The sequence below is a fragment of the Scyliorhinus torazame genome, chromosome 5 (assembly GCF_047496885.1).
Source record: "Scyliorhinus torazame isolate Kashiwa2021f chromosome 5, sScyTor2.1, whole genome shotgun sequence".
Taxonomy (NCBI): domain Eukaryota; kingdom Metazoa; phylum Chordata; class Chondrichthyes; order Carcharhiniformes; family Scyliorhinidae; genus Scyliorhinus; species Scyliorhinus torazame.
In genome coordinates, this window is record NC_092711.1 from 252,397,928 (window position 1) to 252,532,539 (window position 134,612).

The following is a 134,612-nucleotide window of genomic DNA, read 5'->3' on the forward strand; positions in this document are numbered from 1 at the left end:
CTTCCTATAATGCGGCGACCAGAATTGCGCGCAATACTCCAAATGCGGCCGCACCAGAGTTTTGTACAGCTGCAACATGACCTCATGGCTCCGAAACTCAATCCCTCTACCAATAAAAGCGAACACACCGTACGCCTTCTTAACAACCCTCTCAACCTGGGTGGCAACTTTCAGGGATCTATGTACATGGATACCGAGATCTCTCTCTCTGCTCATCCACACTGCCAAGAATCTTACCATTAGCCCAGTACTCTGTCTTCCTGTTATTCCTTCCAAAATGAATCACCTCACACTTTTCTGAATTAAACTCCATTTGCCACCTCTCAGCCCAGCGCAGCAGCTTATCTATGTCCCTCTGTAACTTTTAACATCCTTCCGCACTGTCCACAACTCCACCGACTTTAGTGCCATCTGCAAATTTACTCACCCATCCTTCTACTCCCTCCTCCAGGTCATTTATAAAAATGACAAACAGCAGTGGCCCCAAAACAGATCCTTGTGGTACACCACTAGTAACTGGACTCCTGTCTGAACATTTCCCATCAACCACCACCCTTTGTCTTCTTCCAGCTAGCCAATTTCTGATCCAAACTGCTAAATCACCCTGAATCCCATGCCTCCGTATTTTCTGCAGTAGCCGACCGTGGGGGACCTTATCAAATGCTTTACTGAAATCCATATACACCACATCAACTGCTTTACCCTCTTCCACCTGTTTGGTCACCTTCTCAAAGAACTCAATAAGGTTTGTGAGGCACGACCTACCCTTCACAAAACCGTGTTGACTATCTCTAATCAAATTATTCCTTTCCAGATGATTATACATCCAATCTCTTATAAACCTTTCCAAGATTTTGCCCACAACAGAAGTAAGGCTCATTGGTCTATAGTTACCGGGGTTGTCTCTACTCCCCTTCTTGAACAAGGGGACAACATTTGCTATCCTCCAGTCTTCTGGCACTATTCCTGTTGACAAAGATGACTTAAAGATCAAAGCCAAAGGCTCAGCAATCTCCTCCCTAGCTTCCCAGAGAATCCTAGGATAAATCCCATCCGGCCCAGGGGACTTATCTATTTTCACACTTTCCAGAATTGCTAACACCTCCTCCTTATGAACCTCAAGCCCTTGTAGTTTAGTAGCCTGAATCTCAGTATTCTCCTCGACAACATTGTCTTTTTCCTGTGTGAAAACTGACGAAAAATATTCATTTAGCACCTCTCCTATCTCCTCGGACTCCAAGCAGCTAGGACAGTGCGATTGAGGCCAGGAACCAGACTGTAGTTGAATTTGAAAATCAGTAGTATAATCACAGACTCATTAGATAGAAATTCCCGATGGGCTGTAAACTAGACAAAGAAACTGAGCAGCACATAAGAAAAATGGCAGATGGGTAGAGCTGAACATTATGCTCTCGCCTTAAACGGCTCCAGGTGGTGGTGAACCAGCAGAGGTGTATTGCCTTGAAGGGTCCCTGAGGCCCATTGAAGGCCTCAACCACAGGGGTTCTACTTCCCCTAGCATTTCTCCTCCCTCCAGACTGTTCACCTTGGTCCCTCACCCATCAGCCAGAGTGGCCCTGGTGATACAACACCCATTTATCTCAGTGTCCAGCTCCAGCACCAATCGCTGTTCGGAATTGGATGCGGTTTCCAGCAGTGGCCATCGCACCCAGTGGCACTGCTGGGATCAGAGATCTAATGACCATTTGATTAGTCAGCAGCTCTTTGAAGAAGCATTTCCTCTTTTAATGGGAGGGGAGGTTTCTCCTCAGGTCTCTTGATGGTCCGCTGCTATAATCATTCATGGGGCAAGTCATTAGGGCCTCATCCCCATTATTTAGGCCGGATGTCCAGAGACCCCGGTCAGCCTAAAACCCCATCTCAACAATGCAGTCCAGGGCAGAAGTCTTGATGGCTGGAGAAGTTCAGGAATTTAGAAGTCAAATCTGAGAAAAGCTCCAGTGATCACTGAGAAAACCAAAGAGCAGGCATGACCAAGAATGGGCAGTGGGCATTTTAAACTAGCATTAGAACTGGACTCACTATTAGAGCCAACAAAATTGAAAGAGAAGGCGTTGAGAAGATTGAAGGAGAGATAGCAGCAGATGGCTATGGATAGAGATGCACAGCAGGGAGCTCTCTGGAGAGTTGCCTCTCAACGAACTATCTTGAATTTTCACGTTTCCAGAGTATCAGTCATTTGACTAAGTGCTGAAAGGCACAGTCCTGGTTGGACTGTATCCGAGGAGACATCAGCAGATGAGAGGAGAAAATTGACAAGAAAGAAAAAAGGAAAGGGAAGACCTAAATTACAGTTGCTGACCCACATTCCATGAAGAGACACTGTGACCCAACTCTCAGGATTAAATCATTTGATACATTCTTCATCCTATTAATATTCCACCATTAACTCAGCTTAGAACCAGAAGTGAGAGCTGATAAAGAAATCGTCCTTGAAAATGTCAATTTAATCACTAACACAAGTAGACAATAGTATCACATAAGTCTGTACTTGGCACCCATTCACGTAAATAACTGAGCAAACCTGATATAATTATAATATGATTTTGCGAATTAACAGGGGGTGGGGTGAATGTGTGCTATGGATTATGGATTTCGGCATATAGTGTGGAAACATTTATTAGAGAATTAAACAGATGTTCGAGGGAGAGGACAATTGAGAAATGCATCGTGGGATGACAGTCTTTCCCAATCCTGTACTTTGCCATTTTATTTTATGACCGTGTTTGGCATAATGCATATTTTTTAGTTCAACTCATACTTAAATGTCAGACATCAGCACGAGTGGTGCCTCTGTCACTCTTCAATATCTCTTCAGGGACCTTATTATCTTACAACTTCTTTCAGGTTAAAATCTCAGAGCAGCTTCTGAAGCTGGATCGAGCTGAGGTAGCTTATGGCATTTAATTGGGAGCAACACTGTTTTTCTCTCATCATTTACTTCTGCAAAGTATACATAGAAAAATTCTTCAGAGAAGGAGAAAGCTACCCAGCTTAAAAAAAAACACATTGTTCTGCCAATGTGGAATGCTTAGGGGGAAATTTGTTTAAAGGTCTGTCTGATAAAGGGCATGTGGATTGCAATGTACAACGAGCCCAACACATATTCATTCCAAAGCTGGCAACACCAAAACTTTGTGATAGTAATGTGAAACCCGTATATTAAATGAGCTGCTGAGTGGCTGCACACAGGGGACACAAGTCACGCAAGGCTATCACCAGATAAAGTTAACCTGCAATACTTAAAACCAGCCTGCACCTCTTAAAGGGGAGGTGTAATCTGGCTTCTGCAGGTGCTGGATGGGCTTCACAAGACATTTCGAGCAGGGAATGGAGTGAAAATAGTGCAAGAGAGGGGAGAGACTGCTCCAAGGTTTTCTGATGCAACACTGAACCCCTCCGTGCAGGAGGTAGGGAGGAAGAGAGAGAGGTTCTTTATCCACAGGAAACCAGAAGCACCTCCAGACAGACATTAGGAAGTCAATGGGAACAGTTAGCCAGCACTGTGAATGCAAGCAGTCTAGCTTCAGGTCCCGGATGTCATGCAGAAAGAAGTTTAATGACCTGAGACAAGTGGTCAAGGTTAGTGAATGCCAAACCTTACAAATGAACCGCTAACTAAATGAATCACTGCTCAATTCACTCATCTACCAACATTCTCGATCAACCACGAACCTACCTAGAATTCACAGCTGCACCTAATGTTCGCACACTTAGTACTGCTGCAGGCCCCAGACCTGCATCTTGATGCACTATCGATTACGGCGGGACGAGAGTGGAGAATAATCGAGGCATTATTAAGCAGAGATGTGTAGCCTCCTGCAGCTGCTGCCGAAATGGCTGCAGCTCGGTGAGCACACACATTCATACTCCGCCTACTGGGAGGAGCCAGCAGGCAGGGATCTACCCCCGTACCTGTAGTACAGGAGCCTTACCGTATTACCTCTCGTATGTGATATATACAGCAGAGGTGACAACCACGTTCACCCCCTGTTAAAAAAGAGTCCAGCGGGGGTGGTGGAAAACTATTGGCATGCATTTTAAGGTTAACATTTTGGGGAAAGTTCACAAATTCAGCCGATCGGGTGCCTTGATCCTCCGTTGTGAGCGCCGCAGTCCCGGTGGCGATGCAGGCATTGGCTCGGTCGCCGGTGACTCCGGGAGCGTGTAGACCTCATCTTCATCCCCGGGTGGGACCAAGGGGAGGACGGATCATCCTGGAGCGGGGGCTGTGGTGAGGTGCGCTAGGGGGAGGAAGGGTGGCGCTGGGGCAGGGGGGGGGGACCCAGCTAGGTCCCTGAGGGAGACTGTGTCTTGGCGGCCATCGGGGCATGCCACGTAGGTGTACTGCGGGTTTGCATGGAGTAGCTGTACCCTCTCAACCAACGGGTCCGCCTTGTGGAGCCGCACGTGCTTGCGGAGGAGAACGGGTCCTGGAGCTGCCAGCCACGTTGGGAACGAAACCCCGGAGGTGGACTTCCTGGGGAAGGCAAGGAGACGTTCATGGGGGGTTGCATTAGTCGCAGTGCAAAGTAGCGATCGGATGGAGTGTAGGGCGTCGGGGAGGACCTCCTGCCAGCGGGAGACTGGGAGATTTTTGGACCATAGGGCCAGCTGGACGGCCCTCCAGACCGTCCCATTCTCCCGCTCCACTTGTCCGTTTCCCCGGGGGTTGTAGCTGGTCGTCCTGCTCGAGGCGATGTCCTTGCTGAGCAGGTACTGACGCAGATCATCGCTCATAAATGGGGATCCCCGGTCGCTGTGGATGTAGGCGGGGAAACCGAACAGGGCGAAGATGGTGTTGAGGGCTTTGATGAAGGTGGCAGGTGTCATATCGGGGCATGGGACGGCGAAGGGGAATCTGGAGTATTCGTCCACCACGTTAAGGAAGTACGTGTTTCGGTCGGGGGAGGGGAGGGGTCCTTTGAAATCCACGCTGAGGCGTTCAAAGGGACGGGAGGCCTTCACTAGATGCACGTCTCTGGTGATAGTCCTGACCTCCTCAATGGAGTAGGGCAGATTGCAGGCCTTTATGGAGTGAAAGAAGCGGGTAACCCCTGGGTGACAGAGAGCGTCGCGTGGGGTCCGGAGTCGGTCCACTTGTCGCTGGCACATGTACCTCGGGATAGGCCATCAGGGAGCTCGTTGAGCTTACCGGGGTGATACAAAATCTCTTAATTTTAGGTGGAGAGCTTGATCCTCCACCTCAAGATTTTATAATTTTTGATCTTGCACCGCTGTGTGTCATTGAACATGAAGGCAACCGACCCTTGGTCAGTGAGGAGAGTGAATCTCCTGCCGGCTAGGTAATGCCTCCAATGCCGCACAGCTTCAACGATGGCTTGGGCTGCCTTCTCGACGGAGGAGTGCCAAATTTCAGAGGCATGGAGGGTGCATGAAAAGAATGCCACGTGCCTACCTGCCTGGTTGAGGGTGGCGGCCAGAGCGACGTCTGATGCATCTTGACTTGGAAGAGGAGCGTCTCGTCGACCGTGTGCATCGCTGCCTTGGCGATGTCGGCCTTGATACGGTTGAAGGCCTGGTGAGCCTCGGCTGCCAGGGGGAAAACGGTGGAGTGAATGAGTGGGCGGGCCTTGTCCGCATAGTTAGGGACCCACTGGGTGTAGTATGAGAAGAACCCCAGGCATCGTTTCAGGGCCTTGGGGCAGTGGGGGAGGGGGAGTTCCATGAGGGGTCGCTTGCGATCGGGGTCGGGCCCTAGAACTCCATTTTGCACACATAGCTGAGGATGGCTAAGCGGTTGGTGCTGAACACGCACTTCTCCTTGTTGTACGTTAGGTTGAGGAGTTTGGTGGTGTGGAGGAATTTGGAAAGGTTAGCGTCGTGGTCCTGCTGGTCATGGCCGCAGATGGTGACGTTATCCAGGTACGGGAAGGTGGCCCGCAGTCCGTACCGGTCAACCATTCGGTCCATCTCCTGTTGGAAGACCGAGACCCCCATTACTGACGGCGAAGGGAACCCTAAGGAAGAGGTAAAGGCAGCCGTCTGCTTCGAACGCAGTGTATGGGCGGTCCGCCTTGCGGATGGGGAGCTGGTAGAAGGCAGATTTCAGGTCCACTGTCGAGAAGACCCGGTATTGTGCAACCTGATTGACCATATCAGATATGCGTGGGAGGGGGTATGCGTCGAGCTGCATGTACCGATTGATGGTCTGACTGTAGTCAACGACCATCCTGTTTTGCTCCCCAGTTTTTACAACTACCATTTGGGTTCTCCAGGGGCTGTTTCTGGCCTCGATGATGCCTTCCCGCAGCAGCCGCTAGACTTCAGACCTGATGAAGGTCCTGTCCTGGGCACTGTACTGTCTGCTCCTGGTGGCGACGGGTTTGTAATCCGGGGTGAGGTTTGCAAACAGAGAAGGTGGGTCGACCTTAAGGGTCGTGAGACCGCATACAGTAAGGGTTGGTAGTGGCCCGCCGAATTTCAGAGTGAGACGTTGGAGGTTGCACTGGAAGTCCAGGCCGAGTAGCAAGGCAGCGCAGAGGTTGGGGAGGATGTAGAGCCGGAGGTCGCTGAACTCTACGCCCTGGATGGTGAGGGTGGCAGTGCAGTACCCCCGGATCTCCACGGAGTGGGATCCGGAGGCCAGGGAGATTCGTTGTGTGATGGGGTGTACCGCGAGGGAGCAGCGCCTTGCCGTGTCCGGGTGGACGAAGCTCTCTGTGCTCCCGGAGTCAAGAAGGCATGATGTCTTGTGCCCATCGACCTTTACCGTCGTCGACGCGGTCGCGAGGTTGTGCGGCCGGGACTGGTCGATTGTGATGGAGGCGAGACGTGACTGGTGTTGGAAGGCGGTTGCAGACGATGAGCAGCCCAATGAGGTGCCCGATGAGCAGGAGTCCTGAGGCGGGGAAGATGGAGGTGCCCATGGGGCGCACGGTGGCGGGTGGCGTTAAAGATGGCGGCGCCCATGGGCCGTACGCGGCCTGTTGGAGGGAAGATGGCGGAGCCCACGGGCCGCACATGGGTTGCTGGGGCGAAAATGGCGCCCATGGGTCACACGTGGGGGGTGAGGAACAATGGGCCTGGTTACAGCGGTGGTCGAGCTGGCCTGGCACACAGCAACGAAATGTCCTTTCTTCCCGCAGGCCTTGCAGAGTGCGCTCCGTGCTGGGCAGTGCTGCCGGGGGTGCTTTGTCTGTCCGCAGAAGTAGCGCTTGCATCCCCTAGGGTTGGCTGGCTGCCGCGCGGCGCAGGCTTAGGGTTGGCTGGGGGCGGTCGCTAGCGGGGTCCACGATGTCCAGGAGAGGGGCGCCGTGCGGTTGGTACGCTTGTACATTACGGGAGGCGACTGTTAGTGAGATTGCGAGTTTCTTGGTCGCCGCGAGGTCAAGGGTAGCCCCTTCTAAGAAGTGCTGGCTGATGTACGCCGACCCTATGCCCATAACGAAAGCGTCCTTGATTAGGAGTTTGGAATGTTCAACGGCCGAAATGGCCTGGCAATCGCAGTCCCTTGCCAGTGCGTGCAGGGCATGCCAGAAATCTTCCACAGACTCACCGGGGAGTTGATGCCGCGTGGACAGGAGGTGCCTGGCGTAGAGCTTGTTGGTCTGCTGAGTGTAGTTCTCTTTCAGTAGCGCCATGGCCTCAGTGTAGGTCGGCGCGTCCCGGATGAGGGGAAAGATATCGGAGCTCAGCCGCGTGTACAGGATCTGGAGCTTCTGTGCCTCTGAGGGTGGTTCTGTCGCAGACCGATATAGGCTTTAAAGCAAGCTAGCCAAGTGTGAAGTCTGACTTGGCGTTGTCTGCTTGAGGGTGCAGCTGCAGGCGATCTGGCTTGACGTGGAGGTCCATCGGTGTAAAATCTCTGCTTAATAAAGTGATGCACTATCAATTACGGCGGGATGAGAGCAGAGAGTAATCGAGGCTTTATTAAGCAGAGATGTGTAGCCTCCTGCAGCTGCTGCCGAAATGGCTGCAGCTCGGTGAACACACACATTTATACTCCGCTTACTGGGTGGAGCCAGCAGGCAGGTGTCTACCCCCGTACCTGTAGTACAGGAGCCTTACCGTATTACCTCTCGTGTGTGATGTATACAACAGTGGTGACTACCACACATCTCATTGCTTGCACTAGGTGCCAGCTATTCAACTATGACAGCCACAACACTCAAACCTATTGCAGCACAGTCACAGATACACTATTTTTCTCTCTTGCAAGAAAGGTTGGTGCACAACCGAAGCAGCATCTAACTGGCAGTGGTTGTAGGTCCTCATCCCTATGGATGAGAAAATGCCCATTATCACTGGAGTAGTCATGATTGAGGCTATGGCCAACAGCAGTGTTGAAATCATAGAGGATAATGGAATGTTCTCACCTAATCCACTTTTATATGACCCACTTTCCCCTTGTCCCACAATCAATTCTGATTTACAAGATGCAGATAGTGGAAGCATGAACCTCTTGTTATCCTGCCCTTCCTTCACCGTGTCCGACCCCTCTTGTGCTTTCTCCTTTCAGATACTTAAGAATTGTCACCTCCTTTCACCTCCTTCCACTCTTCTACCTCCTCTTCTTCTATCACCTCCTTCCCCTCTTCAACCTCCTCCTCCTCTTCTACCTCCTCCTCCACTTTCACCTCCTTTCCCTCTTCGACCTCCTCCTCCTCTTCCACCTCCCCCTCTTCCTTCTCAGATCGCAGTGAATCATGACACAAACTTTGATGGGTATTGCAGGGCTTCTCCACAGTCTTCCATCTTGTTTTGATGTGGTTGTTCAGACGCTGAGAGAAGAACAAGCAGACCGAGACAGAATAAAGGCATCATGACTGCCGCCAGGATACCAGGCATTCACCAGCATGATGTGCGGTGCTCGGTCAAACACAGACCACACATTCAGTGAGTGGAAGCCTTTGCACATGTGGTCCATCGCTGTCATGTTTTCCTTTATGGTGATCCTGTGAAGCAACTTGCGGAATTTTATTACATTAAAGGCTTGTATAAATATAAATGGTGGTTAGCACTGCTGCCTCACAGCACCAGAGACCCAGTGCGATTTCTGACTGCGTTTGTGGAGTATGCACATTCTTCCTGTGACGGTGTGGGTTTCTTCCAGATGCTCCAGTTTCCTCCCACAGTCGTGAGATGAGCAGGTTAGGTGGATTGGCTATGCTAAATTGCCCCTAGGTGGGGTTATGGGAATAGGGAGGGGGATTGGGCCTAAGTAGGGTGCCATTTCAGAGGGTCAGTGCAGACACAATGGGCCAAATGACCTCCTTCTGCACTGCAGAGGTTCTATGATTCTATGATAAATGTGTGTAGTCAGTGGCACCCGACAACATAGAATATAGAACATAGAAAAATACAGCACATAACAGGCCCTTCGGCCCACGATGTTGTGCCGAACCTTTGTCCTAGATTAATCATAGATTATCATTGAATTTACAGTGCAGAAGGAGGCCATTCGGCCCATTGAGTCTGCACCGGCTCTTGGAAAGAGCACCCTGCCCAAAGTCAACACCTCCACCCAACACTAAGGGCAATTTTGGACACTAAGGGCAATTTATCATGGCCAATCCACCTAACCTGCACATCTTTGGACATGACAAAGGTTGTTTTCCTGGCTTGTTTCAAGTTGTAGTATTGTTCTGATTTTGGCATTTATTTCATCACACTGTCATGCCAATCTTGGTTCTAGGTATGTGCTGATGATTTCTGCTGGATTCAATGTCCTATGACTTTTGTCCGACATTAAGGTTGGATAATTCATTGCATGCATGCTGATTGTAAGCATCTTTCATCTTCCCCTATTTTTCAATTAATGTATTTTGTACTGGAAGTTTCAACAAGTGAAAACTCAGAAGGTTTATCCGCACTTGTCTGTCAAATGGTAATTCTGCATTGATTCCACAGTACGATGAAGTTTGGTTGGAATAGATGCACATATTTGGTTCCAGCTGTGCCATGTAGCCTGTTGGATGATGGCCTGCACTGCGTAAGCACAGGGTTTCCAATGATGTTCCTTATGGTCTGTGGTCTTCACTATTGTTTTGAAGCTACTGTAGATGGTGAACAATGCCAGGACTCTGCACACCAATCGGCATGTGATCACTGGACCAATGTCATCCACAACATCTGCGGTGACTAACGTGAGTTGTTCTAATGACACTTGAGTGTAATGGATTCCAGGGATGGAATTTCCAAGCTATTGTACACAGTGAGTTGAGAGCGGTTGGTTGAACCATCATTGCCACTTCCGTGAGTACATAGATTTCAGTGAGTGGTGGAAGGATGTTTGCACCTGAACTGGTATCCAGTTTTGCACATAGGTTATTCCTACATCTGTAGGCATATAATCTGGATTCTTTAATACATTCTTTGATATTCACCTTGCTGAATGTCTGCTCACTTTATGTACCAATGGTCTAGTTATCCTTATCATCTAGGAGAGCACAGTGGTACAACGGTTAGCACTGCTGCCTCACACGTCAGGGACCTGGGTGAGATTCCAACCTTGGGTCACTGTCTGTGTGGAGCTTGCATATTTTCCCCGTGTCTGCGTGGGTTTCCTCCAGGTGCTCCGGTTTCCTCCCACAGTCCAAAGAAGTGCAGGTTAGGTGGATTGGCCATGCTAAATTTCACCTTCATATCCAAAGGTTTCAATGGCGTTGCAGGGAGGTGCAATGAGTGGGCCTGGGCAAAGGGCTCTTTCAGGGGGTGCAGACTTGATAGGATGAATTGCCTCCTTCTGCACTGTAGGATTCTTGGTTCTGTCTGTATAGCTTGGCTGCACATTTTATAGATCTTGTTCTGGTGATGTCCATTACGTGCTCTTGGTTGATTGGAATGCTTTGCATGGCTGACTTCTGATAGTAGCTTCTCATCTAAATTATGTCCAGTGATCAAAATTATGAGGGGCATAGACAGAGTGGATAGTCAGAGACTTTTTCCCAGGGTAGAGGGGTTAATTACTATGGGGCATAGGTTTAAGGTGCGAGGGGCAAGGTTTAGAGAAGATGTACGAGGCAAGTTTTTTACACAGAGGGTAGTGGGTGCCTGGAACTCGCTGCCGGAGGAGGTGGTGGAAGCAGGGACGATAGTGACGTTTAAGGGGCATCTTGACAAATACATGAATAGGATGGGAATAGAGGGATATGGACCCCGGAAGTGTAGAAGATTTTAGTTTAGACAGGCAGCATTGGCGGCGGATTCAAACTTGTGTCTATTTTGCTGTAGTAATTCCATGCTGTACTCTTTGGGTCAGTCCACCAGTCGTTTTGAAATGCTTTTATTGGGGCAGATACTATCACAAACTCAATTATTCTGTCAGCTAATTCTGACGCCATAAACTCGCAGTCACACATCTTGGGCAAACATTCTGCTATCCAAAGGCACTTCACCATTTTGTTTTGCCTCGGGGATTTTCTCCCCGCTGAAGCTGCATTTAGAGGGATTTCCTGCTGGCGAGCTTAGATCGGGGTGCCATTTTGCCAGGAACTCTGATGTTCCTGCCCACCTTCAAGCTCCCACCCACTTTTTAGCCACACCCCCTCCCCCACCCACCCCCAAGCTTAGGGTGGCCCCCGGGAACCCCCTCACCCCCATCTACTTGGCAAGGCCGCCCCAGGACAAAACTCTGGCAGTGCCAATCTTCCAGGTTGGCATTGCCATGGTGCCTGTGTGGCAGTGCCAGGATGCCAGACTAGCATGCCAAGGTGCTCAGGTGCTGGGGGAGTGCCAGAGTGCCATCTTGCCCTGTCCCCAACCACCCAGGTGTCTCCATTACTTGGGTGACCTGCCTGCCCCCCCCCCCCCCAGGTGCCGTTATGACAGGTCCATGTTTGTGTGGGCCATGCTAAATGCGCCCAGATGAGGTCTTCCAGGAACAGCCAGTGAGTCCCGAGCACCGGCTTAATCCCGTGTTGGGTATTCGGCTCAATTAAATATCCAGATCGTGCTGGGTGGAGCAAGTCGGGTGACTCCCGTGAGGTTTCACACCTGGTGTGGAGCCCGATTTAGGGATAGCGCACGATTCACCCATTGAACCCGGATCTGCACCAGGCACAATAGGGTCGTTGAATCGTGATCCTCGTCACTCTAGCTATTTATAAATTGATCAATGGTCTCTGTTAGTTGTTGCCTTCAAGACATGAATTGCAGATGGTGCATTCAGAAGTTGAACTTCACTCACAGGGCTGGATTCTTCCGCCCCGCCCGCCGCAAGATCCATTGACCTCACCATAAGACCAGAAGACCATAAAACATAGGAGCAGAATTAGGCCACTCGGCCCATCGAGTCTGCTCCGCCATTCAATCATGGCTGATATTGTCTCATCCCCATTTTCCTGCCTTCTGCCCATAACCCCTGATCCCCTTATTAATCAAGAACATATCTATCTCTGTCTTAAAGATTCAGTGATTTGGCCTCCACAGCCTTCTGTGCCCAAGACTTCCGCAGAGTCACCATCCTCGGGCTGAAGAAATTCCTCCTCATCTCTGTTTTAAAGGATCATCCCTTTAGTCTCAGATGGTGTGCTCTGGTTCTAGTTTTTCCCTACAAGTGGAAACATCCTCTCCACGTCCACCCTATTGTTATGGGCGAGGCATTTTCAGAACGCCAAAATGTATGACATCACTTTTTCTTAAAGGTACATTGCTTAAACATCCATGTCTTAAAGGTACCCTCACATGACACCACCCCCCAAGAAAAAAAAAATAAACCATCAACTTCAAGATGGTTTCATTTTTCACTTTTGCAGAATCCACTAAGAAATGCACACAGTAAATATACATTTTCATTTAAATCCCACTTTCTCTTTGCAATCATTCAAACGTGGAATAGGATAAGAGTCCGTTCTTGTAACTGCATTCATCTTTCGATAGTCCACACACAACCGTTGGGTACCATCTGGTTTAGGTACCATCACTATGGGTGAGCTCCATTGGCTGCAACCCACTTCAATTATGCCATTCTTCAGCATACTCTCAATCTCTCTGTTAACCTGTGCCAATTTTAAAGGATTAAGTCTATATGGATGTTGTTTGATAGGAACAGCATTTCTCACATCTACATCATGTATAACCATTTTAGCATTTCCCAATTTATCTCTCCAAACTTGCCCATGTGATATCAATAACTCTTTCAGGTCAGTTTGTTTTCCCTCTGGAAGGTAACTTAACAATTCATCCCAATTTTTAAGAACATCCTCATTTCCCAATTTAATTTGAGGTATGTCAAATTCACAGTCATCTGGATTTGGTTCGTCACTTTGAGTTAGAATCATTAAAACCTCCCTTTTCTCTCCTTTCCTTTCAAAGTACCTTTTAAGCATATTCACATGACACACTCGGTGAGTCTTCCTTCTATCTGGTGTATTTACCACATAATTCGCCTCACTTAATTTCCTTTCAATCTGATATGGTCCACAAAACCTAGCTTTTAAAGGCTCCCCAACACTGGTAACAACACTAAAACTTGATCCCCACTGGCAAAACTACGAACTTTGGATTTCTTGTCTGCTACCCGTTTCATCACATTTTGTTCAACTTTCAAATGTTGTCTAGCCAATTCACCTGCTCTATTTAATCGTTCCCTAAAATTTGACACGTAATCCAATAGTGTAATTTCTGATTTCTCATCCACCAATTTTTCCTTAATCAATTTAAGTGGTCCTCTTACCTCATGACCAAAAATTAGTTCAAAAGGAGTAAATTTGGTAGACTCATTAGGTGCATCCCTAATTGCAAACAATACGAATGGAATTCCTTTATCCCAATCCTCTGGATAATCTTGACAATACGCCCTTAACATTGTCTTTAATGTCTGATGCCACCTTTCTAACGCTCCCTGCGATTCTGGATGGTACGCAGTTGATTTAAATTGTTTTATTCCCAAGCTATCCATAACTTCTTTGAATAACTTTGAAGTAAAATCCGTTCTTTGATCCGATTGAATTTCTGTGGTCGTCCATATCTAGTAAAGAATTTAAGTAACTCCTCCACAATCCTTTTAACTGTAATATTACGTACTGGATTGGCCTCCGGAAACCTAATAGACACATCCATTACAGTCAAAAGATACTGGTTCCCACTTTTTGTTTTAGGAAGCGGTCCAACACAATCGATTAGGACCCTTGTAAAAGGTTTCTCAAATGCTAGAATGGGTATTAAGGGCGCTGGTTTTATCACTGCTTGAGGTTTCCCTATCACTTAACATGTGTGACATGATGGACAGAATTTAACTACATCTTTATGTAGTCCAGGCCAATAAAACAAATTCTGGATTTTAGCTTGAGTTTTCCTTATTCCCAAATTACCTCCCACTGGTACCTCATGTGCAACTCGCAACACCTCCTTTCTATACCCTACTGGCAATACTACATGATGAACTTCTGCCCAATTTTCATCCGCCTGCATATGTACGGGTCTCCATTTTCTCATCAAGACATCATTTTTACGGTAATAACAGTCTGGTATACTCTCAGATTCCTCTTCCGTATATGCTTTCTAATATATCCATTTTATTTCTACATCTTTCTGTTGTAACTCCGCCAATTTTCCTGAACTAAAAATATCCACCTCATCCTCCACCTGTTCTTGTTCTTTTTCAACCATCTGATCAAAAATCGTTTCTGATAATTGCACTTCAACTTCATCTTCACTCCTTGATTTTTCCTCTTGTCTTAACCTGTGACTTTGTGACCTTGTTACTACACAATCCGGAAAAATCCCAGGATATTCGTCCTTCAGCCCTTCAGTTGTCTGATTTTCTACTGGCTTATCAACCACAGTAGGCATCACTCCCACCTGTGATCCAGCTATATCATTACCCAAGGTAAACTGTATTCCTGGACAAGATAGTTTATCTATTACTCCTACTACCACTTCACCACTCTTCACTGAACTTTGCACCTTAACTTATATAATGGAACACTACTCCTCTCACCCTGAATTCCACATATCACCACCATTTCTGGCAACATTCTTCCCAAACTACATAATTCTTCATCTCTTACCATTAAAGATTGACTGGCCCCTGTATCTCTTAAAATTGTGACTTCTTTACCTGCTCCTCCTGATACACATGAGTAAACTTTACCCACACAAGTAAATTGTTCAAAGACATCTGGCACCTTCTTAACAATTACTTCTTGAACAGGCTGTACAATAGTTTGCACCTCCTTTGTTTCCCTTGGGTTTTCCTTCACCACTCTAACAAATCCCACTGTCTTATCCTGTTTTACCACATCAGCCTTCCCATGCTTTTCTTCAACCACCAACACTGTGGCTTTACATGGCCTAGTTGATGACAGTGAAAACATTTGAAACTTTTCATTTCTTTTTCACCCTCCTGGATTTATTTTTTAATCTGAGGTACACTCTCTTTATTGTCTCCCATCAGATCATCTTTACCTTTACCACTTAAGTATTTCTCATGTTCCCAGTTTCTATCCCTCACCGGCTGAAACTGATGTCGGAAACCAATCTTTGATTTATGAACTAATTCATAACCATCTGCCATTTACGCTGCTAATCTTGCAGCTTTAACTCTCTGTTCTTCCACATGAGTTCTCACTCCATCAGGAATTGAATTTTTAAGCTCCTCCAAAAGTATAATTTCTCTGAGAGCTTCATATGCTTGGTCTATTTTCAAAGCCCTTATCCACCTATCAAAATTACTCTGTTTGAGCCTTTCAAACTCCATGTATGTTTGACCAAATTCTTTCCTTAAATTTCTAAACCTTTGTCTGTAAGCTTCAGGCACTAGCTCATATGCACTTAAGATGGATTTCTTCACCTCCTCTAACGTTCCAGATGCGTCCTCCGGTAGTGATGCAAACACTTCACTAGCTCTACCTACCAGCTTTGTTTGAACCAGTAATACCCACATGTCCTGTGGCCATTTCATTTGTTTAGCTACCTTCTTAAATGAAATGAAAAAGGCTTCCACTTACTTCTCGTCAAACTTTGCAATGCTTGGACTTATTTAAATAGATTCCCACCAAGCCTTCGACTATGACGCTCTTTCTCACTATCCTCATCACTATCATCCAACTGTACGTTTCCCTTTACGTCTGTCAATTTTAACTGATTGTCATGTTTCATGGCCATTTTCTGAAGTTCAAACTCCCTCTCTTTGGGCGAAATTTTCCGGTATCGGCGCAAAGTCCGCCGACCGGCGCCAAAAACGGCGCAAATCAGTCCGGCATCGCGCCGCCCCAAAGGTGCGGAATCCTCCGCATCTTGGGGGGCCGATCCCTAACCTTGCTGGGCCGATCCCTAACCTTGCTGGGCTAGGCCCGAGCCGGACTGATTTCCGCCCCGCCAGCTGGCGGAAAAGGCCTTTGTTGCCCCGCCAGCTGGCGCGGAAATGACATTGCAGGGCGGCGAATGCGCGGGAGCATTAGCGGCCACTCACGGCATCCCCACGCATGCGCTGTAGAGGGAGTCTCTTCCGCCTCCGCCATGGTGAAGACCGTGGGAAAGGCGGAAGGAAAAGAGTGCCCCTGTGGCACAGGCCCGCCCACGGATTGGTGGGCCCCGATCGCAGGCCAGGCCACCGTGGGGGCACCCCCCGGGGCCAGATCCCCCAGGACCCCAGAGCCCACCAGCGCCGCCTTGTCCCGCCGGTAAGAGAGGTGGTTTAATCCACGCCGGCGGGACAGGCATTCTAGCAGCGGGACTTCGGCCCATCCGGGCCGGAGAATCGCGGGGGGGGCCCGCCAACCGGCGCGGCGTGATTCCCGACCCCGCCAAATCTCCGGTGCCGGAGAATTCGGCAACCGGCGGGGGCGGGATTCACGGCAGCCCCCGGCAATTCTCCGACCTGGTGGGGGGTCGGAGAATCTCATCCCTGATCTTTTTCCCTGATATGTATCTCTCTTTCTTTTTCTTTTTGTTCTGCTATGGCTATTCTTTCTTTTCTCCTTTCTTCTCTCTCCTTTTCTTTTTCCTCTCTCTCTCTTTCTCTTTCTTTTTCCTCTCTCTTTCTCGCATATTCCAGCCGCTTTAATTCTTTCTCATGATCCATTTGTTTAATTTGCAACTGAATTTTTGCCATTTCCAATGAGTCAAACTCCATCTCAGGCAACTTTAAATGCTTAACCACCGCCATAATTACCTCATCTTTTCGCATTTTGTCAGGTAATGTTAACTGCAATGTTCTTGCCAAATCTAACAGTCTACTTTTCGTTTCTGTCCGTAAGGTACGACGTGTAACATTATCCACCCCCAAAAACTTAAACTAAAATACCACACCGGAAAAGCAACAATCTTTCACTGTCTTTATGTTCACAAAAACCAATCCAATAGATAGACTTTTATCCCCCTCGAGCCCCCAATTGTTATGGGCGAGGCATTTTCAGAACCCCAAAATGTATCATGGAGTTCACCCAACCTCGCCCTATAATGGATTTGTTGCTTTTCCCAGCACACGGCTTTTTCCCCAGGTGTGGGATTACAATTATGGATATGTGGGTTTTTAAACGCAAAACACTGTTTATTCCATGAACTCAACTTAACATCTTAAATAAACATTGGATCTCTGAACACCCCTTACTTCAAAGATAACTCAGAAAATATTGCAACAGTAAATAACTCCTTAAAATGTTCCTTCAAACTTCAAAGAGACTTAACACATTTAAACAAAATCACATCAGGTTAAAGGTTTTACTATCATGAGTTTAAATCACCCAAATGATCCAGAGATGGTCTTTTATGGCAGAGATCCAGCTCACTGCAAAACACAGACACACACCCAACTTTTTCCTCCAAACTGCAAAACAAAAACTGCCAAAATGGCTGACCTGACCTCAGCTCCACCCACTCTCTGACATCACTGTTTTCTTATAGGAACATTGCTTAAACATCCATGTCTTAAAGGTACTCTCACATGACACTTCTAGGAGTTCTCCCAGTGAGCCAGAGAGGACACAGCCAGAGTGAGACAGCAAAGAGTGAGTTTGGGAATTTGAATCTAGGTGGGAACTCGAAGCTGGGTGGGGAGGAGGTGCTTTTTATCCCTGGTAAGTGACTGGTAAGTAGCTTTTCTTTTCATTGTCTAATTTAGTTATTTTCTCTTCGTTTTTTGGAATTGTAGTTGTATACGTTTACCTAAGGTTTAAGACATGGCAGGAGATCTCAGACCCGTGTCATGCTCCTCGTGTGCGATGTGGGAGGTCAGGGACACGTCCACTGTCCCTGGCTCCTTCACGTGCAAGGAGTGTGTCCAGTTGCAGCTCCTGTTAGACCGCTTGACGGCTCTGGAGCTGCGGATGGACTCACTTTGGAGCATCCGCGATGCTGAGGACGTTGTGGATAGCACGTTTAGCGAGTTGGTCACACCGCAGGTGAAAGTTACTGAGGGAGATAGAAAATGGGTGACCAAAAGACAGAGCAAGAGTAGGAAGGCAGTGCAGGTGTCCCCTGCGGTCATCTCCCTGCAAAACAGATATACCGCTTTGGATATTGTTGAGGGAGATGGCTCACCAGGGGAAGGCAGCAGCAGCCAAGTTCATGGCACCGTGGCTGGCTCTGCTGCGCAGTTGGGCAGGAAGACGAATGGCAGGGCTATAGTGATAGGGGACTCAATCATAAGGGGAATAGACAGGCGGTTCTGCGGACGCAATCGAGACTCCAGGATGGTATGTTGCTTCCCTGGTGCAAGAGTCAAGGATGTCTCGGAGCAGCTGCAGGACATTCTTGGGGGGGGGGGGGGGGCGGAGGGTGAACAGACAGCTGTCGTGGTGCACATAGGCACCAACGATATAGGTAAAAAACGGGATGAGGTCCTGCAAACTGAATTCAGGGAGTTACGAGTTAAACTAAAAAGTAGGACCTCAAAGGTAGTAATCTCAGGATTGCTACCAGTGCCACGAGCTAGTCAGAGTAGGAATGTCAGGATAGATAGGATGAATGCGTGGCTCGAGAGATGGTGCAAGAGGGAGGTATTCAAATTCCTGGGGCATTGGAACCGGTTCTGGGGGAGGTGGGACCAGTACAAACCAGACGGTCTGCACCTGGGCAGGACTGGAACCGATGTCCGGTGTTTGCGAGAGCTGTTGGGGAGGGTTTAAACTAATATGGCAGGGGGATGGGAACCGATGCAGGAAGTCGGAAGGAAGTAAAACAGGGACAGAAACAAAAGGCAGTAAGGGGGAAAGTGTAAGGCAGAGAAGCCATAGTCAAAAATCAAAATGGGCGACAGTACAAGGTACAGTGACTGAGGAGAGCTCAATGAATAGGACCAGTAGTACTAAAAGGAAAAAAACTGGAAGTGAAAACATTAATGGTAAGCGACGCGGCAGGTTGTTACATGAAGAAATGGGTTCAACGACAAGGAAAATTAGGAGAAAAGTTAAGAGGAAATATAACTTAGGAGAGGTTACTGATTGAGGTGTTAAGATTCAAAACAGAGGTAAAAAAGCCAACATAAGTGTACTTTACCTGAATGTTCATAGTATTCGGAATAAGGTAAATGAGTTGATGGCGCAAATCATCGTGAATGACTATGATTTAGTGGCTATTACTGAAACATGGTTTAAGGATGGTCACGACTGGGAGTTAAATATCCAAAGGTATCAAACTATTCGGAAGGACAGAGTGGATGGTAAGGGAGGTGGTGTAGCTCTGTTATTTAAGGATGACATCTGGGCAATCGTAAGGGATGACATCGGTGCTATGGAGGATAAGGTTGAATCCATTTGGGTGGAAATCAGGAATAGTAAGGCAAAAAAGTCACCACAGGAGTAGTCTATAGGCCACCAAATAGTAACATTATGGTGGGGCAGGCAATAAACAAAGAAATAACAGATGCATGTAGAAATGGTACAGCAGTTATCATGGGGGATTTTAATCTACATGTCGATTGGTTTAATCAGGTCGGTCAAGGCAGCCTTGAGGAGGAGTTTATAGAATGTATCCGCGACAGTTTCCTAGAACAGTATGTAATGGAACCTAAGAGGGAACAAGCGGTCCTGTGTAATGAGACAGGATTGATTCATGATCTCATAGTTAGGGAGCCTCACGGAAGGAGCGATCACAATATGGTGGAATTTAAAATACAGATGGAGGGTGCGAAGGTAAAATCAAACACTAGTGTTTTGTGCTTAAACAAAGGAGATTACAATGGGATGAGAGAAGAACTAGCTAAGGTAGACTGGGAGCAAATACTTTATGGTGAAACAGTTAAGGAACAATGGAGAACCTGCCAAGCGATTTTTCACAGTGCTCAGCAAAGGTTTATACCAACAAAAAGGAAGGACGGTAGAAAGAGGGAAAATCGACCGTGGATATCGAAGGAAATAAGGGAGTGTATCAAATTGAAGGAAAAAGCATACAAAGTGGCAAAGATCAGTGGGAGACGAGAGGACTGGGAAATCTTTAGGGGGCAACAGAAAGCTACTAAAAAAGCTATAAAGAAGAGTAAGATAGATTATGAGAGTAAACTTGCTCAGAGTATAAAATCAGATTGGGCAGCACGGTAGCATTGTGGGTAGCACAATTGCTTCACAGCTCCAGGGTCCCAGATTCATTTACGGCTTGGGTCACTGTCTGTGCGGAGTCTGCACATCCTCCCCGTGTGTGCGTGGGTTTCCTCCGGGTGCTCCGGTTTCCTCCCACAGTCCAAAGATGTGCAGGTTAGGCGGATTGGCCATGATAAATTACCCTTAGTGTCCAAAATTGCCTTTAGTGTTGGGTGGGGTTACTGGGTTATGGGGTTATGGGGATAGGGTGGAGGTGTTAACCTTGGGTAGGGTGCTCTTTCCAAGAGCCAGTGCAGACTCGATGGGCCGAATGGCCTCCTTCTGCACTGTAAATTCTATGAGAACTCTATGAGATAGTAAAAGTTTCTACAAATATATAAATCAAAAAAGAGTGGCTAAGGTAAATATTGGTTCTTTAGAGGATGAGAAGGGAGATTTAATAATGGGAGTTGAGGAAATGGCTGAGGAACTGAACAGGTTTTTTGGGTCGGCCTTCACAGTGGAAGACACAAATAACATGCCAGTGACTGATAGAAATGGGGCTATGACAGGTGAGGACCTTGAGAGGATTGTTATCACCAAGGAGGTAGTGATGGGCAAGCTAATGGGGCTAAAGGTAGACAAGTCTCCTGGCCCTGATGGAATGCATCTCCGAGTGCTAAAAGTGATAGCTAGGGAAAATGCAAATGCACTAGTGATAATTTACCAGAATTCACTAGACTCTGGGGTGGTCCCGGCGTATTGGAAATTAGCAAACGTGACACCAGTGTTTAAAAAAGGAGGTAGGCAGAAAGCGGGTAATTATAGGCCAGTGGGCTTAACTTTGGTAGTAATGAAGATGCTGGAATCTATCATCAAGGAAGAAACAGTGAGGTATCTGGGTGGAAATTGTCCCATTGGGCAGACGCAGCATGGGTTCATAAAGGGCAGGTTGTGCCTAACTAATTTAGTGGAATTTTTTGAGGACATTACCAGTGCGGTAGACATTGGGGAGCCAATGGATGTGGTATATCTGGATTTCCAGAAAGCCTTTGACAGGGTGCAACACAAAAGGTTGTTGCATAAGATAAAGATGCATGGCATTAAGGGGAAAGTAGTAGCATGGATGGAGGATTGGTTAATTAATAGAAAGCAAAGAGTGGGGATTAATGGGTGTTTCTCTGGTTGGCAATCAGTAGCTATTGGTGTCCCTCAGGGATCAGTGTTGGGCCCACAATTGTTCACAATTTACATAGATGATTTGGAGTTGGGGACCAAGGGCAATGTGTCCAAGTTTGCAGACGACACTAAGATGAGTGGTAAAGCAAAAAGTGCAGAGGATACTGGAAGTCTGCAGAGGGATTTGGATAGGCTAAGTGAATGGGCTAGGGTCTGGCAGATAGAATACAATGTTGACAAATGTGAGGTTATCCATTTTGGTAGGAATAACAGCAAAAGGGATTATTATTTAAATGATAAAATATTAAAACATGCTGTTGTGCAGAGAGACCTGGGTGTGCTAGTGCATGAGTCGCAAAAAGTTGATTTACAGGTGCAACAGGTGATTAAGAAGGCAAATGGAATTTTGTCCTTCATTGCTAGAGGGATGGAGTTTAAGACTAAGGAGTTTATGCTGCAATTGTATAAGGTGTTAGTGAGACCACACCTGGAGTATTGTGTTCAGTTTTGGTCTCCTTACTTGAGAAAGGATGTACTGGCACTGGAAGGTGTGCAGAGGAGATTCACTAGGTTAATCCCAGACCTGAAGGGGTTGGATTACGAGGAGAGGTTGAGTAGACTGGGATTGTACTCGTTGGAATTTAGAAGAATGAGGGGGGATCTTATAGAAACATATAAAATTATGAAGGGAATAGATAGATAGGATAGATGAGGGCAGGTTGTTTCCACTGATGGGTGAAAGCAGAACTAGGGGGCATAGCCTCAAAATAAGGGGAAGTAGATTTAGGACTGAGTTTAGGAGGAACTTCTTCACCCAAAGGGTTGTGAATCTATGGAATTCCTTGCCCAGTGAAGCAGTAGAGACTCCTTCATTAAATGTTTTTAAGATAAAGATAGAGAGTTTTTTGAAGAATAAAGGGATTAAGGGTTATGGTGTTTGGGCCGGAAAGTGGAGCTGAGTCCACAAAAGATCAGCCATGATCTCATTGAATGGCGGAGCAAGCTCGAGGGGCCAGATGGCCTACACCTGCTCCTAAATCTTATGTTCTTATGTCTCAGGGATCATTCTTGTGAACCTCCTCTGACCCTTTCCAAGGCCAGCACAACCTTCCTTCGATACGTGGCTCAAAACTGCTCACAATACTCCAAATGCGTTCTGACCAGAGCATTATACAGCCTCAGAAGTACATCCCTGGATTTGTATTCTAGCCCTCTTGCCATGAGCGTTGCATTTGCCTTCTTAACTGCCAACTAAACCTGCACATTAACCTTAAGAGAATCGTGAACAAGGACTCCCAAGTCCCTTTTTTAAAAAAAAATATATTTTATTGAAAATTTGTTCCCAAACCCCAATTTTTCCCCTCTTACAAAGCAAACGTAACAATAACAATACAGAAATTTTTAACAATGCACAAGTAACAAAACCCCATTATCTTTTGACCTAAACTAAACTAAACCCCCCCTCCCCCTCCCTTCCCCCTGGGCTGCTGCTGCTGGTCATCTGTCTTCCCTCTAACGTTCCCCAAGGTAGTCGAGAAATGGCTGCCACCGCTTGGTGAACCCTTGAGCCGATCCTCTCAGGGCAAACTTTATCTGCTCCAGTTTAATGAACCCCGCCATATCATTTACCCAGGCCTCCAGTCCGGGGGGTTTCGCCTCCTTCCACCTGAGTAGCATCCTGCGCCGTGCTACTAGGGACGCAAAGGCCACGACATCGGCCTCTTTCGCCTCCTGCACTCCCGGCTCTTCCGCAACTCCAAATAGAGCTAACCCCCAGCCTGGTTTGACCCGGGCCTTCACCACCTTCAAAACCACTCCCGTCACTCCCTTCCAATACCCTTCCAGTGCCGGACACGCCCAAAACATATGTGCGTGGTTTGCCGGGCTCCCGCCACACCTCCCACATTTGTCCTCCACTCCAAAGAACCTGCTCAATCTTGCTCCCGTTATGTGTGCTCTATGTAGCACCTTAAATTGAATCAGACTAAGCCTGGCGCATGAGGAAGAGGAATTTACCATGCTTAGGGCATCAGCCCACATACCCTCCTCTATCTCCTCCCCTAGTTCTTCTTCCCACTTTCCTTTTAGTTCGCCCACCGACTCCTCCCCCTCTTCCCTCATCTCTCGGTAAATCTCTGACACCTTGCCCTCTCCGACCACACCCCTGAAAGCACCCTGTCCTGTATCCCCTGTGTCGGGAGCAACGGAAATTCCCTCACCTGTTGTCTAGTAAACGCCCTCACCTGCATATATCTCAAGAAATTTCCCCGGGGCAACTTATACTTTTCCTCCAATGCTCCTAAGCTCGCAAAAGTCCCATCTATAAATAAATCTCCCACCCTCCTAATTCCCAACTGGTACCAGCTCTGTAATCCTCCATCCATTCTTCCTGGGGCGAACCTATGGTTGTTCCTGATTGGGGACCCCACCAGGGCTCCCCGCACCCCTCTCTGTCGCCTCCACTGTCCCCAGATATTCAATGTTGCCGCCACCACCGGGTTCGTGGTAAACTTTTTAGGTGAGAACGGTAGCGCCGCCGTCACCAGCGCCTCTAAACTCGTCCCTTTACAGGACTTTCTCTCCAGTCTTTTCCACGCCGCTCCCTCACCCTCCATCATCCATTTACGTATCATTGCCACATTGGCGGCCCAATAGTAATCGCCCAAGTTCGGTAGTGCCAATCCTCCTCTGTCCCTACTACGTTGAAGGAACCCCCTCCTTACTCTCGGAATGTTCCCTGCCCACACGAAGCTCGTGATGCTCCTGTCTATTTTATTAAAAAAGGTCTTGGTGATTAGTATAGGGAGACATTGAAATACAAATAAGAACCTCGGGAGGACCATCATCTTAATTGCTTGCACCCTGCCCGCCAGCGATAGAGGCTGCATGTCCCACCTCTTGAAGTCCTCCTCCATTTGTTCTACCAGCCGTGTCAGATTAAGTCTGTGCAAGGTTCCCCAGCTCCTAGCGATCTGAATCCCCAGGTATCGGAAGTTTCTTTCCACTTTCCTTAGAGGCAAGCCTTCTATCTCTCTACTCTGGTCCCCTGGATGTATCACAAATAATTCATTCTTCTCCATGTTTAGCCTATACCCCGAGAAATCCCCGAACCCCCTCAAAATTCGCATAACCTCTATCATCCCCCCCGCTGGGTCCGACACGTATAACAATAGGTCATCTGCGTATAACGAGACTCGGTGTTCTTCTCCCCCTCTAATCACCCCTCTCCATTTCCTGGAGTCTCTCAACGCCATGGCCAGAGGTTCAATTGCCAACGCGAACAACAATGGAGACAGCGGGCATCCCTGTCTTGTTCCCCTATATAGTCGGAAATACTCCGATCTATGTCGACCTGTAACTACGCTTGCCGTTGGAGCCCCATAAAGAAGTCTAACCCAGCTAATAAACCCGTTCCCGAACCCAAACCTCCTTAACACTTCCCATAAATACTCCCACTCCACCCTATCAAATGCCTTCTCTGCGTCCATTGCCGCCACTATCTCTGCCTCCCCCTCCACTGGGGGCATCATTATCACCCCTAATAGTCGTCGCACGTTAACATTCAGTTGTCTCCCTTTTACGAACCCTGTCTGGTCTTCGTGCACCACCCCCGGGACACAGTCCTCTATCCTCGATGCCAGTACCTTTGCCAACAATTTGGCGTCCACATTCAATAATGAAATGGGTCTATAGGACCCGCACTGCAACGGATCTCCCAAGTCCCTTTATGCTTCTGATTTCCTAAGCATCTCCCCATTTAAAAAATACTCTGTGCCTAAATTCATCCTTCCAAAGTGCATAACCTCACACTTTTCCACATTGTATTTCATTTGCCATTCATTGCCCACTCTCCTGGCTTGTCCAAATCCTTCTGCAGCCCCCTTGCTTCCTCAATACTACCTGTCCCTCTACAGATCTTTGTATCATCTGCAAATTTAGCAACAGTGCCTTCAGTTCCTTCTTCCAGATCATTAATGTATATTGTGAAAAGTTGTGGTCCCAGCACAGACCCCTGAGGCACACCACTAGTCACCGGCTGCCATCCTGAAAAAGACCCCTTTTTCCCCACTCTCTGCCTTCTGCCAGTCAGCCAATCCTCTGTCCATGCCAGGATCTTACCCTTAACACCATGGACTTTTAATTTATTTAACAATCTCCTCTTCGGCACCTTGCTAAAGGCCTTCTGGAAATCTAAATAAATCTCGTCCACTGGTTCTCCTTTGTCTAACTTCCTTGTCACCTCCTCAAAGAACTCTAACAGATTTGTCAGACACGACCTCCCTTTGACAAAGCCGTGCTGACTCAGTCCTATTTTACCATGCATTTCCAAGTACTTCGCGATCTCATCTTTAATAACAGACTCTAAACTCTTACCAATGACCGAAGTCAGACTAACCGGCCTATAATTTCCCATCTTCTGCCTCCCTCCCTTCTTAAACAGTGGTGTTACATTAGCCACTTTCCAGTCCTTTGGGACCCTTCCTGCCTCCAGTGATTCCTGAAAGATCATCACCAGTGCCTCCACAATTTCCTCAGCTATCTCTTTTAGGACCCTGGGGTGTAGTCCATCCGGTCCAGGTGACTTATCCACCTTCAGACCTTTTAGTTTCACGCGGGATTCTCCGGTCGCCGGGCGGGCACGGCCGGAGAATCCCTTATGTTTGACTGCTGACCATATTTTAGCTAGTCTTTTAAGGTTATCATCCAACAGACACGAAGATGCTGGCTGTAGTCATTTTAATGGCTCGTTTATCTGCTTTGGACATCTTGATCAGGGTTTTCTGCATAATCTGCGCCTTTCAGGCAGCAGAGGTGGACGACGGTCAGATCTTCTAGTCCCGCCATTATCAATAGAGTTTCCCTTTGAATGCACCCCTCACCGCAGGGAAACCCAAGGCAGGTGTGCACCATCGGTGGGACCAGAAGATTCCTCCGGCATGAACAGCCAGAAAATTCCAGCTATTGACTTAAATGCAGCTCTACATTTTATTGGAACAAATTAAAACTCAGATACAAGCCCGATGCCTTCCTGTTGATTGGTAGAAATGTTGTGGTCATCTTCTGGGTTTTACAGAATATTAAAATTATCAAAAGCAGTACATGTATTCAGGGTTTTTGTTCCAGCCAGTCAGTATTTGGTTTTTGTTTCATTGTGTGGTTGGGGTCTAGACCAGGGTTTCAGGGATTGTCTATTCTCCCCAGGTTATGCTGCTGGAGTCTTTAATTTCTCAAAACCATTACTATTTCCTTACAGCAAGCACTTCCACATTTGGATCTTTAAACAAGGCTAGAACTTCTCCTCGTTCCAGGTCTCTTTTATTTCTCAGTCACGTAGTCTAGCATCATTATTACACCAGCATCATGTATTCTTCTGATGTTAACCCTTTCTTTGCTCAATAGGTTTGACTATCTGAGTTCATGACCTTAGTTGGTCTTCTTTTGTTTCTTGAATGATGGGCTGTTGCTGATAATCTATTTACCCTGCATACATTTGGCACATGCTCATGATGCCACTGTTAAAGACCTCACCGAAATGGCACCAGAGCAAGCAAACCAGAAGTGTGCATACATAGTGGGGACACAATTTTGGTATCAAAGTGGCACTTGTAGTGCTGCATTTTGGTTGCATGTGTCTGTTTACAATGTACTATTAATACTGATATATCAGAGAAGACACCTCACATTCCATTCTTTGAAAAATCATAATTGAATTCCAGGAAAATGTGTTTATGAATCATTTTACAATGTTTGTAAGATGGCCAACACCAAGATCCCTTTGTAGTGCTTTGACAAAGCTTTGACAAAGAGTCATCCAGACTCAAAACATTAAACACTTTTCTCTCCACAGACCTGCTGAAATTGTCCAGCATTTTCTGTTTTTGTTTCAGATTCCAGCATCCGCAGTAATTTGCGTTTATCCCTTTGTAGTGTCTGCTCTAACAATGTTGTCCGCTTTAATCAATGGCCGTATTGTGCTTTGAATTAAACGTTCTGTTATATCTTAATTTTAATTTGTGTTCCTTGGTATTTGAAAACTTGATCAGCTTTGTAATCTAGAACGTTTCAATTAAGTCACCCCAGTTTTGTTTTTCTCAAACATACATGTTTTCAATCTTTTCCTCATAATTTAAATTCTTGTTACTCAAAATTATCTTCAGTGCTTGCATTTCGACATCTCAAGGTCAATGTTATCCCTGGTATGATTAAATGACCAGACAGGGTTAGTGAAGTACATTATGATAGATGGTACTTGTGGGAAAGTACTGACTTGCTTGTTTATTTATCCTTCCAGCTGTTGCTGAAACTTCAGGCACACACCAAATCTTACCCCAAATAAAATAGCATCATTTATATTCTAAAAAAGCCACAACAAAGAGGCAAACAGGAGCAAAGAAAACATGTTTACAAGATGACAGATTGGCAGGCTATCACCATGTGTAATTATACATATTACAAATACTTCCACTCAACCAATCTGTCATATTCTGGCAAGCTGATTACAAAATCTTGCCAAGAATGTTTTCAAATCATTCTATTACCATTAATATTTGATGAACCTAATCCCTCCCCATGTGTTTCTCTTGAGTCTGTGAGGTATGTTTTCCTCCTTCCCTACTGAAAACATAAATCCATAGCACAGGCACCTCACTGCTACCTTGCCCGAGTGGCCATTTTTCACATCGGAATCCAGCCACGGAGATAACAATTTTAACGAAACCTGCCCAGCCTGAAACTGACAGGGTTGGATGCAACGCGCGTTTTACAATCTGCCCAATTTAACTCATCACTGAAGTCAATGTTCCAGTGGTTAACTGTTGCAGTATTTATCCCACTGCATGCAGTTTCTGCGATCAAAAGTGTATACAATTAATCAAGATATTAAATGCTCCATTTGTGTGACGCGTATGACAGAAGTATTCTCCAAAGCATTTGTGTTTCTTCCTGAAATTGATTGATAACCGTGTAAAACTAATGTTTCCCCCACTCCCACGGATTCCCTATTTGGTAAGTTTGCTCAAAATTACCCTGTGTATTCGTGAGTCACTCGAACTTGAAAGTATCATTAAAGTCAGCCTTTATAACTGGCACCAAATCTCAGGATTTATATTTTTAACATCAAAAGCGAAGAAAACAGAACCCCAAACATATCAGTTCAGAAAAATCTTTTTTTCTGGACTAGCATTGAAACTAAAGAAGCAAGTGACGGTCTTGGTCTTCCAACGGGAGATGGACCGAATGGTTGACCGGTACGGGCTGCGGGCCACTTTCCCGTACCTGGATAACGTCACCATCTGCGGCCGTGACCAGCAGGAACATGACGCCAACCTTGCCAAATTTCTCCACACTGCCACTCTCCTCAAACTCACGTATAACAAGGAGCAGTGCATGTTCAGCACGAACCGCATAGCCAGCCTCGGCTATGTGGTCCAGAACAGAGTTCTGGGGCCCGACCCCGATCGCATGCGCCCCCTCATGGAACTTACCCTCCCCCACTGCCCCAAGGCCCTCAAACGTTGCCTGGTGTTCTTTTCGTATTACGCCCAGTGAGTCCCAAACTATGCGGACAAGGCCCGCACACTCATTCAATCCACTGTTTTTCCTCTGACGGCCGATGCTCACCGGGCCTTTAACCATATCAAGGCCGACATAGCCAAGGCCGCGATGCATGCGGTCGACGTGACGCTCCCCTTCCAAGTCGAGAGCGATGCATCAGACGTCGCTCTGGCCGCCACGCTCAACCAGGCAGACAGGCCCGTGGCATTCTTTTCCCGCACCCACCATGCCTCCGAAATTTGGCACTCCTCCGTAGAAAAAGAGGCCCAAGCCATCGTTGAAGCTGTGCGGCACTGGAGGCATTACCTGGCCGGCAGGAGATTCACTCTCCTCACTGAAAACGGTCGGTTGCCTTCATGTTTAATAACACACAGCGGGGCAAGATCAAAAATGATAAAATCTTGAGGAGGTGGAGGATCGAGCTCTCCACCTACAATTCTGAGATTTTGTATCGCCCTGGTAAGCTCAACGAGCCCCCCGGTGCCTTATCCTGAGGTACATGTGCCAGCGCACAGGTGGACCGACTTCGGACCCTTCACGACAACCTCTGTCACCCAAGGGTCACACGTTTTTACCATTTCATCAAGGCCCGCAACCTGCCCTACTCCATCGAGGAAGTCAGGACGATCACCAGAGACTGCCAGGTCTGCACGGAGTGTGAATCGCACTTCTACCGGCCAGACCGTGCGCGCCTGGTGAAGGCCTCCCACCCCTTTGAACACCTTAGTGTGGACATCAAAGGGCCCCTCCCTTCCACCGACCGCAACACGTACTTCCTCAGTGTGGTCGATGAATATTCCCGATTCCCCTTTGCCGTCCCATGCCCCGACATGACGTCTGCCATCGTCATCAAAGCCCTCAACACCATCTTCGCTCTGTTCGGCTTCCCCGCCTATGTCCACAGAGACCGGGGATCCTCATTCATGAGCGATGAGCTGCGCCAGTACCTGCTCAACAGGGGCATTGCCTCGAGCAGGACGACAAGCTACAACCCCAGGGGAAACGGGCAGGTGGAGAGGGAGAATGGGACGGTCTGGAGGGCCGTCCAGCTGGCCCCACGGTCCAGAAATCTCCCGTCCTCCCGCTGGCAGGAGGTCCTCCCCGACGCACTTCACTCCATTCGGTCGCGCCTGTGCACCGCGACTAATGAAACCCTCCATGAACGTCTCTTTGCCTTCCCTAGGAAGTCCACATCCGGGGTTTCGCTCCCGACATGGTTGGCAGCCCCAGGACCCGTTCTCCTCCGTAGACACGTTCGACTCCACAAGGCGGACCCATTGGTTGAGAGGGTACAGCTACTTCACGCCAACCCACAGTACGCTTACGTAGCGTACCCCGACGGCCGCCAAGACACAGTCTCCCTCAGGGACCTGGCACCAGCTGGTTCCGCACACCCCCCCCCGCCCGACCCAGTGCCAACCCCCCCCCCCCCCCCCCCCCACGGCGCACCCCACCGCAGCCCCACCGCAGCCCCTGCTCCGGGACAATCCGTCCTCCCCGTGCTTACACCCGGGGATGAAGAGGATTTTGACATGCTCCCGGAGTCACCGAAGATCAAGCCGCCACCGGAGTCGCCACCAGCACTGCGACGCTCTCAACGACAGATCAAGGCACCGGACCGCCTGAACTTGTAATGTTATCTGTACTTTTAAAACACAACCTTCTGTATATCGTTCTCCGCGCACCCCCCCCCCCCACCGGACCCATTTTTTTTTAACAGGGGGTGAATGTAGTAGTCACCACTGGTGTATATATTGTATATATAGGATGTTGATGTAGGTGCTTTACGGTAAGGCCCCTGTACTGCAGGTACGGGGGTAGATCCCTGCCTGCTGGCTCCGCCCAGTAGGCGGAGTATAAATATGTGTGCTCCCAGTACAGCAGCCATTTCGTCAGCTGCTGTAGGGGGCCACACATCTCAGTGTAATAAAGCCTCGATTACATCCTACTCTGGTCTTTGTGTAATTGATCGTGCATCACTCAGATAATGCATTGACGCTTGCCAATTATACAGATGCACCATAGAAAGCTGCATCACTGCTGGAATGGCAAGTGCTTGGCCCAAGACTGTAAGAAATGACAGAGAGTTGTGAACACCGCCCAGTCCATCATGCAAACTTGCTTCCCATCCATTGACTCTGTCTACACCTCTTGCTGCCTTGGGAAAGCAGGAAACTTAATCAAAGCATAACCCACCCTGATTATTCTCTCATCCAACCTCTTCCATCGGGCGGGAGACACAGAAGTCTGAGAATACACACTAACAGATTCAAAAAAAGCTTCTTCCCCGCTGTTACCAGATTCCTAAATGACCCTCCTATGGACTGGACTGATCTCTGCTTACATCTTCTCGACTGAGTAGCACGAGTCTCCGTATGCTTCACCCAATCTCTATGTACTTATATTTTGTATTTATCGTATGTCCTATGTTTTTTTTTTCATGTGTAGAACGATTTGTCTCGACTGTACTTTTCACTGTACCTCGGTACAGGTGGAAATAAAATTTAAAACCAAATCAGTGACACTCCAGCAGGTCCATAGCTGATTGGAGGAGTCCTAGAGGCTATGGGCACAGGAGATGATGATGGCACTGTGTGGTACCGAGGCCAAAACTTCTAGGGTGGCAAGCGCAGTGGAGAGCCAGGTGCATGATGTTGACAGCATGATTGGAGGTGTCCAAGAAGTAGTTCAGTCAGTGCTGCCATGGCTGAGCGCCTCGACAGCATGTCCCAGTCGCCGGGAGATGTGAGCCAGTAGCAGGTGGACCTTGATGAGGAGCTGCGGGGCTTGTCCACTGAGGAGCATCACCGAGGACGTTGACACTGTGCTGCAGACATTGGGGAGCCTTCAAGGCTGGCAGAGCCAGATAACTCAGCGGCAGCGGAGGATCGATCCAGCTGCCACTCTGTCCTGAGGTGAACCACAGGGCCTGATGGGCACTGACCGAGAGGAGGGGCACTGGGCGCCAACTTTGAGCCACCCTACAGAGTGGCGACGGCACCCACCAGCTCCCCTGAGACCCAGCCCCCCCTGACATTGATGCATCTCAGAGTCAGCACCCAGAACAAGGTGGCATGGCGGACCACGTGCCGCCGGCAAGAGCGCCGGGGCCTCCGGCTCCAGGGCCCCCAGAGGAAGCCCACAAGAGGCACAACGCTCGCATTAAATCACACCCGTTATTTTGAAACAGCCAGTGGCGCTAATTAAAAATAACCGACAGGTTTAAAAAAGTACAAATCACAGGGCATTGGGGATTTTGCAGGATAGAAACTGGAAGGAAATTGCTTCTTTACTGCGAATGAATGGCAAGGAAAAATGGAAATCATTGGGGAATCAGCAAAACTGACTTAGATGATCTATGCCAGGATGGTTAAGCCCATGTTAAAATTCCTCCTTGTACTGTTCACAGACATTAGCCAGTTTAAATTAAAGACACATTAATACTGTGTTAAAATGGCATGTAAAGCAATGTAAGTAAACACCTGGAACTCTTTTCAAGAGTATCATTCACTTTAAAATTCCAACTGGTGTTGATTTATTAATGAGCAGTTTCCTTCTCAGTAGAGACTGTCTCCTCTCTTGGGTAAATGTAAAGGATTCCACAGCACTATTAGAAGGTTAAGGACGCTCTCCTGCTGCTCCTGGCTGATTAAATGAAATCAGAAAGTCACAAATCTGGTCATCTATCTCATTAATGCTATGCACTCTGCGGCGTCTAAATTAGTGCAATGTTTTCTTATATTACAGTGTGACTGCAATTCAAATGAACTTAATTGGCTGGAAAGCACTTTGGGACATCGTCAGGTCATGAAAGGTGTTGTGCAAATATTAGTTCTTTCTGGTATATCTGTTCCCCCAGTCTTTTGAATAACATTGCTTTCCTTATGCTTTGCCACAGGCAGAATAATGATTCAGACCTGCAAATAATGTACAATCATTCTTATATTTATATCACACTAAAATGAGAGGGAAAAAAAATAACACGTCCAACAATACTGTGAAGTCTGCAGGTGAATCTCAGTCATATTTTCTTTAGTATCTTGTCTACCAGTAGCTAGCACCATCCATTGAAATAGGCCTCTCAAAAACAGAGTGATAATAATTTGGGAACAAATATAACATTCTTATAATGATTCTTTCCAGCAGGGAAGTTCATTCACTTTGATAGCATGCTGGTTAAAATGTATGGTTAAGAGTCCTTTCTGAATTAATTTTACACAACTGAATGACACTAATAATACAGAATTGTAAAGATGGGTAACAGTAACAATAATGACAGCTGGAGAGAACATACAATCTTCTAGGGAAAAAGAAGACTGAAGGGAGACATTAATATTATGAGGGAGTAGATAAACTGAAAGCAGACAACCAGTTTGTACTAAATCAGGAGTATAAAACAAGATGATAATGAACCTGCCAATTAGTAAATAAGCAGCATACATGCTGTTATTGCAGGCGTAGTTGTTACTCAAGCTGAGGGAGCCTCAAGTCATCTGCATGTGAGAATGGAAACCCTTCACATATCTCACATTACATTCCTCACAATAGAACCATGTCATAATGTTACATCATACTGTTTCACAGGACAGGGTGTCAGGAAGAGCTATTATCTTTTTGCTTACCTTTCCAATCTCTGGTCAAATTACTACTTCAATAAGTGGAGTGCAGAAAGAAGAGGGCAGACGAAATGTATGATGCAAAGATCATAGCAGGATGTTGGTGAAGCACGTTTACTGGATCCAACATGTAAGTAAAGAAACCAGGATCTTTACTGAATCACACGTGGAGTGAATGGAAAGTATTCCGCCTGGAGGTCGGTGACCAGTGGTGTCCCGCAGGGATCAGTTCTGGGACCTCTGCTCTTCGTGGATTTTATAACTGACTTGGATGAGGATGTGGAAGGGTGGGTTAGTAAGTTTGCCTATAACACGAAGGTTGGTGGAGTTGTAAATGGTGTCGAGAGCCGTTGCAAGTTAAAACAGGACATTGACAGGATGCAAAGCTGGGCTGTGAAGTGACAGATGGAGTTCAACCTAGATAAATGGGAAGTGATTAATTTTGGAAGGTCGAATTTGAATGCTGAATACAGGGTTAAAGGCAGGATTCTTGGAAGTGTGGAGGAACAGAGGGATCTTGGGGTTCATGTACGTAGATCCCTCAAAGTTGCCACCCACGTTGATAGGGTTGTTAAGAAGGCGTAGGGTGTGTTGGCTTTCATTAACAGGGGGATTGAGTTTAAGAGCCACGATGGTTTGCTGCAGCTTTATAAAACCCTGGTTAGACCACACTTGGGAATATTGTGTCCAATTCTGGTCGCCTCATTATAGGAAGGATGTGGATGCTTTGGAGAGGGTGCAGAGGAGATTTACCATGAGGCTGCCTGGACTGGAGGGCATGTCTTATGAAGAAAGGTTGAGGGAGCTAGGGCTTTTCTCACTGGAGCGAAGAAGGAAGCGAGATGACTTGATAGAGGTGTACAAGGTGATGAGTGGCATGGATAGAGTGGATAGCCAGAGACTTTTCCCCAGGGTGGAAATGGCTGTCACGAGGGGAGATAATTTTAAGGTGATTGGAGGAAGGTATAGGGGAGATGTCAGAGGTTGGTTCTTTACACAGAGAGTGGTGGGTGCGTGGAATGCACTGCCAGCAGAGGTGGTGGAGTCAGAGTCATTAGGGACATTTAAGTGACTCTTGGAGAGGCACATGGGCAGCAGTAAATTGAAGGGGTGTAGGTTAGGTTGATCTTAGATTAGGATAAATGGTCGGCACAACATTGTGGGCTGAAGGGTCTGTACTGTGCTGTACTGTTCTATGTTCTATGTTCTAAATACTTACTTTCTGGCTCCTGTTGTGTTTAGTCTTCTAAACCTTGCAAAGGAATCCACCAAATACCTTGACTTGTCCAAACCAGGATCTTTATTGAATCGCACGTGGTAAGAGAGCGATCTGTTAGAGAGCAAGTTATCATGGAGGTTTTTTTTGTACTCCTCTAGAACTACACCTAGCACAACTGTTCACCTGTATGTCTTACTGCCATCTCTTCCAACCATCTGGTGATGACCGGATGCGTCGCCACTTGTATGGGAGTCCTTGATCACATGACCACAGTCTTGAGACCGCATGATGTGTCTGCACCACCACCTACTGGTTGGCGGTCGCACACCATCCATCTATAATACTGCTTATAGGCATATCACCACATCCCCTTTCCTCACAAAATATTAAGATATGTTTACAAACAACATTGATCTTTTAACTTTCTACATGTAGCGCACAATGACTTACGAGAGAGACGAGAAGTGCTGAAGTCGATTCAGGCTTTATTAAGCGAGACTTGTCCCCAGCAGTTCAGCAACAGAATGAAGCGGCAGGGAGAAGCTCGGGTTCTTATACTCCGCCTTCAAGGCGGAGCCAGGAGTCAACAGCCAACCAGGACCCGGGATCTGTCAGCCAATAGCATCACGGCTTCACAGTCCCACATGACCCCTAATACATACCACCACATTCACCCCTTGTTAAAAATGAACCCGGCAGGGTGGTGGTTCGCATGGTGGTAGGGGTTTACAAGGCTGGTCCTGGGAGGAAGATTTTGGGCCTGTTATTACAGTTTTAGCCCTACACTGGGCTATGTACAAGGTTTGTGGAACTATTTACAATATTAGTAAGAGAAACAATTTTTTTGTTACAGTCCAACAACATTCTTGGTGTCACGCCGATGCCACGAGTCAAGCGGGCAGTCTAGTCTTCCTCGTCGATCGCCTCAGCCCCGGTGGTGGTGCAGGTGCTTGTTCCGGCGTTGTCATCTCCGGGAGCGTTTCCGTGTTTGTTCCTGTTTCACTCCTGGGCGGGCACGAGAGGAGGACCGATCCTCCCGGGAAGGGGTCGGTCGCGGAGTGCGCCGGTGGCAGGGAGAGGATGATCAGTGTCGGGGGGGGGGGGTGTTGCCGGCAGGCGCCAGGTCTCGCAGGGAGACCGTGTCCTGTCGCCACGTAGGCGTACTGCGGGTTCGCGTGGAGGAGGTGAACCCTTTCGACCAACAGGTCCGACTTGTGCGCCCGCACATGTTTCCGGAGCAAGATGGGTCCTGGGGCCGCCAGCCAGGTCGGCAGCGACGTTCCAGAGGAGGACTTCCTGGGGAAGACAAGGAGGCGCTCATGGGCGTTTGGTTAGTGGTGGTACACAGCAGCGACCGGATGGAGTGGAGAGCGTCCGGGAGGACCTTCTGCCACCAGGAAACTGGGAGATCCCTGGACCGTAGGGCCAGTAGGACGGTCTTCCAGACCGTGCCGTTCTCCCTCTCTACTTGCCCGTTCCCCCGGGGGTTGTAGCTGGTCGTCCTGCTCGAGGCTATGCCCTTGCTGAGCAGGAACTGGCGCAGCTCGTCACTCATGAAGGAGGACCCCCTGTCGCTATGGATATATGCGGGGCAACCGAACAGTGTGAATATGGTGCCAAGGGCTTTAATGACTGTGGCCGCTGTCATGTCGGGGCAGGGGATGGCGAAGGGGAAACAGGAGTACTCGTCCACCACGTTCAGGAAGTATGTGTTGCGGTCGGTGGAGGAGAGGGGCCCTTTGAAATCCAGACTGAGGCGTTCAAAGGGACGGGAAGCCTTGATCAGGTGCGCTCTATCCGGCCTGAAAAAGTGCGGTTTGCACTCCGCGCAGATGTGGCAGTTCCTAGTGACTTTACGGACCTCGTCCACAGAGTAGGGGAGGTTGCGGGACTTTATAAAATGGTAGAACCGAGTGACCCCCGGGTGGCAGAGGTCCTCGTGGAGGGCTTGGAGACGGTCTATTTGTGCGTTGGCACATGTGCCGCGGGATAGGGCATCGGACGGCTCGTTCAGCTTTCCGGGACGGTACAAGATCTCGTAGTTGAAGGTGGAGAGCTCGATCCACCACCCTAAGATCTTGTCATTTTTAATTTTGCCCCGCTGTGCATTATCGAACATGAAGGCTACCGACCGTTGGTCGGTGAGGAGAGTGAATCTCCTGCCGGCCAGGTAATGCCTCCAATGTCGCACAGCTTCCACTATGGCTTGGGCTTCCTTTTCCACTGAAGAGTGGCGGATTTCTGAGGCGTGGAGGGTTCGGGAGAAAAAGGCCACGGGTCTGCCCGCTTGGTTAAGGGTGGCCGCCAGAGCTACGTCGGAGGCGTCGCTCTCGACCTGGAAGGGGAGGGACTCGTCGATGGTGCGCATCGTGGCCTTTGCGATATCCGCTTTGATGCGGCTGAAGGCCTGGCGAGCCTCTGTCGACAAGGGGAAGGTAGTGGTCTGTATTAGCGGGCGGGCCTTGTCTGCATACTGGGGGACCCACTGGGCGTAATATGAAAAGAACCCCAGGCAACGTTTCAGGGCTTTGGAGCAGTGGGGGAGGGGAAATTCGATAAGGGGGCGCATGCGTTCGGGGTCGGGGCCTATTATCCCATTGCGCACTACGTATCCCAGGATGGCCAACCGGTTTGTGCTAAAAACGCACTTTTCCTCGTTGTATGTGAGGTTCAAGGCGTTAGCGGTCTGGAGGAATTTTTGGAGGTTGGCATCGTGGTCCTGCTGATCGTGGCCGCAGATGGTTACGTTGTCGAGATACGGGAACGTGGCCTGAACCCCGTGCTGGTCAACCATTCGGTCCATCTCCCGTTGGAAGACCGAGACCCCGTTCGTGACACCAAATGGGACCCTTAGGAAGTGGTATAGACGCCTGTCTGCCTCGAAGGCTGTGTACTTGCGGTCACCTGGCCGGATGGGGAGCTGGTGGTAGGCGGACTTGAGGTCCACGGTGGAGAAAACCTTATACTGGGCAATCCGATTTACCATGTCGGATATGCAGGGGAGAGGGTACGCATCTAGCTGTGTGTACCTGTTGATGGTCTGGCTATAGCCTATGACCATCCTTTGCTTCTCCCCGGTCTTTACTACTACCACCTGGGCTCTCCAGGGACTATTGCTGGCCTGGATTATGCCTTCCTTCAGCAACCACTGGACTTCAGACCGAATAAATATCCGGTCCTGGGCGCTGTACCGTCTGCTCCTAGTGGCGACGGGTTTGCAATCCGGGGTGAGGTTTGCAAACAAGGACGGTGGTTCAACCTTGAGAGTTGCGAGGCCGCAGATAGTGAGTGGGGGTATTGGGCCGCCGAATTGAAATGTTAGGCTCTGCAGTTTACACTGGAAATCTCATCCCAGTAATGTGGGCGCGCAGAGTTGGGGAAGGACGTAGAGCCTGTAGTTTTTAAGCTCCCTCCCTTGCACCGTTAGGTTCGCGATGCAGAACCCTTTGATCTCTACGGAGTGGGATCCTGCAGCTAGGGAAATCTTTTGCGTACTTGGATGGATGGTCAGAAAACAGCGTCTTACCGTGTCTGGGTGAATGAAACTTTCGGTGTTCCCGTAGTCGATCAGGCATGATGTCTCGTGTCCGTTGATCAGCACCGTTGTTGTCGTCATCTGGAGCGTCCGGGGCCGTGATTGATCCAGCGTCACCGAAGCCAGTCGTGGTCGTAGTGTCTCGGCGTCTTCTTCGGACCCCGTGGAGCCGTCGATGCTGGGGTCCTTTGTTGTCATCCAAGATGGCGGCGTCCATGAATCGCACGCGGCCGGGGGTGGACAAAATGGCCGCCCCCATGGATCGCACGTGGTCGGGGGTGGACAAAATGGCCGCACCCATGAATCGCACGTGGCTGGGGGGTCACAAGATGGCGGCGCCCGTCCTCCCCTCGTGGTGCCCGGGACCCAAAATGGCGGTGCCCGCGGGTCGCACATGGGGCGCTGGGGGGGGTTGGGGAGCGTTTGGGATGCGCTGGGCTCGTTCTTCTCCGGGGATTGCGGCGACCCCCCGGGACCGGCACACAGCCGCGTAATGGCCCTTCTTGCCGCAGCTTTTGCAAATAGCTGCGCGGGCCGGGCAGCGCTGCCGGGGGTGTTTCGCTTGCCCGCAGAAATAGCAGTGGGCCCCCCCGGGATGGTCTGGTGCTTTAACCGTGCAAGCCTGTGAGGGAGGGGGGGGGTTTGTCGTGACGGGTGTCCACGGAGCCCAAGGGGCTGCCGCGCGACCGGGGCCGTAGGCGCGGGCATTTTGCGAGGCCAAATCTAGGGAAGCTGCAATGGCCCGTGCCTCTGAGAGTCCTAGCGACTCTCTTTCTAAAAGTCTTTGGCGGATTTGGGGAGAGTTCATACCTGCCACAAACGCTTCGCGAATTAGCATGTCCGTGTGTTCGATCGCGTTCACCGGCGGGCAGCTGCAGCCCCGTCCCAAAATTAGCAGCGCGGCGTTCTTCTAACGATTCTCCGGGACTTTGCCGTCTCGTTGCAAGTTGGTAGCGTGAGTAGACCTGGTTCACGGGGCGAACGTAGATGCTCTTCAGTGCTGTGAGCGCCGTCGGGAAATCCTCTGCGTCTTCTATGAGAGGGTAAATTTCCGGGCTTACCCTCGAATGCAGGACCTGCATTTTCTGGTCTTCTGTGATCCGGCCGGGGGCCGTTCGGAGGTAGCCTTCAAAACAAGCTTGCCAGTGTTTAAAAACTGCTGCCGAGTTCGCTGCGTGGGGGCTGATCCGCAGGCATTCCGGGGCGATCCGGAGCTCCATAGTCCTTTAAGCTCGCTTAATAAATTGTAGCGCACAATGACTTACGAGAGAGACGAGTAGTGATGAGGTCGATGAGGCTTTATTAAGCGAGACTTGACCCCAGCAGTTCAGCAACAGAATGAAGCGGCGGGGAGAAGCTCGGGTTCTTATACTCCGCCTTCAGGGCGGAGCCAGGAGTCAACAGCCAACCAGGACCCGGGATCTGTCAGCCAATAGCATTCACAGTTCCACATGACCCCGAATACATACCACCACAATACAATCATGATATTTGTCCAACAAGGTGAAATGAGTTCTAGGGCGTCCATAAACGTGATACGCCTGGTCAGTGTCCACCTCTGTTGTACCAATCATTGTGCCTCCCTCACGGGATCACCTCTGTGATCATTTGAGCTGTTGCATTCCTCGTCCATGACTGGTTTACGTGCCAGCCTCTTGTTTCTTTTCTTTGCTCTGTGCCTTTGGAAGGCCTGTGTTCATGACTGCCACACTTGTGTCACCAGCCTCTTTCTTTTGCGCTTCCTGGCATGACGATGTTTGCTGCTTCTCGTTGTTTCCGTTGCTGGTTTGTTAGTGGGATGAGCTAACTCTCCCAGTCTTTTCCAATTTCTCCGATTTAACTTGAGAAAATGGTGCCGTTTCATGTGTTTTGTGCTTTTGTGTTTCGGTACAGCAGCCTCTGGTGTGGTGCTGGTTTTTACTGTGTGCTTAGAGATCTGCAGAGTTTCAGGTGTCACGTCATCAATTTTGCTTAAAGTTAACCAAAAAGGACCTGAGTTCTTGGATAGGAGTGGGATGTTTGGCAACCCGAATGGCTGTGGTCCTAACCTGGATAAGTTCTCGCTTTCTTTTGAAATCTTTTGCCCCAGGTACACAACCTCTGTTGGGCAATTTGTGCTTTGGCAATGCTGGCTTTATGTCCTCTCACGTGGAGGTGGTCCAGCATGGCATGTAGTCTTGTTCCTGTTACTGTTCCGTGTTGAAGACCAACACAATATCATCCACATACTGGATAACCATGGAGGGCATGATAGCTCTGTTTTTAACAGTGGGGAGCTCCGCTCGCCGGAACTCCCCATTGTAGCGAGAGAGCGGGACGCCTTTTTAAAATGGCATCCCAATCTCCGAGGCCCCCGAAGCAATCCCCGACCTCCCCTCAAGCCCAAACGCAATATGGGACACAATCCTGTGGCACACAATCCTGTGGGTTATTTGTAAGACTGGAAACATGAGAAAGATACATGAAACCCAATTGGTCTCAACCCCGATTCATCTCTTTGTGAAGGAAAAGCTATGGCACAACAGGAGAGAGAGAGAGAGTAAACGGGAGGGGGCTTGCCTGATGTTAAGAACCTCACTGAGCAACCCAGCTAGCAGTGGAAGATCCAGACCGAGCATGTACGAATGGAGAGGTTGGCACACAGCCTCTAACCAGAAATGATCCATGCATAATGTACTTACACAGAAATCTAAGAGTCACGTGTTCCTCCATGTTAGAGACAGCTCATATAGTCACTTACTCCCTTCTCTCTCACTTGCAGGTGCCAACAGGAAGGAGGCAAGGAAACAAGAGGAGACCCTGTTCAGTAGTTCTTTCATCCCATGGAGGACAGAGGACATTTGGTAGGAAGATGAAAATGCACCTACAGAGCCAACACCGCAGTCACCTGCGCCCTCCAGCAGCGCAGAGAAACACACCACAGTGGGTAGTTCAGTCTGGGTCTCACATTCTGGAGGTCACTGCACAGACACTAGTCCACAGCAGGAGGAGGCAGGATCAGCCAGCTCACTGGCACTCAGAGGACTGCAAGAAAAGAGGCATCTGCAACATCCAAACTGAACAAGAGCCTCTGGATGGGTCGTCCACGAGATGCTGAGGAATCTGCAAAAAGCGGGGGAATATCTGGCAGAGGTGTTGGAGGCCCTCAACAGAGGGAGAAATAATCCATCTGCCTACACTCTGATGAAGAGATGTTGACATCTGCACACATGAGTCTTCAACCTCCATGGGGTTAGTTGTGGATGCCATGGGGAACTTGGTCCAGCAGAATTCCCAGTTTCTGCTGGAGATATGCACAGGCCTGCAGTTCAGCACAGTAGCCATGGGGGACCTTTTGCAGTGGCTACGTGAGAGAGGAATGGAGCAACTCAACCACCCACCAAGTGTCCATTTCCCGACAGGGGCCTTCCGCAGCAGCTGCTGTTGGACATTCCTTGGACATCCATTTGGGGCTCTCTGAGTGTGTCCAGTCCTTTGGAATCCTCCTTGTCTGAGACCGTCTTTAATTCTTTAATTTTTTTAATTCATTTATGGGATGGTGGGCGTCGCTGGTTAGGCCAGCATTTATTCTTAGTTGCCCTTTAGAAGTGAGTTGCCTTCTTGAACCTTGAGGTAGGTAAACCCACTATGCTGTTAGGGGGCAGTTCCAGGATTTTGCCCCAGTGGCGGTGAAAGAATGGCAATATATTTCCAAGTCAGGGTGGTTAGTGACTTGGAGGAACACCTCCAGGTGGTGGGGTTCCCGCGTATCTGCTGCTCCTGCCCTTCTAGATGGTAGTAGTCGTGTGTTTGGAAGATGCTGTCTCAGGAGCCTTGGTGAGTTACTTAAGTACATCTTGTAGATGGTACACACGGCTGCGACTGTTCATCAATAGTGGAGGGTTTGAATGTTTGTGGAAAGAGAAGCAATCAAGTGGGCTGCTTTGTCCTGGATGCTGTCAAGCTTCATGTGCCTCAACATCAACTCTGGACCCCATGAAGTCTTATGGCTTCAGGTTAAACATGGTCAAGGAAACCTTCTGCTGATTACCACGTACCGGTTGGAGCTGCACTTGTCTAGGCAAGTAGAGAGTATTCCATTACTCTTCTGACTTGTGCTTTGTAGATGGTGTCAGGAGGTGAGTTACTCAGCTCAGGATTCCTAGCTTTTAATAATAATAATCTTTATTGTCACAAGTAGGCTTACATTAACACTACAATGAAGTTACTGTGAAAAGCCCCTAGTCGCCACATTCCAGCTTTTGACCCGCCCTGGTAGCCACAGTATTAATATGGCGAATCCAGTTAAATTTCTGATCAATGGTAACCCCCAGGATGTTGACTGTGGGGTGATTCAGCGATGGTAATGTCATTGAATGTCAAGTGGCGATGGTTAGATCTTCTCTTGTAGGAGATGGCCATTGCCTGGCATTTGTGTGGCACGAATGTAACTTGCCAGCCTAAGCCTGGATATTGTCCAGGTCTTGCTGCATTTGGACCTGGACTGCTTCATTATCTGAGGAGTCGTGAATGGTGCTCAACATTGCGCAGTCATTGCAAACATCCCCACTTCCGACGGAAGGGAGGTAATTGAAAAAGCAGCTGAACCTAGATGGCAAGGGCACAGAATATACTCTGGGTGGAGAACTTCAATGTTGGGCCTACCCTCAGCAACACCTGCAGTGATGTCCTGGGGCTGAGATGATTGACCTCCAACCACAACAACCATTTTCCTTTGTGCAGGTATGACTCCAACCAACTGAGGGATTTCCCCCTGATGCCCATTGACTCCAGTTAAGGTTCCTTGATGCCATTCTCAGTCAAATGTTGCCTTGATGTCAAGGCCAGTCACTCTCACCTCACCTCTGGCATTCAGCTCTCTTGAACATGTTTGAACCATGGTTGCAATGAGGTCAGGAGCTGAATGACCCTGGCATAACCCAAACTGAATGTCCGTGAGCAGGTTATTGCCGAGAAAGTGCCGCTCGATAGCACTTTGCCGGTGATGGAGAATAGACTGATAGGGCAGTAATTGGCTGGGTTAGATTTGTCCTGTTTCTTGTGTATAGGACACACCTGGACAATTTTCCACATTGCTGAGTTGTAGCTGTACTGGAACAGCTTGGCTAGGGGTGTGGCAAGTTCTGGAGCACAAGTCTTCAATACTATTGTCGGAATATTGTCAGGTCCCAGAGCCTTTGCCGTATTCAGTGCCTTCAGCTGTTTCTTGATATCAGGTGGAGTGAACCGTATTGGCTGAAGACTGACATCTGTGATGCTGGAGACCTGCGGAGGAGACCAAGGTAGATCATCCACTCGGCACTTCTGGTTGAAGATTGTTGTGAATGTCTCAGACTTGTCTTTTGCTCATATATGCTGGGTTCTTCCATCATTGAGGATGGGGATATTTGTGGAGCCTCTTTCTCTGGTGAGTTGTTTAATTGTCCACCACCATTCACGGCTGGATGTGGCAGGACTGCAGAGCTTAGATCTGATGCATTCATTGTGGAATCGCTTAGCTCTGTCTATTACTTGCTGCTTTTGCTGTTTGGCAATCAAGTAGTCCAGTGTTGTAGCTTCACCAGGTTGACACCTCATTTTTCGGTATGCCTGATGTTCCTCCTGGCATGCTGTCCTGCACTCTTCATTGAGCCAGGGTTGATCCCCTGGCTTGGTGGTAATGGTAGAGGGGGGAATATGTCGGACCATATGGTTGAATATAATTCTGCTGCTGCTGATGGCCCACAGCACCTCATGAATGCCCAGCCTTGAGTTGCTAGATCTGTTCGAAGTCTATCCCATTTAGCACGGTGGTAGTGCCCACACAACACGATGGAGGGTATCCTCAATGTGAAGACGGGACTTTGTCGCCATAAGGACTGTGCGGTGGTCACTTCTACCGATACTGTCATGGACAGATGGATCTGCAGCAGGCAGATTGGTGAGGATGAGGTCAAGTATGTTTTTCCCTCTTGTTGGTTCCCTCACCACCTGCTGCAGTCCCAGTCGAGCAACTATGTCCTTTAGGACAGTCAGCTCGGTCTGTGGTGGTGCAATGAGCCACCTTTGGTGATGGACATTGAAGTCCCCCACCCAGAGTATATTCTGTGCCCTTGCCACCCTCAGTGCTTCCTTTAAGTGGCGTTCAACATGGAGGAGTACTGATTCATCAGTACGTGGTAATCAGCAGGAGGTTTCTTTGACCATGTTTAACCTGAAGCCATAAGACTTCATGGGGTCCAGAGTTGATGGTGGGGACTCCCAGGGCAACTCCCTCCCGACTGTATACCACTGTGCTGCCACCTCTGCTGGGTCTGTCCTGCCGGTGAGACAGGACATACCCAGGAATGGTGATAGTGGTGTATGGGAGATTGTCTGGAAGGTATGATTCTGGGAGTATGACCATGTCAGGCTGCTCCTTAACTAGTCTGTGAGACAGCTCTTTGGCACAAGCCTCCAGATATTAGTAAGGAGGACTTTGTAGGGTCAACCGGGCTGGGTTTGCCGTTGTCGTTTCAGGTGCCTGGTTCAATGCAGAGTAGTCCCCCTTGTTTCATTTATTTTCTGTGTTTTTGTGGTTTTGTAGCGGTTGAATACAACTGAGCAGCTTGCTAGGACATTTCAGAGGGCATTTAACAGTCAACCACATTGCTATGGGTCTGGAGTCACATGTCAGCCAGGCCAGGTAAGGATGGCAGATTTCCTTCCCTAAAGGGAGTGAATCAGATGGGTTTTTACGGTAATCGACAATGGTTTCATGGTCATTTGACTTTTAATTCCAGATATTTTATTGAGTGTAAATTCCATCATCATGATGGGATTCGAACCTGGGTCCCCAGATTATTATCCTGTGTTTCTGGATTACGTGTCCAGCGACAATACCACTATGCCACCGCCTCCTATTGCCCAGTTTCTGCTGGAGATATGCACAGGCCTGCATTTCATCACCGTAGCCACGGGTGAGCTTTTGCAGAGGCTATGTGAGAGGGGAATGGGGCAACTCAACCTCCCTCCAGGTGTACATTCCCCTCAAAGAGTTAGACGGAGCCTTCAGGAGGAGCTGCTGTTACCGACATCCCATGGACCTCCACTTAGGGCTCTCTGAGGTTGCCCAGTCCTTTGGAACCCTCCTTGTCTGTGACCCCTTCAGCTTCGCCCTCTGTGACCGCAGAAGAAGCAGATGCCCCACAGCAAGACAGCCAATGGAAACCAGGGCCCTCCAGGCCTCAGGCAGCTAAGGCCATGCAGACAAAAGGGCAAACTGTTCACCAGGTAGGTTCCAACCCAGCTGCAGAAGTCGTAGAGGTGGCTGGGACCGTAAAGATTCCCGGTTGAAGCTTCACCCAGCCCCTGCTCCACGTGGTGTTTCAGGGTCCACTGTTGCTGGAGGCCTCCATCTTCCGATCACCACAAGCTGCCTCATGCCTTCTGCAGCTAAGTTCCGACATGTGCACACCACATTGATCCAGACATATTCTGGACCAGTGTGAAATCCGGCTGGAGGTGCCAATGATTAGGCAGGGGGGACAATTCCAGTTGGGCTTTCAACTGCATCCCATTAACGGGATGCAAAATTGGTTTGTGCTCCTTCTGGGAATGGGGACCCGGCATGACGGGCGCAAGTGCACATTCCTGTCATCATTTTACACCGGTGGGAAACTGATTTTTCGGCTCCACCATATTGTCACCCCCCCTTCCCCCAGCCGCCATTAACCCTGCCAATGAGGGGAAGGAAAATTACGCCCAGCATGTAATAAGGCGACATGCTGAAAAGCAGCCGAGTAAAACACCACTGATCATTTATCACTGCAGCTGTGGCTGTTGGCAGTATTGATCCCTCAGGTTTTAATATAAATTTTATTTCTAGGGCCAACGGTAAATGTGTAAATCCTCCATTCACATATACCGGGACGGGATTCTCCAGCACGGTCGCCGGAGAATTGGCGCCGTTGGCTCCGGTGCGGTCGGCGCGGTGCCGGTCGGGGGCCGTTCAACGCGGCGTCCCCGGCGATTCTCCCCGCGCGATGGGCCAAGTGCCTGCCGAGTTAGGCCGAGTCCCCCCCGGCGCCTTACTCGTATGGTCCTACCCGGCGGGACCTCGGCGTTCATGTTGCGGGGAACGGCCTGGTGGGGGGGAGGGCGCCCATTCTGACGCCCGTCAGAAGCTGGAGAAGTGTGAGGCTCTCCAGTGCCGTGCTGGCCCCCTGTTTGATGCAGATCGCTGATCGTAGGGGCCAGATGACGCCGTCGTATAAAGCTCCGGTGTTTACGACGGGGTCAACACTTCAGAGAATCCCGCCCCAGGTTTTTTGTTTTTGTAACGAATTTTGGGATTTCAGATATCCAGCTTCAAGCACAACCATGTTAGATATAGCACAGGCAGCTGCAGAGTAACAAGCCCACTGTGTACCTTAGTTCTCAATCCAAAACCTGAAAATTACCCATCTGACATTTATTTCCATTTGCCTTGTACATCAGTCATCTTGTGGCCGCTCAGTGAGAATACCATACATGAGGTATGAAAAATATTCTTCCCTACAACTATTAGAATATTTTTGTCGTTGTTTTGTCTTTTGTGGGTATTGGTATTGGTACATTCCTGAGCTACAGTTCTGTGGTATCAATCGCCCTCTGACCCTTTGGCCAGGTCGCAAAATCTGGTTTCAGAGCACCCTTATTCTTGGCACTGCAGGTGACCTTTTGGGTCAAAATTAGCATCTACCTTACAGGAATCATTCTGGCCCTGGCAATGCCAGCTGCCATTTTGTGTATGTCATTATCTGAAGAAGTTATTGCTAATGCTTTGCAGTAGAACTTGCGAGTAACTTCACCCTCTAACAAGCTGGCACCAGGCTACCTTTGTCTTTGTCCTGCCCTGACTGCAGTCCACTCATGCCCGGTGTCTCACCACGTTGCCAATCCCACTTCTAAGCCACCCACTAAAGTACATTCAGTATCTGTATCTGAACTGTGACTGGGAACCCAAGATCGAGGGACAGCATAATTTTCATTGCACCTCCTCCTCCTCTCCCACTTCCTGTGCTACTGTCTGGCTATAGGTTTCTTGGATGTCTGATAGGTGAAAGTCAGAAGGAGAGTGTTGCAGGAAGTGGAAGGAGGGAAGCAGGAGGCGTATGCTTGGACCATGTGTGGCTTATAAATCAGAAGAGATTTCTCTCTGTGGAATGAGGGGCAAGTGGGATGAAGAAGGAGGATTAGACATGAAGATACCATCATCTTCACTGGTTCCAGCCCTACCCCAGGCACAGCCTCAACCATGGCAATTCCAATGATGGACAGTACAATATCGTCCATGGGGTAAGGACATGCAGCCATGTCTGTCCCCCACTGGTTAGCACCTGCTGCATGCAAAGGGGTGGCACTTTTTCCTCCAAGCGAGGGAAGTGTGTAAACGTGTTTGGTGCAATCTGTTTGGCTGATGTGACTGTCATGCTTAAATATCGTAAGTGTGTGCGTGCTGTGAGATGTGTGCATGAATCTCGTAACAATGTATGCAGTGTGTGAGGATAAGGGTGCTGTGATGCTACAATTATGAAGTATGAATCATGGTTGATGGGGAGTGTTGGTGGGTGAATGAAGGAGGGGAGTGAATTATGCAGTGGGTGAGGATAATGGCTCATTTATAAGGACATGGGGCTGGATTCACCACTTCACTGGTAGCATACTCACGCCCACGGATTTCCTGACGGCATGGGGGTGCCCGCAATGGGAAAGCCCATTGGCCGGCTGCCAGGATGGAGGATCCCATTATTCCAGAAAACCGGTGTGGCGAGATGGAGAATCTGGCCCATGGTATTTAAAGATACATTCACTGATATTGATCATTTATGTGAGGCCATTGAATTTCTGCACCACTCCATCCATTTTTTTCAGTCTTGGCTCAATGCAAAGCCCAACAATAAAATATTCCTTAGATCTTTGGGGCCTCACAGCTTCTTCAAACAAGCGTCCACTGCTATAGTACAATGGTGGTCCCAGTGACCCACTGGCAGAAATCACAGCATGCGATGATCTTCCAACCTTTAATAACTCAGAGGAGTCTGGCAGTAAACAAACATATACTTATTTACACTATTTACAAAGGTCTGCATAACACCGCATATCACATCTAATACAATCCTAGCTGGGAGGATTAACCACACCAGGCCCTGTTTTGGGCCTGCTTTCATGTTAGCTCATTACAAGCCTCAGGTGATTGGCCTCCACCCCGTACTGGGAAGCTCGTACTTCACGGGTCCCAGGCTAAGATCAAAGAACAAAGAACAAAGAACAAAGAAATGTATAGCACAGGAACAGGCCCTTCGGCCCTCCAAGCCCGTGCCAACCATGCTGCCCGACTAAACTACAATCTTCTACACTTCCTGGGTCCGTATCCCTCTATTCCCATCCTATTCATGTATTTGTCAAGATGCCCCTTAAATGTCACTATCGTCCCCGCTTCCACCACCTCTTCCGGTAGCGAGTTCCAGGCACACACGACCCTCTGCGTAAAAAACTTGCCTCGTACATCTACTCTAAACCTTGCCCCTCTCACCTTAAACCTATGCCCCCTAGTAATTGACCCCTCTACCCTGGGGAAAAGCCTCTGACTATCCACTCTGTCTATGCCCCTCATAGTTTTATATACCTCTATCAGGTCTCCCCTCAACCTCCTTCGTTCCAGTGAGAACAAACCGAGTTTATTCAACCGCTCCTCATAGGTAATGCCCTCCATACCAGGCAACGTTCTGGTAAATCTCTTCTGCACCCTCTCTAAAGCCTCCACATCCTTCTGGTAGTGTGGCGACCAGAATTGAACACTATACTCCAAGTGTGGCCAAACTAAGATTCTATACAGCTGCAACATGACTTGCTAATTCTTATACTCAATGCCCCGGCCAATGAAGGCAAGCATGCCGTATGCCTTCTTGACTACCTTCTCCACCTGTGTTGCCCCTTTCAATGACCTGTGGACCTGTACTCCTAGATCTCTTTGACTTTCAATACTCTTGAGGGTTCTACCATTCACTGTATATTCCCTACCTGCATTAGACCTTCCAAAATGCATTACCTCACATTTGTCCGGATTAAACTCCATCTCCATCTCTCCGCCCAAGTCTCCAAACAATCTAAATCCTGCTGTGTCCTCTGACAGTCCTCATCGCTATCCGCAATTCCACCAACCTTTGTGTCGTCTGCAAACTTACTAATCAGACCAGTTACATTTTCCTCCAAATCATTTATATATACTACAAAGAGAAAAGGTCCCAGGACTGATCCCTGTGGAACACCACTGGTCACAGCCCTCCAATTAGAAAAGCATCCTTCCATTGCTACCCTCTGCCTTCTATGACCTAGCCAGTTCTGTATCCATCTTGCCAGCTCACCCCTGATCCCGTGTGACTTCACCTTTTGTACTAGTCTACCATGAGGGACCTTGTCAAAGGCCTTACTGAAGTCCATATAGACAACATCCACTGCCCTACCTGCATCAATCACCTTAGTGACCTCCTCGAAAAACTGTTAATCAAGTTAGTGAGACACAACCTTCCCTTCACAAAACCGTGCTGCCTCTCACTAATACGTCCATTTGCTTCCAAATGGGAGGAGATCCTGTCTCGAAGAATTCTCTCCAGTAATTTCCCTACCACTGAAGTAAGGCTCACCGGCCTGTAGTTCCCGGAATTATCCTTGCTACCCTTCTTAAACAGAGGAACAACATTGGCTATTCTCCAGTCCTCCGGGACATCCCCTGAAGACAGTGAGGATCCAAAGATTTCTGTCAAGGCCTCAGCAATTTCCTCTCCAGCCTCCTTCAGTATTCTGGGGTAGATCCCATCAGGCCCTGGGGACTTATCTACCTTAATATTTTTTAAGACACCCAACACCTCGTCTTTTTGGAACTCAATGTGACCCAGGATATCTACACACCCTTCTCCAGACTCAACATCTACCAATTTCTTCTCTTTGGTGAATACTGATGCAAAGTATTCATTTAGTACCTCGCCCATTTCCTCTGGGCCCACACATAGATTCCCTTGCCTATCCTTCAGTGGGCCAACCCTTTCCCTGGCTACCCTTTTTCTTTTTATGTACGTGTAAAAAGCCTTGGGATTTTCCTTAACCCTATTTGCCAATGACTTTTCGTGACCCCTTCTAGCCCTCCTGACTCCTTGCTTAAGTTCCTTCCTACTTTCCTTATATTCCACGCAGGCTTCGTCTGTTCCCAGCCTTTTAGCCCTGACAAATGCCTCCTTTTTCTTTTTGACGAGGCCTACAATATCTCTCGTTATCCAAGGTTCCCGAAAATTGCCGTATTAATCCTTCTTCCTCACAGGAACATGCCGGTCCTGAATTCCTTTCAACTGCCACTTGAAAGCCTCCCACATGTCAGATGTTGATTTGCCCTCAAACATCCGCCCCCAATCTATGTTCTTCAGTTCCTGCCTAATATTGTTATAATTAGCCTTCCCCCAATTTAGCACATTCATCCTAGGACCACTCTTATCCTTGTCCACCAGTACTTTAAAACTTACTGAATTGTGGTCACTGTTACCGAAATGCTCCCCTACTGAAACATCTACCACCTGGCCGGGCTCATTCCCCAATACCAGGTCCAGTACCGCCCCTTCCCTAGTTGTACTGTCTACATATTGTTTTAAGAAGCCCTCCTGGATGCTCCTTACAAACTCCGCCCCGTCTAAGCCCCTGGCACTAAGTGAGTCCCAGTCAATATTGGGGAAGTTGAAGTCTCCCATCACAACAACCCTGTTGATTTTACTCTTTTCCAAAATCTGTCTACCTATCTGCTCCTCTATCTCCCACTGGCTGTTGGGAGGCCTGTAGTAAACTCCCACCATTGTGACTGCACCCTTCTTATTCCTGATCTCTACCCATATAGCCTCACTGCCCTCTGAGGTGTCCTCCCGCAGTACAGCTGTGATATTCTCCCGAACCAGTAGCGCAACTCCGCCTCCCCTTTTACATCCCCCTCTATCCCGCCTGAAACATCTAAATCCTGGAACGTTTAGCTGCCAATCCTGCCCTTCCCTCAACCAGGTCTCTGTAATGGCAACAACATCATAGTTCCAAGTACTAATCCAAGCTCTAAGTTCACCTGCCTTACCCGTAATACTTCTTGCATTAAAACATATGCACGTCAGGCCACCAGACCCGCTGTGTTCAGCAACTACCTCCCTGTCTGCTCTGCCTCAGAGCCCCACTGTCCCTATTCCCTAGTTCTCCCTCAATGCTCTCAACTCCTGACCTATTGCTCCCGTGCCCACCCCCCTGCCATACTAGTTTAAACCCTCCCGTGTAACACTAGCAAACCGGGAGGGTTTAAACTAGTATGGCAGGGGGGTGGGCACGGGAGCAATAGGTCAGAAGGTGAGAGCATTGAGGGAGAACTAGGGAATAGGGATAGGAATAGGGATCGATGATGGTTTCCCCATAGTGCTCATGGGGGTTATGACACAGCCAATATATCAACATATTATTATAACATTCAACCTCGGAAAATAGGCCGAGCTCATGGTGGGGCTGAAGGTGGGAAAATGTTCTGTCATGACCCTCCTTCGTCCTGAAAAATAACTTAATTCTTTCACGGGATGTGGGCGTCGCAGGGTAGGCCAGCTTTATTGCCCATCTCTAATTGCCCTTGAGAAGGGGGTGCTCAAAAAATTTCAGGCCTACATGCCTGGTTAAAGGAACCCTCCTCATAAGCGTTATTAGAAATCACAAGCTAAACCCTCAGCTCCATTAAAATCTAGAGCATTTTAATAAAGATAAATATATCTATATATGGATTCCCTTCCTTCCAGTTCCAACGATTAAAGGATTTGCTACTGCTTCCATACAAACAATAGATGAAGGAAATCTGCAGAAGGCTATGGATTGCTAAGCAACAAAGTACAAAGAAAATGATATTAAAGCTGCCATCTTGTCTTCAGATCATATTAACCAGGTAATTGCTGGTCCTAATTCAGCAGGGTTGACTTTGTAAATAGTGATCATGAAAAATGATTATTCCATCATGTTGGTTTCCAACATGATAAATAGATCTGTTTGCATTGTGAAATTACAATCTACTGGAACTACTTTCCAACAAGCCATCATCAATTGAAAAAGGTAGCATAGTCGCAGTACTTTCTTTCTCATTAAGTGTAAACATAGGAACCAGATCACAATAATGACCATTTAGTTTTCTTGCTATGTCACTCTAACAAATCATGTTCATCTTACACAGCTGATGGACTGTGGAGATAGCATCCACATCAACCATGAAAACCTCCTCTAAAAGTTGAATCCCATATCAGGTTAGCTCCACTTGGACGTAGCTTTAGCGTCCCTAAGGCAAGAAGGTTAGACTCTAGTTAAGTTGGCATGGGTGCAGGGCACAGTTTAGTTATAGGGGCTAGGGCACAAATCTGTATATACGTTGTCAAATTAAACACTTGTTACCACTGTTACAAACTGCCTCGGTGTTTTGCCATATGGGTGTGAGGGGTAGGCTGGTCTGGGCTGGCCAGAGAGAGGGTGCGGGAGGGGGAATGGGCGGAAGCTGTGGGTGGCCCGGGCTTCCCACCCTTCTCGTTCCCCGACCGTCCCCACCACTGCCACCCCAGGGATCCGATGGGTCCGTGTGATGGAATGGCCAGCTCGCATACAGAGATCACCCAGGTGTACGGTGGAAAGTGCTGATGTGGGCAGGAGTCAGACCTCATCATACAATATGGAGCACCAGAGCTCATCGCAGAGCGGGTTGGCATCATCCTCCATGGACCAGACCCGCTGTTACTGCCAATCCAGGACCCGCACCCTGTAGTACAGCAGTACATGTATCACAGAGGGGGGGTTTCCGGCGGAGGAGGGGTGTCCATGCCTCTGGCATTGGGTCTGGCGAACACATCATGTGGCCTCCCTTGCTTGCCTGGGCCCTATGCCGTGCGCATCCTCCCCCTCCCTGCTTCCTCCTCATCAGACGAGGACTGGTGTTCATCCTCCTCCTCCAGCATGTCGCCCCTCTGCTGCGCAATGTTGTGTAGGACGCAGCAAGCCACCATGATGCGGGCGACCCCCTCAGCATCATACTGGAGGACCCCTCTACAGCGGTCCAGACACCTGAACCGCATCTTCAGGAGGCCGAAGTACCGCTTGATCACGCCCCTGGTCGCTGTATGGGCGTTGTTGTAGCGTGTCTTGGTGCCGGTCAGTGACCTCCGGATAGGCGTCATCAGCCGCAACCACAGTGGATAACCCCCCTGTCACCCAGGGGCGAACCATCAGGTGGGGGGAGGGGGGCGGGGGTGCAGGGGATGTGGGGGGGGGGGGGGGTCACCTCGAACATTTCAGGAATTGATGAGTGTGCCAGGATGATGTTGCCGTGCACACTGCCCGGGAATCGGTCGTGATGATGCACAGCTGATGGTCACATATCAGCTGCACATTTCGAGTGGAACCCCTTTAGGTTTATGTAGAGCGGCCTGTCATCTGCAGGTGCTCATAGAGGGACATGCATCCCGCCGATCACCCCCTGGACTCGGGGCATCCTGAAGATGGCGGTGAACCCCGTTGCCCTGTGAAGGATGTATTGATCACCTGGGCATAAAGGACCTCCATGATGGCACGGATGCAACTGTGCACCGAGCTCTGTGAGATCCCAGACAGGTTCCCACTCGGCACCTGGGAGGACCCCGTCATGTAAAAGTTCAAGGCGACCGTCAATTTGACTGGCACTGGGACCGGGTGTCCTCTCGCATTCCCCAGTGTGCCAGCTGCTCCATGACCTGGCAGATCTGTCACACTGTTTCTCGACTCAGCTGGAGTCTTCACGGCATGCCCGGTCCGGCAAGTCCACGAATGACAGGCACTGCTGGTACACACATCGCTTCATGCGGCGCCTTTTTGGCACCACCTCCTTGGCCTGTTTTGGCGGGTAGCTCTTCATCCTACCTCCTGTTCCTCTGGAACATGCCCCGCTGCTGCATGCCCCGCTGCTGCAGCTTCCTCCTCCTCGAGCAGCTCCAGCTCCTACAGCCGCAGGGCATCCTCCAGGGCTGCGGCGATGAGCAGGAAGGCCATCATTGTTGGTTGAATTCCAATATCCATTATCTGCAGGGGGTGAAAGGCCAACATGTTAGCATGGTGCATATCCGCGTGCCCAACCAGGGCCAACGGCTACATGGTGGCCCCGGTTGGCACTGCAGGCTCTGCCCACACATGTTCTCCCCCCCCCCCAATCCCCTCTCCTCTGGACCCGTCATTGCCTGACACCGTGGGGGCCTCTGGCCCTGGCGCCCATCCTTGCTGCCATTGGTACCGTCGGCTGACGCTACCCTTGCCAACGGTGTGCACCATGACCAATGCCCAGAGCCCCCACAGCGGCTACAGTAGGCATTACCCTTGGGTGGGCCGCCTGATGACCCGCTGGTGGGTGGCGGCTGGGTTGGGGGGGTTATGGCGGAGGGTGGGGTGCAGGGGTGGGGGCACCCATATGACCGGCGTCACTCTGCAGTACCAGGGACAAAGGAGGGTGGTCAGTGGGGTGAGCAGCTGTCTTGCAGGCCACAGCAATGATGGTCCATGACTGGACACTGCCCCAGTCCAGTGGGGGACACCCCGGCCACATGTCCATTCCCCCTTCACCCCCCTCCCCTCATCCCTGAAAGGGCCCCCTCACCCCAGCCAACCCAGCCAGTGTCTAGCCTGGCAACCTGCAGTCACTCCTCTCTGTGTCCTATCTCCTCTCTCCCTCATCAGCTACGGCAGCAGTTTCATGATTTTTAAAAGCACAATTGAACCTTGCCGCTGGGAACTCGCCCCATTGAAGGCGGAGACCCCAGAGGGTTGGGCCCACTAATGACATGCAAGCGTGGTTTACTGTACATCCGACCAGACCGCATTGACGCTGCTGTCGAGGTGATGGAGAATCGCGATTTGGCGTCAAATCTGTGCTCGGCGCGATTTTGGCATCGGAGCGATTCTCCGCTCATTCACGTTTTGCGATTTCAGCGTCAGCCAACGGAGAATCCCACCCCTGGGATTCACCTGGCATCGCGCCATAGATTGTCCCAGACCTGATACATGTCTCTTCAGGACTGATCATTATTCTGAATTTTTGTCCAGCATTTTCACATGCAGGATCCCATTTCCACTCTTGTTTCTTGCAGTTAAAGGGAAGGGAAGGAAACAGAATCAAATGGGTGTAAATTTATCCTGTAATGAATCCAAATAAAGATCTGTCCCTTTATGAATGAACTTTGGCTGAGAATAATAATTTATCGCCTCACCTTCTTTGCCCATTGATTCAATGAGGCACCTACCCTTTATTTGCTTGCACAAGTCAATGCCTGCCCATGTACTTAGTCTAACGCCATGGGGAATACAAGGACTGATTCCCATCTCTCAGGACTGATCTTCATTCTGTACTCTCGTTCATCCACTTTGCGTGAGGGGCCACATTTCCATTCTTTCCTCGCTCATAGCTGTCCCCAGGCACAATTCTGGGAGGAAAGGGGAACAACCAGGGCAGCACGGTAGCACAAGTGGATAGCACTGTGGCTTCATAGCGCCAGGGTCCCAGGTTCGATTCCCCGCTGGGTCACTGTCTGTGCAGAGTCTGCTCGTTCTCCCTGTGTCTGCGTGAGTTTCCTCCAGGTGCTCCGGTTTCCTCCCACAGTCCAAAGATGTGCAGGTTAGGTGGATTGGCTATGCTAAATTGCCCTTCGTGACCACAAAGGTGAGGAGAGGTTGTTGGGTTACAGGGATAGGGTGGAAGTGAGGGCTTAAGTAGGTCGGTGCAGACTTGGTGGACCGAATGGCCTCCTTCCGCACTGTATGTTCTATGTTCTAACCCGATGATTTGAAAATTATCTCGAGCAATATTTTAACTTCCCCACACCACAGTGAATGCAGATTCAGTGAGACATTTGGCATTGCTTTTGCGTGCACAAGTCATCATTGCCTGCCTGCCACAGTTGAGATGCTGAAGCAGAGTAGTCTGGATAGCTGTCCGTTTGTCAGCAGCAATGTTGGGCGAGGTCTTTCGGTTGTTCACGCCGGTGGTATCTTCCGGTCCCGCCGATGGCACACCCCTGCTGTTGATTTCCCAGAGGTGTTGGGCGGATTCAACGTGAAATCCCATTGGCAGCGTCGGGACGGGAAGTTCCCGCTGCTGACTAACAGCTGGCCACCTCCCGCCACCGAGAAGCACGCAGCGAGAGGCCGGAGAATCTCGTCCCTTGAGTTTGACTTGATGTTTTTCCGTCTTGAAAAAACTTGCTCGCAGCAATATGTGTTGCCAAAAAATGTAATTCTGCAAAGGACATGAAAATTACTGTTCACCTCTTCAATATTTCTGCTCTCTTTGCTTGCTTCATCCAAGGAGCAGCAGATTTATATCTGCAGCGCGCCCTTCTTCCCGAGGTATTTTTAAGCCCTACTCTCTCAACAATCCTGGCCACCTGTGCCTTACTTCTCCCTTCCTGATTTTCCGCTCTAGGTATGTTCACACCACCCTTATTTCACAGCCCATTTGCAGTCAGACCCCTGCGGCTAAGCTATTTACAGCCTCACGCCAGTGTTTGCAAGGCTTTGCAGGCTGTGTTTGGATGGTTACTCACTTGAATCTAAATTACCCCACAACATACGGCAAGGGCAGCATCATAATCTGGAAGTGCATAGAAGTCAGCTCCACCTTTTCTGCGTATATATTACAGAGAAGAGAGCAAAAGCCGAAGAACAGTGTAAGGTTCCCATATGTTAAGAGTATTTGTCCTTTGAAGTTGAATAATTTCTTGGAGCCAAATTGTTGTAGTCTTAACATCTCAGCCAATAATGAGGCAATTGCCTGAAACTAACTAGATATTACACAGCAGTCTGTTTGCTTACACACATGCCAATAACGGAAATGCGATTTTAATCTACCCAATTGCAAAACAGGGGCTTGCAATGTTCAATTTTTAAAAACGAAATCCTCCAGTGTGAGCCAGATGAAATGTGTCAAAGTTGCCAATACTTCAAATGCTGTGTCTGAAAACATTTTTTAGAACCTGATTATCAACATCTTTCAGGACATATACATACAAAGTTTACAAGTCTCAGAGAAATCATGGAAAAATAAACAACACGGAAGGAGGGAGGCCATTCAGCCCATCGTAGTTGTGCTGGTCAACAAAGAGCTAGCCAGCCTAATCCCACCTTCCTGCACAATGGGCGGGATTCTCTGGTTCCCCAGACATGTGCTTCTCGCCGGCACAGCATTCGCCAGATGTCAATAGGATTTCCCATTGTAACCACCCCACGCCGGCGGCGACCCCACCGGCCGGGGTGAGCTGCCAACAGGAATAGTGAATCGGAACGCCCGGAGAATTCTGATCTATATCCATAGCCCTGAAATTCATACCTCTTCAAGTAGTCAGACAAGTGCTTTTTAAATCTGGGGCGCGATTCTCCCGCATCGTTGCACTCTCGCTCGAGCAAAACGAGGCCAGTGAATAGTGGGAGGGGCCGAAAGCAAGAAACGCGGTAGGCGCCAAATAGTTGGTGATGCAAATGCCCTGCTCCCGTAGCCAAAATCGCGATCTCGTCGTAGCGTGCCGAGAAACCAATTATCACCACTTAAGCCCTATTTCCATACAATTAAAGGGAGTCACCCCTTTTCCAACGACCTCCCGCTATTCATCGGCCTCCCCAGCAAGTGGCACTGATTAGTACCCCTTTTCAAAAACGCAAACCTGCCGGAATGGCTTCTGTGGGGAGCCAAGGAGGTGTGTAGCCATCTCTGCTCACAGTGCTGGGCTTGCTACCCCAGTGCTCGTCGGCTGGGTAGGGTGGAGGGAACACCAGCTGGGGTGGGCTGCCATGGGGAGGGGGGGGGCGCTGTAGGGGGCAACCACGTGCGGTACCACCATGCCAATCACAGGATCATGTGTATCCATTCCAGAGGCAACCCTTCTCCCTGTCAGTCCACCCCTCCGACCACCCATAACCCCCATCGACTGCCGAGGCCTATGGCTGTGCGGCTGAAGGCTACTGCTAATAGGGAATTAGCAATCGTGGTTAAGTGAGCACTTCAAACACAACCCAAGTGGATTCCCGTGGGTGGGCGGGCTATGTAGCATGTGGGAGTCATTGCCTAGCATCCCAATCAGACCACGATCTGTGAACACTGCGGGAGGCAACGACACACATGCAGAAGCCAACATCCCAACACCCAGGGGATGGGACATAGCTCCGGAGACATGTCCACGGCCAGAGCATGGGTGAGCGCCATGGGGAGGGGATCAGTGTTCGGTCCAGGTGACGTTATGAGTGTGTGAGCAAGGAACAGGGTCTGGGGTCCAGGGAGGGGTGCCCACTGCAGCCAGACGTGTGTTGGCAGGGCATTCCGGGTGGGGTGGAGGGGGAAATCAATGGTGGAATGGAGGGTCCTGCAGTCGAGTCTACCACTGTTTGCCAGTCTAACAACCTCGTTATGTGGACGAGCATTGCCGATCTCGCTGGACTGAGCGTCGGGAAACTCGCGGCAGTTCCCACTCGCTACCATACTTAGAAACCTTTCCGGAGAATCATACCCGTGGTGAAAACCTCTGCTTTCAGCTTCCTTTGAGGCAGTGAGTTCCAGATCCCTATCACCCTCAGCTCCCCCATAATCCTTTCATCAATTACTTTAAACTTAGAGGGCGCAATTGTCCAGAATAATTTCTAAGTGTGGTAGCGAGGGGGAATTGCTCCAAGCTTCCCGGCGCTCGGCCTAGCAAGGCCGGCAATGCAAGCCAACGTTAATTGGTCCACATAACGAGGCCTCGCGGGCATCTTGCCATAAAGGAAGGCTCACCAGCTGATTGACCAGCACCGCGCTCGTCAGCCTCCCGCTATCAAGGTCGAGCAGCACTTAAGCTGCACTTGTTCAGCCAACCCCAGCCAGCTCGCAACAGTGGCGCCCAGGAGACCAGCCCCAAGATTGGGGGATGCTGACTTGGGGAGGCTCCTGGACACCGGGGAGGCCAGGAGGATTGTCCTGTTCTCCTGATGTCCTGGAGGGTGAGCTACAAGGCAGCCAGTGCTGCCTGGGATGAGGTGGCGGCGGCCGTAAACTCGAGTTGTATGATCAAGGGGACTGGCCAGCAGTTCAGGAAGAAGGTTCACAACCTACACTGGGCAGTAAGAGTGAATAGATACCAACACTCCCCCAAACCCCCAAGGGAGCATCTACCCCCCCTAACTCCCTATAAAACCCCCAGCCCTCCCTCCCCCACAACCCCCTCCCTCCAACCCCACATTCACACCCCCTCTCCCACCACTGTGAACCGTGTGTGACTAACGATGCCCTCTCTGTGTCCCCACAGGAAAAGCTCTCCCACAGGTTGGCGGCAGAGGGCCCAGACTGGCGGTCAGGCGCCGGACATAAGAATCCTCACCTCCTGTGAGGAACAGGCCCTGGAGGTGACCAGGGTAGCCGAGGACAGATCGGTCACCCACTCACAGGCTGGCGGATGAGAGGTGAGGAACCAGAAATCTGGTTCGGCGGGACGGAGAATCCAGCCATGTGAGTCCACTGTGCCGATTGATTTGGGGTTGAACCTAGAGTAACAATTCTGAGCAAAGTGATTTTTTTCCTTTTTGTAAAAAGGCAGCAACAGGAGTGCCTTCCTGCAAGAAGACTCCACCATTACTGAGAAACATTTTAGAATACAGTGTTGCTAGCTCGTGAGCCTGACAAACCTTAACTGTTTGTTGCAAGGACAACTCCGATTCCCTCAACAACTGTTCCCTCAGCTTGTTTTCATTCACACCAAACACAATTTGGTCCCGAATCATGGAAGATTCCACTTGAAAATTTACAGGTTTTAGCTTTTAACTGTAAATCAGTGATGTCATGGGCCGGGGTTCTCCGAAATCCCGGGCAAGTGTTGACGCCGGCGACAAAACCAGCGCGAGCAACGCTGGCGTCAACGGGCCTCCAGGCCCAGACCATCTCCCTGTCCTCGGGGGCTAGAACGGCACCGGAGTGCTGTGTGCTGCTCCAGCACTGAAAGCCAGCCTGCCATGGCCCCGCGCATGTGTGTCACAGCCATCTCCGTGCCTGCCCGCAGGCAACATGGCGGAGCCCTACAGGGGCCTGGCGCAGAGGAACATAGCCCTCCCCCCTGGAATTAGTGCGCCCGCCGATCGGTTGCCCCGATCGCGGGCCTGGCCAGTGTGGAGGCCACCCCCAGAGTCGGCTCCCCCCCCCCCCCCCACCAGGATGGCCCCCACAACCAGAACGGCGAGGTCCCGCCGGGTAGGACCATACGCAAACGACACCGGTGGGTCTCGGCAGAACTCGGCGGGCACTCGGCCCGTCGAGTGTGCAGAATCACCACAGGGGCCGCTTTTAACGGCCCCCGACTGGTGCCACGGCCTCCGCGCCGGCGTGATTCGCGTCAATTCTACGGTCACCGGAGAATCGACGAGCCGGCGTCGAAGCGGCATGGCGGGATTTGCGCCCCCCCCCCCGGTGTTTCTCCGACCCGCCGCGGGCTCGGAGAATCCCGGGAGTGATCTATGGACTCCTCTGTCTTCTGTAAAGGTGATCTGAACACATAGCGTTCATAAATTGCATTCTTTCTGGGGGTGCAATGTTCGTCAAATCTTTGAATTACTTTGATAAACATTTTACTAATATCACTACACCGGGAACATTACACACGATCCAGGGGTTAGTATGGTGGTGCCGCGAGTGGTTTCCCTCCCCCAGTTGCCTCCCCCCAGCGCCTCTCCCCAACACCCTGGAAAATCGTGCCCAAAGTTCCTGGTTTCTGACCTATATGGTAATGTCATCCCGATTTACTCTATTGGGCCTGGCATAATTTTTTTGACATCTCAATTAAGTCACCACTCAACCTCCTCTGTCCCAAGGAAAACAACCCCAGCTTATCGAATCTTTCCTCATAGCTGAACATTCCAGTCCTGGCAATATGCCCTCCACTGCAATCATATCTTTCCTGTAATGTGATGACCAGAACTGCATGCAGCACTCAAGCTGTGGTGTAACAAGTGTTGTGTACAGTTCTAGCATAACATAGCCCTATGCCCTGGCTAATAGAGCAAAGAATGCGTGCTTTCTTAACCACCTTATTGGTCTATCCTTCTACCTTTAAAGGTCTGTGTACAAACACACCAAGATCCCTCTTTTCCTCAACACTGTTCAGCGTCCTCTCACTTTGCTGCACATTCTCCTTGCCTCATTGCACTTCCCAAAATGTATGACCTCACGCTCCTCTGGATTGAATTTGATTTTCCATTTTTAGCCCAATTAATTAGACCATCAATATCTTCCTGCAGTCTGAAACTTTCCCCCTCACTGTCAGCCCACTTGGCAAATATTTTAATTATCTGCAATGTTCTTCATAAGGCCCCTTACGTTTAAGTCTGAATCATTAATATAAACTACAAAAGCAGGAGACTGGTAAGGAGCTCTGTGGAACCCCACTGGTAATAACCTGCTAGTTACAAAAACATCTGTCAAGCATTACTTTTTGCTTCCTGTCATTAAACCAATTTTGGATACAATTTGCCAGTTTCAGCTGGATCCTCAGGGTTTTTACTTTGCCTGCCGTGTGGGACTTTGTAGAAAGCCTTGCTAAATCCATGTAGGTCAGATCCACTGCACTGTCCTCATCAACTCTACTTGTCACCTCCTCAAAAAGTTCAACCAAGTTAGTCAGACATGACCATCCCTGAATGGATGCATGCTGAATCTACGCCTTTGTAAATAAAAGTTTATGCTGCCCCTCAGAATCAATTCCAATAATTTGTCCGCAACCGAATTTATGCTAACTAAAATTCCTCAGATTATCTCTTCCTCCACTTTTAAACAATGATACGGGGATCATGTGATGCGGGCACGGGAACGGCAGCGTTTCCATGCGATCTGGCGCTACTCGGCCTTTAATCCTCTCATTCATCCTGTTTCCAGAGCACATCTTCCGAGGTAGTATGGGCTGAGGTTAGAAACAGGAAAGGAGAGGTCACGCTGGTGGGAGTTTTCTATAGGCCTCCAAATAGTTCTAGGGATGTAGAGGAAAGGATGGCGAGGATGATCCTGGAGCAGAGCGAAAGTAACAGGGTAGTTATTATGGGAGACTTTAACTTTCCAAATATTGACTGGAAAAGATATAGTTCGAGTACATTAGTTGGGTCGTTTTTTGTACAGTGTGTGCAGGAGGGTTTCCTGACACAATATGTTGACAGGCCAACAAGAGGCGAGGCCACGTTGGATTTGGTTTTGGGTAATGAACCAGGCCAGGTGTTGGATTTGGAGGTAGGAGAGCACTTTGGGGACAGTGACCACAATTCGGTGACGTTTACGTTAATGATGGAAAGGGACAAGTATACACCGCAGGGCAAGAGTTATAGCTGGGGGAAGGGCAATTATGATGCCATTAGACGTGACTTGGGGGGGGTAGGGTGGAGAAGTAGGCTGCAAGTGTTGGGCACACTGGATAAGTGGAGCTTGTTCAAGGATCAGCTACTGCGTGTTCTTGATAAGTATGTACCGGTCAGGCAGGGAGGAAGGCGTAGAGCGAGGGAACCGTGGTTTACCAAAGAAGTGGAATCTCTTGTTAAGAGGAAGAAGGAGGCCTATGTGAAGATGAGGTGTGAAGTTTCAGTTGGGGCGATGGATAGTTACAAGGTAGCGAGGAAGGATCTAAAGAGAGAGCTAAGACGAGCAAGGAGGGAACATGAGAAAGAAGTATTTGGCAGGTAGGATCAAGGAAAACCCAAAAGCTTTCTATAGGTATGTCAGGAATAAGCGAATGACTAGGGAAAGATTAGGACCAGTCAAGGACAGGGATGGGAAGTTGTGTGTGGAGTCTGAAGAGATAGGCGAGATACTAAATGAATATTTTTCGTCAGTATTCACTCAGGAAAAAGATAATGTTGTGGAGGAGAATGCTGAGACCCAGGCTAATAGAATAGATGGCATTGAGGTACGTAGGGAAGAGGTGTTGGCAATTCTGGACAGGCTGAAAATAGATAAGTCCCCGGGGCCTGATAGGATTTATCCTAGGATTCTCTGGGAGGCCAGGGAAGAGATTGCTGGACCTTTGGCTTTGATTTTTATGTCATCATTGGCTACAGGAATAGTGCCAGAGGACTGGAGGATAGCAAATGTGGTCCCTTTGTTCAAAAAGGGGAGCAGAGACAACCCCGGCAACTATAGACCGGTGAGCCTCACGTCTGTAGTGGGAAAAGTCTTGGAGGGGATTATAAGAGACAAGATTTATAATCATCTAGATAGGAATAATATGATCAGGGATAGTCAGCATGGCTTTGTGAAGGGTAGGTCATGCCTCACAAACCTGATCGAGTTCTTTGAGGAGGTGACTGAACAGGTAGACAAGGGTAGAGCAGTTGATGTGGTGTATATGGATTTCAGTAAAGCGTTTGATAAGGTTCCCCACGGTAGGCTATTGCAGAAAATACGGAGGCTGGGGATTGAGGGTGATTTAGAGATGTGGATCAGAAATTGGCTAGCTGAAAGAAGACAGGTGGTGGTTGATGGGAAATGTTCAGAATGGAGTTCAGTTACAAGTGGCGTACCACAAGGATCTGTTCTGGGGCCGTTGCTGTTTGTCATTTTTATCAATGACCTAGAGGAAGGCACAGAAGGGTGGGTGAGTAAATTTGCAGACGATACTAAAGTCGGTGGTGTTGTCGATAGTGTGGAAGGATGTAGCAGGTTACAGAGGGATATAGATAAGCTGCAGAGCTGGGCTGAGAGGTGGCAAATGGAGTTTAATGTAGAGAAGTGTGAGGTGATTCACTTTGGAAGGAATAACAGGAATGCGGAATATTTGGCTAATGGTAAAGTTCTTGGAAGTGTGGATGAGCAGAGGGATCTAGGTGTCCATGTACATAGATCCCTGAAAATTGCCACCCAGGTTGATAGGGTTGTGAAGAAGGCCTATGGAGTGTTGGCCTTTATTGGTAGAGGGATTGAGTTCCAGAGTCAGGAGGTCATGTTGCAGCTGTACAGAACTCTGGTACGGCCGCATTTGGAGTATTGCGTACAGTTCTGGTCACCGCATTATAGGAAGGACGTGGAGGCTTTGGAGCGGGTGCAGAGGAGATTTACCAGGATGTTGCCTGGTATGGAGGGAAAATCTTATGAGGAAAGGCTGATGGACTTGAGGTTGTTTTCGTTGGAGAGAAGAAGGTTAAGAGGAGACTTAATAGAGGCATACAAAATGATCAGGGGGTTGGATAGGGTGGACAGTGAGAGCCTTCTCCCGCGGATGGAAATGGCTGGCACGAGGGGACATAGCTTTAAACTGAGGGGTAATAGATATAGGACAGAGGTCAGAGGTAGGTTCTTTACGCAAAGAGTAGTGAGGCCGTGGAATGCCCTACCTGCAACAGTAGTGAACTTGCCAACATTGAGGGCATTTAAAAGTTTATTGGATAAACATATGGATGATAATGGCATAGTGTAGGTTAGATGGCTTTTGTTTTGGTGCAACATCGTGGGCCGAAGGGCCTGTACTGCGCTGTATCATTCTATGTTCTATGTTCTATACTACCTAATCCAGGCGTGAATACTCCATAATATGTCCCCAAAAGATTTCTGGTGAAGTGGTGTCGATAAAATGTCGAAGAATCCTAAAAAAGTTGCTGAGAAAAGGGGGCAGTCGGATGCAACTGGGGCGCAACTGACTTCTCAATATGGCGACCTGATCTTCGAGAGGCCTCTTGATTCGGCACACTCAAAGGTGCTGCAAATGATGACAGAGAACCTCATTAAGGTCATTGATGATAAACCCGGTTTGTTGGCACAGAATATTAGTGCATACAAGAGTGAGCTGCAGAATACTAATAAGAGGAACACCAGAGCATGAGTCCATCCTCCCAATTGATCTCATCCTTACAAGTAAGATATGGCTTTAATTGGTCAGATTTTTTATGACGCCACCCGGTCAAAATCATGTGTTTTACCTCGGACAGGACAGGTTCACGTTGTGCCCAATTCTTCATGTGGCCGGAATGTGGGAAGTGTCCAAAAGGTTCAAGGCGATACTGGCGGGGTTGCAAAGTTCTTTGGAAGTGGGTGCATGGATTATGGCAAGGCCTTCCTTCTCAATTTGCCTGTATTTAAGTGGAGAATCAGAAAGTGCCCTTGAGGCAAAGGCAATTGATGTCTCTGAGCCTCTTCCATTGTATGGGACAGAACTGCCTCTATCCCATATGGCGATGTATCACTGGTCAGAATGATGGGTTTTCTCAGAGCACTGTGGTTGGGAGAGTTTCTTTATTCAAGGGGTCTCTGCGGGGTCTCCGGGTGGTCTCATTAATTAGGGGATCTCTGGGGATGTCTCTTTATAGTATCGTAGTATCATAGAATCTGCAGAAGGTGGCCATTCAGCCCATGGAGTTTGTACCGGCCCTTGGAAAGAGCACCCTACCTCCACCCGATCCCCGTAACCCAGTAGCCCCACCTAATTTGTTTGGACAGTAAGGGCAATTTATCATGGCCAATCCACCTAACCTGAACATCTTTTGACTGTGGGAGGAAACCGGAGCACCCGGAGGAAACTCACGCACACACGGGGAGGATGTGTAGTCTCCATACAGACAGTGACCCAAGCCGGGAATCGAACCTGGGATCCTGGAGCAACTGTGCTAATCACTGTGCTACCATGCTCTGTGGGGTGTCACTTTAATTTGTGTGTCTCTGGGGGAGTCTCTTTAATTCGGGGTCTCTGATGGGGGGACATTGGGGGGTGGGTCTGGCGTGGTGGGGCGGGCAGGTCTTGCATTGTGAGGGGAGGGTAACCCCTGATGGACTTTGGGGGAACTCCCTTAAAGAGTTACCTCCTTGTCCCACCGCAACATCCACCACATCAGGTACATGCTTGTCAGGGCCTGCACCAATTCTCACCCACATGATTCTCAGCCCAGAGGGCCTGAGAATTACGTGGGCTTGGAAAATATGGTGCCCGACTCGTTAATAGGATGCAAATGGGTCTTAATGATATGTGATTGGAAAGGGCCTTTTATATGGGGAGTTTGTCTTGATAATGAATGTGTATGGTCCTCCAAGTTATTTCCCTTGTTTTGGCACTAAAGTCTTCATGGACTTTGCTGACCTGGCATTGACTAATTCCTTTATGGGTGGCGACTTTAATTGTCACCTTAACCCCTTGATGGACAAATTCCCAGTAACCAGAGCCCTTCACCCAACAGGCAAGGGTACTTGCATCATTTGCAAGGAGGTGGGACACTCAGATGTGTGGAGAACACTTCATCCGAGAAAGAAGGAAATCTTTTTTTTATGCTCCTCATCAATGTCATGCTAGAATTGACCATTTCTTCATGCCAAGAGCAATCTGGCATTTTCTCTATGGGCAGTGCTGTGATTTCTGATCATGCTCCTCTTTTTCTAGAGTTTTTGCTTGAGGGTAGGCCACATTTGCTCCTGAATGTAGATTTGACATGGTTGTCTAAAGTGTTAACACGGCTCCTGGAGGTAGGTCCCCCATTGATCATCAAGGGTGATCAGACTGGGTTCATAAAGGGTCCAATTCGTGTATCAATGTTAGGAGATTATTGAATGTTATTCAGATCTTTCAAAAATGGGGCATTGGGTGGTCTAGTGATCTCCTTAGATGAAGAGAAAGCGTTTATGTGGTCGAGTGGAATTATTCGGGCAACGGAGAATCCCACCCATGTTTTTTGGTCCTGTTGATTTATCTACTTTCAAAGGCATAAAGGGTATATTTAATATTTCCTCTCTTAGCCCATACAATACGTTTATCACATGAACTATTTCACCTTCCTCCTCCTTAACAATAATGCCATCATCGGCCTGCTCTTTTGTGAAGATAGCGGTAAGGTATTCATTAAGAACATTTCCCAAATCTTCTGCCTCCACAAATCGGTTACCTTTTTACCCCAATAGGCCCCTAATAGGTTATTGAATGTGAAATGCGATAGAATGAGATAAGATTTGAACAGTGGCCTTTCTTTGGTTTATTTTTCTCTGCTTATTCTGAAATAAGGAATTCTTGTGATATTTTATTCAGGAGTGACGGGTTCAAACCATGTTTTTGTGCAGACAGAGCCATCTCTGGTTTGATGTCAACACTTCTTCAAATATTATGCAGAACAAATTAGCATGAGATAATTTATTTTCTTGTAACTTCACAGGCTATATCAGTTACAAAAATCAAGTATTCAATCACAGCACTTGCTTGAAACAATAGCACAAGGGATAACAGAATTGCTCTAAGAATTCATGAACACACAATAGCCAAGGCTCATGAAATGAATAGATGCTTTCAGGGGACAACTAAAACAGTTTGCATATTATATAAGTGAATGACAATTGTCATTTTTATATTTTTTGCAGTAATGTTGTTAAAATCTGGATTAAGGTGCATCACAGTATGACTGCCAAAGCGGTGATTAAGCTGTTATAAAAGTGAGGTCATTATTGATTTGTAGGTGAAGTGTTCTGCTTCTAGATCTTGAGAACCATTTACTTGTTTCCAGATAGCTAGCTAATGGAATATTGTTAAGGTTTGAAGGACCCCTGGGGTGTTGACAATTTATGAGCCGTATTGTGATAGGTCCTGGCTAAATAAGTCAAGGGATATCTTACAAAAGAGACAAAAGACTGCCTTATGCTTTGGGCACAAATGATGTAGTTAATGTGAGGAACCAGGTCTGTCTGAAGAGTCAGTAGGGCCTAGATCTTTAATCTCAACAGAGCTGTTTCGGTTTGGCGCTGAAAGATTTTCTCTCCAAAGATTCTTCACAGAGAAAAGCATGTAAAACCCTGGTTGTTAACTTCATTCATGCATGGTATTTAATATATATTGGTTTACTTCATTGGAATATAGTGGCAGGTTTAGTAAGTAAGTTAACGTTTCTTCTTTTACTGTTATAACTGTTAACTGTCAAGCTATTTCTTTGTTGCTAATGTGGTTAATACTGTGAATAGATCAAAGTTTGTTTTGACATAAAAGATACCTATTGGTCAGTGCTTTCATTTGTGTGGTGCAATAACATTTCCTTAGAGTTTTCAAAATTGAAAATGTTGGGTTCTCGTTCAGGATCCTAGCAACACAAACAAACTATTTCCCCGAAAAGGTATTGAATACTCGAGTACACTGGTGCATAAATACTTTTACTGAGCAACCACCGCTTCCCCCCCCCCCCCCCCCCCCCCACCAAGAAATTGAGGATCCACCATCCAGCCTAAGAAACAATGCAACAAAACTGCAAAAGGCAAGAGGACTTTATTTTTCAGGATAATATGACATATTGCTTATGGCAGTTGTACAGCATACTACTGAATAAATGTGAACACAAAATGACCCAAGGGTAGCATTTTCCAATGGGGAACAATTTCTGGAATCTCAGTTTGATTTTAAAGAGTTTCAACCGCAAATCAGTCTTTGCATTTAAGAGGCTTCTGTACTTGTTTATGGAGTAAGTAAGCAGAAAGAAACACACTTTATAGATACCTTAAGGAAAATTGGGCAAGCATTGTGAAAGCTCTTGAAGGTAACTTAAAGAACACTTTTGAATTGTGAGCCAGAATTAATCAATGGGAATTCTTTAAAAATTATCTCTCAAAGTAAAGTCACCTGCAAGGGCAATTGTTTTGTATTGCACTGAGTTAGGCTAACAAACATGCTCAACAGCAGGCAGCCATTATTGAACTAACTTTATTTAATCCTCCCCAAGAAAGAGGGCAGCAGAGAGGACAATATAACAATGTGATCAGGGGCCGGATTCTCCGTCGGCCGACGCTGGAATCAGGAAATGCGATTAGGCGGTGTAGCCATCTGGGATGGCCACTTCCCGATTACAAAATGGACACTTTGCAAAGATTGCAGGGAAAATGGACAATACTGAGAAAGCAAGCAGGTGCAGGGTTTGTCTGTTGATTGGAGCCGTAGCTCCCAGACAAGACCGATACTGCAAACCATTACCATACTAATGAGCCATCCCCGGGGACAAAAGGGTAACATTTAAGTAAACAATACCAAGACAGACACCCCGGCGCCAGAGGAGACCAGGAAAAAGCAGGCCAACGGCCACCTAGGACATGCCCAGCAATCAGGGCACCCACCCCTCTATTGGAGGAAATCGATAGGAACAATTGGGAAACGCCCAATTAATTGGGGCCAAATTCAAGGCCCACCCAAAAGCGCGCGAAGCCCCTTTTGGGTACAAGAAGAAGCCCCCAAGAGAGAATCGCTCTCTTGTGGCTCTGGCTCTCACCAAGGAGAGACCTGCCCAACAGCAACATCAGAACAAGTAAGTCCAAGGTCAACGCACGCTACGAGACAGATGCTCCTAGCAGTTATTCCATACCAATTCGACCCCAGCAGCCTCAGAACCGAACAACGGCCATTGTTCCTCTGAGTGAGTGGGCGCCCGAAGCCAAGTATAGGCTTTAGCAGTAGTAATAGTTTAGTTTGTAGAGTTTTATGCATGAGTATATTTGACTGTGTGTGTAAATAAATGAGCATTGAGTTTGAACTTACTAACTGGTGTATCGAGTCTTTGATCAGTATTTGGTGTTGAACCTTGTGGCGGTATCGAAAGATACCTAGCGACTCTAGAGCAAAACGTAATTAGAATTAAGGAAGGCGACCATATTGGCCGCCATCTTCAGAGCCAAATTAAGAGAAACAGAATTAGCAACATTTACTGGCGACATCTGACGGGACTCGACCTAGAAGTGGCCTAACCACTCCCAGAGAACCCAAATTTGAATTGGAATCGAATTGGAAACAGAAAAACCACAAGTGTGAGAACAATACTGATCAAACCTCCGAGATTCGCAAGTGTGTTAATGCATGCGTACTAACAGGGATATAAAGTAAACCTGAGAGATTTTGTTGCGTAAAACTGTCGGGAGTTTTGTAGGCTGGAAAATAGCGTAAGCCATACCCGTGTTTACACCACCACTTTATCACCCCCTGTTCCAAATTCAGTAGAGAACCCAGATCGAGAAAATGGCAATGAAGGCAATGGAACGCCTTATGAATCCCCAGGAATTCAAGGTCGCAGTGACCAGTAGAGTAGGACAGTGTCCCTTATGGGAAGAGGAAATCAGAATGTACCTCAAAGGGAAAGGATGGCCCCTTTGGAGCGAATTCTGCGTGAATAATGAAACAGGTCCCGGGAGTATAGGACATACTTGGTGGGAGAACCTGTCAGAGATCCACAAGAAGGGCTTAGGGAAAGCTCGCAAGCCGATGGCAATCGTGTCCTGCTTAGCACAATTACGAGGCACAGAGGTGGTCGTTAGGATGCTCCGTAGAGGGATAGAGGAGAGAGACAGAAATAGTGAGGGAAATGTGAGCGAGTTTGAGAAAGAGAATAAAGATTTGAGAGAACACTTAGCAGCTAGAGACAGAGAGGTGGATGATGCCAAGCGGGCACACCAGTCTTGTCTCGCCCATTTGAGTAGCTTTCAGACCCAATATGATAAGGCCTGCCAGGACACGCAACGTGCGGTCTTGGTAAGACAAGAAGCCGAGCAACAGGTGGAGAAATTGCAGAAACAGTGCAATGATTTGAAAGCAGCCCTACGAGCGCTCTACACTTCCACGAGGGAACAAAGGCAGAGCTCAGTAGATCACGCAAAGTGCCAAAAGCAAATTGCAGAATTGCAATCTCTGCTTTCTGTCCAGAATGGGTTTCAAAGTACGTTTAGACCCCAATTAGACCAGGAAGAAGGCCCAGATTTTACAGGAAAAAATGGTTTACTTGGTTACAGTAATCACACTTGGTAAACGCGAGATCGAGCAAAGGAGAATTGACTCGATCGTCAAATTGCCTCTTCCCCACAATGTCTCAGCCCTCCGGTCATTTTTAGGACTGGTTGGCTACTGCCGAAACCATACCAATTGTTTCGCCACAAAAGCAGCGCCCCTATCCGACCTTCTCAAGAAAAAGGCACCTTGGGAATGGCTTCCACAGCACACAGATGCCGTGGATGCTTTAAAGAGAGTCCTCAACACAGCTTCCGCATTATAGGTCCCAGATCCACTTTCCCCGTACGCAATTGAAGTTGCAAGCACCGACCGAACCCTTTCGGCCATACTCCTCCAGGAACGCCATGACCAATTACGCCCCATGGCATACGCCTCACGCGTGTTAGATCCTGTCGAGCAAGGATTTTCTGCCTGCGAAAGGCACCTGCTCGCAGCGTTTTGGGCAGTACAGAACTTCACCTACATTACAGGACTCAACCCCATCACCATTCTTACTGAACACACCCCAACACAGCTATTATTAGACGGTCAACTTAAAGATGGCACAGTCAGCCAAATCCGCGCAGCCTGTTGGACCCTTCTTTTACAGGGACGGGACATTACAGTAAAAAGAACCAAGACCCACACCTTCCTTGCCGATAATTTGTAATATGCAGGAATCCCACATGAGTGTGAGATCATCACCACAAAGCACAACATAGGCCCATTTATACCTACGTCAGCCCCCAGGATAGCAGGTAATACACCCCAGAGACCCCAGCCCACAGACACGTGCGCACCCCTGAAAATTAATGTGGATGGCTCCTCCACAGTTTTGAACGGAAAGTGAATTACCGGTTGCGGCATTTATGTAGAGTACGCGCAGGGACGCGCCCGAGATGAGATTTCATTAAAGTTGCCAAGACACTTAGGCTCGCAGGCAGCAATCGCTTATATTGTAGACCACCCAGACTCGTTCCCGACCCTAGCAGACATCTATTTGGACAGACCCGGTATTCCTCCAGTGGGGCGAATTCCCAACTTGGAAGGTCACTTGTGCTTTTAAAAATTGTGAAACCGATGTCGTGGCTGCTGAGGGAGAGAGAGGGGGTATGGAAAGTGTCCAACATTGCTGACAGTTGTGCCGCTGGCTGGCAGTCTTCTGCCAGGGCTGGGAGGCAGTACTGGGGGGGGTGGCCAAGAGGTGGGCTGTAGGATGGGGTTGACGGGCACGAAACAGAGCACCATTGCAGCAGCTTGCAAGGCAGTCATGCAGCTGTGCACGCTACTGACTGCCCACTGTGACCTTAGGGCCACAGGTCATATGGGTGCCTACCCAGGGCACCCCCCCTAGGTGCCCACTGACCCATCAGCGGGATGGGCGCGCTCCAGCACAACCAGTGCCATCTTGTTGGCTGGGATGAGTGTGTGTGGGGAGTATAATGTGTATACATGGCTGCAGCTTGTCAGCCTCCCAAGTATCAATAACGGACATGGCGAATCCCTCACCTTTTCTCATTGGAATCGATTGTGTTTCATAGGGTGCTGGTGCTAGCCTCTCCATGGTCGTTGAATCAGTCCAGGTGCGGTGCCAGTTTGGATGTCGTGAAAGTCCACAAATCTTGACCCAGCGTCAACACTTAGTCTCAGGAATTGCGAATCTCGCCATAGATCTTGCAATATACTACACAACCTCCCACTTAAATATACATTAAAATGTAAAATGATATCCTACAATATGACGAAACCAAAATGCACAGTACCTGAAAATGTAGTAAGTTGGGTAGGATACTTTTTTACTGTAAACACAACCTATGCAACTGATACTGTCAGAGTAATTTGCATTTCCTCAACGTAAGAACGTATTGAACAACCAATGTATTTTTTCTTTCTCCTTGCATACTCTCAGTTCACCTTTGTGGCTTCTTTCTCTTTCTGTGTGTGTATCCCACTCTCATTTCCATTCGTTTGACTTTGCTCTCGCAACATCTCTGACGGTATCAAACCTGAACTTTGAATTTGACGACCAACTTCAGTTAATGGTTGGGACCCTGGCATTAATTGATTTTGCTCTACTGATGGATTCTGTAGTGTGGCAAACGTTCAGTTTATTTGTGATTTTCACTTTGGGCTATGGGATGAATTTGTACCACATTAGGTTTCTCTTGCTCTCCATTTGACATATTTCCTCTTTCAAGAAAATGATCAATATGACACTGATAGTCTGTCTCCCAATTGAATACGCTTAGTCTCTTTACCACAACTCGAAAGATAAATTCCTCCTTCTCACCTCCACCGTTTTTCACCGTGACCTTCTGACCAGTACTGAATTCAAGTTTCAAGCCTGGTGCATCATGATTCTACATCACTTTGTCTTGCTTTTCTCTTCCCTTAGGATAGGCATACTAATGTGAGTGTCCTCTCCCAGGCCAATATCCTCAGTATCGAGGCACTGGTCACGCTCAACCAGCTGCAATGAGTGGGCCACATTGTCTGCATGCCCAACACAAGACTCCCAAAACAAGGGCTCTGCAATGGCAAGCGATCACTAGGAGGGCAAAGGAAATGCTCCAAGAACACTCTGAAAACCTCCCTAAATACAGGCAAACCCCCATCGACACGTGGGAATTGCTTGCCTTAGAACGCACAAACTGGAGAAAAAGAATCCGCAAAGGTGGCCACCACCTCAAGGATCATAGGGTGGAGCATATGGAGGTCTAACATAAACAGCGGAAAGACAGCCAGAATCCAAACCGTCCCATCCACCCACATCAAGCATCACCTGTGGATCCAGGATTGGACTATTCAGCGACTGCATAACCCATCTCGCCGGAATGGAAGCAAGTGGTTCTCCACCCTGACGGACTTCAGAGAGAAGAGATATGGTGGTATTGGAATGTATTTGACTCCATTCTTACTCAGTAACCATTCATTCTCTTCTGACGGAAATAGTAAACCATTAACTGACATCGACAGCTCTGGAAACCCATTAGTTGCAAACCAACCTCCTAATCTGCAATAGTTTTGGCACTTGTGGCATTGATCATAGACTCCATTTGAATCCACTTGCTACAGCTATTGACCAAAACTAGGTTCTCTTTCCCTTTCACTTCAAAGAAATTGACATGTACTCATTTCCAACATTTTCTTGTGTCAGACCATGGAATGAAAGGAACCTTGATGGGATCATTTCTCATTCTGAGACACACTTCACAACTTTTCACCAGCTCTTCAATATTTCAATCCATTTCTAGACACCAAATGTAGTTTCTTGCTATTGCTTTCATACAGATTATCTGTGACATTATGATAAATATACAGAACTGTAAGGGTTAATGCTACAGAACTGTAAGGGTTAATGTTTTGTTCGATTCAACCACTAGAGAGAGCTAGATGTAGAACTATATAATGCATCGATTCTAAGCCCTGTGGGTGAAAGGTTGAGGAGAAAGCTAGAAGACAGATTGTAGGAAAGATGGTGTGAATGAGAGCAGATCATAGTGATTGTATTAGTGTAGAGATGTACTAGATGAGTGTAGATTATATGTTTATTATCAACTGTTTATTATATAGGAGTACATGGCGAACCAAATTCAGTAATATTAATAAATTTTTAGCTTTGTCCAATATATAAGCTATTTGTTGTCTTTGTGAAAATTATGCCAACCATCGTCAGATTAGAACCACAAAGAACACCACTCTGTCCCTGTGCGCCCTTGATGAAATTCTTCCGTCGATCGCTCTCTAATTCTTGGCAGAACAATAGTCCTAAAACCCCATTGGAGACAACCTCAATCTACACTCAGCTCATTTCTATGTGTGGAGTAATTCTGAAATTTACCTTACTTTCTTTAGGCCAGTCATTCATTACATAATTATGCACTTTACTGAGCACCACTTTGTTGCGAGTTTCTTCACTAATTTCCCTGGCAGACACTGGAATGTCATTTATGCTTATAAAGTAATTCACAGGTAACTCAGTGGCTAAAAAGGAATCAGTCTTCAAGGGAAATCTCAAAAGAATATCTTCATTTCCATGGTCTGCTGACTTGCGATATTTAGTTGATGGCTAATTTTATCACAGCCGTCCTTTCTCAAAGGCCACTTTGTGCTCTCTTAGCATGTCCTTAATGACAGGTGTAATCTTACTGATCCTGACTGTAAATAACTCAGCCCAGTTTAATCTTAACTTCTTGAAGCAGACAGCAAAGGGGAGGCCAAAGAGTTCATTAAAAAAGACATTTATTCAGCATAAAAGCAGTATTTTCACAGGACCCAGTTACATATCTCAGGGTCCTCACTCCTTTCTGTCAGCTGCTACAAAAGCTGACCTGTTATACTAGTGCTGGTTAACTCACAAGCCAATCAGCACTAGGGAACAATCATCCCCAGCTTGATGAGTCTCATGCAGGGTTGTAACACTTCTCAAGCCAATTCCCTCTTATCAGGCATTCTTTGTTCATTCCTGCTACTACCAATGGCAAGTAATAAGATGCATCATCATAGCCCCTCTAAACACTGAATTCAAAGGTTGAGGCTGACTCGAGGCCTTCTAACCCTTCCATAATCTTGTCCATGCTACTATTAGAGGAGTCTGTTGCTGCTGGTGTTTCCTGTAAGTTTGGAGGTGTTCTGACATCTATTAAGCTATTTTGCTGGTAGTGACAGCTGGTTTTCAAACAGTTTTTCATCTTTTCCTTCCATCCTTCCATGTTGAAACGCACGTGAACAGTTCGGCTGTTGTGCCGGTTGATGGTTGCTGCCCTAACTTGTTTCTTGCGGTGTGCAAAACATTGTGCTCATCTCCCTGTCATTTCTTTCGCTTTTTCCAGCATCATGTGGATTGTCATGACAATTGTGGAGGTTTACATCTCAAAAATAGAGCACATGCTCCCATTTGTTTTCACAATTTTACCCAAATCGTTTCGTACTTACGTACTTTTTTCTTTCCCAGTTGTTTTTCGAACTTTATACAGATCTCGCTGGCACTGATCTCATGCTTCCAGTCATGTGGGCAAAAAGAGTCATAAGTTGAGATAGTAGTCTTCATTCTTCTTTCTTCGAAAACTATAATTAAAACTTGTAGAAACTGTAAATCCTCAAGAAAATATATAAAAATAGGTTTAATAACTTCCTACAGCCACAGGTTGCTTTTGAAGATAAACCAAAAAGACCAGTAGCACATTTTATTGTCCCAGAATCACCACTCTCCCTCCAGAACAACTCTTCTATGATGTTATCACAGCTTGACCTTGTCCTTACTCCATATAATTAATTCAAAATGCAACTACTTAACACACTAAACAAGCAACTTTAAAACAACTAACAGAACCAGACCACAGAGGGTTAACTCTGCAGGCACTAGACATAGATTCACAGACAAGGGGAAAAACCACACAGACACTGTAACACGCAGACAGCACTTATTCAAACACAAATTTGTCTTTTCAATTTGGCTGCCAGCAGCTCTGAATGAGTTGATTATAAATCTGTGAAATACCCTTTTATTTCAACTTTGTGTACAATAAAACCAATCATTCCCCTCAATCAAACATTTTGTTTCAAGTCTGCAGTAATCCAATATTGGTCCTTTCGAATTGTTACTTTAGTTTGACTATTTTCACATTGATTCCAATAGTTACTTTAGCTTTACCAGTGATTTTAATAAATATGTTATTCACCCCCTTTTGACACAAAGAATCCTTCCAGGAGCCTTCATGTCATTAACCATCCAGACCACGCACAGGCTATGGAATAAATTCTCCGGATCCTCTGATTTTACAATTTACTTCTGCCCCAGTATCCTGGTAGTTCTTACCGTATTCATGGGAGAGGCTAGAGCAGTCTCCGCTGATGAAACAGTTTTGTCATTGGTGTAGGGAGGAGGTCAGTATTGTTGACTTTGATTTCAAAGAGTGGTGGGAAGTGGGGTTCTTTAAGGCTTTTGTGTTCTCCCCCGTGGTCTGAATCTTTACATACTGGACATTCCCAATCAATATTATTGTTTGTTCACTCTTAGCCTTCCCTGAAAGCACAAATTAACCCACTTGGTTAGAATAATTGCTCGATTCTTAATTGTTCATTTTGGCCCGGCATTTCGAGTGATCAGCACTGGGGCGTCGGTCCTGACTACTCTGGTGCAGGTCCTTAACTGTGGCTTTAAGATCTGAATACTTGTCTGCCAGATCATGGGCCTCTGACTCTGCCAAATCCAGGTTTCTCACTGCCTCTTCCTTATCCTGGTAAAGCCTTTCGCCTTGATTTTGAAACTGAGTCAAATGTATGACATTGAAATCGCCTTGTTTAGTTTCTTCCTCCAATCGTTTTTCTAATTCAGCAATCCATTGTTTTAGACTGTCATTTTGGTCTGCCAAATTTTTAACTTGCTTTTCAAATTCACCCAAGGATTTCATGCAGCATGCTATTGCCAATGGCTTTTCAATTTTACTGACATTGTTTCCCAATTTTGCCCTAGTTCCTTTCCATAAATGATTCCCTCAGGATCCCTAGCCTTCTAATGAAATATCAAGCTAGTTCATGTACTCAGGCCATTTACCCTGTAGATTCTTCTCAAGTCCCCCGTACCATACTTTTTTTTTATCCACGATGGAGGCTATGGTTCCCCCTAAGTCACAATCCAGTTATTGTACTTGTCGGCCGTCCCAATCCAAAAGGTTGGTCCCGTCAAGCCTACCTCACTTCACTTGTGAAACATTGGCGACAGTCTTCACTCACTAAATTCCCGTTCCAGCCCCATTAAATCTAATGCGTACCAGAAATACATACCAGAAACCCTATATACCCCTCTGATACACCTGGAGATAGACCTTAGCCCATCTCATAGTTGACTCTCGAGTTTACCTGTACCAATTTACTAACCTGACTCTCTGACTCACTTAGCTCTTAGATCTGTCTTCAGGTATCCTGGTTCCATGGCCCAGAGCATTAAATTTCTACACTGTCTTTTCTGTCTCTCTCCCGCATAGTAGAAATTAATTTGGCGCTCGTTTGTCTCCATCAATAGTTGGGGTTCTGGCCTGATCATGGAAAAACACCCGCTTTTAAGTCAGGACCACCAAGTGTCGCCAATATTGATCGGTGCTAATATTGACCTGGATAATTACTTCAGTCGATTGATAGACACAACTACTTGGGCTGTATTCTCCGCTGTCGTGATGCTCCATTTTGCCAGCAGCCAGGGGTTTCCTGACGGCATGGGGCTGCCCCACAGTGGGAAACCCCATTGACCAGCCGGCGAAATGGAGAATCCCAACGGCATGCTGAACCAGGAATCTGACATGGCGGGACGGAGAAACCAGCCCCATAACTTTGAATCAATCACTTCTTTATTGAACACAAAATAAAATCCCAATGTTTATCACTACTACAAGAGAGGTTCCACCATAGAACATAGAACATCCAGTGCAGAAGTAGGCCATTTGGCCCATCGAGTCTGCACTGATCCACATAAGCCCTCACTTCCACCCTATTCCCGTAACCCAATAACCCCTCTTAACCTTTTTGGTCACTAAGGGCAGTTTAGCATGGCCAATCCACCTAACCTGCACGTCTTTGGACTGTGGGAGGAAACCGGAGCACCCGGAGGAAACCCACGCAGACATGGGGAGAATGTACAGACTCCGCACAGACAGTGACCCAGCGGGGAATCGAACCTGGGACCCTGGCGCTGTGAAGCCACAGTGCTATCCACTTGAGCTACCATGCTGCCCTGGGACCAATGCCCATACATTGTAGGAAAGCACATAAATTATTCTACCTTCTTTTGCTACCACTACAAGTTCACAACTTGTATAGGACATCACTACACTGGCCTGGCACAAGCAGGGATCGGATTCCCACTTGAAACTTCTTCCTTCTGTGATGTTTTTCCTCGAGCTTTCACTGATAAAATCTCTTTGTCTCCCCTTATTATGCAAATCGCGCTGGCACTGATCTCATGCTTCCAGTCAGCACAGGGCAGGACTAATCAATCAACGTCTTTTCTGGTCATGAATGCTCAAGGATCCGTGACTCACCCAGGGGTCTGTGTTTAATCACTCTCTGTCCAAGGCATAGCAGCAGTAATTGTCCAATCAGCTCCTGTTCACACTTCCTGGCTGCGCATCCTGTTTTTCACTGCAGACCCTCACTACTTATTTTGCTTATGCTGATACAGAGCTAGCCTTCTTAACCATCAGGCTTTGATGGTGTCTTCACTTTGCTGGTGCCTTTACAAATACCCATCAGACTATAGTATCTCTTTTAACTTGGCCATAATTCCCACTAGGCGTAGGGCCAGGGCTATACTGTCTTGGGCTCTATCGTACAGAAATAGTAACCAACAATTCTCGGTACATAGTGCAAACCATGTACTCCAAGAAAAAACAAAAAAGAAATGTGCACCAGGATAAGAAAACAGATTAAAAGATGATCAGAGCAAGAGCTCCCAAAAATGCAGCCACTCCTGTGCTCACATCATGTGACCCCCCTTTAAGATTTTTCTGAATTACAAGATAGTGTCGCTGTTCACTCGGAGACAAAACAAATTTCCACACTTGCTAGTTTTGCTACAATGATGATCTCACTCAGCCTGAATGGCTGCCTGGATTGACTCCCTACAGAATTCGCTTACTCAGTGTTTCACTTTAAAGTCACAAATTTGTCAAATCCTGACATTTACTTTCTCTCAGTTAAGTTTAGAAGTCGTGATTCACCTGGGTTATTTAAATATTTTTTTCCCATTTTTGAGCAAACGCGAGGATTGAGTTTTAGTGACATTTTTCTTCAAACTGCACTTTCTACTCTAAATCATATTTAAAATTCTCAGGATTTGCTGCAGCTTGGAGTTTTAAAACTTTAGCTCACTGCTGCTAGGTCTGCTGTCTGTGCACTTTGTGATTTGAAGCCGAACTTCCAAAGGAAGTACAGTGTAGTCTTCTGCTGCAGTAAGAGATTTTAAATCTCTGCCTTCAGCTTCCAAGCCTTTCTTTGGAGCTTGTGCCTGGCAATTTTTCCTCTGCGCCTCTGTTCTTGGAACTTATTTCAGGTCAAGTAGGTTTGCTTTTCTTTCTCAGTATTTCAACATTTAGGTTTTTATCTGAATTTTCTGCAAGGATTTGGTCTGGCCTATATATGACTCCAGACCCACAGCAACGTTATTGACGCTTAACTGCCCCTCAAGGGCATTTAGGGATGGGCAATAAATGTTGGCACAGCCTACAATGCCCACATCCCATGAACAAATAAAAAAGAAATGTCGTAGGGTGTTGGTTACAGTTCGGTAGATCTGAAGAAGTCTTTGTAGTCATTGAAGCAGATTATTATGGATGGTGGAATCTGACTCATCTCACACGCATCTTCCCTCACCCTTTTCCCTCCCTCCCAAAACCAAGATAGGGTCTCCCTTGTCGTCACTTTTCACTGCACCAGCCTCCGCATTCAAATAACCATCTTCCGCCAGTTCTACCAAGTCCAGCATGATGCTATCACCAAACACATCTTCTCCTCACTTCCCATGTTAGCACCACAGGGACCATTCCCTCTGAGATACCCTGGTGCAATCCTCTGTCACTCCAACACCTCACCCGCTTCCCATGGCACATACCCATGCAATCGTAGAAGGTATAACACCTGCCCCTTTACCTCCTCCCTGCTCACCATCCAAGGACCTAACCATTCTTTTCAGGTGAGGCAATGAGGCAGCATTTCATTTTGGTTTATTGCATTCGCTGCTCCCAATGTGGTCAAGTCTCCATTGGAGAGACAAAACGCAGACTGGGTGACCGCTTTACAGAACACCTTCGGTCCATCCGCAAGCAGGACCCAGACTTTTCTGTCGCTTGACATTTTTAATTCACCGTCCTACTCTCATGTCCACATGTCCTTCCTTGGCCATCTACAATGTTCCAATGAAGCCCAGAACAAACTGGAAGAACAGCACCTTATCTTCCGATTAGACATATTACAGCCTTCCGGATTTAACATTGAGTTCAACAATTTCCAACTGTGAACTCTATCCTCCACCTTCACCCCATTTCGGTTTCAATCAATTCATTTTCATTTCTTCCATCGATCCGTTTTTTCCTCACCGTGCCACACCTACTTGGGCCATCTGCCTCCTGTCCCAGGTTGTCCTTTGACACCCCAATTGCCTTTGTTCTGTCATTAACACATTTTCAACTATTAATATGCCTCTACCAGCATCATTCTTAGCCTTGATCACTCCACCAGTTACATTCCATTTCTCTTTTTTTCCACAACATCTTTGTCAACCTCTCCCTAGCCTCCACCTATCGCTGTCCAGCCCACTGCTCTATGTCACCCACTGCCCTCCACCCCCACTACAGTATAAATCTAATTCTACAAATCTCATTACTTTGACAAAGAGACATCCAGACACAAAACTTTATCTCCATTCTCTCTCCAATGTCAGACCTGCTGAGAGTTTACAACATTTTTTGTTTTTGTTTTTATACATAGGTTAACTGCAAATCTGCTTATAACTACTTACAAATATGCAATAAAGAGTATAAACTAAGATCTGTGTCCATGCTTGCTGGTGCACACTGTAAAGATATGTAGACTAACATGAAACGACGGGGTTAATCAGAACACCCGGCTGTGGCACGACCACTAGAGGGCATTACACAACTCATCATAAAACCAGACACACATGAGACCCCCTCTCTCACTCCTGGCAGGGACTGTAGAATTAGCACCAGAATAGTTTAGATCTCAGGCTGGGTCACCATATGTGGCCTAGATCCCAGTTGTACAGTTAGCCATTATCACTGAGTTACTGGAGTTAGATCAGCAGAGTGTCAAACTCATTTATCTAGTTGTTGTTCCTGAATAAATCCTTTCAACTTACTTCAAGGACTCAAGTGTCTTTCAATGTCGTCTATGGTCAGTAGCAACTTATGTCAATCAAACAGCATAACATAACACACACAACTCCGTCAAACACAAGACAAACACTGGCGTGGGTCACATGCTTTCTTACATCATTGTGTTGGCAGTATTGTACTCAGTCCTACATTAGCCCTGTATGTGTCAGACCCTTACACTATACCATCTTGGACAAAACTAATTTGCCACCTTCAACATCCACTCCTTCCAGCACTGACACACATTCACAGCAGTTTTTACCATCTACAAGCTGCACCACAGCAACTCCCGAAATCTGCTTTGACAGTACCTTCCAAATCCAGGACCTGCACCATCCAGAAGGGAAGGGAAGCAAATGCATGGAACACCACCACCTGTACGTTCCCCTCCAAGTCACACAACATCTTGACTTGGACCAGTATCATGGTCCCTTCACTGTCACTGGGTCAAAATCTTGGAACTCCCTCTCTAACATCACTGTGTACTTATGCCACATGGACTGCAGCTGTTCAAGATGGCAGCTTACCATTGTCACCTTCTCAAAGGCAATTGGGGATGGGCAATAAATGTTGGGCTATAAGTGACACCCATTTCCCATGAACGAATTAAACAAAAAGGACATTTTGTAAAGTGGTAAGTAACTAGTGCTGCAGATCTATTTGTAAGGCGTGTATCTTTCAGCATCAGAAATATGTTCGTACGATGCGTTGCTTCAGTAAATTTGTTGTGCCACATGTCATTGTTGTGATTAAACTGGAGACGGAGTGTAATGAACTTGTATAATTATATATATAGAAAGCCCAGGCCTAGTATCTCAATGGGATATATTAAAGGATAATGTGCTTCAAAGCAGTAACACAACTAGCAGATCTTTATTTGTCTATAAATTACTAAGCACGAGAATGTAAAGAACGGGCTAATTGGCATGTGAAACAGGAAGCACATAGATTTTATGTATTGACTCCCGCAGTGGAGGAATTTTTAAAGCAGAATGTTTCATTTTTATAGTAGTTAGAGAAATGTTTCTAAATACATGAGTAACTTCATTGCAGTGTTAATGTAAGCCTACTTATGACACTAATAAAGATTACTATTATTAACACAGTATTAAGCTCTTTAACATCACATGCAAAAATAGCTTACAATTGACCCTTAAACAATACTAACTACAGGAAATACAATACCCTTACTTACTATCTCTATTCCCAACTAAACAACAAGAAGAGAAAAATATACAGCTCTCAATCTATCCTACATCCCAATGGCACTGAGTAATAGGTTCGATTCCCAGCTTGTGTCACTGTCTGTGCCGAGTCTGCACGTTCTCCCTGTGTTTGAATGGGTTTCCTCTGGATGCTCCGATTTCCTCCTAAAAGTCCCGAAAGACGTGCTGTTAGGTAATTTGGACATTCTGAATTCTGCCTCCGTGTACCCGAACAGGCACCAGAATGTGGCGACCAGAGGCTTTTCACAGTAGCCTCATTGCAGTGTTAAAGTAAGCCCACTTGCAACAATAAAGATTATTAAATGATTAAATTATTAACTATTAATACTTGCTTTCCAGAACAGATTTGGTTCCTTTTAGAACCCCTGCAGACTCTGGCTGGATGTCTTCAAGAAGCTATTTAAGCTGGTTTATTTCAGCTCCCCCCTTGTCCTCTGACAAGTCTGCACTGCTTTAAATACTATTAATCTTTAATAACTATTAATCTCTATTAACTATAATACTGTGAAAGAAAAGAAAGAAATGTGTTTGCCAGATCAGAACTCAAGTCAAAATCTTTCTCAGAAGGTCTGAATACCTTAGCTCCACACATCTCCCCAATCTGAAAACAAATCAACTCAACAGGCTGAAAACATATTAACTCCCCAGGGACTCCCACTGGTCAAACATCAGTTCATTAGCCCAGGCCTTTATGAAGGTCAATTTCACCTCTGGCTCCTTAAAGCTTTCTGGTCTTGCAAAACAGGAATTGTTTTAAAAACATGACTACTGCAGTCTAACCCAGGTGTTTAACCTTTAAATTGCCAAATGTTTTTGATCTGATGCAGCTAAAATCCTACATTTGTCACACTATCTCTCTCTTGAATACATTCAATGATTTGATCTCCACAGCCTTCTGTGGTCGAGAATTCCACAGGTTCACTACCCTTTGAGTGAAGAAACATTTCCTTATCTCAGTCCTAAATGGTCTACCCTCTATCCTGAGACTGTGTCCCATGGTTCTAGATTTCGCAACCAGAGAACACATCCTCAGTGCATCTAACCTGTCATTCCTTGTTAGGATTTTACACATTTTGTGAATATAATTCAAAACAATTTCTCCTTATAGCATAGTCCAGCCAATCCCGGCATCAGTCGAGTGAACCTCCGCTTCACTCCCTCGATGGCAAGTATATCCATTCTTAGGTAGGGAGACAAAAACTGCACGCAATATTCCAGGTGTGGCCGCACCAAGGCCCTGTCTAACTGCAGTGAGTACGACTATGTCATGCTGTTGTTTAACAAGTCTGTGAGACAGCTCTCTAATGTTTGGTTGTGAGGAGGACTTTGCAAGGTAGAGAGGGCTGGGCTTCCCACTGTCGTTTCCAGTCCCAGGCGATCCAACTGGTTTCATCCCTTTTTGTTTTCTTTGTAGCCATTTAATAAAAATTTCAGCCGGCATTTAAGAGTCAAATTTTCTTACCTAAAGGAGTGAACCAGATGGGTTTTTACGACAATTGACAATGGTTTCATGGTCATCGGTCCACATTTAATTCCAGATGTTTTTTATTCAATTTAAATTCCATCATCTGTCAGGGTGGAAATCCCACCTGGGTCCCTGGAACATTACACTGACTCAATGGGTCACTAGTCCAGCGACAATACCCACTGCATCCCTGCCTCCCCATTCTTGGTTCTAAGCAGAACTGAATTGATAATTTCACTCCGATATCTCACAAAATAGTCAATTCTTGCAGTGAAAAAGAGTATCTGAGCTGAAATTGATGTGGGGTGCATTACAAATTGTGATTAGGTATTTACCGCACAAAAATAAGCTGTTTGATCCAACAGATCCATGCTGATGTTTATGCTTCACATGTGATGCCTTCCAAGCATCTTGAGCTAACACCATCAACATTTCCTTCCATTCCTTTCTCCTTTGTACTTTATCTAGTATTCCCTTAAATGCATCAGTGCTATTCACTTTAGCTACTCCTTCTGGTAACAAGTTCTACATTCCAACTACTCTCTGGTAAAGAATTTTTGCTGAATTCTTTGTTGGATTTATTAGCTACAGGTTCTTCATTCCGGTCTACACTATCCAACACCTTCCATAAATATAAATACCTCTGTCAGCTCACCTCTCGGCCTTTGCTAGCCGGGAGAAAAAAGCTTCCAACTTGTTCGATCTTACCTGATAGGTATAACCGCTCAATTATGGGTACCATTCCAGCAAATCCTTTATTGCACCTTTTCCCGTGCCTCTAATTCCTTTTTATCGAGTGAAGACTGGAACTGTTGTCCTTTACATTAACTGCACAGCCCAATCTGCTGTGATGTGTAGATTTTGAAATTGGACTTTTGTTTTGTTTTATTTTTTCATGGAATGTTGGCATCACTGACAAGGCCACCATTTGTTGTCTATCCCTAAATCCATTGACCACTGAGTGACTTTCCAGGTAATTTCAGAGGGTAGTTAAGAGTCAACCGCATTGCTGTTAGTCTGGAGTCACATGTACGCCAGACCAGGTAAGAATGGCAGATTCCCTTCCCTAAAGGACATTCGTGAACCAGGTGGGTTTTTATGACAATCGATGATAATTTCATGGTCACCATTACTGAGACTAGCTTTATATTCCAGTTTTTCTAAAAGTTGAATTTAAATTCCACTAGCTGCCTTGGGAGGATTCAAACCCATGTTCCCAGATCAGTCTAGTTACATTGCTGCTGGAGAACCATCATCCCACAAATGGGGTATGGAATACCATTTCTCACCAGTTTCCAATCTGAGTACCTATCTTTGACCCCTACTCTGTTCTTAATTTTGTATCTAGTTTGCTAAACATTTCTGCTCCTTGTCCCTGATCCCACATTTCCAACCCCAGTCATGAGTGTACTAAGTGCTAATCATTGGAAATCCAAATATGCACTACTTTAACAAAAACAGAAAATGCTGGACAATCTCACAGGTCTGACAGCATCTGTGGAGGGAGAACAAAGCTGACGTTTTGAATCACGGTGACTTTGTCAAAGCTAGTGAGAACTGGAAATAGGATGGATTTATACTGTTGTGGGGGAGGGGGAGGTGTATGGAGCAGTGGGGCTTGCTCGAGATCCAGCGATATGTGGAGTTTGGCAACGATATCATGGACATAAAGACAAAGGGAATGTAAATGGTGGTGTTAACGACTAAGAAGGGTGCTGATGGTAGTATATAAAGAGATTAGAATGTGTTAATGACAGAACAGGGGTAAGCAATGTGTCAAAGGATAACCTGGAACAGCGAACAGATGGCCCCAGTGAGGTGGGGTGGTGGGAAGGAGAGACAATGGTGAGGGAAAAACAGATTGATGGGAGAAATGAAAATGAATTGATAGAAATAAAAATGGGGTGAAAGTGGAGGAGAGAGTTCACACTCTGAAGTTTTAAACTCAATTTTATGTCCGGGAAGCTGTGACTTGCCTAATTGGAAGATTAGGTGCTGTTCCTCCAGTTGGTGCTGGGTTTCACTGGAACACTGCAGCAGGCCCAGGAGAGACATGTAGACATGAGAGTACAACGGTGAGTTGAAATGACAAAAGACAGGAAGGTCTGCAGACAGACCAAAGGTGTTCTGCAAAGCAGTCACCCAGTCTGTGTTTCGTCTCTCCAATATAGAGTAGACCGCATTGGGAACAGTGAATGCAATAAACCAGATTGAAGAAGGTGCACTTGAAGCGCGGCCCCACCTGAAAATAGTGTTTAGGCCCTTGGATGGTCAGCAGGGAGGAAGTAAAGGGGCAGGTGTTGCATCTTCTGAGATTGCCTGGGATGATGCCATTGAAAGAGGGTGAGGCTACTTCGAGTCCTTTGGTTCTTCCACTGATGGGAATAGTTTCTCCTATCTACCCTGTCCAGGCCGCTCATGATTTTGAAAACTTCTATCAAATCTCCTCTCAACCTTCTCTTCTCCAAGGAAACAATACAACTTCTCCATTCTTCCTACGTCACTGAAGTCAATTATCCCTGGAACCAGGCTTGTGAATCTTTTCTGTGTTCTTTCTAATGCCTTCTTAAAGTGTGTTCCCCAGAATTACACTCAATACTCCAGTTGAGGCTGAACCAAAGTCTTACCCAGGTTCAATAGAACTTCCTTGCTTTTATACTCTTATGCCCCTATCGATAAAGCCCGAGATGCTTTCTTAACTGCACTCTGAATGTCTTCTGCTACCTTCAATGATTTAAGAAGAGATACACCCAGGTCCCTCTGCCTCTACTTTGGAATTTCACCCTTTGTTATATTGTCTTGCTGCGTTCTCCCTACATAAATTAATCAATTCAGACTTCTCTGCCTTAGGTTTCATCTGCCAGTTCCAGCCCAATCCACAAACTTGTCTATGTCCTTTTGAAGTTCTGCACTATCCTCCTCCTGGTTCACAATACATCCAAGTTTCATATCATCTGTAAATTTTGAAATTGTACCCTGTACACCAAGATCTATGTTATTAATATATATCAGGAAGATCAACCAATCCCTGGGGAACTCCACCATAAACCTCCCACCAGACTGAACAATAACCACTCGCCACTATTTCCTGTTCCATCTCTTTGTCAATTTAATTTCCATGTTGCTACTGTCCCTTTTTTTATGAGCACTAACCTTGCTCACAAGTCTTTGCCCAACACTTTATTAAATGCTTTTTAGATTTCCTTGTACGTCACATCAACAACATTACCATCATCAACCCTTTTTGCTATCTCATGAAAAACCCAAACAAGTTAGTTACAAATGATTTTCCCTTAACAATTCCCTGCTGGCTTTCTTTGATTAATGCATAGTGGTCCAAATAGCTATTACTTTTGTCCCAAATTATCATTTTTGAAATGCTTCTCCACCACTGAGGTTAACCCGACTGACATGCAGTAAGCTGGGCTTATCTTCACACCCCTTTTTGAACAACTTTGTAATATTTGCATTCCTCTAGTCCTCTGCCAACACCCTTGAGTCAAAGGAAGGTTGGAAAATTATGGGCAAGTAGTAGTTTCAGTTAGTAGCAGCCCTCATTCTTGAAAAGTGGAGTCAGTAGGAATGTTCCTGGTTTTCCTGGCTCCACCTATTCACGCCGGGTTGCACTGTGCAAGTTCAGCAGGCGATGAGTGAAGCATTTGTAAATCAGAAATATGTCCTGCAACATGTGCAGAAGTAAAACGTAAATAATTTGTTCTGGAGTAAATATATTTTCAGTGTGCATTCAAGCCATGAGTGCCAATATGGTGAGCGGCACATCTCCACTCATAAATGTGCATGCAGTTCCTGCACCACACATTGGAGACTCAAGTGGCAGATACTTGCAGAGTCATGCCAACTCTAGTGGCTTTTATAAATAGTGGGCACCATGTAGCAGCATTCAAGAACAAAAACTCTCATTTATTTTTATTACCTGTTCTAACCCAGGAAATTTTAAAACTAATTATAATTTTCAAACACTGACCCAAACTCAGAACATACCAGAGAACAAACTCAGAATTTTCCCATTCCGTATAGCTCAGTAGCATATTAACAATCAAGTCACTCAACAAGTCACTAGAATTGCCTTCATTGATGTTTGACCCTTTTCTTGAGGTGAACCAACAAGATTAATAGCTGGACACAGAACACAGCAAGTGGAATTAATAAGTGAAGCCATCTGTTTGAACACAGGCTTGGAAAATAAACTGACAGTTAAGTATGATGGTATTTCTCTATTCTTGTGACTTGTTTTGATCATTAACCAAAAATTTCAGAAATATTTCCATGCAGTTGTTTAGAAATATGATTTTAGTTGAACACAATGGAGTAATATTATGTATAATAATGATTTGAATGATGAATACTTACATTCAAGTAAATATGGTGTTTGTGTAATAACTAAACAGTTTCTTCATGCTGTTATCTTTCAAATTAAACACAGGTGACTAAAATACTATTTTTAAGTAAGAACAAAAGGTTAATGCTGTCTGTGCTGAGAGGATAGCAGCTGATCAGGGTGGTGAAAGAGGATTGTCTACGTGTCTGGAGAGCAGCTGCACTCATTGGTGGAAATTCTAAAATATTCTAAAAATAACAGCTTACTAAAAGCATGTTCAAATATAAATGAAAGAAGAAATTTGAAAAGGCAAGTTGGTACGAAGTGTGAGCAAAATTAATGCTTATTTTTCTTTCCAAGATTCAGATTGTTGGGGATCAGTTGCAGACAAATCTCCAAGTGCTTGTTCTTGCCATGAATCTTTTAGTTCAGCCAAGTAGGAATGACTTTGAAAATGGCAATGGCATTCACTTCTGGGATTCCCATTTCTGGCAATTTTTGTTAGTCTGCGATAGCATCCAAGGCCTTGCTTGCTCCACTGCAGGGGAGGGAGTTATTGGAAATTTTAACTCCCTCCCCACCCATTCTGTTAGCAGACATGGTTCATGGCACCTCAGAGAACCGTGAACCACAGGGGGAACCTTGGTCCTGTGTCAGGAACTTAACAGAAAACAACCATCCAGTCTTTTGTTTGAAATGTATTGGGCGGGATTCTCTGTCAGCTGATGCTGGAACCGAAAACACGATTGGCCGAGAATTCGGTGTCAGCCAAAAATCGAGGTTGGCACCCGGTTGCCAAACGGAATGCCATGCTGTGGCCCCTCGATAGCAGTGTAAATGGGTTCTATGCTGCACTCTGGCATGGGCATGCAAATTGTACAGCAAAGGCCGTTGGCATATCATTACGAGCCCCAATCCAGCATTTTTCAGGCCTTCTGCGATGCCCCGCCCCCACCAGGAGGAATTACCGACGGTGAGGTTCACTTGTGGTATTTTAAATCGGGAAACAAGCACTGGGTGGCTGAGGGCGCGGGAGGGGGTACAAACAGTGTCCAACATTGCTATAGTGTGCCGACAGTTGTGCAGCTGGCAGGGGGTTGGCTAATATGTGGGCTGTGGGTCGGCGGCTGCAAGGTAGCCATGTGGCTGTACACGGCGCCGACTGTCCACTGGGAACGTAGCTCCACGGGTTGTATGGGTGCCCCCCCGAGGCCACCCCCCAAGTACCCTCTGGCCCCAGCCAACACAATGGGATGGGCATGATCCAGTGCAACTAGTACCATCATGTTGGCTGGCACGAGGGTCGGCTTGCATTGGAATTGCGTGAGTTTTACATGGCGCCGAGGCTCGCCCATTAACGAGACCTGAATCGCTCCAGGACTGACACCGCTTTTGCCCCATAGAACACTCGTGATTCAGTCCTGGCGTCAACACTTAGTCTCTCAAATGGAGAATTTGCCTGATTGCCTTTCTTACATTATCAAACTATCATTCAATCACAGCCATTTATAATATCAATGATAAAAAGCTTTAATCTAATTCACACCTCTTAATCTTTATAAATAAACACCCACTTATAGAAAACATTTCTAAAAGATAGAATAGATTATTACAATGTGAAACGAAATGAAATGAAAATTGCTTATTGTCACAAGTAGACTTCAAATGAAGTTACTGTGAAAAGCCCCTAGTCACCACATTCCAACGCCTGTTCGGGGAGGCTGGTACGGGAATGTAATAAAGATGTCAATCAAACAATTCTATCTCTCCCCTGCAAACTTTGTCAACTTGCCTTTCTTCTTTTTGTCCAATGGATTGAAGCAATTAGTCAATCTTGGAACTCAGCCAAGAATTCATAATGAGGCCATCTGGAAAACAGATGTCACCCTTCTTTCTTAATGCAGAAGGGTGAGGGCTTGAGGACCTAACAGTCATGATTACAACTGGGTCAATGTTCCAATAAATGGAAGCAGACCTTCTAGTATATCAACCTCACCACGGTTGATTTCATTGACCCCAGAATCCTCCTCCAATGTCTCTCCACTATCATAAAGATGAATGAAACATTGCTTACCTTGTTCCATTCTTATCTATGTAAAGGTCCTTCCTATTGATTCCCTTATTTTCCCTTTGATTATTTTTGCCATTATCATTTTTGAACTATGGATGCTCAATGAACATGTATCTTTAAGTCAAGCAGCAAAGAGAATGAGGAATTCAGGAAGTTGCAACACAGTATTTGATGCTGGTTTTTGAACAGCAGATCTAGATTCAGGCAGTTTGACTCCTGGACGCTGAGAGACTAAAGAACATGCTCTCTCTCTTTTCTCTCTGCAGAAAAGCTGCTGGATTCCTGAACCTACAGAGAACCTGACTAAATGAATCTACAGTGAAACCATTACAGGCTGCAAACAGAGATTTGGATATGAAAGCATACTTTGAAGGAAGGTGTGCAGAAAGACAACCATCAGAAACAAAGACACTGTTTTATTTTATTTTTCACCCCTCTCTTCCCCTCTGTGTTTGTTTGTCACGCATATGTGGCTGTGTGTGTCTATGTGTGTGTGTGTCTGTGTGGGTGTGTGTTGGTGTGTGTGTAGGGTGGGGGCAAGTTAAAGCAAGGGATCAGGAATTAAATGATAGTTAACTCGTTGAATTTGTCGCATATTCCATTATGGTTCTTGTTATTAATAAAAAGTAATTATGTTTAAACTTACAAACCTGGTGACAGTAATTATTGGGCAACCAAAGATTGCGGGTATTTTTTTAACAATCATTTGTCAATTCAATTGTGTTGTGACTCTGGGTCAAGGAGGGCTGGAATTGACCGCACACAAACCCAGGGTGTCGTAATGTCTAACAGCACCACCTGGAAGTTCTCCTCCAAGCAATTCACTATACTAACTTGGCAATGTATTACCTTCCTTCACTGTTGCTGAGCCAATATGCTGGAACTCCTTCCTAACAGCACTGCAGCTGTACCTACACATCATGGGCTGCAGCAGTTCAAGAAGGCAGCTCACCAATACCATCTCATGGGCAATTAGAATGGACAATAAATATTGGCCTAGCCAGTGATGCCCAAATTAAATGAATAAATAAAGTATATCTACTCATAACCAGAGTGTAATATTTCCAGGAGGCACAGAATAAATGTCAAACTGGGTTATTTTAAACAGGCCACGGTGAGGGTCTGACATACGAGGAAGACCAGGAAGGCCCTCATCGTCTCCAGATTCTCCAAGGACAAGTCTGTGTCCATCAGCTCAATTCATTTCCCTCCATTTCCATTTCCCTCCCCCCACTTCCCTCCTCCCCCTGAAGTCATGCTCCAGGCTTTCCATAATGGCTGTCACCTAGTTTGCCTAGATGGCACACTTTGTTGCCACCATATCCTGAAACCTTTGGGACTCCTCCAATCGACCATGCAGTCATGGAATGTCACTGACATTCTGTCCTGAATCTTACGGCTCTGTCCTATCTTCTGCATCAACTCTGGGAGAAACTCGTCCAGAGGCTCAACATCTGGCTGGGGACCAGCTGTGTCCTGAGATGCAGTAGACCTACAAATGCTGTCTCCCTTAGATGTTCCTGCCTTCACCTGATGTGCATCAGCAGCTGTGGGGTGCTAACCAGATTGTGTCCCCGAAGCCTGTCCACTAATGTCGTCCACCAAGTTGTGTGTCTCTGTGCTGGTGGAAGGTGCGATGCATTGCCGGTGTTATCCTCAGGGCTTTCCTCTGAGGTATTCTATTGGGGGGGAGGGGGTGGGGAATCAACTCCGGGTGGCCTGGCCTCATCACATGGAGATCTTGCAAGACAATGGACATGTGGCCAGTGAGAGAGAAGGCTCATTTTGTCAGACATGAATAACTCATTTGAGACAGGTCATCTGGATGAAGGGACAGTGGATCCTCACCTCTTTGTCGGTCAACCCCACAATTTCCAGGGCCCGTTATTCGTAACGGAAGAGAACTAACATCTATGGGATTCCACCCACCTGTCTTGGCCCAGTCCCACTTATTATGGTCTATCTTCTCCTGTGGGGAGAAGAAGAGCACATTGCAAGCTGCACGCTTGATGGGTCAGGGGGTCTATAGCAGGTGGCATGTGTGGGCACCCCACCTACACATGAAAGTATTGTGCTGGTGAGTGCCAGGGGATGCTGAGGAACATGTTTGAAGATTGGATGTGAAGAGGGTGCAAAGTGTCAGCCAGTGAATCGCAGGGAAGGAGGGGTAGTTTGGGAATTTGAGGGATGGCAGGCTGGTCTGGTGCTAGGAGAGAGGTGGTAACTTAACCGTGCAGTTTGTTGGAGGTCGCTCTCCTTCTTCCTACATTGGATGTCAGTCCTCTTGGTCACGCTGCCTGCACTTATAGGAGCAGCCACTGCTCCCAGGCAGCATTGCTCACTCTGTTGCTGGCCCTCCGAACCCCTCGGGGGAATAGGGTGTCCCGCCTCTCATTCACAGTGTCAAGAAGTCTTGCCAGGTCAGCATCCTCAAAGTAACGAGCAGGTCTGCGTGCTGCCATGCCTGTGTGTTGACTGGGAATGAGTGACCACTTAAAAGCAGCTATCCCTTATTCGTGGTGAGCAGCTGAGGCACGAGTCCGGCGAATCTGATTGGATTGAATTGGATTTGTTTATTGTCATGTGTACCGATGTACAGTGAAAAGTATTTTTCTGCAAGCAACTCAAACAGATCATTTAGTACATGAAAAGAAAAGAAAATACATAAAAGGGCAACACAAGGTCCACAATGTAAATACATAGACACCAGCATCGGGTGAAGCACACATGAGTGTAGTATTAACCAGGTCAGTTAATAAGAGTGTTGTTTCGGAGTCTGGTAACATACACGAGTGTAGTTCTACTCGGTAGAGAAGATGTGTGAAGATTGAATCACCCATTGACTCTGTCTACACCTCCCGCTGCCTTGGGAAAGTGGGCAGCATAATCAAAGATCCCAACCACCAGGCTTACTCACTCTTCCAACTTATTCCATCGGGCAGGAGATACAGGCGTCTAAGAACACGCATTAACAGATTCAAAAACAGCTTCTTCCCCACTGTTACAAGGCTCCAAAACGACCCTTTTATGGACTGATCTGATCTCTTCATACACCTTCTCTACCAAGTAGTACTACACTCCTATATGCTTCACCCGATGCCTGTGTCTATGTATTTACATTGTGTATTTCATGTTTTCCCTATTATAGAACAAAGAACAAAGAAAAGTACAGTACAGGAACAAGCCCTTCGGCCCTCCAAGCCCGTGCCGACCATGCTGCCCGTCTAAACTAAAATCTTCTGAACTTACTAGGTCCGTATCCCTCTATTGACATCCTATTCATGTATTTGTCAAGATGCCCCTTAAATGTCACTATCGTCCCTGCTTCCACAACCCCCTCCGGCAGCGAGTTCCAGGCACCCACTACACTCTGTGTAAAAAAACTTGCCTCGTACATCTCCTCTAAACCTTGCCCCTCGCACCTTAAACCTATGCCCCCTAGTAATTGACCCCCCTACCCTGGGGAAAAGCCTCTGAGTATCCACTCTGTCTATGCCCCTCATAATTTTGTAGACCTCTATCAGGTCACCCCTCAACCTCCGTCGCTCCAGTGAGAACAAACCGAGTTTATTCAACCGCTCCTCATAGCTAATGCCCTCCATACCAGGCAACATCCTGGTAAATCTCTTCTGCACCCTCTCGAACGCCTCCACGTTCTTCTGGTAGTGTGGTGACCAGAATTGAACACAGTACTCCAAGTGTGGCCTAACTAAGGTTCTATACAGCTGCAACATGACTTGCCAATTCTTATACTCAATGCCCCGTCCAATGAAGGCAAGCATGCCGTATCCCTTTTTGACTACCTTTTCCACCTGTGTTGCCCCTTTCAGTGACCTGTGGACCTGTACACCTAGATCTCTCTGACTTTCAATACCCTTGAGTGCTCTACCATTCACTGTATATTCCCTACCTGCATTAGACCTTCCAAAATGCATTACCTCACATTTATCCGGATTAAACTCCATCTGCCATCTCTCCGCCTAAGTCTCCAAACGATCTAAATCCTGTTGTATCCTCTGACAGTCCTCATCACTATCCGCAATTCCACCAATCTTTGTGTCGTCTGCAAACTTACTAATCAGACCAGTTACATTTTCCTCCAAATCATTTATATGTACTACGAACAGCAACGGTCCCAGCATTGATCCCTGTGGAACACCACTAGTCACAGCCCTCCAATTAGAAAAGCACCCTTCCATTGCTACTCTCTGCCTTCTATGACCTAGCCAGTTTTGTATCCACCTTGCCAGCTCACCCCGATCACGTGTGACTTCACCTTTTGTACCAGTCTACCATGAGGGACCTTGTCAAAGGCCCTACTGAAGTCCATATAGACAACATCCACTGCCCTACCTGCATCAATCACCTTTGTGACCTCTTCGAAAAACTCTATCAGGTTAGTGAGACACGACCTCCCCTTCACAAAACCATGCTGCCCCTCACTAATACGTTCATTTGCTTCCAAATGGGAGTAGATCCTGTCTGGAAGAATTCTCTCCAGTATTTTCCCTACCACTGACGTAAGGCTCACCGGCCTGTAGTTCCCTGGATTATCCTTGCTACCCTTCTTAAACAAAGGAACAACATTGGCTATTCTCCAGTCCTCCGGGACATCACCTGAAGACAGTGACGATCCAAAGATTTCTGTCAAGGCCTCAGCAATTTCCTCTCTAGCCTCCTTCAGTATTCTGGGGTAGATCCCATCAGGCCCTGGGGACTTATCTACCTTAATATTTTTCAAGACGCCCAACACCTTGGGCGGGATTCTCCACTCCCGCGCCGAAGTGGCCGCGCCGTCGTGAACGCCGTCGAGGTTCACGATGGTGCGAATCAGCCCCGATCCCGACCGATTCAGGCCCTGACAATGGGCTAGGATCGGGGCCGCGTCATCTACACGTGCCAGGCCTTGTCGCCCGTGTAAAGGCGGCACCACATAGATGACGCGGCCGGCGCCGCATAACTGGCATCATCCGCGCATGCATGGTTGCCGTCCTCTCTAAGTCCGCCCCGCAAAAAGATGGTGGACAGATCTTGCGGGGCCGCGGAAGGAAGGAGGTCCTCCTTCAGAGAGGACGGCCTGACGATCGGTGGGCACTGATCGCGGGCCACCCCTCATTTGAGGTACCCCCTGGTGCAGGATACCCCCCCCCCCCCCCGCCCCCCCAGCGTTCGCGCGCTGTTCCCGACGGCAGCGACTAGGTGTGGACGGTGCCGGGGGGAACCCACCGTTTTGGCCTGGCCGCTCGGCCCATCCGGGCCTGAGAATAGCGGGGGTGCCGGAGAATCGCCATTTTGGGTGTCTCCAGTGATTCTCCGGCCTGCGGCCCACGGAACTCGACCGCGCCGTTCCCGCCGCTTGGGAGAATCGTGGGAGGGCGTCGGACCGGCGGCCCAGGAAATCTTGGCAGCCCAGGCGATTCTCCCAGCCGGCGCGGGAGTGGAGAATCTCGCCCCTTGTCTTTTTGGATCTCAATGTGACCCAGGCTATCTACACATCCTTCTCCAGAGTCAACATCCACCAATTCCTTCTCTTTGGTGAATACTGATGCAAAGTATTCATTTAGTACCTTGCCCATTTCCTCTGGCTCCACACATAGATTCCCTTCCCTATCCTTCAGAGGACCAACCCTTTCGCTGGCCACCCTCTTGCTTTTCATGCACGTGTAGAAAGCCTTTGGATTTTCCTTAATCCTATTTGCCAATGACGTTTTGTGACCCCCTTCTCGCCCTCCTGACTCCTTGCTTAAGTTTCTTCCTACTTTCCTTATATTCCACACAGGCTTCATCTGTTCCCAGCCTTCTAGCCCTGACAAATGTCTCCTTTTTCTTTTTGACGAGGCCTACAATATCAGTCGTTAGCCCAAGGTTCCCTAAATTTGCCGTATTTATCCTTCTTCCGCACAGGAACATGCCAGTCCTGAATTCCTTTCAACTGACATTTGAAAGCCTCCCACATGTCAGATGTTGATTTACCCTGAAACATCCGCCCCCAATCTAGGTTCTTCATTCCCGAAATGCTCCCCTACTGAAACTTCTACCACCTGGCCGGGCTCATTTCCCAATACCAGGTCCAGTACAGCCCTTCCCTACTTGGACTGTCTACATATTGTTTTAAGAAGCCCTCCTGGATGCTCCTTACAAACTCTGCCCCGTCTAAGCCCCTAGCACTAAGTGAGTCCCAGTCAATATTGGGGAAGTTGAAGTCTCCCATCACCACAACCCTGTTGTTTTTACTCGTTTCCAAAATCTGTCTACCTATCTGCTCCTCTATCTCCCGCTGGCTGTTGGGAGGCCTGTAATAAACCCCCAACATTGTGACTGCACCCTTCTTATTCCTGATCTCTACCCATATAGCCTCGCTGCCCTCTGAGGTGTCCTCCCGTAGTACAGCGGTGATATTCTCCCGAACCAGTAGCGCAACTCCTCCACCCCTTTTACATCCCCCTCTATCCCACCTGAAACATCTAAATCCTGGAACGTTTAGCTGCCAATCTTGTCCTTCCCTCAAACAGGTCTCTGTAATGGCAACAACATCATAGTTCCAAGTACTAATCTAAGCTCTAAGTTCATCTGCCTTACCCGTAATACTTCTTGCATTAAAACATATGCACTTCAGGCCACCAGACCCGTTGTTTTTAGCAACATCTCCCTGTCTGCTCTTCCTCAGAGCCATACTGGCCCTATTCCATAGTTCTCCCTCAATGCTTTCACCTTCTGACCTATTGTTCCGGTACCCACCCCCCGCCTACTAGTTTAAACCCTCCCGTGTGACACTAGCAATGTATTTTCTTTTCATGTACGGAATGATCTGTCTGAGCTGCGCGCAGAACAATAATTTTCACTGTACCACGGTACGTGTGACAATGCACAAATCAAATCCAATCCAACCATATTGCAGTGGATCTGAAGTCACATGTAGGCCAGACCAGGTGAGGATGGCAGATTTCCTTCCCTAAAGGACGTTAGTGAACCAGATGGATTTTTACGACAATGATAGTTTCGTGGTCATCAATACTTGAGACTAGGTTGATATTCCAAACTTATTTAAATTTAAATTCCGCAAGCATCCGTGGTGGTATTTAAACCGCTGTCCCCAGAGCATTAACTTTGGTATCTGGATTACTATTCCAGTGACATTACCACTGTGTCACCACCTTCCCCTAAGTATGTCTGGATTCATTGTGAAACAGATTTTCAGCCCTCCCTCTCTCCATCCATGAGAAAGTCGGCACAAGCTTAAAATCTGGAGAGAACCCAAAAATGTGATTCTTTCCTCAGGATTGGCTGTTGGAATCCTAACCCCCCGCCCCTTCGCCACCTCCCCCCCCCCCCGCCCCTTCTCCACCCCACCCCCACACCCCTCATCACTTGAATAGTGAGAATTGCACAGCACGAGCCTGGGAACCCCATTTTAAAGCATTATCATGGAATTAGCGAGCACTCTCTCCAGATGTACCCCCACACTCCATGCCCCACTTCACCGACGTTTGACCCAACACCAGCATCATTTACACCAAGTCTGGCCAGGCATGAGGCAGTCGAGAGGATCCCTCTGGGGGTGCAGAGGTGAGTATAGCCCCGGGGAGGTAGAGGAGCATGAGTAGGTCATTGTCTTTGCCTATTTCCTGATGCCTCACAGTCTTGTGCTTTCCTTTTCGGTTAGTTGTAGGAGCCTTTTATTTTCAAAGCCCGGCTGTGCAATATCTTCCTCCTTCTTGATACAAATCCCTCTAATCTTACTTTTAGCAAGTTCTCCTGCCTGAGATAACAAGGTTAAATTGGCCATTTTAATCTAAAGTTTTCAATTGGTTTTATCAAAGGAAGGATTCTCTTCCCGCAATGGAAATAGTTTCAACAAAAAGTCAAATTCCATTACTTTCCATTCATGCAAGGAGGAGAAAAGGTGTTAAACAAAAATTCTAAATATCCAGGTTTCCCATTGCAATAATGTTGTAAACTGTTCGTTCTGTTTGTCAAATTTGTCTTTTGTGGTTTGAAATTGTATGAATATACACACAGTGTGAATAGAATGTAAATTTAACAATTTCATAAATGATCTAATTTATTTTGAAATGGAAAAATAGCTGCTGGTTACCTTACAATACTGTTATAAACTCTCCTGAGATAACCTCACCTGCTTTAACTCAATGATCCCAACGTATTAATTGCTTCATTGGGTGGGATTTTCTGTCGGGGTCATCAGGTCCTGCTACAGTTCAATGAACTTTTGGCTGGCCTGCAGAATCCCACACAATGGGTCCCACCACGCCAGAGCCAGACGATCCCGGCCACTGTAAACCATTGGCATTGATCACAATAACCCTGAATTTATTAAATATAACAAGCGATGGGCTTATTGCTTCTGTGTGAGTCATGAGGGAAATATATCCTGAACCTGAGAAGTAGCATTTTGTAAACCGGTGGACCACAATAGAGTCACGATTTTGCTATCTTGGTGAAATGCAAGATAATACTGATAATATGCGATTTCACATCTTGCACTCTCAGGCCCATTTGACTGGGCTACCTCTGGATGGAATTTTTTTTGCAAACAACTGAACCTGCCAATTGCAAAGTCTATTCAGCCAGCAGAATATAAAAGAATTATATTCTTACGAGGATTGCCATTTAAATTTTTTTATTCTGTCGCAGCATTACTTTGGAAGGATTGCCGTTTTCGCTAGCAAAGCCCTCGAGGACTTACTGTGGGAAGCACAACAACTCTGCACAGGCAGCAGCCCAAGCTACATGCAGAAAAAATGTTGAAGCAGACCAACACAGTCTCTCAGCTTGAGAGTACAGCAATAAGCCCATCGCTTGTTATATTTAATAAATTCAGGGTTATTGTGATCAATGCCAATGGTTTACAGTGGCCGGGATCGTCTGGCTCTGGCGTGGTGGGACCCATTGTGTGGGATTCTGCAGGCCAGCCAAAAGTTCATTGAACTGTAGCAGGACCTGATGACCCCGACAGAAAATCCCACCCAATGAAGCAATTAATACGTTGGGATCATTGAGTTAAAGCAGGTGAGGTTATCTCAGGAGAGTTTATAACAGTATTGTCTGTTAGTATGTTTAAATGTCTATTGTGAAAAGAGGAGCAATGAGACAGAATATAGTGATCAGTCAATTATGGCCTTAATGGATTTGTATTGTGCACAATATAATTGTGCACCAACCAATTTTTGGTTGCACCTATTAAACCAATGAAAATGCTCAATTATTTTTACCCAAGAAGCAATGAATCTACTCACAAGTAGAACACAGAAGATGAAACTGGGTCAGTTCAACTATCAGCCATTAATGAACTTTAGACAGGTTTCTGGCAGAAACAGTACATGCTAAGAGTCGCAACTGTGAAGTCTGTCATCTATACCCCTGATTATTCCGTAATACATAATCTCTGGCTTCTACTTTGCAGGTCTCCTGCTCAGCTGTCCTTTCACCCCCAACAATCATTAAATTTTTGTTTCCCAAGTCATTTTTTGTTATTCTCACAGATATTATATAGTTTCATGAGGTTAAAAGGTTCTAATATTCAAATGAAATCCTGTTCCAAATTTCATGCAGTCATCAACCGTATTAGCCGAGCCCATGCAAAATGGGGTCAATTTTCCCATTCTCGAGACATCAGTTTGAAGGGGGTGGGGAGGGGCTGGAAAGGTAGAGGGCAACCCAGTTAGGATGGCATATTGATGTCCCATCCCTGTACTACTTTCCCAGATGCAGGCTGTCGCATTGATCAGCAGCCCTTTCCAAACAGCTATTAAAGTCAAATAAGGCCCCAGAATAAATGCTTCATCGTGCTGAGGATCCTTAATTGTCAGGGAGTTCAGAGGTTGGATACTAATGGTACTGCTTTGGTTAGAGCCACGACAAAGCCCACCCACTAGAAAACTGGGTCCCCAACCCAAAAATGGTACCACCAGGTCCAAGTCCATGCGACTGCTTGGAGTCAGTGGACTAATCCATATTCAAGAACTCAGCGGCCAATCTGAACGAGTATGACACCACCGTCTTCACATCTGCAAGTGTGAACAAGATTGCATGCCAAAGAAGGTAGTACGTACGTTCCCCAATCAGAAATCATGATTTAATCAGGATATTCACTCCCGACTGAGGTTGCAGGTGCCGGGGTTTAGATATTTCAGTAAGCTCAGGGAAGGTGGTAAAAGAGGGGGAGGGGTGGCAGTGTTAGTCAAGGACAGTATTACGGTGGCAGAAAGAACGTTTGATGAGGACTCATCTACTGAGATAGTATGGGCTGAGGTTAGAAACAGGAAAGGTGAGGTCACCCTGTTAGGGGTTTTCTATAGGCCTCCGAAAAGTTCCAGAGATGTAGAGGAAAGGATTGCAAAGATGATTCTGGATAGGAGCGAAAGTAACAGGGTAGTTGTTGTGGGGGACTTTAACTTTCCAAATATTGACTGGAAACGCGATAGTTTGAATACTTTAGATGGGTCCATTTTTGTCCAATGTGTGCAGGAGGGTTTCCTGATGCAGTATGTAGATAGGCCAATGAGAGGTGAGGCCATATTGCATTTGGTACTGGGTAATGAACCAAGACAAGTGTTCGATTTGGAGGTAGGTGATAGTGACCACAATTCGATTACATTTACTTTAGTGATGGTAAGGGAAATCTATATACCGCAGGATAAGAGTTATATCTGGGGGAAAGGCAATTATGATGCGATGAGGCAAGACTTAGGATGCATCGGATGGAGAGGAAAACTGCAGGGGATGGACACAATGGAAATGTGGAGCTTGTTCAAGGAACAGCTACTGCGTGTCCTTGATATGTATGTACCTGTGAGGCAGGGAGGAAGTGGTCGAGCGAGGGAGCAGTTGAAACACTTGTCAAAAGAAAGAAGGAGGCTTATGTAAAGATGAAACGTGAAGGTTCAGTTAGGGCGCTCGAGAGTTACAAGTTAGCTAGGAAGGACCTAAAGAGAGAGCTAAGAAGAGCCAGGAGGGGACATGAGAAGGCTTTGGCAGGTAGGATCAAGGATAACCCTAAGCTTTCTATAGATATGTCAGGAATAAAAGAATGACTAGGCTAAGAGTAAGGCCAGTCAAGGACAGTAGTGGGAAGTTGTGCGTGGAGTCCGAGGAGATAGGAGAGGTGCGAAATGAATATTTTTCGTCAGTATTCACACAGGAAAAGGACAATGTTGTCAAGGAGAATACTGATTAGAAGGCAGCACGGTAGCATTGTGGATAGCACAATTGCTTCACAGCTCCAGGGTCCCAGGTTCGATTCCCGGCTTGGGTCATTGCCTGTGCGGAGTCTGCACCCCGTGTGTGTGTGGGTTTCCTCCGGGTGCTCCGGTTTCCTCCCACAGTCCAAAGATGTGCGGGTGAGGTGGATTGGCCATGCTAAATTGCCCTTAGTGTCCAAAATTGCCCTTAGTGTTGGATGGGGTTACTGGGTTATAGGGATAGGGTGGAGGTGTGGACCTTGGGTAGGGTGCTCTTTCCAAGAGCCGGTGCAGACGCGATGGGCCGAATGGCCTCCTTCTGCACTGCAAATTCTATGATATGAAGGGCTTGAGGTTCATAAGGAGGAGGTGTTAGCAATTCTGGAAAGTGTAAAAATAGATAAGTCCCCTGGGCCGGATGGAATTTATCCTAGGATTCTCTGGGAAGCTAGGGAGGAGATTGCTGAGCCTTAGGCTTTGATCTTTAAGTCATCTTTGTCTACAGGAATAGTGCCAGAAGATTGGAGGAGAGCAAATGTTGTCCCCTTGTTCAAGAAGGGGAGTAGAGGCAACCCCGGTAACTATAGACCAGTGAGCCTTACTTCTGTTGTGGGCAAAGTCTTGGAAAGGTTTATAAGAGATAGGATGTATAATCATCTGGAAAGGAATAATTTGATTAGAGATAGTCAACACGGTTTTGTGAAGGGTAGGTCGTGTCTCACAAACCTTATTGAGTTCTTTGAGAAGGTGATCAAACAGGTGGATGAGGATAAAGCAGTTGATGTGGTGTATATGGATTTCAGTAAAGCGTTTGATAAGGTTCCCCACGGTCGGCTATTACAGAAAATACGGAGGCATGGGATTCAGGGTGCTTTAGCAGTTTGGATCAGAAACTGGCCACCTGGAAGAAGACAAAGGGTGGTGGTTGATGGGAAATGTTCAGACAGGAGTCCAGTTACTAGTGGTGTACCACAAGGATCTGTTTTGGGGCCACTGCTGTTTGTCATTTTTATCAATGACCTGGAGGAGGGAGTAGAAGGATAGGTGAGTAAATTTGCAGATGACACTAAAGTCGGTGGAGTTGTGGACAGTGCAGAAGGATGTTACAGGTTACAGAGGGACATAGATAAGCTGCAGAGCTGGGTTGAGAGTGGCGAATGGTGTTTAGTGCAGAAAACTGTGAGGTGATTCATTTTGGAAGGAATAACAGGAAGACAGAGTACTGGGCTAATGGTAAGCTTCTTGGTAGTGTGGATGAGCAGAGAGATCTCTGTGTCCATGTACATAGATCCCTGAAAGTTGCCACCCAGGTTGAGAGGGTTGTTAAGAAGGGGTACGGTGTGTTAGCTTTTATTGGTAGAGGGATTGAGTTTCGGAGCCATGAGGTCATGTTGCAGCTGTACAAAACTCTGGTGCCGCCGCATTTGGAGTATTGCGTGCAATTCTGGTCGCCACGTTATAGGAAGGATGTGGAAGCATTGGAAAGGGAGCAGAGGAGATTTACCAGAATGTTGCCTGGTATGGAGGGAAGATCTTATGAGGGAAGGCTGAGGGACATGAGGCTGTTTTTGTTGGAGAGAAGAAGGTTAATTGAGGCATACAAGATGATCAGAGGATTAGATAGGTTGGACAGTGAGAGCCTTTTTCCTCGGATGGTGATGTCTAGCACGAGGGGACGTCGCTTTAAATTGAGGGGAGATAGATATAGGACAGATGTCAGAGGTAGGTTCTTTACTCAGAGAGTAGTCAGGGCGTGGAATGCCCTGCCTGTAACAGTAGTGGACTCGCCAACGTTAAGGGCATTCAAATGGTCATTGGATAGACATAAGGACGATAAGGGAATAGTGTAGATGGGCTTTAGAGTGGTTTCACAGGTTGGCGCAACATCGAGGGCCGAAGGGCCTGTACGGCACTGTAATGTTCTATGTTCTATGAAGGCGAGGTCTGAGGCATTCAAGACAGGCAACCCTGACCCACACAAGAAATCCTGGTACGAACTCTGCAAAGCCATCAGGGATACCAAGAGACAATACCAGACTAAGCTAGAGTCACAGACGACACAAAATCCCGTTGGTCGTGGCAAGACTTAAACAACATAACTACTACAAAGCAAAGCTGAGTAGAATCTCCAGCAGCAGCGCCCGCCTCACCAATGAACACAATGCATTCTGTGCTCAGTTCGAGCATAAAACCAGTAATCCGCTTTCAACTATTGAAGACTTGCACCATGGAACTCATGCCCTTAGCTATGAAGATCGTGAGCTGAAAAATGGACTGCACACCTTGCGCCAATGTCTCCACTGTGGATGCCACCATCACAGTGTTAGCTCATTACATAGGAGTGACAGCACCATCTCCTCAGGCAGAATGTGATGGGACTCCTCCAGTTGGCCTTGCAGTCAGAGGAGGGATGCTGTCATACTCGTAATACTGCCTTTGGAGTTCCAATAGCTCTGGGGTGACCAAACCCAGGGCATGTAATCGGCCAGGGGCTCAGCTCCCTCCAAGCGCCGGATCCCTGGAACATTCCTTCCTCCGCCTGCTGTGGATCTTCAGCTGTGAGGTGCATCGGTGAGTGGCCCAGAAGCTTGTCTACAACTTAATCCCACTAGAGTGACTATCTGCGCTGGTGGAGGTTGTGAGTGACAGCTGTGATACCTCCTTGCTGCTTGTCTCTGAGATGTCTCCCTCTCAGAGCTGCTCTGATCTGAAGCTCAAGGGCTTTCTCCTCACAGGACATTAGGCATCTCAGCTCAGGAATGGCTCCAGCAGCCAGTGTCCGCTCATGTCGGTTGTGCCAACCACCCAGGGGTCTCTGATCCCCCGTTTGTGGGTACTACTACTGAACACCGCTTGCCTAAGGTATCTGAAGCGAAGGGGTTAGATCACGCGAACGCATATTAGAGTGAGGCTTGCTGTTCACACTAATATGCAGATTTGACAAATACCGATCCCGCCCACAATGAACGGGATCCAGATCGCAACATCTCGCGAGATCCCGTTAGCTCTCTAAAGGGTTGGGAGCATGTTAAATCTGGGAAGAGGTCTCTCCTGGCAACTACAGGTCGCGCGTGGCCCCATTCAGGTGGGACATGGCCAGTAGAACGCGCACCATATAAATGTACGGAAGAGAATTAGATTTTAATCTTCTGATCTTCCAATGTATACAACAGGCTGATTTAAGAGGGGTCATTCATATTTTAAGATGCTTTCCATTATAGCTTACTGCTATCATCCTTCCCGAGTGAAAGAAACCATTTTGCGGACAGCAGCAATACTAACTGAAACATCAATATTAATAGTTATGAGGTTAATTAGCATGTCGGCTGAAATAAATTGTCTACTTAAGCAGCAAATAAATTGGCAGTCATTTGGAGAGAGAAAAAAACATTGATCAAGCTTGTACAGAAAGTCTTCAGATGGAAAAAGCGGAAGTAAAATCATTACCTCATGTAGAAAAATAAAGCTTGTATTATGTGATTCATACTGTCGTGCAGTAAGAAAAGTTACACAAATTAGGAAACAGATTAGTATTTAGCCCAGTCAACTGGTAAATCAGCTCCTCAAAAATAAGAAGAAAACCAGTTAATTAGTCAAATTGAAAGGTAAGGCTAATTTTTAAAGGAATTGTACAAGCTATTTCATGAGATGTCGGGGCTGTTCACAATTTTGATCCCTGCTACACCCCAAAATGGAAAATAACACTGCAGAAAATCTGACAGGTCTTCAAAATGTTGATCCACTTTCTACATCCCTTCTGGCATTCCTTGAACTCCTGCTTGAAACAGCTGGTAATACTATTATGATTTTCAAATCAAGGCATTCTTCCAGTTTCCCAATGTTTCCATAATGTAGTCCAGCGCTCAATCTGTGGACCTGAAAATGATGAGCAATTAGAGTTGCCAGACAATGAACTACGTACATGTGGAAATTTAAAAGACCAGTAAAAAGCATTGGGGTAGAACTTTCCATCTCCCAGGTGGGCAGGTGCCTGACCTGGGCGTCTGTTAAATAGTGCATGATGAGGGTGGCATGGTTAGCACTGCTGCCTCATGGCGCTGAGGACCCAGGTTCGATCCCAGCCCCGGGTCACTGTCCGTGTGGAGTTTGCACATTCTCTCAGTGTCTGCGTGGGTCTCACCCGCACAACCCAAAAGATGTGCAGCGTGGGTGGATTGGCCACACTAAATTGCTCCTTAATTGGAAAATGTTTTTTAAAAGTAGCCCATGATGTCTATGGCCGGGCATCTGGCTGTAAATGTTTCAATAGTTCTTGGATCAATGTGAAGGCCGTCCTCCTGGTCCTATGGTCTAGAAGTCTCCCAGTCTCCCGCTGGCAGGAGGTCCTCCCCGATGCATTCCACTCCATCCGGTCGCTCCTATGCACTGCCACCAGCGAGACCCCTCACGAACGTATGATGCGCCATACATTCCAGGATCAGTGAACAGTTAGGCAACATTTACAGCTTGCACACTTATCTGACAAGGCAACTATCTTTCCTCTCAGGCACAGGGACTTTCTCCATTGATAACCTACCTCTCAAATGTGCCATTCTGAAGGCCCGCTTTTATCTGTGCTTGATTTGCCCAACACACACCGCCTCCAACCCCTCATCTCTTCCAGAATCACCTATCCGACTCCGATTCCAACCTGCCCCCACCCTACCTCCCGGACCTAAAATCAGAAGTTCAGACAGCCATTTTTAAAAGTCTTGTTCTCAGAACCTGAAATTCTCTTGTTTTTGTGCACCCAACCTAGGAGTGAACATCTGGATCCTGGTGCTTTAAATGGGCTTCCAAAATCCTGCATCACCAGATGAAACTGGAGTGCAGGAAAAACTATGAGCCAGAATTTTCGGCCATTGTAATTCTCTGTTCCCGCCGGCAACGCATTCCCGCCTGACGGTTTTCTGGCAATGTGAGGTGGTTTCAATGGGAAATCCCATTGACAAGTGACGGGAGTAGAGAATCCCGCCACCAGTGAATGGCACGCCACCGAGAAACACGCGGCTGGGGGACCGGGGAATCTAGTCCATGATTTTCATCCCTCATTTAAAATGGGAACAAACCTCAGCATTCTCAATCTGTAAAAAAAAAGAATGGCACAGGGTCCACAATACAGAGGAAGCTTAGATTTCCTCCAAATATATCAAAGTCTAGCCATTTCTATGATGAAATACACCTTTGCACATTTTGTTTCTTCACTTGCCCCAGTGCCACCCGTTTTGTATCACATTATTATCTTGTTTGTCATTTAAATCAAGCCTGCCTTCCACCCAATTGTCAACCTTCCCTTTTGTTCTTTCCTCATTGTGATGATATGTGAACTATCACCTGTGTATATAATCTAATAACCAAACTGTATATAAACATTAGTGCCTGCATGTATAGCTTACAATTCTAGCATCCGATCACAGGTGGCGTGGCAACAGGAGAACATTCCTGGAACACAGACACATGTGAGGCAAAATGTGGATAGCAGGCATAGAGCCCACTCGCATATCGAGTAGCTCCTTAGTCAATAGTAATTAATACTAGATAATCATAGTTATTTGTATTTAGCCATAGTATCCAACTGTAATCATAGTAGACATCATAGAAATAAATCCTTTAGTGTTTTAGTTAGTTAATATAAGTTTTGTTCATTTACAAAGCCGTATATTCCCTGATCACTTCAAAGACATTGACATTTGTGCATACAGAGAACATTACACTCGTCTTCCCACTTTCCCCTACTTTGTATTTGCTTAAAATCTGTTATATCAGTAACATTTCCTCGTTCAGGTGAAAAGTTACAGACCGGAAACTTTAACCTCTTTCCCTCACCACTGATTCTGCCTGACTTGCTGAGTATTTCCTGCATTTTCTGTTTTGATGAATGAAATACAGCCAGCTGATTAATAAAATATATGTCCATGCACCATTCCTCTCCCACCTAACACCAATAGGGAGACGCATAACTGGATTTTCCCAAGGAATTCTATGGCAGATATGGATTCAGCAAGAGGTTTTCCTTGCATTACATTATTTTTGCTCTCATACATTAATTATTCTCTGGTTAATATCACAACTTTATAATTGGACATTTTCTCAATAGTGTCACAATTTAGATGTGGCATTGACAATACCATTTTTTGTTAGTTTAGGAGGGAGATCAGAGGTTGTCTCGGAGGGATGCACCTTTATAGCATAGGCAGTCATGCACAACCATTCATACACATCAATCCTGTGTACAGATCAATGTGCAGCTACTTTGATATGTCAGAGGAGTTGTATTTTCGAACAATTTTCAAACAATATAGCTTGTGTGTAATGAGGAGGAGTCCAGGAAACAGGAGCCCAGCCTTTCTTTGTGAAACCTGGAGGACACTAGAGGGTGGGGGAATCAGATTGTTCTCCATTTGGTATATATTTCGGACCTGCAATTGACTTCTAATTGTTCTCTAATCTGAGGAACTACAATTTGTGCAAACTCTATTCCTGTTCATCAACTAAGATTCTAATAATTCAGCTACATTTCTGCTTGTACTGTACAGCTCAAATTTTTTAACGTGCATCTCATAGACACTTTATCTAAGGCCTGCTGAAAATCTATGCAGATTCTATTTACCAGATTCCTTTATCTATGCAGCTGATCACTTCTTTAAAAAAAACCTTATTCAGTTTCAACAAGAAGACAATGATGACGCTCTGCCATGGGTTTGAAAGGTTATCAAATGTAACTCTGTTTCTATAGTTAACTACAGGAGGCCTCCTGTAGCGAACTATGAAAATGAGGTTATACCAGTATTGAAGCAATGCAACATGCTGGCACTTCAGGCTGGGAAACATTTATTTCTTGCCATACTTAATAGGCCACAGGAGAACGAGCAGCAATTCAGAGTGCAGGACCAAAATATGGACACGGTTGTGCTTTTGGAAAGTACAATGACCATTGCCAGCTGTTTTTTCACTCTATGCTTCTCTGTCAAGCTGCCAGCAAAGTGCTGCTGTACGACAATGTAACGCATAGTTACAATTAAGGAACATATGAGCACACTTCTGTTGACAAACATCCTGAAACCAGCAAACGTATCCTTCATCTGTTCCCAGGTTCAGGAGGGGTAGCATTCATTCACTCAGGCCACTCTGCTGCTGCTGTTGAATGGAGGATAGCCTCTGATCTTAAAAGGACTAAGCTACTTCACAGGATTTACTGCGGCAGACACTCCAAACCCACTTCACTGAGTAGAGTAATCATATCCTTGCTGCAGCCATTTTGAGTCCCTTAGTAGCAGGGTAGCTTTAAGAGGCTAATTAAGGGTTCAATTACTAGCGGGCATAGTTTTAAGGTGCGAGGGGCAAGGTTTAGAGGAGATATGCGAGGTAAGTTTTTTACACAGAGGGTAGTGGGTGCCTGGAACTCGCTGCAGGAGGAGGTGGTGGAAGCAGGGACGATAGTGACGTTTAAGGGGCATCTTGACAAATACATGAATAGGATGGGAATAGAGGGATACGGACCCCGGAACTGCAGAAGATTTTAGTTTAGACGGGCAGCATGGTCGGCACAGGCTTGGAGGGCCAAAGGGCCTGTTCCTGTGCTGTACTTTTCTTTGTTCTTTTGTGCTATTGCTTGGAGAACCATCAATTTTGGCTAATGAGCTTCCCTCATATTATAGTGTGAGATAAATTCCTGTATTCTCAGGCTCTGCTGGAACTTAACTGCATCAAAGTATCACGACCTAAAACTGTGGTAGTGATATCACAATTGATGTGGTTTTGACCTTTTACCTAGAAGCAGGTCAGTAAGGAAAATGTGTCATTTATTTAAAACGTGTATCGAATTTGTAACTAGCTTTAAGAATGTATGAAAAGGATTCTTAAGAGTTTGCATTAATTGTAATCTTTAAAATAATCTTTATTAGTGTCACAAGTAGGCTTATCTTAACACTGCAATGAAGTTACCATGAAAATCCCCTGGACGTCACGCTCCGGCGTCTGTTCGGGTACACTGAGGGAGAATTCAGAATATCCAATTCACCTGACAGCACGTCTTTCGGAACTTGTGGGAGGAAACCGGAGCGCCCAGAGGAAACCCACACAGACACGGGCAGAAGGTGCAGACTCTGCACAGTGACTCAAGCCGGGAATCAAACCCGGGACCCTGGCGCTGTGAAGCAACAGTGCTAACCACTGTGCTACCGTAACTGTCATTTTCTTGAATGATATGAAATACTGGTCCATATGACGTGGCGACTCTTGACCTGGAAACAGTGTCAATAGGAAGGAAGTTAACAGACCAAGCCCATAGGGCATCATGGCGGCACAGTGGTTAGCACTGCTTCCTCATAGCGCCAAGGTCCCAGGTTCGATCCCGGCCCTGGGTCACTGTCCACTGTGTGGAGTTTGCATATTCTCCCCGTGTTCGTGTGGGTTTCACCCCTACAACCCAAAGGTGTGCAGGATAGGTGGATTGGCCACGCTAAATTGCCCCTTAATTGGAAAAAATTAATTGGGTACACTAAATGTATTTAAAAAAACATACCAAGGCCATGTAGCCAAACACAAAGGAGAGCTCCAGACAGAATACTGCAGCCAGGGAAGAACAGAGAAAGTACATTTACAAGGAGTAGCTACAAGGAGTCGTTAAAAAGGATAGAAAGCTAAAGACACTGTTTTGCCAGAGCTGAGCAGACGGTTTAATGAGACTCATTGAAGAAGTCAGGTAAATGAGTCTCTAGGGAAATTGTACCATCAAGACTGTTGTGAACCTAGCTAAGAAGATTCTACAGGAGTATGCTGTCTTGGTGATGACAGCCTCCAGGAGACTTGGATGAAGTGGAGCTACCGTTGCAGTGACTCGAAGACCTAATCAATTGAGTGAGAAAAGTCAGAGGCTGAGTTGAAAGGACTGAGATTGCACAAGGTGCCACATTTATTCAGGGAGTAATACAAATGTTTGTAATATTGTGAGATGGTGTTTGTTATATAGTCTTTGTTGAAATGTGGCCAAACCATGGCTTACAAGGGAAATTAGAGATAGTATTCAGAAAAGCATTCTAATTGGCTAAGAAAAATAACAGGTTTTAGGATTAGGTGCAGTTTAGAATTCAGCAAAGGAGGACCAAGGGACTGATTGCGAAGAGGAAAATAAGTATGAGAGTAAGCTTGCAGAGAACATAAAAACTGATTGTAAAAGTTTCTATCGGTATGCAAAGAGAAGAAGATTGGTGAAGACAAGTGCAGGTCCCTTATAGTCAGAAACAGGAAAATGTATAAGAGGGGATAAATAAATGGCTGAGCAATTTTGTTTTTATTGTCACAAAGATGGACAAAAATAAGATACCAGAAATGTTGGGGAACGCAGGATTTAGTGAGAGGGAGGAACTGAATCAATATTAGTAAAGAAATGATGTTGGGAAATTGATGGGATTGAAGGCTGATAAATTCCCAGGGCATAATAATCTACATCTCAGAATACTTAAGGAACTGGCTCTAGAACTAGTGGATGAATTGGTGGTCATCTTCCAAGATTCTATAGACTCAGGAACAGTTCCTACAGATTGGACAGTAGCTACAGATTGGAGGGTAGCTAATGTAACCCCACTATCTAAAATGGGAGGGTTACTGAAAAATTAGGAAATTATAGACCAGTAAGCCTGACGTCAGTAGTGGGGAAAATGTTATACTCCATTATCAAAGATTTTATAGCAGAGCACTTAGAAAACAATGGCAGGATTGGACAGAGTCAGCATGGATTTATGAAGGGGAAATCATTCTTAACAAATCTACTGCAATTCTTTGATGATGTAATGAGTAGAGTTGATGATGGGGAGTTAGTTGATGTGGCTTATTTGGATTTTCAGAAGACTTCTCACATAAGAGATTAGCAGGAATAATTAAAGCGCATGGGATTAGGGGTGAGATAGACATTGAGATAGATAGAAACTGGTTGGCAGACAGGAAACAAGTTGGCAGACAGGAAACAAAGCGTAGGAATTAATGGGTCTTTTTCCAAATGGCAGGCAGTGTCTTGTACCACAGAGATTTGTGCTAGGACCCCAGCTATTCACAATATATATTAATGATTTAGATGAGGGAACAAAATGTAATATCTCCAAATTTTCAGATGACACAAAGTTGGGTGGTAGGGTGAGCTGTGATGAGGATGCAGAGATCCTTCAGTGTGATTTCGCCAAGATGGATGAGTGCCAAATGAATGGCAGATACAGTATAATTTGGATAAATGCGAGGTTATCCACTTTGGTAGCTAAAATGGGAAGGCAGGCTATTATCTGAATGGCCAATAATTAGGAGAGGGAAATGTGCAGTGAGACCTGGGTGCTCTCGTACACCAGTCACTGAAGGTAAGCAAGCAGGTGCAGTGGCGACAAAGGAGCTAAATAGTATGCTGCCCTTCATAGTGAGGGGATTTGAGTATTGGAGCAGGGATGTCTTGCTGCAATTATACAGGGCCTTGGTGAGGCCACATCTGGAATATTGTGTGCAGTTTTGTTCCCTTTATCTGAGGAAGGATGATCTTGCTATGCAGGGAGTGCAGAGAAGTTTTAGCAGACTGATTCCTGGGATGGCAGAATGAACGAGGATGACGGGAGATGGAGTCAGTTAGGATCGTATTCTCTGGTGTTCTGAAGAATGAGGGAGGATATCATCGAAATCTATAAAATTCTCAGAGGATTAGACAGGGTAGATGGATATTCCTGATCGCTGGGGAGTCCAGAACTAGGGGTCACAACTGAGGATATGGTGTAAACCATTGAGGACAGAGATGAGGAGAGATTTCTTCATGCAGAGAGTGGTGAAATGATGGAATTAGTTACCACAGAACGCAGATGAGCCCAGAATATATGGGGTGAGATTCTTTGTTGGCTGACGGCGAAATCGCAAAATGCGATTGGGCAGAAAAGAGGTTCTGACGCCCAAACGCAATTCCCTGTCACCTTGACAGCGGCGTCAATGCAGTCCAGAATGTATGTACATTAAGCACCGTGTGCATGTCATTAGTGGGCCCGACCCAGTATTCTCCAGGGCCTTTGCGATTCACCGCCTCCGATGGGGTGAGTTCCCGATGACGCGGATCACTTGTGCTTTTAAAAATCGTGAAACCCGCGTTGTGGCTGCTGAGGGAGAGAGAGGAGGGAGGACATGGAGTGGGGCAACTGTGAGCTGCCGAGCTGGTCACTGGCTGGGTCATTGGGCCCATGGGGGAACAGCCCACAGAACTGGCGTGGTGCCCAGTCATGGACTGCCATTACCGCAGCCTGCAAGGCAGCCATCTTACTGCGCACCCACCTTGGCCCTGGTTCTGCAGAGTGACGCCACCCATATGAGTGCCACGATCCCCACACCGCCGTACCCTACCCTCCGCCATATCCTCCCACCCAGCCGCCACCGGCCGGCAGGGCATTGGAGACTGGCGCCAGGGCCTGAAGCTCCCACAGTGCCAGTTATGGATGGGGCCAGGGGTGTGGGGATGCGGGGGAGGGGGGAAGTGGAGGTGGAGCCCGCGGTACCAACCAGGGCCACCAAGTATCCCATTGGACCTGTTTGAGCACGGGGTGCACACCATGCTAACATGTTGGCCTTTCACCACCTGCAGACAATTGATATTGGAATTCAAGCAGCAATGGTGGCCTTCTCGCTAGTCGCTGCAGCCCTGGGGATGGCTTGCAGCTGTACGAGTGTGCGCTGCTCGAGGAGGAGGAAGCTGCAGCAGCGGACCATGCAGCAGTGGAGCGGGCAACAGCGGAGCGTGCCACAGAGGGACAGGTGGCAACCGCCCAGGTTGGAGAGCTGGCTGCCCAACAGGCCGAGGAGAAGGAGGTTCCAAGGAGGTGCCACATGAGGCCTCGTGTGTACTGACACCGCCTATTATTCGAGGACCTGCCGGTCTGGGCATGCCATCGGTTGAGCAGAGAGACAGTGCAACATATCTTCCAGATGATGGCACACCTGGCAGCGCAGGTGTATGGGGGGGGACCCGCTCCCAGTGGCTGTCAGGCGCCGAGTGGGGACCTGTCTGCGATCTCACAGACCTCGTTGCACAGGTGCATCCATGCCGTCACGGAGGCCATGGGGGGGGCGGGGGGGGAGAGTTGGGAGGGGGGCCGGGGGGGGGGGGGGGGGGTGGGGGAGAGCCCAGGCCATTCCCCCTCATCTGGCCAGTCCAGACCAGCCCATCCCTCACCTAGACAGGTTGTTAGAGTGGTACCAGGCGTTTAATGTGAACAAATATTTACAGATGCGTGCCGTAGACCCTATAACTAAACTGTGCCCTGCACCCCAGCCAATTTAACTAGTGTCTAACTTTCTGGCTTTACGGGTCCAAACGCTATGTCTAGGTGGTTCCCCAGGTACAGCAGGAGTGGAAGCGGCCTGCTGTGATTCCGACCCTGAGACCTCGATCCCTGTTAGCAGACATCTCCGGGGCAACCTTGATGGGCCTGGCTGCTGCTCGGGTGACCCAGGTGGCGTGGTGCCATCCTGTTCCGCTCGCTGCTCATCAGATTCACCAGGGACAGGAGAGAAGGGGGGAGTCCAAGATGCTGGGGTGTTCAGGTATCTCCCCTGTGGGAGTCACCAGCTGGAGCTCCATCACCTCCACCTCCCTGGAGGTGCCGTTGGCCCCCAGGCTACTCCATGGGAGGGTGTGCGAGCCGGGCTAACCTCGGAGGCTCCCTGGCCACCTGGCGCTGCCGGTCCTGGAGGCCTGCTCTGGTCTCAACCAGGGTCTGCATGCTCGCGGCCATGGAGCACAGGGAGTGGACCACCTCCGACTGGAACTGCACCAATCAGGGCCTGAACAATGCTGCCGATGTTCCCAGCCATGGCCTGCTGTGACTGGGCCACGTTCAGGAGCAGCACTGTGATTTCCAGGTGGCTCTGCCTGTGAGTCGAACGCTGTCCTGGGCCACAGCCAGCACCTGCACAGAATGCCCCAGGCCTCGAACATAAGAACATAAGAACTAGGAGCATGAGTAGGCCATCTGGCCCCTCAAGCCTGCTCCGCCATTCAATGAGATCATGGCTGATCTTTTGTGGACACAGCTCCACTTTCCAGCCCGAACACCATAACCCTTAATCCCTTTATTCTTCAAAAAACAATCTATCTTTATCTTAAAAACATTTAATGAAGGAGCCTCAACTGCTTCACTGGGCAAGGAATTCCATAGATTCACAACCCTTTGGGTGAAGAAGTTCCTCCTAAACTCAGTCCTAAATCTACTTCCCCTTATTTTGAGGCTATGCCCCCAGTTCTGCTTTCACCCGCCAGTGGAAACAACCTGCCCGCATCTATCCTATCTATTCCCTTCATAATTTGTTTCTATAAGATCCCCCCTCATCCTCCTAAATTCCAACGAATACAGTCCCAGTCTACTCAACCTCTCCTCGTAATCCAACCCCTTCAGCTCTGGGATTAACCCAGTGAATCTCCTCTACACACCCTCCAGCGCCAGTACGTCCTTTCTCAGGTAAGAAGACCAAAACTGAACACAATACTCCAGGTGGCCTCATTAACACCTTATACAATTGCAGCATAACCTCCCTATTCTTAAACTCCATCCCTCTAGCAATGAAGGACAAAATTCCATTTGCCTTCTTAATCACCTGTTGCACCTGTAAACCAACTTTCTGTGACTCATGCACTAGCACACCCAGGTCTCTCTGCACAGCAGAATGTTTTAATATTTTATCATTTAAATAATAATCCCTTTCGTTGTTATTCCTACCAAAATGGATAACCTCACATTTTCAATATTGTATTCCATCTGCCAGACCCTAGCCCATTCACGTAACCTATCCAAATCCCTCTGCAGACTTCCAGTATCCTCTGCACTCTTTGCTTTACCACTCATCTTAGTGTCGTCTGCAAACCTGGACACATTGCCCTTTGTCCCCAACTCCAAATCATCTATGTAAATTGTGAACAATTGTGGGCCCAACACTGATCCCTGAGGGACACCACTAGCTACTGATTGCCAACCAGAGAAACACCCATTAATCCCCACTCTTTGCTTTCTATTAATTAAAAATTCCTCTATCCATGCTACTACTTTACCTTTAATGCCATGCATCTTCATCTTATGCAGCAACCTTTTGTGTGGCACCTTGTCAAAGACTTTCTGGAAATCCAGATATACCACATCCATTGGCTCCCCGTTATCTACCGCACTGGTAATGTCCTCAAAAAATTCCACTAAATTAGTTAGGCACAACCTGCCCTTTATGAACCCACGCTGCATCTGCCCAATGGGACACTTTCCATACAGATGCCTCGCTATTTCTTCCGTGATGATAGATTCCAGCATCTTCCCTACTACCGAAGTTAAGCTCACTGGCCTATAATTACCCGCTTTCAGCCTACCTCTGTTTTTAAGCAGTGGTGTCACATTTGCTAATTTCCAATCCGCTGGGACCACCCTAGAGTCTAGTGAATTTTGGTAAATTATCACTAGTGCATTTGCAATTTCCCTAGCCATCTCTTTTAGCACTCTGGGATGCATTCCAAGGAGACTTGTCTACCTTTAGCCACATTAGCTTGCCCATCACTACCTCCTTAGTGATAACAATCATCTCAAGGTCCTCACCTGTCATAGTGTCATTTATCAGTCACTGTCATGTTATTTGTGTCTTCCACTATGAAGACCGACCCAAAAAACCTGTTCAGTTCCTCAGCCATTTCCTCATCTCCCATTATTAAATCTCCCTTCTCATCCTCTAAAGGACCAATATTAACCACTCTTTTTTGTTTTATATATTTGTGGAAACTTTTACTGTCTGTTTTTATATTCTGAGCAAGTTTACTCTCATAATCTTTCTTACTCTTCTTGATAGCTTTTTTAGTAGCTTTCTGTTGCCCCCTAAAGATTTCCCAGTCCTCTAGTCTCCCACAAATCTTTGCCACTTTGCATGCTTTTTCCTTCAATTTGATACTCTCCCTTATTTCCTTAGATATCCACAGTCAATTTTCCCTCTTTCTGACGTCTTTCCTTTTTGTTGGTATAAACCTTTGCTGAGCACTGTGAAAAATCGCTGAGAAGGTTCTCCACTGTTCCTCAACTGTTTCACCACAAAGTCTTTGCTCCCAGTCTACCTTAGCTAGTTCTTCTCTCATCCCATTGAAATCTCCTTTGTTTAAGCACAAAACACTAGTCTTTGATTTTACCTTCTCACCCTCCATCTGTATTATAAATTCCACCATATTGTGATCGCTTCTTCCGAGAGGATCCCTAACTATGAGATCATTAATCAATCCTGTCTCATTACACAGGAACAGAACTAGGACCACTTGTTCCCTCATAGGTTCCATTACATACTGTTCTAGGAAACTATCGCGGATACATTCGATAAACTCCTCCTCAAGGCTGCCTTGACCGACCTGTTTAAACCAATCGACATGTAGATTAAAATCCCCCATGATAACTGCTGTACCATTTCTACATCCTCAGTTATTTCTTTGTTTATTGCCTCCCCCACCATAAAGTTACTATTTGGTGGCCTATAGACTAATCCTATCAGTGATTTTTTCACCTTATTATTCCTGATTTCCACCCAAATGGATTCAACCTTATCCTCCATAGCACCGATGTCATCCCTTACTATTGCCCGGATGTCATCGTTAAATAACAGAGCTACACCACCTCCCTTACCATCCACTCTGTCCTTCCGAATAATTTGATACCCTCGTATATTTAACTCCCAGTCGTGACCACCCTTTAACCATGTTTCAGTACTGGCCACTAAATCATAGTCATTCACGATGATTTGCGCCATCAACTCATTTACCTTATTCCAAATACTACAAGCATTCAGGTAAAGTACACATATGCTGGCTTTTATACCTCTGTTTTGAATCTTAACACCTCGATCAGTAACCTCTCCTAAGTTATATTTCCTCTTAACTTTTCTCCTAATTTTCCTTGTCGTTGAACCCATATCTTCATGTAACAACCTGCCGCGTCGCTTATCATTTATGTTTTTACTTCCCGTTTTATTCCTTTTAGTATTACTGGGCCTATTCACTGAGCTCCCCTCAATCACTGTACCTTGTACTGTCGCCCTTTTTGATTTTTGACTATGTCTTCTCTGCCTTACACTTTCCCCATTACTGCCTTTTGTTTCTGTCCCTGTTTTATTCCCTTCCGACTTCCTGCATCGGTTCCCATCCCCCTGCCATATTAGTTTAAACCCTCCCCAACAACTCTAGCAAACACCCCACCGAGGACATCAGTTCCAGTCCTGCCCAGGTGCAGACTGTCCGGTTTGTACTGGTCCCACCTCCCCCAGGACCGGTTCCAATGCCCCAGGAATTTGAATCCCTCCCTCTTGCACCATCTCTCGAGCCACGCATTCATCCTATCTATCCTGACATCCCTACTCTGACTAGCTCGTGGCACTGGTAGCAATCCTGAGATTACTACCTTTGAGGTCCTACTTTTTAGTTTAACTCCCAACTCCCTGAATTCAGCTTGTAGGACCTCGTCCCATTTTTTTTACCTGTATTGTTGGTGCCTATGTGCACCATGACAGCTGGCTGTTCACCCCCCCCCCCCCCCCCCCCCAGAATGTCCTGCAGCCACTCCGAGACATCCTTGACCCGTGCACCAGGAAGGCAACATACCATCCTGGAGTCTTGATTGCGTCCGCAGAACCGCCTGTCTATTCCCCTTATGGTTAAGTCCCCTATCACTATAGCCCTGCCATTCTTCTTCCTGCACTGCTGCACAGCAGAGCCAGCCATGGTGCCATGAACTTGGCTGCTGCTGCCTTCCCCTGGTGAGCCATCTCCCTCAACAATATCCAAAGCGGTATATCTGTTTTGCAGGGAGATGACCGCAGGGGACACCTGCACTGCCTTCCAACACTTGCTCTGTCTTTTGGTCATCCATTTTCTATCTCCCTCAGTTACTTTCAGTTGCGGTGTGACCAACTCGCTAAACGTGCTATCCACGACATCCTCAGCATCGCAGATGCTCCAAAGTGAGTCCATCTGCAGCTCCAGAGCCGTCAAGCGGTCTAACAGGAGCTGCAACTGGACACACTTCTTGCACGTGAAGGAGCCAGGGACAGGGGACGTGTCGCTGAGCTCCCACATCGCACACGAGGAGCATGACATGGGTCTGGGATCTCCTGCCATGTCTTAAACCTTAGGTTAACTTATACAACTGCAATTCCAAAAATCGAAGGAAAAAATAAATAAATAAATTAGACAATGAAAAGAAAAACTACTTACCAGTCACTTACCAGGGTTAAAAAGCACTTCCTGCCCACCCAGCTTCGAATTCCCAAACTCACTCTTTGCTGTCTCACTCTGTCTGTGTCTTCTCTGGCTCACTGGGAGAACTCACTGGGACATGCTGATCTATGGGCCCCATTGCCTCCACCCTAGATGCCACCCGTATGACGTTGGCTTGGGTTGCACGCATATCTTGACTGCTATCTCCAAATTTTGTTAATGAAACAGAAAAAAGCACGAACTCCAGAGGAACCACATAACGATTTAACATCAAACAATTGAATTATGAGAAAAAGACTGAAGACTTCAGGGTACTTCGGCATTGAAAGGATCCAATTTGAGTAGAGCTAATGGCCTGGATCTTATGATTTGAATTGCAACAAAGCTACTGTGGACCACCACGGCATCAAAACTTCCAGAGAGCCCACTTGATGCTCCAATCTACAAGTTGCTGCACGCCTTAAAGGGCTAGGAGTCCACACTCCTGGTTCCAATGGGGCCTGTCAGCATGTAACCTGGAATCAAATGCTTTGTATTTACACTTGTATTTGCACTGATTTATTGTTGGACAGGTGTGGAGCCTGCTCATTAGCCTGAGGGGATGGAGAATGTTGTTTTGTCATAACACATGAGGTCTCGATGACCAGACCTGGGACTGAGCACTGCACTGTGCAAATACTGTGTCCATAAGAACAGCACCTCTGAGAATCTCTGTCCAAGCAACATTCCTCGCTTAATGTACAAAAGGTTATAATCCTCATAAATTTTGAACATCTAAAGAGAAATTAATGAGACATTTTTATTGTATGAACAGTTTGTTCTGTGGACAGTGTCACATCAGTTAATGCTGAAGTGAATCTAACATGGACTCTTATCAAGAACCAACTATAATATACTAACTTTTCACAGGATGTGAGCATCAATAACAATCCTGGATTTATTGCCCTTAAAAACATGTTGGTAAGCTGCCTCTTTGAACCATTGCAGTCTTTGTGGTCTAGGCACATCCTCAGTGCTGTGAGGTAGGGAATTCCTGGATTGTCCAACAACAGTAAAAACAGTGAGCATATGTCCCCAATTCAGGATGGATAGGAAGTTGGCAGTTTCCTCATACACTTGCAGCTCTTGCAGATGGAGATTGCAGGTTTGGGAGGTGCTGTGGAAGAAGCCGTGGCAAATTGCTGGAGTATAGCTTGTAGATAGTAAATAAACAGAGATGGTGTATTCGTGGTGGAGAGAATGAATGTTTAAAGTGTTGGATGGAGTCCCAATCATAAGGATCACAATTGCACGTTATAATTTTACAGCTCTCTTGCAGCAGGTTTCAGTGGCATGTACTTTTTTTTATTCATTTGTGGGCCAGCATTTATTTCCCATCCCTAGTTGCCCTTCAGAAGGTGGTGGTCAGTTGCCTTCAAAAACGCTGCAGTCCTTGAGGTGTCTGTGCACCAACTGCCTTTTTTTGTGTTTTCGTAGCGGGTGAATACAACTGAATGGCTTGCTAGACCATTTCAGAGGGCATTTTAGAGTCAATCACATTGCTGTGGGTCTTGGGTCAGATGTGTTACATTACCACGACTGGTAATATGTTGTATTCTTTGTCTTTTCCTCCAAAATGATCCGATGTAGTGTTGACAAAGAATATACCAATCAAAAGATTGAAACAAACTAATTTATTATTACACTACTAATTAAATGAAGTTCGCACACTCTACTGAGTTATAATGATAAACAAATGATATTGAATCTGTACTACAGTATTCAATATTCTATCTAACTACTACCTACAGTATGACTTGAGCTCGTGCTATATATCTCTATTCAACTTTCACTCTGCTCTCTCCATGTTCTCTTCAGTTTCTCCATCAGCTTCTCCCAGAATTCCTGGAGAGGCTGTCTTAAATACAATGAATTAGTTCCGCCATCTAGTATTTGATTTGCACATGAATGCAATTATTAACCCGTCACTATCCTGACTATATTTACAAATCATTAGAATATGTAGGTCAAACCAGGTAAGAATCGCAGATTTCCTTCCCTAAAGGATATTAGTGAACCAGATGGGTTTTTAACAACAATCGACAATGGTTTCATGGTCATCATTAGTCTTTTAATTCCAGATATTTAATTGAGTTTAAATTCCACCACCTGCCATGGTGGGATTTGAAACCGGATCCCCAGATCATTATCCTGGGTCGCTGGATTACTAGTCCAGCAACAATACTACTGCGCCACCACTTTCCATAATCATAGTGTGCACGTTTTTAAAAATTCATTTTTTACGTGAAGTAGATGTCGATGACTAGGTCAGCATTTGTTGCCCATCTCTAATTGCCTATGAGAATGTGGTGGTAAGCTGCCTTCTTCAACTGCTACAGTCCCTGTGGTGTAGGTACACTCACTGTGCTATTAAGGAGGTAGTTACAGGGCTTTGACTCAGTGATTGTGAAGGAACAATAATATATTTCTAATTCAGGGTGGTGAGTGACTTGGAGGGGAACTTCCAGGTGGTGATGTTCCCATGTGTCTGCTGCACTTGTCTTTCTCAATGGTATTGGTCGTGGGTTTGGAAGGTGCTGTCTAAGGAAACTTGGTGAGTTCCTGCAGTGCATCTGGCAGATGGGACACACTGCTGCTACTCTGTGTTGGTTGTGGAGGGAGTGAATGTTTGTGGATGGGATGCCAATCAAATGGGTTGTTTTTCACTGGAAGTGTCAAACTTGAGTATTTTTATAGCAAGTCTAGTTCAGTTTCTGGTCAATGGTAACCTCCAAGAAGTTGACAGTGGGGCAATTCAACGATAGTAATGCCATTGAATGTCATGGGGAGATGGTTAGATTCTACATTGTTGGAGATAGTCATTGCCTGACACTTGTGTGGCGTGAATGTGGCTTGCCACTTATCAGCCCAAGGCTGGATATTGTTCAGGTCTTGCTGTATTTGAACATGGACTGCTTCATTACCTGAAGAGGCATGAATGGTACTGAACATTGTGCAATCATCAGCGAACATCCCCACTTCTTACCTTATGGTGGAGGGAAGGTTCTTGATAAAGCAGTTGAAGTTGATTGGGCCTGAGACACAAACCTGAGGAACTCTCGCAGATATGTCCTGAAACTGAGATGATTGATCTCCAACCACCACAACCATCGATTGACACCAGTTTTGCAAGGCCTCCTTGATACCATACTTGGTCAAAAGCTGCCTTGATTTCAAGGGCAGCCACTCTCACCTCACCTCTTAAATTCAGCTCTGAATGAAGTGAGGAGCTGAGTGGCTCCGGGGGAACCCAAACTGACCGGCCGGTGATCAGATCCCTCACCATCGCCCACCAGCACCCCCCCTCTACCCCCACCGAGCAGCATTCCATAGGGACCATTCCCTCCATGACACCCTGTTCCACTGCACCATCACTCCCAACACTCCAAGGCACATTCCATTGCAATTGCAGAAGGCATAGCACCTGCCTCATTATCTCTATCCTCACATCCTCACCTCCCAACATCATAAACATTCCTTTCAGGAATGTTTCACTCGCACCTCCTTCAATTTAGCCGACTGGATTTGCAGCTCACAATGTGGTCTCCTCTATATTGCGGAAACTAAACGCAGACTGGGTGACCGCTTTGCAGAACACGTTCGTTCAGTCCGCAAGCATGTTGACAACCTTTTTACATCGGTTTCCATTTTAATTCACTGCTTTGTTCTCAGGGCCACGTTTCGAATTGATCCTACTTTCTGTGGACAGGACATACCAGGGCAATTTTCCAGATTGCTGGGCAAATGCCAGTATTATAGCTGGACAGGGACAGCTTGGCTCGGACTATGGTTAGTTCTGGAGAACAACTCTTCAGTACAATTGTCAAAATGTTGTCAGGGCCGTTACTGAATCTAGTTCCTTCACCCTGTATACACAGTTAGAAGCGACTAATGCTATAGTGACAGTGTTAAAATGCTTTAATAAGTTATTCATTGACAACTTTCCAGTTTTTCCTTTAAAAATCCCTTTTCACTGCAGCCCAGTAAAGGTGCCCAGTCCCTTTAAAGTACCAAAGCTGGAACGGCAAGCAATATGACCAGGTGAGATGAGTGAACTGGCTGCCCTCTATTCAGCCTCCTCGGTTAGTCACAACACGTGGGGCGGGATTCTCAGTTTCTGAGACGAAGTGTTGACGCCAACGCAGAATTTGTGGACTTTCGCGGCAGAAAGACTGGCACCCACCTGGAACGATTCTGCTACTATTAAGGGGCTAGCACCGATGCCACATGGAACGCAATCGATGCCAATGAAAAACAGCGCGGGATTTGCCATATCCGTGATTGATACTTGGGAGGCTGACAAGCTGCAGCTGCATATACACACTTCAGTCCCCACACACACTCAACCCAGCCAACAAGTTGGCATTGGTTGTGCTGGAGCTCGCCCATACAGCTTATGGGTGGGGCACCTGGGGTGGGGGGTGGGGGGGGGGGGGGCGGTGTCCTGGGGTACACCTATATGAACTGTGACACTAAATTCAAAGTGGGCTGTTAGCAGTGTGCAAAGCTGCATGACTGCCTTGTCAGCTGCAGTAATGGTACTCCGTGCCCATCCACCCAGATCCCACAGCCCACCTCCTGGTCACCTCCCACTCATACCCCCAGCCCTGGCAGAAGCCCGCTGGCGCAACTGTCAGCACACTATGGCGATGTTGGACACTTTCCGTACACCCTCTCTCTCCCTCAGTAGCCGCCTTGCCGGTTTCATGATTAATGCTGAATAGCATTGTCGGCGTCACTGGGCCGAGCGCCGGGAAGCCCGTGGCAATTTCCGCTCAGTACCACACTTAGAAATCTTTCCGGAGAACCCTAAGGGGTTCTAACAAGTTGTTGTTGCTGATATCCTCATTTCTACTTGGATGTGATATTTTATTCCTTTGTAGTATTACCGAAACCCAGGAGCATTTACTTCCTGACAAATTGTCGCCTATTTTAGACATTCAATTTAGCATGTGAACCGCAACTTTCTAAGAGGCAAGAGTACAATCAGCCAAGGCTGTCTCTAGGTGTTAACTTTATTACAAACAAGCAGATAATTAAGTAGTCTGTGAATAGAATTTTTATAGAAAGCTGAAAATAAATATAGGGATTTGCACGTTGCAATGAGAGAAGAATTAGTAATTATCATCATAAAGAAGGAAAGAACAAATCTATGTTTTAAAATAGAAATGGTGAAGAATGTAGCTCTGTGATAGTTCTTCAAACCGATAAGGTTAAAATAAAAAATAAATAAATAATATTCACATTATAATCATGGGGAATTTTAACTCCATAAAATCCATAAAGACAAATGAGGATTATCCAGCATAGCAGCAGTTTGTTGCAATTATTAAAATCGGCATGCATTTGAACAGTTCGATAAATGAATATATGTTTTATTTTAAATATGCAAATTATTATGGAAATTACTGTTATCAAAATGACTGCTGCCAATCAAATAATTTTTTAGCTCCCTCAAAATATGAGTTCCTTGGAGATTCCATCGGGCTCTCACTATAACCCTAACACACATCTGACAGAACCCATTGGAAACAGTGGGGGCCCAGTTATCTTGGGCAACTGCCCTTCATGAGATTTTCCTAACATCCAAAACGCTACTTTCTCGTTCGGTAAAATCTGCATACAACTTCAGGGTGGAGTTGAGGACAGATAATTCCTAATGTCCTAATTCCCCAGCCCAGTTGGAACCCAGCATCGTACTGGAGGCTGGTACATCAACCTGATTGAAGTAATCTGATGTCCACATGATTACAAGGATTGAAAAGTTTCTTTAAAGGTTGAAAAAGTGCATAATTAGTCTGAGGGAAGGTCTGGTCAACCCTTGCATACTCAGGCAGGTACCAGTTGAGTGGGACAGTGGGTGCTGGAGATGTTGGATTTGTGTTAAATTAGAATGCTTTTTGCTTTTGATATACTTGGATTTTACTTGTAGTGGCACTTTTGCTAACTCCTCAGATTTAAGAGTGTCACTAAGGACTAGTGGACTGTTACTGCCTTGAAGTGGAGAGCAAGAACATAATCTGCAAACTTTTTCAAGCCCTTGCAGCAAGCTAATGCTTCTTTCTCTTTCACTAGAAAGCTCTCTCTAATCACATTCTGTCACATTTCGTTTTGAAACAATAGTTGCTCAGACATTAATTCATTCCCCGTGGATCATCGCATTTGCATGAAGGGGTCAGTCCGCTGGGACAGTTGAAAATAAAGAAATAGAAATAGGTTTTGCTTTCTTCAGTTGTTGTCCTTTTAATGTAAATAGTTAAAAGGTGTGAAATGAAAAACAGAAAATCTAGGAAATAGCTGCAGGCCACTTAAGGGACTGGCCTCTGCGTGGGAAGGGCAACTGTGACCTTGTCAGATAGATAGATAAATATACATATTCATACAAGCAGTATGTTTTAATCACCAGTTCAATGCTAATTCTCATTTGAGAGTCTCCAGATTTTTCAGGAAAAGCTTAATTGAAAATTGAAAATAAAATTTGCGTCTATCAAACAGGAATGCAAAAGGATAAGAAATAGTTCTTTTTTTTTATTAAATATTTTATTGAAAATTTTTGGTCAACCAACACAGTACATTGTGCATCCTTTACACAATATTATAACAACACAAATAACAATGACCTATTTTATAAACAAAAAATGAATAAATAATAAATAACAAAAATGAAAACTAGCCCTAATTGGCAACTGCCTTGTCACAAGTAACACTCTCCAAAAATATAATTTAACTGTCCAATATATAATTATCTGTAGCAACGACCTATACATACGATACAGTATATATTAACAACCCTGAGAGTCCTTCTGGTTCCTCCTCCCCACCCCCCCCCGCCCCCGATCCTGGGCTGCTGCTGCTGCCTTCTTTTTCCCATTCCGTCTATCTTTCTGCGAGGTATTCGACGAACGGTTGCCACCGCCTGGTGAACCCTTGAGCCGGCCCCCTTAGGACGAACTTAATCCGCTCTAGCTTTATAAACCCCGCCATGTCATTTATCCAGGTCTCCACCCCCGGGGGCTTGGTTTCTTTCCACATTAGCAATATCCTGCGCCGGGCTACTAGGGACGCAAAGGCCAAAACATCGGCCTCTCTCGCCTCCTGCACTCCCGGCTCTTGTGCAACCCCAAATATAGCCAACCCCCAGCTTGGTTCGACCCGGACTCCTACTACTTTTGAAAGCACCTTTGTCACCCCCATCCAAAACCCCTGTAGTGCCGGGCATGACCAAAACATATGGGTATGATTCGCTGGGCTTCTCGAGCACCTCGCACACCTATCCTCCACCCCAAAAAATTTACTGAGCCGTGCTCCAGTCATATGTGCCCTGTGTAATACCTTAAACTGAATCAGGCTTAGCCTGGCACACGAGGACGACGAGTTTACCCTGCTTAGGGCATCTGCCCACAGCCCCTCCTCGATCTCCTCCCCCAGCTCTTCTTCCCATTTCCCTTTTAGTTCATCTACCCTAGTCTCCCCTTCGTCCCTCATTTCCCTATATATATCTGACACCTTACCATCCCCCACCCATGTCTTTGAGATCACTCTGTCCTGCACCTCTTGTGTCGGGAGCTGCGGGAATTCCCTCACCTGTTGCCTCGCAAAAGCCCTCAGTTGCATATACCTGAATGCATTCCCTTGGGGCAACCCATATTTCTCGGTCAGCGCTCCCAGACTCGCGAACTTCCCATCCACAAACAGATCTTTCAGTTGCGTTATTCCTGCTCTTTGCCACATTCCATATCCCCCATCCATTCCCCCCGGGGCAAACCTATGGTTGTTTCTTATCGGGGACTCCCCCAAGGCTTTCCCCTATGCCGTCTCCACTGTCCCCAAATCTTCAGTGTAGCCACCACCACCGGGCTTGTGGTGTAGTTCCTCGGTGAGAACGGCAATGGGGCTGTCACCATAGCCTGTAGGCTAGTCCCCCTACAGGACGCCCTCTCTAATCTCTTCCACGCCGCTCCCTCCTCCTCTCCCATCCACTTACTCACCATTGAAATATTAGCGGCCCAATAATACTCACTTAGGCTCGGTAGTGCCAGCCCCCCCCTATCCCTGCTACGCTGTAAGAATCCCTTCCTCACTCTCGGGGTCTTCCCGGCCCACACAAAACCCATGATGCTCTTTTCAATCCTTTTAAAAAAAGCCTTCGTGATCACCACCGGGAGGCACTGAAACACAAAGAGGAATCTCGGGAGGACCACCATCTTAACCGCCTGCACCCTCCCTGCCATTGACAGGGATACCATATCCCATCTCTTGAAATCCTCCTCCATCTGTTCCACCAACCGCGTTAAACTTAACCTATGCAATGTGCCCCAATTCTTAGCTATCTGGATCCCCAGGTAACGAAAGTCCCTTGTTACCTTCCTCAACGGTAGGTCCTCTATTTCTCTACTCTGCTCCCCTGGATGCACCACAAACAACTCACTTTTCCCCATGTTCAATTTATACCCTGAAAAATCCCCAAACTCCCCAAGTATCCGCATTATTTCTGGCATCCCCTCCGCCGGGTCCGCCACGTATAGTAGCAAATCGTCCGCATACAAAGATACCCGGTGCTCTTCTCCTCCCCTAAGTACTCCCCTCCACTTCTTGGAACCCCTCAACGCTATCGCCAGGGGCTCAATCGCCAGTGCAAACAATAATGGGGACAGAGGGCATCCCTGCCTTGTCCCTCTATGGAGCCGAAAATATGCAGATCCCCGTCCATTCGTGACCACGCTCGCCACTGGGGCCCTATACAACAGCTGCACCCATCTAACATGCCCCTCTCCAAAACCAAATCTCCTCAACACCTCCCACAAATAATCCCAGATAAGAAATAGTTCTACCAACCCAACTAAGCTCCCCCTCTTGTGCTTTAACACTCTCACTGGAGTTGCCAACCTCATTTGTATCTTCTCAAAGATTGCCCAAAAATGTATCATCCTTTGCATCCAATAAGAGCTTTCCACATCCATTTTCTTTGTCTATGCCAAGCTCCACTAACTGTTTCAAAACCATTTATTGCTACCTCTCTCTGCTCCTTCAAATGCCTCTTAAGTTGACAAGCCCTTCAGGCCTTCTCTTTTTAAAAAATTTTTAGAGTATCCAATTTTTTTTTCCAATTAAGGGCCAATTTAGCATGGCCAATCCACCTAACCTGCACATCTTTTGGGTTGTGGGGCTAAACCCACGCAGACAAGGGAGGAATGTGCAAACTCCACACGGACAGTGACCCCGGGCCGGGATTCAAACCCGAGTCCTCTGTGCACTAGTCCTAGTGATAACCACTGCGCAACGTGCCACCCTCTTTAGGCCTTCTCAGTGGTTCCTAATCCTCTTCATGCTAGGAGGACCAAGCTAGGATCACTGAGCGCATCGGGGGAAGGGGGGAAGGGTTGTGGCGGGGTAGGTAGGGGGTGAGGAGGGGGGGTACGGGTTGGGCGTGTGGGGGGGGGGGCGGCACCATGGGGAGAAGGGGGATTGTAAAATACATTACAGACCCTTGTGCACAACCATTATGATGCCTCTGTCACTTTCTTCTGCAATGCGGGCTGACCTCGGAGCCCTTGACCCATCTCTACAGATTTCTCCCCCTCCCCGTGGGAACCACCCACCCTCCGGCTGTGGACATGTTCCCTGGGCTGTGTCCCATCCCCTGGGTGTTTGGATGTTTGTGGTGTTGCCTCCTGCAGTGTTCAGGCACAGTGTCCATGCATCAAGGTGTGATTGGGATTCTAGGCAGTAACTCCCACCACATGATACATGGCCCGCTCACCCACAGGAATCCATTTGGGGACGGGATTCTATGTTTGCCAACGCCAAAATCACAAAACGCGATTGGGTGGAGAATGGGTTCTGACGCCAAAATTGTGGTGGGCACAAATTTAACGCCAAATTGCAATACTCCGTCATCTCGACAGCGGTGTCAATGCGTAACAAAACGCACATACAGTCAACACCATTTGCATATCATTAGCGGGCCCGACCCGGTATTCTCCGGGCCTCCGCGATGCTCTGCCTCCGATGGGCCGAGTTCCCGTCGGCACCATTCATTTTTTAAAATTCGTTCCTGGGATGTGGACATCGCAGGCTGTGACAGCATTTATTGCCCATCCCTAATTGCCCTTTAGGGGGCAGTTAAGAGTCAACCACATTGCTGTGGGTATAGAGTCATATGCAGGCCAGACCAGGCAGGACGGCAGATTTCCTTCCCTACAGGACATTAGTGAACCTAAAGGGTTTTTATGACAATCGACAATGGTTTAATGGTCATCATTAGACTTTTAATTCCTGATTTTTATTGAAATTACATTTTACCATCTGCAGTGGTGGGATTTGAACCCGGATCCCCAGAATATTACTCTGGTTCTCTGGTTTACTAGTCCAGTGACAATACCACTACACAGCGCCTCCTCTGCCTGTGCTTTTAAAAATCGTGAAACCGGCGTGGTGGTTGCTGACGGGGAGACGGAGGCGGTACGGAAAGTGTCCAACATCACCATAGTTAGCTGACAGCTGTGCCGCTGGCCTGAGGCTTTCTGCCTAGGCGGGGAGAGTAGCGAGGGGTGGCCAGGAGGTGGGCTGTGTGGGCAGGATGGACAGGCATGGAACACCATTGCTGTAAGGCAACCATGCAGCTGCGCACGCCGCTGACTGCCCACTGTCAACTTAGTGTAGGTGTTCCCCCAGGGCACCCCCGTGGGTGCCTCTCACCTCAGACAACCCATCAGCTGTATGGGCGCGCTCCAGCACAACCAGTGTCATCTTTTTGGCTGGGTTAAATGTGTATGGGGAGTGTAATGTGTATGTGCGGCTGCAGCTTGTCAGCTTCCCGAGTGTCATTCACAGACCCGATGAATCCTGCACCATTTTTCATTGGAATCGATGGTGTTCCATGTGGCGCCAGTGCTCGCCCCTTAACAGTAGCTGAATCAGTCCAGGTGTCGTGCCAGTTTTGCTGTTGTGAATTTTACGAATTCTGCATTGCTGTTAATACTTATGTCTCAGAATCCCACTGGGGATGTGGGAAGTGCTCACTTATCCATGATTGCCAATTCCCTATCACCAATAGCTTTCAGCCACATGGACAGGGGTCCCGGAGGTCGATGGGGATTATGAGTGGTCATTGGGGCAGACGGGGAGTGACAATGGTTGCCCCGGGAAAGGGTAAATGAACCAGGGTTGGCATGGTGGTGCCGCGGGCGGTTGCCCCCCCCCCGGTTGTCCTCCCAGTGCCCCCCCCACCCTAATATGGCAGCCCACCCCTGCAGACGCTCCCCCACCCCAAGCTGGGGGTCCCTCACCCCCCACCGAGCACTGGGGTGGCAATCCCAGCGCACCCGGGCTCTTTGCCTGTGATCAAAGATGGCGACTCAACTCCTCGGCTCCCCACAAAAGCCCTTCCACCAGGTTCAAAAGGAGTACTAATCGACACTCCACTTCTGGGGGGAGGCGCTGAATGACAGGCCATTGGATCATGGGGTAGCTCCCGTTAATTTTATGGAAATTGGGTTCAAGTGGTAAAAATGTTTCAAACAAAAGAAATGCGGCGGGATTTTCCGTTTCTGAGACTCGGGGCTGGATTCTCCGATTTTGAGACTAAGTGCCAACACCGGCGCGGAATCAGTGGTGTTTTACGACAGAAAAAATGGCACAAAAGCTGCACCAATTCAGCTACTTTAAATGGGCAAGCAATATCACCACATGGAACACAATCAATTCCATGCAAAACGGTGCCGGATTCGCCGGGTCCGTGATTGGCCAATATGAGGCTCAGATGCCGCAGCCGCACTTAAACGATCCATCCCCACACACACACCGTCCCAGCCAACAAGATGGCTGTAAGTAGAGCAGCACCACGACTGAGGGATGCTGAGCTGACACCCTCATGGACGCCATGGAGGATAGAAGGATGACCCTGTACCCCCGACCGGGAGGCAGGCCGCCAGGTGACGCCGTCCACCATGCCTGGGCGCAGGTGACAGAGGCGGATGGCGGGAGCAGGAGAAGACCGGAGAGGGACCACCAAACCTGCGGCCCCTCACCATGCCCGAGCAAAGGCCCCTCAACGTGGTCGGCGGCCTGGAGGAAAGGGAGGTCGCCAAGGCGAAGTTTGGCAGCGGCCGAGCAAGTGAGACCCTGCTTAGTTGCGGGTCCCCATGACACATGTGTGCAGCCCCCTACACCCCCCCACCCCTTCAACCCCACCCCCCAACCCCCCTCACCCCACACTCCCCCACCCAAAACCCTTAGCACTCACCTCCCACCCCTCCCACCACCCCCCCCCACACCCCCAACCACCAACCCCCCACCCCCTCACCCCCACCCCACTCAACCTGCACCCCATCAGCCCCCTTACCCCTCACCCCCCTTATCCCTTATCCCCTCCACCCCCACACCCCCCCACCCCCACCCCCCCCACCCCACCCCAGCCCGCTGACCAATCATACATGTTGTCTTTTGTCTTACACGACCTGCCGAAGATGGCGCCAGTCCATCCGGAGTCCTCCACCCCCCAGCCAGTGCCAGAGCCGGTGCCCCCCACACAGCAGAGCACTGATGGGGAGAGCAGCCCAAACACCAGCCCCCCACTCGCTCAGGTCGGAAGAGTACATGGACTTTCTGGCACAGCTGTCTCCTATACCCTCCACCATCCCAGAGACTATCACCTTGGTTGTGCACATCAGTGAAGGGGCTCCTGGGACACTATCTGGTGTGCAGCACACATCACATCTGGTTTAGCAAGTGGAGGTAGGAGCACCCAAGGGGCCAGACTGTTGGGGGGCAGGCCAGCGCCAGGAACCAGCTGCTGTCCAGATGGGTCCCGGGCTTCTGGAACATCCAGTCCCAGCCACAGTGCAGATGCAGTCGGAAACCCAGGAACTACAAGAGGGGATGACTGCGGGAATGCAGCACCTGTGGGTACAAGTGGAGGAGTCCATCCATGTGCAGGAGCAGGGGGTGGTGTTGGTCATGCGTGCCACCCAGGCTGACACCGCACCTCTTATAGGCAGCCATGTGCCAGAGCCACCTGGACATTGCAGTGGTGCTGCTGCTGCCCGCTCCGCTGCTGCAGCTTCCTCCATCCTCTCAGAGCGACTCACGCTCACGCGGCTGCAGGGCATCTCGCAGAGCTGCGACAATCGCCATGGCAGCCAGCATTGCTGTTTGAACGGCAAACGCCATTGTCTGCAGGGTGTGGAAGGCCAACATGTTAGCATGGCACATGCTCCCGGGCCTGGTCAGGTTCCATGGGCTACACGGTGGCCCCGGTTGGCACTGTGGGGTTGCCCACACATGTTTCTCCCCCACCCTTGCACCCCTTACACCAGTCGGTATCCGGCACCGTGGAGGCCCCTGGTCTTCGCATCCGTCCCTGCTGCCTGCGGTACCATTGACTGGCACCGCTCTCACTGGGGGCTGCCGGTGGGCGGTGGCCGATTGGGCTTCCACACTCATCATCACAACCTTGAACATTGCCTCGAAGAAGGCTGTCCAGAATCCGACAAGTCTAGGGCATGCCGGGTTGGCTGGGCCTCCTTGGCACCGTTTACATTTGTCCTGCACCTCCGGGAAGACCCTGCTCATTCGGGTTCTTGTCAGGTGCGCTCCGTGCACCACTTTCAACTGCATGAGGCTGAGCCTTGCGCAAGCGGAGGTGGAGTTGGCCTTGTTCAGTGCTAGTTCTTCCTCCCATTTTCCCCATGTTTCCTCTAATGGGGAGCATTACTAATAGTCGTCCGTACAGGTCCCCACAGTTCCCACCTCCCAGATTACCCACGCCCAGTAGTTCCTCTCGCATTGTGTGTCTCGGGGTTCGTTGGTATGCTGTGGTCTCCTTGTGGAGAAAGTTCGTAATCTGTAGGTGTTGAAGTTCGTTCCCGTTAGGTAGCTGTCAGTTCCTCTAATGTCGCTAGCCTGTCCTCTGTGTAAAAGTCCTTACAGTCAGTGTCCCTCCCATCCTGTCTCCACCTCTTAAAGATTCGCGTGTCGCATGGCTGGTGCGAACTTGTGGTTGTCGCAGATGGGGACCATGAAGGACATTTCAGTCAAGCCGGAGCTGCCTCATCTGGTTCCAGGTTCGGAAGGTGACTACCACCACTGGGCTTGTTGAGTGTTTTGCTGGCAGTGATGGGAGCGCTGGCCTGTCGACGGCCTGGAGGGTCGTCCCTGCACAGGAGCTCTCCTCCATCCCCACCCATTCCATGTCTTTCACCCATCCCTACACTCTTTCCGCCGTGGCTGCCCAGTGGTAGTACTGTAGGTTTGGGAGGTCCCATGTTTCTTCTTCTCTGTAGGACTTTTTGGGGGATCTTTGGGTTCTTTCACCCCACCCCACCCCACCCCACACACAAACTGCATAATCATTTTGTCGATCGCATTGAAGAAGGCCTTGGGGATGTAGATCGCATGGATATGAATAGGAAGAGGATCCTGGGCAGTAGGTTCATCTTGATCTTCTGTACCCTCCCCACCAGGGAGAGCGGGAGTGTATTCCATCTCTGTTGGTCCTTTTGTATTTCCTCTGCCAGACTGGTCAGGTTCCACTTGTGGATCCATGTCCAATCTGGATCCCCCAAGGCTGTGGAATTTACTTTGGGAGGGAAGACTCCACTCTTGCTCAGGTTGAGTTTGTAGCCTGAGAAAGCTCCAAACTATCTCAGGAGCTTCATGCTCCCTTCCATATTGCTTTGCGGGTCCAAGATGTAGAGGAGCAGGTCATCTGCATAGAGTGAGACTCTGTGCTCTATGTCTCTTCTTTGGATTCCCTTCCAGCTTCTCGCCATTCTGAGGGTGATTGCCAACAGCTCAATTGTCAGGACGAATAAGAGTGGGGACAGCGGCGTATCCCTGCCTTGTGTCTCTGTGCAGCTTGAAGT

At 47.3% G+C, this 134,612-nt stretch overlaps 1 long non-coding RNA gene across 1 annotated transcript; it reads left to right on the forward strand.

Moving 5' to 3' along the window:
- The first annotated feature begins 3,365 nt into the window (after positions 1 to 3,365).
- Positions 3,366 to 89,041, forward strand: LOC140422771 (uncharacterized). The gene is made up of 3 exons (XR_011947594.1): positions 3,366 to 3,603; positions 59,877 to 60,030; positions 88,982 to 89,041. It is a non-coding gene; the product is annotated as an uncharacterized lncRNA (long non-coding RNA).
- The last annotated feature ends 45,571 nt before the right edge of the window (positions 89,042 to 134,612 follow it).